At 49.5% G+C, this 132,471-nt stretch overlaps 4 protein-coding genes across 5 annotated transcripts in view; 2 read left to right on the forward strand and 2 right to left on the reverse strand.

Annotated features, from left to right (window-relative positions):
• Positions 1–60,708: 60,708 nt before the first annotated feature.
• On the reverse strand, positions 60,709–90,644 carry CHMP4B (charged multivesicular body protein 4B). The gene is made up of 5 exons (XM_075108886.1): positions 90,251–90,644; positions 66,085–66,262; positions 65,205–65,319; positions 64,516–64,642; positions 60,709–61,525 (listed from the first exon to the last, which is right to left on the reverse strand). Exons 1-5 carry the CDS (start codon positions 90,444–90,446, stop codon positions 61,458–61,460), a joined length of 684 nt encoding a protein of 227 aa, XP_074964987.1. The 5' UTR covers positions 90,447–90,644; the 3' UTR covers positions 60,709–61,457.
• A 4,201-nt stretch (positions 90,645–94,845) lies between these two features.
• On the reverse strand, positions 94,846–116,337 carry ZNF341 (zinc finger protein 341). Of its 2 annotated transcripts, XM_075108883.1 has the most exons (16): positions 114,037–114,168; positions 113,697–113,809; positions 111,086–111,196; positions 109,813–110,000; positions 108,775–108,927; positions 107,855–108,094; positions 106,483–106,678; positions 105,165–105,249; positions 103,919–104,109; positions 102,793–102,986; positions 101,753–101,961; positions 100,242–100,338; positions 98,540–98,672; positions 98,007–98,118; positions 97,140–97,210; positions 94,846–95,946 (listed from the first exon to the last, which is right to left on the reverse strand). In XM_075108883.1, exons 1-16 carry the CDS (start codon positions 114,135–114,137, stop codon positions 95,432–95,434), a joined length of 2,709 nt encoding a protein of 902 aa, XP_074964984.1. In that variant the 5' UTR covers positions 114,138–114,168; the 3' UTR covers positions 94,846–95,431. The 2 variants fall into 2 exon arrangements, with proteins under 2 accessions (XP_074964984.1, XP_074964983.1); XM_075108882.1 differs by lacking the exons at positions 113,697–113,809; positions 114,037–114,168 and adding an exon at positions 116,080–116,337.
• Positions 116,338–116,616: 279 nt separating this feature from the next.
• Positions 116,617–121,488, forward strand: PXMP4 (peroxisomal membrane protein 4). The gene is made up of 4 exons (XM_075108885.1): positions 116,617–116,811; positions 117,225–117,287; positions 117,908–118,106; positions 119,084–121,488. Exons 1-4 carry the CDS (start codon positions 116,687–116,689, stop codon positions 119,345–119,347), a joined length of 651 nt encoding a protein of 216 aa, XP_074964986.1. The 5' UTR covers positions 116,617–116,686; the 3' UTR covers positions 119,348–121,488.
• Positions 121,489–131,417: 9,929 nt separating this feature from the next.
• Positions 131,418–132,471, forward strand: part of E2F1 (E2F transcription factor 1) — a 4,471-nt gene continuing 3,417 nt past the window's right edge. The window contains exons 1-2 of the mRNA XM_075108884.1: positions 131,418–131,713; positions 132,249–132,339. Of these exons, the coding sequence (XP_074964985.1) occupies positions 131,501–131,713; positions 132,249–132,339 (304 nt within the window). The 5' untranslated portion in view covers positions 131,418–131,500. The remainder of the gene's footprint in view (positions 131,714–132,248; positions 132,340–132,471) is intronic.

Below are 132,471 nucleotides of genomic sequence, written 5' to 3' on the forward strand. Positions count from 1 at the left end.
GTTTGCCTGTGGGTTGGCAGCCAAGTTCTCAGCACTGCAGGTGGGTGCTCATCTGTGCCTCTGCAGCTAAAACCTTCTTGGGGATGCATGTTTGTGTGTGGCTGGATGAGGCTCTTTCTTCCTATTCACTGCTGAGACGACCTATTGCAAAGGAAATACACTACCCAAGGTGGGGACAGGGAGAATACAGGTGTTGCTGTGCTGTGAAGGGCACAGGTTGAGTGTAAATCCTGTAGAGAAGTTACGGGAGGTAATGGATCCAACAGGTCCTGACAGCCTACTCCAGTTGGTGCTAGAGAAACCAGTGAATCAACCAGCTCAGTTAATTTAAGAGGGTCACAGCTAACAGGTTTTTGTGTCTTTGTGTTACATGGCAAGTATTTGCACTGGTTGCAGATGAAGTGCTGTTTCTGTGCTCATTATTGCATTGATGTTTGAGGACCACAGAGCTATTGTGGAAGAGAAGGGCTCCAACCAAGGCAGAGGAAAGCCTGCAGATGCTGTATCTATGACGACAACTCCTTTCACTTTCAAACATTTGACACCAATTACAGGTAGCCTTCCCAGTACTAATGATGGGAATAGGGAGGCCAGAGCATTGGGCTGGGCTTGGGGACTGTGGGACTCTGTCCTCAGTTCTGCCAGCTGCCTGCGGGGTGACTTTCTCTGAGGCTGGTGGGCTCTGTGTCTCAGCTTCTCCACCTTTAAAATAGTGATCGTGATTTTGACCATTTTCCACTAAATGTTTTGTGATCTGCTGATCAAAAGTGCCAGAGGAGAGCTAGGGATTACTGATTATAAACTCCACACTCACCATTAGAAAGGCAGTTTCTGCTCAAGTTAAGCCACAGTCCACTTAACCAGAGAAATAGAGTTTCTCTGTGCAAATCTGGCCAGCATCGGTTTCCAAGTCCTTGGATTTGCTTCCCTCCAGGAGGAGGACATGCGTTCAGACTCTGATGTGGGGATGTTCTTATGCAGGAGCTCTACTCAAACATGTAAGCAGAGCTGTCAGGAGGACAAGCTGGGCTCCACTGCCCACCAAACCTTGCTCCTTCTCCTGAGACCTGGGTGAACTGAGACAGTGACTATGAAATAGGTGCCTGTCCCCTGAGAGAGTGGCACCAGCTGCCTCCCACCATCACCTGTTTTAGCTGGACCAGGACTTCCAGGCAGGCTGGACCACAGGGCAACTCCTAGCTGAAGCAGGCAATAACAGGTTACCCGGAGGAGACCATCCAAACCCCTCCAACAGCACCCTTAGCTTGGAGACTAATGCCTGGCTAGCTGTGCTCAGTTTCAGTGTGGCAAATGGATCTGGAGGGCTGGCACAATACATGTGCACAGAGGGGGTTATTGCTTTTCAACAAAGTGAAATAGGAGGCCTGGATGCCCCTCTGCTCTACAGCACACGTGCTTGGCTTGTACTGGCCTCTTTCAATCATCTCTATATCATGCGATCAGCAGGTAACCTAGGCCCAATATTTGAAGAGGGTGCCCACTAAACTGTCAGAAACACCCTTTAGAAATATCATTTGAAGTCCCTGCCATAAAGAGAAACTGGAGCTTGAAATATATACAGGGCACAGAAGAATAGGCTCTAGCAGCACATTTTAAAAATCAGTGCTTTAGGCAATCTCCTTAACAGCTTGTTAGATGTTTTATAAGTGTCCTTCCCAGCTCCAGAAGAAATAATACTACTAATGATCGTGTCAGATACAAAATAATTTCACAGCCCTTTTTGTCTGCAAGCTTTCCAATTTCAATAAATCACGTGCCCTTCTATGCAGCTGAAGGAATCCAAAACATACAGTTCAGACAGCTTGGCTGGTAAAATAGAAGAAAAACAGAAAGGACACCGGGGCCATCTTTCTCTGCATTAGTTCCAGCCAATACTTCGTTTGCCTTAGCAAGTCAGGCACTTGCTGAGCTGTGATGCCTTCTCATTAGCACGGCTGAGCACTCTCTGGGATCCCAGGAGGAGGTGTTAGTGTTAAGCATGGAGAAGCATAATAATGCAATCAGCACATACCTGTGTATTTCATTGGTCTGCAAAGTGGACTGGTGTCCCCAGGAGAGCCAGTGAACCTCCAAGGTCCCCTGGGCCTGGGGTGGTGAGATAGTCACCCTGGCAGTGGAAGCCATGGAACAGCAAGATACGCCTGCAAGCAGAGAAGAGATTTGCACGTCTGATGTATTGGGGGAGTGTTATAACCAGTGAACTGTGGGAACTAGTAAGCTCCCTGCAAATACTCCTATGCTCAGGACGATTGTCTTTGTGGACATAACCACACCTGAATGATTGCATCAATCCACCAGGGAAAGCTTTCCTGTAGCGACATCCTTGGAGATGGCAGAGATGAAGCAGGGCAGAAAGGACACAACTGCCTTTGTCTTCTACCCAGCAACACACCTGTGAGAGGGTTATTACTTTGATTTTAAAGATGGAATATTGTATAGGGGAAGTGGCAAACACTTTTTACACTTCTCCCTTGAAATGGCTGGTTTATTTCTTAAAAAATAAGCAACCCAGGCTAGAGTAATTTGAAACACCCAGAAACGGAGAGTAAAGACTGGGGGAAAGGTCCCAGAAATGCACTGAAAAGACCAGAGGCTAATGAATCTTCAGTGTTCAATGCAGTTACAGACCACAAAAAATAACTTGCACTGCTAGGTCAATCTTCCCATGTTGACTGCATTTTCCACTCTTTTTGTTCTGAATAATAGTAAATATGACACCAGACTCTTGCAGAAAGTAGGCTGAGGCCAACAGCTCTCCGGCATCAAGGCTGGGGCCTCCATTGGTCTGCAAAGCACTTGAGTGGGGTGATGGTCCCCTCTTCTGCTCCTCCCCCCTTACAGGTGCTCCATCCCGTTCAGTCCAGTTCATTGCATATGCTGTTTTGGGCTGGGGGAGTTAAAGCTGCTTCATCTATGTTGGTGGATGAGAGAGGACTCACCCAAGCCTGCATAAGGAGAAACATGAGCATGTGTGTCCCTTGAGCACACACAGTCCCCAGGCAGCGGGGCTGATGAAGCAGGTTTCTGCCTCATGATTAATCGCAGGTCCTGGCTGAGCTTTATCTGGAATTTGTACGCTCCCCACCTGATTCTCTGGTGCCTGTTAGACTTTGAGCTCACACGATGATCTTTCCTTCCGTTAGGATACTTACACTACATTTTTCTTATTCAGTTGCCTATTTTTTCCACGTTTTGTAGGAATTTAATTACCTTTGAAACCTCTTCCCTGCTCTGTAAGATCAAATTGAAATTTAGCCAATGGATTCCAAAACTACAGTGTAGGGACAATTTAAAAGCCCAGAGGAGATAGTTACACTGCAATGTGAAATAATATATAATCCATTTGAGTTTAATTTATCCACAGCACTTACAATTTTTTCCAGTATGTTAAGTGATGTAATTTTCAGAAATTTATTTCAATCTTGTATGTCCCTCTTTTTTCTTTGATCTGCCTGAAGTACCTGGCACCACCTGGTAGATGTTCCCTCTCAAGACCTGCTAGGGACCCCGCCCCAGGCAGAGTGACAGCCTCAGCTCACAACGTTTTTGGTGTGTCTACAGTTTAAAAATGCAATTCAAATGCGAAACAAAAGGTGACAAACCAGAAAGCATGCAATTAACTAAATTTAAATATTTTTGTGTGTATATTTAATCTCTTAATTGTTAAAGTTGTACCTGAACTCCTGGGCTTTGCTGTAGAGGTAAGTGGGCAACTCAAGTGTAATGATCTTCAAGACATCTTCATCTTCCACCTGTGTTGTTTCCACTGCACTTCTCTGTGTCTAAGCTTTGGGTCTGATCTTGCTTATTCTCCTGGCACAAGTTGTGATAAACACCCATAAGGTTCTTGTTCCCTTCACCCATGGCCACCATCTCAGGGGATGGTGGGGAGCAGCTCGTCCCTCACATTGATCCGTCATAGGCCGTGGAAAGTGTGAGCTTTTCCTTTCTGGTAGGAAAGACTCACAGTAAGCACAGGCTGAGATTGATCAGAATGACTGGCTGGGGCAATTTGGTGTTTTGAATCCTCCCGTATATTGTCCTTTTTGGAAAGCACCTGACCTTTAGTGTCCTTCTTCAAATTGTCTTCCTACTGTACCATTGACTGATCCCAAATGGATGCCTATCTTCCACATAGCATGGCTTCAGGCTTTCATGGGAGACTAATGATGCAATATCCAGTCCTCGAGGTCTGGAAACTTCATTTTGTAGAGGAGAAGCTGTGTCATATTTCTTGGCAGGGAGACCGCAAGGCGGGTGTTATTAAGTGTGTAGTTGGGTCTTAATGAAGGTTGTCCATGGTCAGTTGAATTCTAGCCACCAAACACTAACGTTAAGGCTTTAGATTTTAGGAGTGTATTTGCAAAGTGTTGCCACCTTTTAAGTGCAGTTGGTAGATTAATTTCACTGTGGTTCAATTTGGAGTTTAACGGCATCAAGGCTAGAACGGATTACAGCCATTTCATCTGGCCTCCAGCTTCGACTACAGCGCAGGGTGTTTTTCACTGAATTTCACAAACATTTCAGGAATATCACTGGTATGCAAACAGCAGCTTATGGACTGTCCCAATTAGTTTCCATTTTAATTTCAGAACTGGTGGCCTGGGGCGCAAAATAGTTTAAATTCTTGGTTTTGCAAATAAACATCCAATCTTATGTGGTTGTATGATGCCAGGCAATAAAGATCACTCACAAGTGTAAAAATGTTATGGGATAACACTAATGCAATCTCAGGTAACTTGAATGTAACATTCACATATCGTTTTCCCCATTTGCCAACAGAACTCTCTTTATTGACCTTTTTTTTTTTTTTTTAAATCAGGGAAGTTAATTTTAAAGATGTTACAAGAGAAATGTGTGTGTCTACACCATGGTGTTGTCTACCTTTAAGCTCATGCCCTCAGCTATTAACAACAGTGCATTTCCCTGCAGCCCCATTTCAGAGCCAGCGTCCGTGCTGCCACGGCTTCGTGGCTACCCCTGCACCAGTGACCTTGGAGACATCTGGCTCAGCTCTGCCTCTGGGAGGAGAAGGTGCATTTTCCTCCTCCTGCTGTAAATCCCCTTTCTGAGCTATCTGTGGAAGCTTATACCTCCAGCGATGGTTATGGTGAGCCATGGCCAGGAGCTCCTCTCCCTGCCTCCATGGGCTTGCTGGTTCTTGCGGCAGGCTCTTCCAGAAATCTTTAAATTTCAGGGAGACATGCTGCGGCTCAGTTCATAACTCCTGACTTGCTGGTATTTTATTCAACCGTGTGCTCTCAAGTAGCCTTTGTTTGCATTATTATGTGGAGCAGCGTGATATGACTGTCCTACTTTGCCTTGTGTAAAAATAGCACAGAAATAAGGTTTGATCTCTTTCCAACCACAGAGATAATTGTGAGCTCTTTGCTTCCATGATCTTCCCAGGCAGTTGTTATAGCTATTTTAAACTTATTCTTTCAGAGCTTTATTTTTTTATGGGGTCACCAAGATTGGCGGTAAATCTTGATACACCTGTCAAAATACTGTTTTTCCCCCTGACAGAACGTTTTGTATTAGATGTTGCAACGTTAGTGTATTTTAATATGTATCCATTTTCTTTTGCCATTCTTTAAAGTAGTTTGGAGGAAACAACTTTCAAATCTTTTATTGTACAACCTTTTATAAAAGTGTCTCCATAGCTGTTTCTTTTTCTTTTTTTAAATCAGATTTCTTTCTGGTAGGATCAGATCTGAAATAATTTGTTATGTTCCTTGCATTTTTAATTTCTGAAGTCAGGCATTGCTTTTTACACAGAGTCTGGGGTTTTTTTTTGAGGCTTTTGTACTTATTTTCTCCCCTGTTAGTATTGACTCTAATGATTGTCAGCCAATTTAATTTCTGGCGTCTTTGTTCTCTGCTTTATGCGATCACTCCTGTTGGTGCTTTCCTACAAGTTTTCAAGTAAATGTCTTTAATTTCCAATTGATGTGCTTTCTCTTACTGTTGACATGGAAGAAAAGGAGAAGAAACATTATAGACTTTATACTTGTTTGACAGTCTAATAAGAGATAGAAGCAAACAGTACGCACTGAAAGGGAGAAAGCAGCTCCTTATAAATCTATAGGGTTCTTGTAATGGAAAAATAACATATCTGACAAATATTCTTACAAAGGAGAACAACACCAAGCTGTGGGTCCAGCCAAGCCAGCAGGGGAACATAAATTAGTTGCTTCATAAAGAGGATCTCCTTCAGGAGAAGAAATGGAGTGACTTCCACTAGATTCTGGATGTTGGTGGAAGGTGATAAATGGTGTAGTGAGGTCTGGGTAGAGCTGGATCTCTTCACTGTATTTCCACAAGAATTCAGAAAGAGGGTCTTGACATACCCCAGGGTGAAAATCCAAGTACAGTAATAGAGTCACTGAAGAGTGGTGTGAAAAATTAACTAGCAGTTTAGAAAAACTTATCCAGCTACTGAGGAATGCTGGAATGAATTGTGTGCAGCTGCTGCTGTTTACATTTCTCACGGTCTGTTTGTTCCTTCAATTTCTTACAACCCTCCTTGTTTTGGCTGTATCTTTTCTTGATGCCACTGCACGGCCCAGCTGGGTTTCAGCTGTGCTGGTGCTGGAGAGAGCAGCTGAGGATTCATGGAGGGGCAGTCTTAAGCCATTTCTGTTATACTATTTAGTTAACGGAATCTGTATTTATGGTGTTGAAATCTAACTGCGAGTCAGGGCCATGGTGCGCAGTGCTCACGCACAATCCAAAGCGAGAAGTGAGACTGCTACAACAACCTTCCAGCCAGGGCAGGGGGGCCAGCAAACAGGGGAATGGCAGAAAACCATGACATATTGCTGATAAAACTAGTCAGAGTTGCCACTGCATGGCATGGGGCTTCGCAACATCCCAGCCCAGCTGAGGTGTCAAGCTGAGGATGGTATCACTTCTCATCAGTGAGCTGCAAGAGGTGCAGGGTGAGCTGACAGTGAACGTGACAGCCTGGGAAATGCCCTGGAAGGACACGAATTCAGGATGGTTTGCATATGCTGACTCTAGAGTAGCAAAGCAAAAAAATATCTGCCCTCCTTAGAGAAATTACAACCAGGAAAAGCATGCAACTTCTTCCTTTTTGTCCAAAATATTGACCTATCCCTCCGAAGGTATTCACAAAGCCAACCCTCACCACTACCTCCCCAGAGGCCCCCTGGCTTGAGAGCCGCTCATTTAATTACACCTCTGTCTGTAGTAAGGGGAAAGCCCATGGGCCCAACAGGAAAAACTGAGCAGCAATACAACCTTTTAAAAAGAATATGTTTTCTGTGTAAGAAAACAGAGAAATTGTTCCCCAAAGAGCAGGAACATCATGAGGCCTTTCCTCCAAATTTCCAAGAATCACCGCCACCAGGAAGTGCTTGCTATTGATCAGGCACAGCCTAGAGCCGTTCCTTACTTTCTCATTTATGAGCCTGTTTTAAGAACCCTATAACTCAGCCATTGGTGACGGAACAAGGGAGGAAATGAAGGGAACCTGTAACACTTGTAAATTCTGCTGAAATGTGCCACTTGCAAATGGTCTCTTCCTCTCTCAGACCAGGTACCTCGATGAGCCTGGCCTGGCCCTCCCTGAGGTCATATCTAAAAGCAAGAATAAATGTTGCACTCAGCAAGTCCAAGGGAGTACATGCTGCCACCACGTCCTCCTGCCACCTTCTCCTTCTCTTAAGATGGGCCAGGGACAGCAAGGGCCATCTGACTGGATGTGCTGAAACAGCTGCTAGAGCCACACAGCTCTTAACACGCATGAAGCCACACATAGTTTATTCTCCCTCCTCTATAGACCTAAATTAGCACAGAAGTGATTATATTGGCACAAGCATTTCTACCAGCATGTTCCTAAACATGCCATATTTAAGCTTTATGTGTATCATTAAGGTTTGCTGGCTCTACCCACCTAAACTTGTTGGAAATCAAATCCCTGCTGCCCTTTAGCTCCTGGCTGGCCCCCTGCAAGCACCATCTCCCTGATCCTCCCTAAAGTGTTCAACCCACCCCAGTGCACATGTCTGCCTGCCCTGCCTGATGTCCCAGGCCAGGGCATCCCGCTCGGGGCTGCTCTGTCACGTGCAGTCACTGCTGGCAGTGCTGGGAGCATCTCTCCTCTTCCCAGGCCACCTGTGAGCACCCCAGAGGATGGACAGGCTCCAGCTCTTCTGGGTTAACAGACAGGCAGAAGTGGGGTGTCTTCTGAAAATAAACCATAAAACCTGCTCAAGAAAGTTACCAGCTGTGTAAAAACCCAACATGCAGCAGCAGGAGTCCTCAGGAGCATGACCTACAAGGGGAGCTTGGAAGGTTGCTTAGTTTAGAGGAGAGAAGATCAACAACAGACTTGGCTACAGATTTCAAATGAATAATAAATTCCTGTGCAGTGGCTAGAACAAAAGCCAATGGGCTCAGCTTGAGACTGGAGAGGAACAAGGCTGGTGGTAGAAGAAATCACTGACAGTGGGAGAGTGAAGCATGGAGGAAAGTGTAGTCTTTACCTGAGAGACCCTGAAGCACAAGATAGAAATTATCTGTCAGATACATAGTACAGACGATGCTGGTTCAGAGCAGGGGGCTGGACACCTTCCAGCTTCATTCTCAACATTGCCCCAAAATAGAGAGAAATTTTACCATCAGCCTCAATGAGCAAAATGTCATGCAGGGCACTGCAGAACACACCACAGAAAAGCAAACTTGCCCTCAGCTCATTCTGCAAACCAGCATCCCAAACTGCAAGAAAAAAATGCCTGCAATGCCCATCCTGTTACTGCACATAGAGACCTTGTTTAAAAGTTAAGGAAGGAGAAGATGCAGTCTCCTGGTTTGCAGAAGGCCAAGTTCAGCCTCTGGCTGTGCGATGAAGAGCCCGAGTGGGACAGAGGGAGGGAGATGAATAGGTAACTAGCCAGAGGGGAGTCTGGTGAGGGAAAAAAAGAAAGGGGGGGTAGATTCTATAAAGTTAAGACGATGTAACTTTTTTGCTTAGAGAACTTTAGATTTGGGTTCTTCTTTTTCACACCTGCTGCTTCATCTCATTAATTATAAGTCACAAAACATAAAGGTTTTTTAAAGAAGCCTTTTAGTGTGGCACATGCCCCAGCCATGCCAAACATCCCTGCGATTTATTTTTTACCAGATGTTCCAGTGCCCAAACAAATGGGCAGTAAAACACACCCTAAGTCCTGCTAAGCGCTCACCCTCAGGTGAGCCTCTTCATCTGCCAGGAGTCCAATATTTCAGTTGAACTGATTTTAACGGTTTGGATTCAGCTGAGAGGCTTCTGAGATCAACAGCCCAAAGCCAAAATTGTCCATAGCCTCCTTGTCCTAACTCTTTGCCGCATTCTGCTCAGAGTAATGATTTACTGAAGCACAGCTGGCATGAGGCCCTAACTGTGCTCTGAGCTTCGGCAGTGCCCAGAAAAACAAATACTGGCAGAAAATATATTTCCTGGAGAAGAACGAAGCTGGCCTATAAGTTTCAAAGCCAGGAGCTGCTCTGCAAGTCTGGAGCCATGGACATATTTGGCTTGGGGAAAATATTGCAGAAGGGGCTGCAGTTGTTTGGAGAGGTTTTGGCAGGGGAGTTGTTTATTTGGGATTTTTTTTCTACAAACTCTCCGCTGCATAGTATATGCTTGCAAAGCCCCTGCATTGGTACAATAGTTTGCAGCACGGTTCAAGTGCTTGTAGCCACCTGCAGAGCTGGACGCTCTGCCCGTGTCCGCTGTCCACCTCCCATGAGAGGAAGCATGGCGGGAAGAGGTGTCTGTATGGCAAATTTTGGCATTTCCTGCACAGCAATGGGTTGTCTGGGCTGTATTATTAAAACAATAATAGTAACAATGCTGTGTATTGGTTGTGAGCTAGCACAGCCACTCGGCAGACCACACGTGGACGTGCATCTCTTCATTCACATGAGCACTCTCCTGGCAAGAAGCAGCTTGAAAATGGGTGGAAAACTGTAAATTTTTTACAGAAAACTTCATTAATCTAAAACCACTTTGCAGACAGGAAAACAAGCCAACTAATAAAACCAAACAAGTGCTGTGGCTGCCAGTGGCTCCTCTCCCTGCATTTCAGGTGGGACAACACAAGCTATAAGAAGCTCGGAGACCCATGGACAACTTGCAGGGACCCCTCAGCTCCCTGGCACCCCTGTGCTTAAACACCTTTGAAGACCTGTTTACTATTTCCGAGTCCAACCTCCTGACGTGCAGCTAATCCCATGGGAATACTCCTAACCTACCACCAGTGCAGTGAGCAGGAGCACATCTCCCACTTGTAAAGATCTCCATGGCTCCCTGCATACGTGGCTGCTGTGGCAACAGCCTCCAGAAATGATGGTGCATTGCAGGAAAGCTGAGTTACGCTTCAGGCTGTATCCCACTGCAGATTGGAGAGCGCAGGCTGTGCTATTGGGGACCACACATTCGCAGCCCCACTCCATCGCCACCAAACAGAAGACTCCTACAGCCAACACATCTCTTGGGGCCCAGCTACAGGCTGGTTATAGCTACCAGGTTCATAAGGTTCTTGGTTTGTTAGGCTCTTTGTAAATAGGGAGGAAACCCAAATGCATGACATTGTACCCTTAACTCATTGATGCTGACTTGGGAGTCCTGTGCTCTGTCCTCAGCTTTGTCTTCATTTGTAAAAGGAAGAAAATTCCAGGCTGTTTCAGACAAAGCTTTGCAAAGTATTGGTGATGCACAACATGGCCTGGGCAAGCTGATCTGTGGCTGGTGTAAGTCAGCAGGACAGCGGGCAGGAGGGCAGGGTGGAGGCAAGGGTCCCTGCTTCTGCAGAAATGACCACACAGGTCCCCAAAACCTGGGTTGCCAGGGGCTTGCTGGAACTTGGAGAACTCGTATGGACTCTGACAGCACCCCCCACACACACATGCTGACAGACCCCTACAGGCACATGCAGTCTTTCAAGGCTGCAGAAATCCTTCCCCTCTCTCCAGCCTCCTTCCCCCTCAGGAGCCATTTGGCTTATTGCCCCATCCAAAGCTAAATGTCCACTTAGCTCTTACCAACCCTGAACAGCACGTGTCTGCTTGCACGCCCGTAAGACACCATTAAGCAGCAGGCGGCTGCATCCCCCCACCACACAAAACAAGCCAATTGGCCCTTTCAGGTCTGATGCCCCTTCAACAAGTCCCTGGATTTGGTGAGTTGTTCAGAAGCACCTGTGCCAGGAAAGGCACTATCTTAACTGGTGTACCAAGAGCAGTTAGCATCACACTCAGCTTTTTGTTTGACTCTGACAGGTAAACGAGAAGTTTAGTGATTTCTCTGTAGTCTGGTTTACAGCCGAGAGAAATGGCTTTATCTGAGCTGCTCCACATCATTAATTATTTAGAAAAGAAGAGAGGAAAGAGAAAACTGCCTCGAGGCTGGGAATTAGATGCTCTTTTCTGTCTATTACCCCTTGAGAAAAAGGGCACCAGCATTTTGGCTTTTGGGAGCTCCCTCTACGTTACTACCTTTCCCCCAGAGCTGTACTCTCACAGCAGGACAGCACAGAGGCTACCAGGAAACACTGAACCCTTGCCTAAGGCTGCCAGAGTCCCTGTTAAAGTTGTTAAGGGACAAGCCCTCTATGAATGGGTGATTTTCTTCTTTCACAGGGAAAGGGAGAGTAAGGAAACCCAGCTGAGCTGCTGCAAATGGGGCTGGATGAGCCCTGCAAAGCCACGATTCACTGGAGCACAAAATCTAATCTTCTCCAAGGTAGCTGGACCTCACCACAGCATCATGGCACTTACTGTGTCCCAGCTCCCCTGGAATTCACTAAAAAGAAGTAAATGAAGTTTCTAGTCCTCAGAAGTGCAAAATAAACATCTCAATTTCAGGTCATTTGGCATTTTTAGGTCCCTTTTTAAACCCTTTTCCATTTTTCATTTCCCTTTCACTTATTTCTTTTTTAAGTTGGCATAAGTTTGGCTTGAGTAAAGCCAAAAATATCTTTGAAAGAATAAGACAGAAAAACTGCCTTTGAAAAGCTCAAAGGAAGAAACCTCACTTTAAAATACTCAAAGTATTTTATGGCATTTTTCTTCTAATTCTTTTTTCTCATTCAAAACCTATTCACTGAACCTCACCCTGAGTCGTTTCAGAACCCCAGAAACAGGATGTTGGGGCAAACACCCCGTGAAATGAGAACAATTCACAGAATACACAGAATCATTTAGATTGGAAAAGACCTTTAAGATCATCAAGTCCACTGCTGGTTTACCACTAAACCATATCCCTAAGCACCACATCTAAATGTCATTTAAATACCTCCAGGGATGGCAACTCCCCCACCTCTCTGGGCAGCCTGTGCCAGTGCCTGACCACTTTTGCAGTAATGAATTTTTTCCTAATATCCAACCTAAACCTCCCCTGACGCAGCTTGAGGCCGTTTCCTCTCGTCCTGTCACTGGTGACCTGGGAGCAGAGACCCACCCCACCCCTCACTCCAGCCCCTCTCAGGCAGCTGCAGAGAGCGAGAAGGGCTCCCCTCAGCCCCCTCTTCTCCAGGCTAAACCCCCCCAGCTCCCTCAGCCGCCCCCCAGCACACTTGTGCTCCAGACCCTGCCCCAGCCCCGCTGCCCTTCTCTGGACACGCTCCAGCCCCTCAAGGCCCTTCTTGTCCCGAGGGGCCCAAACCTGAGCCCAGCATTCGAGGTGGGGCCTCCCCAGGGCCGAGCACAGGGGCCCCATCCCTGCCCGGCTCCTGCTGGCCACACCAGGGCTGACACAAGCCCGGGGGCTGGTGGCCTCCTTGGCCACCTGGGCACTGCTGGCTCATGCCCAGCCGGCTGTCAGCCAGCACCCCCAGGGCCTTCTCCGCCGGGCACTTCCCAGCCCCTCTGCCCCAGGCCTGGGGCGCTGCCTGGGGTTGGTGTGACCCAAGGGCAGGACTGAATATGAGGAGAAACTTCTGTACTCTGAGGGTGACAGAGCAGTGGAACAAACAGGCTGCCCAGGAAGGCTGTGGAGTCTCCTTCTCTGGATATATACAAAACTTGCCCGAACATGGTCCTGTGCACCCTGCTCTCAGTGTACCTTCTCACGCAGAAGGGTTGGATGAAATGATCTCCAGAGGTCCCTTCCAACCTTTACCATTCTGTGACCCAACACTTAACCTTGTTGAACCCCATACAGCTGGCCTTGGCCCATCAATCCAGCCTGTCCAGGTCCCTCTGTAGACCCTTCCTTCCCTCAAGCAGATCAACGCTCCCACACAGTTTGGTGTCATCTGCAAAGTTATTGAGGGAGCACTTGATCCCTTCATCCAGATCATGGATAAAGATATTAAAGAGAACTGGCCCCAGTACGGAGCCCTGGGGAACACCACTTGTGACCAGCCACCAACTGGACTTAACTCAATTTACTGCAACTCTTTGGGCCCAGCTATCCAGACAGTTTTTACATAGCAAAGAGTACACCTGTCCAAGCCATGAGCATAACGTCACAACATCATTGTAATCCTCCCGAGTTGCCTGCCCCTTCTTCCAAAGGTCATAAACTCTCTTTTTTTCTGAGTTCCAGCCAAAACGCTCTGTTCAACCAGGCTGGTCTTCTTCCCTGCTGGCTTGTCTTTTGGCACATGGGGACAGCCTGCTCCTGCACCTTTAAGACTTCCTCCTTGAAGATTGTCCAGCCTTCCTGGACTCCTTTGCCCTTCAGAGCTGCCTCCCAGGGGACTCTGTCAAACAGTCTCCTAAAGAGGCCAAAGTCTGCCCTCTGGAAGTCCAAGGTGGCAGTTCTGCTGACCCCCTCCTTACTTCTCCAAGAATCAAAAACTCTGTCATTTTTGATGGCTGTGCCCAAGAAGGCCTCCAACCATCACATCACCCACAAGTCCTTCTCTGTTCACAGACAACAGGTCCAGTGGACACCTTCCCCAGTTGGCTCACTCGCCAGCTGTGTCTGGAGTTTATCTTCCACACACTCCAGGAACCTCCTAGACTGTTTCCTCTCTGCTGTATTGTATTTCCAGCAGACACCTGGCAAGTTGAAGTCCACCGCAAGAACAAGGGCTACTGATTGTGAGTCTTCTCCCAGCTGCTTGTAGAATAATTCATCTGCCTCTTCATCATGGTTGGGTGGTCTATAACAGACTCCAACCATGATATCTGTCGTGTTGGCTTTCCCCTGATCCTTACCCATAAATGTAAAGACTCAACCCTATCATCACCATCATTAAGCTCTAGACAATCCAAACACTCCCTAACATACAGACTGACCACACTGCCTCTCCTGCCTTGCCTGTCCCTTCTGAAGAGTTTATTGCCATCCATTGGAGCACCCCAGTTTTGCAAGCCATCCCACCATGTTTCTGTGATGGCAACTATATCAGTTTTCCTGCTGCACAGTGTCTTCCAGTTCCTCCTATTTATTGCCCATGCTGCGAGCATTGGTGTAGATGCACTTCAGCTGGGCTGTAAGAAGTGTCACCTTCTGAGAGGAAGACCCTTTATTTCTTCTGAGGTGTCCTTTCACCGGTGTTCCCCTCCTGGCTCCTGTTACCTCAGTAGCCCCTAGCTCATCTCCATACTGTGCTCCAGTGAATCCAGTGCCTCTCAGAGATGCAGGCTCAGTGCCCTTCCTAGCACCTCGTCCCTATAACCTTGGCATGTCAGCCCTCAGCTTGTCTCAGGCAAGCCTGATGTTATTCCCCTTCCCCTTCAAATCTAGTTTAAAGCTCTGTCAACCAGCCCCGCAAGCTCAAGAGAAAACACCCTCTTTCCCCTTTGAGAAAGGTGAATCCCACCAGACACCAGCACGCCTGGTACCACGCAGGCCATCCCATTATCAAAACAAAAAGAACTGTGGCAGTGACACCAGCCAAGGAGCCACGTATTAATAGACTGGGCCTCTCTGTTTCTTCCAATGTCACTGCCCGCAGCTGGAAGGAGAGAGGAGAAAACAACCTGTGCTCCAGATCCCCTCACCAACCACCCCAAGGCCCTGAAGTCTCTGTTGATCACCCTTGGACTATGTGTTGTGGCTTTGTCATCACCCACATGGAAGAGCAGTAATGGGTAATACTCCGAGGGCCGTACCAGGCTAGAAGCTTCCTAGTGATGTCCTTAACCCAGGTCCCAGGGAGGCAGAAGACTTCCCTAAGAGGAGGGTCTGTCCGGCATATTGGACCCTCTGTTCCCCTTACAAGGGAGTCGCCCACAACTATGACCCATCTTCTCTTCCTCATGGAGAAATTTCACCCAGTTCTTGCCTTAAAGTCAACCAAGCTTCAGGATTTGCCAATGTAGGAGCCACAAATGCGCCTTACCCTGGTGCCAGGAGCTTGGGGCAAGAGCCCTGGGCTCTGCAGTCACTCCTGTGAGCACGCCTGCAATTAGTGCAATTTGTCCATATTTTCAAGAAAAGGTTGGCAGGCAACACCCCCGCAAATGGGAGTGGGGATACTCTGCAAATCTGGTCCTGGCCATGCGTGATGCTGTTTTCTGAAACTCCAGCCCTGAAACGCACAGCCCCTGGATGTTTTGCTATCCTTCTCTTTGGCTTTTTGACACTGAAGATCTCTAGGAGGTAAGGACTCAGGTGCTGCCTGTATTGGACACCAACACCATCTGGCTCCTGTCCTTATTCACTCCAGATTAAAGACTATGAAGCTTTTGTGAAGTCAAAAGAAGGAGAAATAAAAAGTGATATGTCATCTGGATTTCCTACTGTTTGCTGGTAATTAAGTTTGTCACAGTCTTGACAGAGCTGGAAACAATGGAGGGAATCAGAAAGAAAAGACAGAGGGAGGGAAAATATAAGACGACTCTCTCCAGATCTTTTTTCTTCTGATTTTGTTACCAAATAAAATTATTAAAAGAAATAATGATATTTCCATGGTGTTTGCTCCCCAGTTCCACTACAGATATAAATTAAGCCTAACAATTTGTCAAATTTTTTTTTAAGCTCAGGTAAAGTCATTCCAATACTTACTGGGCTGTATGCCAGTTCCTGGGTTTTATATAAATTCAAATCTAGTCTCTCCCTTCTTGTTACTCCCTCTTTGTTGTTTTGTCTTAGTTTATATCCTTTCTTTTACTTGGAGAGAGAAAATAAAAATCATCCCAGCTCAGTGGCAGTGTCTCAGGCACCAGGCTGAAGGACATCTCAACAGAAGGGCCTGCCCATCTGTGTCGTCCTGCAGGAAAAAGGGATCATTAGAGTTCATTTTCATTTTTTCCTCTCCTCACTGCAAACCAGGCTGCAGGGTAAAACCAAAACCACTGGGGGCTGATTGCTGCCGTGGGAACTAACTTCACTGCTCAGCCTCCTGCTGAAAGCATCACCAGGGCATCATTTGTGCTTCACTACTGGCATGACCCCCCTCTGCCAAACATCCCGCCTACACCAAGCCAATGGAGATGAAGTTGTCACCAGATTGCCCTTGACAGGAGCAATGCTCCTCTGGGATCTCACAATCGTTTAGGTTGGAAAAGACCCTTAAGATCATCGGACACAAGCAAGCACACAGGCAGAGCAGGAGGTGTTGGCAGAGCTTCTCTTGGTGACTGAGCCACAGAAACCTAAAGCAAGGGGCCATGGGCTTCATCTGGGCATCATCCATGCTGTGTGAGAAGGGCACTACTGATGGCAAAGGGATGGTCTGCACTATGGGACTGTCTTCAGTGCAGAGGCAGTTTCAGGACTGGAAAGGCTGATTTCCAGACAAAAAGAACAGGTTTTTTAGTGGAAATATTTTTAAAAGGAAAACATGAATGTGGGGAAGTTATTGCAAACAATTATCTCAAGCAGCTCTGGATTTGGCCTCACCTCTGCTCTGTCAGTACCCAGCTTTGGAGATGTTGCTGGCCTCTGCGTGTCTGTGGGTCCCCTGACAAGCAGGACTTCTGCTTATTTTCCTTTAGTTTCCTAAGCTGAATGGCAATTATTTGCCCCTTAGGGGGAAATGCAGTCCCTACAGAAATAAGTGCAGCGTTAAGGGACACCGCAGGACAGCTGCTCTGATGTAAAACTTGTGCTTTCCCACTTCGCCCTGAACTGTTAAATCTGCAGAGGCTTCTCAGAGTGAACTTTGCAGAGGGCCCCGAGAACAGATTTATTTTGGAATATTTCCACTTGTCGTTACAATTAATCACCAGAAACCAAGGAAAAGGAGCGCAGTTTACGAAAACATCAAGCAGGGAATGTGACTCCAGGAACCTGACAAATGGGACAGCAAGACAGAGAGATGGTTTAGAATAATCCATTTTCATGCCAGCTCCAGTAAAAAGAAAAGAGAAAGACTGAGCAGCATCCTTCCCCATGACAACCTCCAGAGCATAATTGTGGTCCTCATGTGAAACCATACAATAGCTCCTCAGATCATTTTTGAAAGACAAGGCACCATATTTTTCAAGCACTGTCTCAAGCATGATACTCAAGAGAGTCCCTCTGCTGTGAAAAAAAAAATGTCCCTCTATAAAAGAACTGAATACACATTTTTCAAAACCAGTCTCAACTCTGGACATGAACTTCAGAATACACAGGAAAAAAGTGTTGTCTGAAGTTTTGCTCTGAGGACACCAGCAAGGAGGCCTCAGTTTCCCCTCCTCTTTCCTTGAGAGGGCCTCCACTCTCCTCCACCATCTGCCATGAAGTAACAGGCTCCTCTGGGATGCATCTCTCCACAATGTTAGCATCATTAATATGTAAGAGAAGTGGGGAGTGGTCTGTTTTCTAACTCAGTAGCTCAGACACAGACTTCAAAGTGAGACACTCTGAGATTGTAACAGCTGCACCCATGAAGCATTTATAAAAGACAACCTACCCCAGGAGGATAATGGCCAGCCCCAGCATCTGGCTGCAAAACCAGGCAGAAGGGAGAATAGGTTTCACTCACCTAGTGAAGTGCCCTAACCTTCAAGTTACCTGGGAGAAAAACAATGGAGGAAGAGGAGAGCCCCTTCCTGGCAGCTTTGTGATTCTCACCTTTGGCTCCATTTAGCACTAGACACTTGCAGAAGAACAGATGGTTGAGTCAAATGTGAATTTTTTCAGAGTTTCACTGCAGTGAGAAGAAATGTATTTTGTGTCGACCCAAACCAATTTATTTTTTGCATCTTGGCAGCTGAGCTGTAAAGACAAAACAAACAAACTCCCAAACTGCAACCCTGCCTTGGTCTTTGTTGGGAGATAAGCTCATAAGACCCCTGAATACAGGCATATGGGGAAGGCTATGAGAGTTCTGGTTTGCCTCTCTGTAGGGCAGAGCCACGGAGCTCCCAACCCCTGGCAGTCCAGGGAAGGGTGCCCCAGAGCCCCCATGGCTCTTGGCCAGCCTCCGTGAGAGGCAGGAAGAGATCTGGCAGCTTTCCTTTGAAGACCTTCACACTGCAGGCCTTCTAGGAAGCAGATGGTTAGTTTCTCCTACTCTGCTTCCCAAAAGTTTTGGTCTCCCTTCATGTGCTCCACCCACGGAGCCCATCCATAGCCAGATGCAAAATGCCTTGAAGTGTTTTGTGGCTGTTAATTCAAGAACTGCGAAAGCACACAACCATATTTTGTGGGGCTGGGTTTGGTCAGAAAGATAGACTGACTTTTGGGAGGGTCTTTATTCTCACAAGCCTTTCTTCATCTACCTGCTGGTGACCAACATGGACGGGGCTTCTCCACACAGCAACACCGCCATCTCCCATTACAAGTCACAGCCAATGAGAGCTCCTGCTGGGAGGACAATCATCACAACCATGAAGTGGAACATTTCTTTACTTCCAGCCCACAACCAGCTACTCATTGACCAGGAATTTGACCGGCTTCTTGACCAGCAGTAACCATGAGAAAGTTAATAGCCAGCCTTCACCTTGAGTTTTGTTGGTAATTCATAGCTGGAAAAATATACACCTGGAATTCCCAAGATGAATTATGCCTCATGAATAGCTCATTTCTCTATCCAAGATACAGTGCTTTCTGAATACACTCCTAGCCATGAGGATCCCATGAAACGTGCATCTCTGTGGTTATTTTAAGTGGACATACCAAAATTCTCTTCAGCATTCCCCAGCGAGGAAGTCCTCAGCTGAAATCTGCAGAGGGAGGGAGCTCTTTGCTCCAAAAGCTGCAATTCAATTTGTGCTTAATAATTAAAACCCCAAATAACAGCTTTCATGTGTGAGCTGAACCATTAAATTACAGAGGTGGATCTAAGCCTTTTTACACTGGGTGGGGTTTAGTCATGTGGAAATTTCCCGGTGCATCCTCCAGTGGACTCATTAATGATGTAAAAAAAGGTGAGCAGGCATCAGTTTTATGGCATTGATTAAAAATATTTCTCTTCCCTTCCAGACTACAAAAGAATTTGTGGGTTGTTAGTTTGGTGTTTTTAATCTACTTGGCATAAACAAACTTCTCATCGTTTGAGCTGTATATCAGCGCTGACGCACATGACTTCTCTCAGACACACACTATTGGAACTGGAGTGACTTTACAACTGCATCGAGCGAGGACTGTGGGGCCAGTAGAAGGAGTCAATGAAGCCCCCAGGACCCCTCCAACAGTGTTCTCCAGGGCTTTTTCCTGGGCCTCAGCCACCAGATGTGCATTAGCCGAGCAAGTGCAATGGGACCACCATGCCACCGCATTCCCCTATAGTCCCCTCCACTACAGGAAATTAAAGCAGAGGGTCTGAAGTATTGGATTTCTGCTTGTTCATTGCTCTAGCTGAAATGCCAGTGATTGTACAACATAGCCAAACACACATCTCTTACTTTGGATTAAGAATCTCAGCAGCTTTGGTAAAACAACTTTCCCATCGCTTGTGTAGGCCAGCAGAAAGGCTGCCCACAACCAGCTTTTCCTGGATCCCAATCACAGAGCTCCTTGTTAAGTTTAAATAATTTAAGAGACATAAGCAAGACCTTTCTAGCTGTTCACACACCCAAATCTAAGTACCTTTACTGTTGACAAAGTGTAGTAGGACTAATGAAATCATAATGTACATGTTAGTTAATGTACGTATTTTCTCAGTAAATTTTGCACGGCTATAAGTGCTCAAATAAATAATGAATGAAATGGAATAATTTATGAGAGCTCTGTTTCTTACTTTGCATGTTCTAATTAATGATACGAACACATCCCAGTGAATTACTGGAAGTCACAGAATAAATAAAAATAAAACTAATTTGTCACCCCCTAAGTACATAAGAAGCCAAGTTCGAATAGATATTTAATTCAACTAACAGGTTGCATTGTAATCCTTGCTTAATAATTGACAGCAGGAGAGGAAAAGTTCCTCCTGGCCAGCTTGATTAGGAGCTCCATTTCTTCTGGGTTTTGTTTGTCGCTTCCAGTGTTGCAATTCAGCAACTAGAGCTATGAAGACGCTTTTTAACTCTGTAGTTCTTCAGAGAGAACTACAAGAGACCACACTCCTTTATGATGCACCGTGTATAAAACCAACACCCGTCTTAAAGCATTATAAGCAGCACTTCATCCTCGCACAGCACATTGCAGCTGAGAATTTCACAGTCACTTGCAGATTAATTAGTTAAGTTTTACAATTTCCCTGTGGAGCTACATATTGTCATCCGACTTCTACACAGAAAATAAAAGGATGGGGATGTTCTAAGTCTCTAAATGCAATTGTTGCACAATGTGAACTGGTTTTGCAGCTGTAACCAGAGGTTAGAAGCAGCTGAAGGAAACAGCCAGTTATCTCTTGCTGGTTGTTAACACGCTCAATTCCTTGTTTCTCATATGCGTGCAGAGTAATTGTGTGCATCTTGTTAAAAACTGTGCCCTGTGGAGTGGATTTCTAAAAGGTGCTGCTGTGGACTTGAAAAACTGCTCTGGATGATTTGCCCAGCAAATTTGCAACTGTTTGCAAGTAGCATTTAGCAGAAGCATGTGCCTAAAGGCCTCCATCATGAGATGCTGAGTGTGTTTCCTGAATGGATGGATGCAGCCACTCCCCTCATCCCAGGAGGCACTCTCCAGCCAAAACTGTGCCTCTTACCTATTAGTTATCCACTTACACAGTGTACCATGATGTGTAACTCATCATTCAAACCCACTCCCTTTCCCTCTCTCAGCATACCCATGGTTAATGTGATTGATGAACTGCAGTACCCTGAATGCTAGATTAACCAGCAAGGAGATTCATCCTAGGTCGGGATGCTCATGGTGACATTGCCTTCACCCCAATTTAGCCATGAGACGTCCCATCATCCAGTGCAGCCAAGGGTCATTCCACCACGAGGAGCACCAACATAACAGCCTGCAACCCTCCTTGCTCCAAGCAAAGCGTCCAGGCTGGGCATGCACTGCCTCCAGGTGACCACTGGCAAGAGCACAGCTCTTGAGAGCATTCTTTCATTTAACAGGAGCTGAATAGTGATTAAATCATTTACTAAATTAATATCACATGTGGAAAATGGTTTCATGGTTCCGACCCTAGGCTTAGAAAACCTGAGTTCAAGTGCTTGCTCTGCACTTGTGTGTGCAACCCCGTCTGTGCCCGGAACTGCTCACCCAGAAACAGCCGGGGCATCCAGACCAGCCTCCAATGAGGGGTAACTAAGTTCCTCCTCCCGCCCGTTCACAGTGATCCTGCCCAGGCGCACGATGGGTGATCCAGAAGGCAACTACCAGGTGAATGAAACAGACTGGAAGTGACATTCTTAAATTACGTCACTTCAAATTAGTCTCTGTGCCTGCAAAATGGGAATAACTATTTTTAAGTTATGTTGGAGATTTGTTTTCAGGTTTTTCCAAGGTATATCAAGCATTTTCATCTGAGAGATGTCATAGCTCATGCTTTTAATCCTTTTTATGACTTTTCTTCGTATTTCTTTGTTTTCTCTTTCTCATGTCATATCCCAAACATTCATCAACTTTCTTCACAAAGGCAGTATCCACTTGTGATTCTTTTTAAAAAGGATTTCTATGGAAATTCTCAGTGAAAAATTCTTTGACCAGCTCTACAAATGGAAAATACTAAATACTTGATAGACGAGTAGCAATGAGCAGACAGCTCCAACACAGACACAGAAAACATCATCCTTAAGATAGCTTAGTTTGCAAACAAGTCACAAAAATATGTTGTGATTTGCAAATACACTGAAGGTAATATTCACCCACTACCTCAAAGAAACAAAAAAGTCAGGATCAAATGCAAGAACAACTACAATCCGAAAAAATCTTTCCTGTACCCAACCATGCCAAAAAGCAAAGTTGGTAAGCCTAGCTTGTGAGTCAGAGGCCAGGTCCCAGGTTAACAACTACCCTCCTCAGGTTATTTGTGCAGTACATCTATAGTCAGGGCCTGAGCCAGGGTTGCTCGCCCAGAACATCACGCAGCCAAACACAACCATCTCCATCTAGTTCTGCACAGGGCACAAGACAGAGTTGCTCAAGCTCGAGCTCAAGCTCAGCTCACAGGCAAGGCCCAACATCCTTCCAGCAGCCTTGGCCAGAACAACCCCAGATACTGCAATTCTGATACAAAATGCTCAGGATGGCAAGGTTGAGTATGATCTCTGCAAAGCCCAAGTTTCATAGTCACTCACAGTCATCATTTTATTGTCATAGAATCAGGATGTCCTGAGCTGGAAGGGACCCACGGGGATCATTGAGTCCAACTCCTGTCCCTGCACAGGACACCCCAAATTCACACCGTGTCTCTGAGGGCCTTGGCCAAGTGCTTCTGGAATATCGCCAGGCTGGTGCCGTGATGCCTCCCTGGGGAGCCTGTGCCAGGGCTCCACCGCCCTCGGGGGGAAGAGCCTTTCCCTAATGCCCAGCCTAACCCTCCCCTGGCACATCTCCCTGCCATCCCCTCGGGTCCTGTTGGATAGTTTCTCCACTGCTGAAGTCCCATTTGCCACGTGTCCACATGTGGGGTTGGGCAAAACGCTTCTCTCCTGGCTGCACACTGAAGCTTGCTCTTGCTTCCCCAAGTGTAAGTGAGAGCAGAGGGCAAGCAGGATGAAGATTGAAGCTGTGGAGGAGAGGGAAGTATGAGACCATCCGCTTTCACCACCTGGAAGCAACACAAAATTGTGCTGTTTCCAGCAACATCAAGGGCTATCTCTGCTAACAAGGTGGAGGTGAACTTGGAGAGAGGCACTTCATTCAGGTCCAGACCAAAAATAAAGTCAAACAAGAAAATGCACCATTCTTACCAGGGTTTCCTCCTGCATCCTGGCTAGTCAAGTGACTTACTAGTCACTGAATATTTAACTAGTGCATCCAATATGAACTTTGTTTCATAAATGATAAATCAAGCAGCTTTTTTTAAAGCTATACCTTGTCATAGTCTCTCCTCCAGCACTTTCATGGGCAGGAATAATTACTTAGTGCACACTGCATATATAATGAATTTTCAGGCATACTTGTTTGATCTATAGCCTTGGAAATAAAAATCCCATTAGTCTAACAAGCTCACCAATTATTTCCTGAGATCATTGAGCCTATTCCAGTGAAGAAAGTTGCATAAAATTGAAAGTGAATGGAGAACAGTGCAATATGTTCTTTCACGGAGTAAAACATTTTAAAAGTGTGTTTCATATCATGTTGGGAGTTGGGGAAAGAGGGGTAGAAAGAGCAGAGATCTTGGGTGTGCTTTAGCTAGGTGGATGTAGCTCACTTACTGCTGGAGGGTGGAAGTCAAGTTAAAATTAAGGAAGAAACACATTCATCCAAATGTAGATATTAACCACTCAGAATCTGTCTCCACCCAAGCTAGCCACTCAGACGTTCTTGAAGGTTTCATGGTTTTTTTTTAAAAAAAAAAAGGGGAAAAAATCAAGCTTCTCCAGGATATGTGTTCTCATTTGTTTCAAATATCTAAACCCTGGAAGGTGAATGGCAATCCAGAAAAATGTATTTCTCTCAGCTCCAAGGGAAGCCTGTATAACTCGCTCAGACACAGCTGTTTGCACTGGAGACATATAAAGTTGGATGATGCAGATCTCCCACCTGTGTCCAATCTCACCTAGTCACCATGAGCTGTGAAGACAATGTCCCCCAAGAGCCACCCAGCCTAGCTGTCTTTAGACACCAACCTCGTAATGAGATCAGCTGCCCTCTAAGGTGACCACCTCTCTCCACTGCCTTGGCCAGAAGTGGGGGGGGAGGGAATTGCTCTAATGAGATGCCTCAACTTCAGAGGGATTCATTAGCTGAGGGCAGCAAGGGGCCCCATCCAAGGCAAAGATTCCCGTTTAAGTCTGCAGCTTGGAACAAGTTGGTAGTGGGCATGGACAGGATACAACCTCAGTCTGATGGCCTATGTCAAAGATGCTAGCATCAGTAAAACCCTCAACAAGAAGTAATTTACTGTTAGCATTGCTGGAGGTTTAAACAAGGATTATATCAAAATCTTGCTCCTACATACACTTGGTAGCTCATGGATCAATACGTTGAGGAAGGCATTAGAAAAGAGACTCAATACTGCTGCTTCTCCAATGGCAGAGATGAATCCAGGGCTTTCAACAAACCCTTCTCTGCCACTCACAGTGGTTGAAAGGAGGAGGGAGCACCAGGCTCTGTCTGCAAATAAGGAAAGTCAAAGCACAACTTAATTCTTGTTTGCTCTTAAAACAAGTTGGGAGATGTGTTTTATGTGATTATAGAGGGGCAGAAGAGTCTGCAGCAGCAGCAAGGGAAAGTAGCTATTAGAGAAAATGCCTTAACATAAACACATACGACACTGGTGTTTCTGACTTTCGCGCACTACACTGCACCCAAAAAGATGGTCCTTTACTGCTGAAACATTAATGAAAAACACCAATTAAACAGACCCTGAAAACAGAAATATTTTTTCCTATGGGATGGGGTCAGAGCAAAAGTAGACCTTCACAGACAAAAAGGATGACATGAATTGATCCAACAGGATAACTGTGGCTGAGGAGTTATGGTCTTGTGCATGGAGTGAAGACATGTGGAATTAACACTCAAAACACATCTCTTTGCTGGCACCACAACAAACCCAGAGCTCACCTCCCTGATGCCTGTCCAGCCTCAAGGAGGACCAGGACTAAAAGGTGCAGGTCCCTGCCCCAGCTCACCCAGCCTGATTCCTTCTGCTTTTAACCCCCACACATCCCCTTACCCTGTGCTTTGCTACCATGGAGTAGTCATTCTTGTTCCTGCTTCTCATCCTGTGCCTCCAAGCAGATCACAGCTGGTTTTCAGTTCTTTGCAAGCCTGAGAGAGACCATCTGCCTTCTTGCAGTCCTGACACATGGCACGCAGCAGGATCAGGTGTGATTAAAGGCGAGGTGTCCCCCCAAGACCTTACATGGGACATGTTGAATTGCTCTGTCTGAACAGACCACACTCAAGTTCAGCCCACACATGGGAAATAGTGGGTGCAAAGCAAGGTCAAGACAAATGGGCTCTTTGGACACCTATGCAGTCCCTGCTCTCATTTTCCCAGTTAACTGACCCTTCTGTTGGACTGATGCAAATGACCATGGTGCCATATGCTCAGTCAGATAATGTTATTTTGACTAAAACTTTTAAAAAAAAAAAAAAAACAAAAAAAAACCCCACATTTTTCCCCACTATAGTCCTGGAACAAGATGCACAATTGAAAGTAGAACATGGGACTATTAAAAACAACTGGGAACAAGAGAAAGGATGTGAGTGGGATAATTGAGCCATGAAAAAAGAGTCTTAGCTTGCCACACTCGGTACTGTTTAGAGGACTCTGAAAATACTTTGCTCACCGAATACCTTAATATACGATGAAGCTTTAGAGACCCATCTGAACAGGGCCATGAGCCACTTCTGGTTAACTTCTAAGATTTGTCAAGTACTCATGAACAACACAGCAGGATATTAATTAAGAGTTTGAACAGATGGGCATCTGCAGATCACATCTGATCAGGTTCAGGAACGAGTACCCCCAACTCTTCCCAGGAGCTGCTCATTACCACCCATCAGCAGGAGATCCCAGCTCCAGCACTGAAATGTGCTGCATGGTGCAGGCACGCTCCTGGTGCAGTTTAACACAGGGGAGCAGGGTTTGCTGCACAGCTGTAGCAGGGCTGGAGCCCGATTGCTCACCTGGGGAGGTGACTCCCAGCTACAGGCAAGATATAGCAGCAGGAGGCACCAACCTCAGTCTACCCAAACTCATCTGAGCAGCCTGTCTGTCTTTCCCAAGACCAGCCAGCCACATGTGAAGTGCTTTATCTGGGGAGCAGGGAAGTTTGCTTTTTTTACCCAGAGTCCTGGGCTGTCTCTTACCAATCTCTTCATCTGAAGGGCTCTTTATGGAGTACATAGTGTCCAGCCATATTACTGTTCTGCACATCTCAGACTCTTTGGGAACAGCCTGGTGCCATGTGACAAAGCACAGAGCAAAACAACCCCCTGCATCAACTTGGAGAAGTCAAACTCCAAGAATTTAGCTCTTTAAGTTGCCCAACATTTCCCAGAATGTATGTACTTCCACTTACCCATCTGCTTTTCTCCAGAGCGACACCTGGGTACCCACAGCAGGAGAAAACCCACAGCAAAGCTGAGCTGCACTCACAGGGGAGCAGGCTCAGCTCTGTGCAAATGAGCCCTGGGGCTGTCCCCTGCCCACTCTGTCCAGCCTGAGGGAGCCTCTGAGCCTGGCTGAGACATGACCTGGCCAATACGGCTCACGACCTGCTTGTCTAACAGTTCTCCTGCCCTGCAGGAGGCAAGCTGGCCTTCCCTGGTGTTGAGGACTCTGTCAGCCAAGGACAGGAGGCAGCTTTACCTGGGATGGCCCCAACATCACCTGTTCTGGACTCAGATCAGCTCATGATTTTGCCCATGTGGAAGTTGCAACTCACCTCTTCTTGTCCAAAATAGAAGAACTCTCTGACATTGCAGAGAAATGGTTGGCAGCCAACCCCATGTTCACCAGAAATCAGCATTGGAAGACCCTTCCTGTGGATATGGAGACCTTCCTACACCCAGGGTCTTCAGATCAAGGCTGACCAGTATCAGGAAGGTCACATAAAGCCAAAACACTGAACTGGAGGCAGAAGCCACAGGAAGGATATCCTGGGCGTAGGGAGGTCTGTTCAGTCTACTGGAACCTCGGTGGTGTGCAGTGAAGCCGGGATGGGGAGCTGGGACACAGCGCAGCCCAGCCACACAGCTCCTCAGCTTCTTAACACCAACCACAGGCTAAAGCAGTGGATTTGGTAGTTTCACACTGTAATTTGGCTGTGATACTGCAGGAGGCTTAGCTTGGACTCTTCAGTAAAATTGCCCCTTATAGGTAGCTCTTCAGGGATACTTACTGGTGGAAGAAGGAGGCTGAGAAAATAGAGACCAAACAGAGAGGCAGGGCCAGGCTGAGGCTCATCTCATGACCATGACCCCAGAGCCATGGAGAGAGGATCGCCTCTTGGAGCCCAGGAACACCGGGAGCCCCCAGGGCAACACTTCTTAGGGACACCACCTCAACGAGCAGAAAGGGAGAGAGCCTGGGGAATCCATCCACCTGGTCTTTGCTTAGAAAGCAATGCTGACAATAACTGGCTGAAGAGGAAAGATTATCTGCTGGGCCAACCATTTTCCCTGCCCACAGGAACTGTAAGAATTCCTGTTTCATCTCCAAGAAGTATGGCTTTTTGTTTTTCTTTCTCCTTTTTATATATATGTTGTCTCTGTCAGGCTGTTTTCCAACAGCCAACTTTATACCTACCTGCAACTCCAGTTGGGCTTCTCCTTAGATACTATTGCCTACCCGAGATCAGAATCGGCCCCACAAAAAAAAAAAAAAAAAACCAAAAAAAACCAAAACCCACCCAAACAAAAAGCATCAGAAAGCACAGCCCAAGTCCTTTCAACTCTGTGGCAGGCTTGGCCTAAACCTAAGTGCTAACACAAGGCTGCTAAGTTCTGCTGCAGTTTCAGAAATATTATCACAAACAAAAGGGTTTCTTGAATAAAATATGAAAATCCAGAATACCATCCACGCAGTATCACTGAACTACTTAAGTCAAAATTAAATACAATTTATTTTACCCAATTCTTACATTTTTAATTTTAAGTGAGCTACAGAATATTCTGGGTGAAAGAGGAGTGTTAGAAGAACCATTATCAGTAAGCTGGAAGCTCCAGCAGCTAAGCTAGAGACACCTGGGCCACACAAGAGGCGGAAGGTCTCAGCAGAAGCCTCCTGGCATTCCTGTTACCAGAAGAGAAATTAAAAAACATTCCCGGTAAAACTGCCCCTGCACCCATGGGGATCCCATATGGAATGGTTTCTTTGTAGCTGGAAGGAAATTATGCTTTTTTCATGAGCAGCCCTGGGGATCTGCCTGCAGGGAAGCTGCCTCTCAGTCCCCACGTGCAATAGCATGTCCAGCCCATGCCACTTGCTCAGCAGGAGGAGAGAAAGAAAAAAAAAAAAAAAAAGAGAGAAAGAAAGTGAGAGAAAGAGTCTAAAAGTCTTCTAATCCACTCCAGAAACAGCAAGAGCAGCCTCAGAGTGTCTGGGGCAGGTTAGCTCCAGTAGCCCCTGCAGAGAGGCCACTGCCCCATGCTTTGCAAAGCTTCATGAGAAGCATCTCCATGGGCTGCCCACCCAGCACTCTGGCTCAATGGCAGTAAGGTCCCAATCCCAACCCCTCATGGCAGCACTGCCCCAGCCACCCAAAACCTCTCTAACCAGGAGGGTGGAGGAGTTCCTCCCCAGGAGGGCACCAATGAATGGGTAGGAGCTGGTGAAACAGAGCAGACAGGGCTGATGGAGCAACCTGGTTTTCCAACTTGTTCCCAATGTCAGAACCACATTTGAGTGAAGCTCTGGGTCTGCATCATCTGCAAGGTGACAACAGGGCTCCCCTAAGAGCTCGCCTTAAGACCAGAGTCAAGCCCAGAACTTCAAGTAAGTCTCCAGAAAATTGCACCATGAAAAAGTGTTGAACCAAGGACCTCCACATATACACACACAGAGTCTTGCAAAGGCAATTAAGCATTGCCCAGCAGTCATAGCTGAGGGTCTGGGCGCCCTCCTTCAGCAGTTTGTCAGGTCACGTTTACAAAGCCATATACAAAGCCATCCAGACACCAGTTGCCCTCTCAGCTGTGGAGAATATATGAATAATCCCCTTTATTCTGAAGTGGGGAGGTGACAATTCTACAAAGCACTCACAGATTAAAGGACTCTGGAAGCAACTGGGACCTACTTCTATCTACCACTGCTTTTCCATAGACACTGTCTTGTTGAACACCAGCCCTAACATGAGTGCAGGCACAACTCTCAGGCACTTTTCTGCACCTCGCACAGCTCTCTGTTGGAGAGAGGTCCGCAAATGTTTGTCAGTAGGGACATACACACCAGCTGACCCATGAGTCTTCATCTTCCTGAGCCACCCACCTCCCAGCCTGCATTTGTGGTACTCATTTCCAACATTTAGAGGAGACACAGCAGCTAATAATAGAGCAATGTAATAGTCTGCTGGTTAATTTGAGGTCACTAATATGATCTTCATCCAAATATATCCCAGTAAATTCGAATATAGACTGAGACTGCAAGGAATATTGAGTAGGATGAGCAGATGGTGAATCTCCTAGCCTAAAACTTTTCAATATCACCTCTTTGTCCCAAGAGGCCACATAACCCAACGAACCTGCTCAGTGTGGGGAGCATCCTGAAGATGCAGTTCCCAATGTGGGCCACAGAGACAACATCAGGATAAAATTCAGGACAGCTCTAAGCCATGCTGTAGAAGTCAGATAAGTGCTTCCCTCTCCCAGCTTCATGGCAGGTTGCAATTTTCCATGTTTTCTGATAGACTATCAGGTCATACGAGAGAACTCTACACCCCCCCCCAAAAAACCAGCTCTGCAGAACAAGTTTGGTTTGTTACACAGATGGCAGCTATTTGCACATGTTCCCATGCACAGGCAGGTCCCAAACATGGTAAGCTTAACTTCTTCTGAGATGCTGGTAGCCTGGCCTGAAGGAAGACTCCTTGATTACACGGGTCTGGGATATGTCTCATCATCTTTACTTTGTCCCATTGATTTAATAGGATTCCGGCTCACAGCTGCCTCTGCAGGTCCTGGTCTGTGTGCTGAGTCCATTCCCCCCAGCTCAACAGCTACACCCCACAGGAGCCAACTGAGACATGATGAAACCCAGGGCTCAGGGAGTGCAGGGCCATGAGGCAACACAACGCTTGCAGCTCAGCAGATGCTAACAGCTCTGCTCCCCTGCACATTTGCCTCCTTTGCCCAATACAAATGCTTAAGGGAAACTAATCAGGGCAGATTAAGCCATGACACACACGTGTTCATTTATGTCTGCCTGAGTTTGTCAAGGCAGACCCACCAGTGACAGCGGTCAGTGGGAAGGGGTGTACCACTATACTGCCCAGCAGCTCCCTTGACAGAGAAGCCCCCAAGAAGGCTACAGCCCTTTACCAAGCTGCCGTCAGCCTCCTCTTGCACTGGGTTCCTCAGACCTGACCCTGCATTAGTTTCACCTGTGCTCTCCATCCCTCCCAATACACCTCTGTTTTCCGTAGGCCTCAGGGAAGATCATGGATGTGTCTAAACTTCCGGAAATCATGGGTGCTAAATCCATCTTCAGCACCACAAAGACAGCCTGAACAGACCCCAAAGTCCAACCACTCGTGCACAGACCTGCCTGGGCTCCAGCTGGTGGGATGGTTCCTCCTTGGCACAGACCAGCCTGATGTCCCTCATCCATCAATGCTACACAGAACATCAAGTTTCTGGTGTCAAGGATTTTTCCTTGCCACTGCTAGAGGGGAAAAAAAACTGGGGGTGGGGGGAGAAAAAAAAAACCAAACAAACAAACAAACCCAAACAACCACACTTTCTTCATCCACATGAGAAAAGCCAACCTGAGGAGGCCCAAGCAAGAGGTGAGCTCTCTGGCTGAGGCTCAGGACATCCGTGTGCCCCATGACTGCTCCCAAAACCTGTTGAGCTTTGAAAAGGACACTGAAATAGGCTTTATTTTGTGCAAAAGGATCTGACAGCCTCTAAACTACCAGCTTTTAATGGATCAGCTCTTGGGCTGGGTGAGGGCTTCTGCACACCCAGGAGAGCAGCAGGCACCCTCAGTGCCAGACCAGAGGCAAAGAGAAAACAAGCAGAAGATACCTCCCTCCAGCACTGCTCCGCAGAGCAAACCCCTGCTCCCTTCCCTTCCCACACCCACCCATCCCACACAGGTGGGTAAGACAAACGACTCCTGCTGAAATACATTTCTGAGTTCAAAAGGGCTCAAAGATTGATGTGTCCCCTGGACCATACAGCTGGCAAGAGGGGGAAAAATTATTTAACAAAGAAAATCCATCATTCCACAAATTTACTCCAATGTGTCCTTCAGGCATGAAGGTCCCCTGCTTGCTGCCACATTCACTTCCTTTAGGGTATGCATGGATTACAGCATCTGAGTGAGCATTTAAGAGGACCCTGCCTATGACAGTCACAAACCCCATGCAGGGCGCTGCTGTGGGCTACCCTAGCAGGGACAGGAGCCACGGCCTCACACACCCAGCATCACAGAGCAGGTCTCTGCAGCCCCTCCAACAGGGTCCAGCTGAGCAACGCTGCTTGGGAGCAAAGCCAGCACCAGACTGAGGTGGGCTGAGAAGTGCTAAACAAATCACTGCCCGTGCCACCTGCCTCCTCCCTGCCTGCAAAGGACGCGTTCCCTTTCATCTGCTCGGTTACAGGTTTTGCCCCTTCAGTTGTCATTTCTTCTCTCCAGCTGAATCCTGACACTTATGTCTGTATTTGATCACTCAGCTGAGAGTGTCATGTTAGATGCCGTGAATGAAAAATCAAAGGTTTTCTTGTGTTCCAGGGCTGTCTGCAAACACCTCACGTAGATCAGCCTGTTATTACAAGCGGGTGCCTGGCACAGCACACTCAAGCTTAGGTTACGAAATAAGCTCCATTATTACCTCCACTTTTTGCATACAGGTAACTTTCCCAGCCATTCACTATTTAAAGGCAAAACTTTCTATATTTTATGTCTGCCTGAACTTTTTGAGAAGGAAAAGTGTTTGAAAAGCATTTTGTCATTTTTGAGTCATGGGAGGGTGACTGAAAGATTATTTTCCCAGTGGTTTAAAAAGAAAACAACCACAGACACAATTCTCAGAACTGGTATAAAACAAAAAAAGCAAAAGTTTGAAACTCGAAACTGGTTCAGCCACCAGGCTGCGGAACAGCATAATGCTTGTAAATCAGATGAACAAATGAAAGGTCACTTCTGAGCAGGAGCAGCAGATATCTGCTGTGTCTGTCCTGTCAGTCAGCTTTATGTCATGGTTTCCTTTGCTTCTTCTTGCAGAGAAGCCAAATGAAGTCCTCTCCTCCTCCCTCCACTGGCATCACTGGAAAGTCTTTCCATATACCTGTCGCTGGAATGTTTTGGAGAGGAGGCTGCTAGGAAGCAGTGAAGTTCCAAGCCTGTTAAACACCAGCACTTCAATCAGAACATTGAAGGAAAAATAAGACCCTCTGCCTTCCCTCTACTACCCACTGGCCTGTTTTAAAAGGCGCTGGAGCTAAAAGGGAAGACACTGAGGGTCTACCCCTATAGACTTTGCCACACTTGACCCCCGCAGGCCTGATGCCCTGGTCTTGGTGGCCCATAGCTCATGGCATCCCACCAACACCATGCCAAAGATTGTGCTGGCACTGCTTTGACAGGGGCAAAAGCAGCCTGAGGAAGCTGCAAAGTGGGAACCTGGGAAAGGAAAGGCTACAGCCTCAGACCCATGTTATGTAAAACCCTGCAAAAGCTGCTATAAAGCCAATAATCCCCCTCTTCGCAGTCCCTAGAACCCAATGCACTAGATTCCTTTGAGCAATTGCACTCTCCAAAACCACAAGTGCCTATTTTCTGTAGCCATGACCTGGCCAAAGGACAGAACTCATCAGCCCCCCAGGGTGGCATCCCTAGCCCATGGTTTCTGGCAAGAAGTAGCCCAAGGCAGCCCCAATGTATCAGAGGAAGGTAAGAAGTTGGGGATCAGGTATCAGAGCAGAACATGGCTTTGCCCACATCACTTGGGGACTTTTGCCACCTGTGGAGCTGCTCTAAGCATCACTGCTCAGGGGGCACTTGAACTACATGGGATGAGGTTTGTGTTGGTACAGTCTCCAATATCAGCCAGAACTTTGTCATTGGTTTCAATAAAGCAGATTTAGCCCTTAACACATCTCCAATATGTCTGTTTCTTGTAGCTGGATGAATAATGAACAAATATAAATCACAAAAAATTTATCTTACGATGGCAAGGAGAGAAAAAGATGAATAATTTATTTGATGGATATTATTCATCCATCCAAAGAGCCAGCCAAGTAATGAAAACATTTATTCACAAATCACTCTGCTGACGGTTTAAACCTTTGTACAATAAGTTATTCATAAATATGATTTGACTCCCTAAAATCCCAAAATATATACCTGACCTTGGAGAGGGGAAAAAGTGTCGCGCTGCACCTATCTTAGTCCTACCTTGTACCTGCCATCTCTAGGGTAGTTCTGGACTATGGAAAATGAGACCCTCACAAGGCAACCCCAGAACTGGACAATCACATACCATATGGCCATGCTTGGAGGCCCATCCTGAGCCTATAGTCCCCAGGTGTCCTTGCTGAGACCATGCACCAGACACTGTCTGTTGGCAGCACAGCTGAGGTTCTCCAGATCTGCAGTCCATCTTAGAGACCTCCCAGGCACCACAGTTACTGTCCTGTCTGTAGAGATCATTGCTGCCTGATGCTTCAGAGGGGCTTCCAGCTCACCCCAGCTAAAAGCCAATAAAACATTGCATGCTGCTTTCTGATGAAGGCAAGAAGATGGCTCTACCCACCAGCCCTGCTCTGCTCCAAAGAGTAGAGGAGCATGCATTCCTCCATAAATAAACCTTTATAAAGGCCTAAAAATAACATTTTTGCTGTCAGAGGACATTCAGCTGCCTTTCCAAATCTTGTGTACAGTTTATTCCATTATCAGACCTACTGCCTCCATCCAGTCTTGCAACTTTCAGATTGATTAAATAAGCCAAATGGGTCCATATTCCCTCTATATAACATGAGCAATATTCAAGCAAGGTTATAGCTGCCACAGATGAAAATATGATATTTATGTCCCCCTGAATTCCAGTTGCTATTTTATGACCTCAGTTCCTTTAAAGAGGGTCACAAATCTACCTGAAGTCCCCAAGTGCAGGGTTGCACATTTGGATCCTCTAAGATATTTAAAATTACATGAAGATGGACTGCTCCCTATTGGCCATCCATATACAGAGGCACAGAAACACACATTATTCCAACATGACTACAGAATAAATTGCCATCTGCTTCCAAGTGGCAGAAGAGGAAGAATTTCTATGGCCAGACCTCTGGAGCTGGTGAACCAGAAAACTTGTCACGGTTCAATTAATCTCACAAAAAGTATCAAAATCACCTCTGCTTCTCTGAAATAGATGCAAACTTTCCATTCCCCTTTGGTGAACGAAACTGGGCTAGTAATCATGTTAAACCACGTTGCTTATGAGATTTTAGTGCTTCTGGGGAACTACAGTGAGAACAACTCCGGGCATATGGCATTTGCAAGGTACTAGCTCTTCCCAACTGAGATCATTATTGCAGAGGATGTGCAAATGAGGATTAAAATAAAAGTTCATGAAGGCTGAACAGATGGTTGCCGTTTCTTTGCAACAAAGACCCTGAAGTAGACCTATGTTTGGGGGGAGAAAGGAGGAAGGGAGTAGAGCAGCCTGGGATCGCTTAAGACACTGGGCTGGGCTTGAGCTCAGAGACCTTCACATCCACTTCCCTGCAAAAGCTCAATAGTCATCAAAAGCATGTGTCCATAGGTGAGAACCTGCTCTTCACCCTTCTTTCCACCTACAGCAGGGCACATCCGAGCAACAGGACCTCAGCCAAACTCCCAACCCAGACACAAGCAATCAGCTATTTACCCAAACTAAAAGGCTCTGCTGGCTTCTATTCACCAGCACCCAAAGGGAGATCACACAGTGGGACTGTCCCCAACCCCACTCAGAGCTAGGCACTAGACGGTGGTCAGCCTTCACCCTAAGGAGCAGCTCCCTCCTCCCCCGTCCTCAGCCAGGGCACACCCACCGGTAAACTTTTCACCAGCTGACACATTTCCATGAGAGTTTTCAGTGGCCCGCACCACTCGCCACAGGATTAGCAACGTGCCACACAAAAAAAATAAACGTTTTATAATTTCTGAGATTTACCCTGACCTGGAAGCAGAGCCTGGGCTGAGACACAAGTGACGGCTACACAGGCACAGCTCCATGATTAAGCTTAGCACATCAACACACAGGCTTGGCCGCGCAAGCACAAAGAGCCAGCCAGAGCATCGCTAACAGAATCACTTTCCCCATTCAAGAAGCAGTCTCTTTTTTTTTTTTGGAGCCTTTCTAGAAGCTCTAGTACCATTTATAAATGTTTTTTAAGTAAAACCCTTACTGTGAACATGCCTGTCTGGAAAGCAGGATCTCACTGAGTACCAAAGAACTTCAGAACTGTTGAAAAGCTCCACCATGGCTACTCACCTAATGCATTTTTCATTCCTTTCCCCTTAATTACCAAGCCCAGTACTTCCTATTAGCTACCACTAAACCTCCACAGTTGCCTGCCAAGCCAGAGATTTAAGGCAAATTTGAACTACCTGAACCTTCTAGCAAGTTTTCTTTAAAGAAACAGTGAAATCTCTACCGTCAAGTAAATTCCTCCAGATTATTTTTTACCACTTTTTTCCCCACTACTTCTAGGTTTTTCCATAGTTTTATATCTGAAGTGAGCTCCCCTTCATTCAGTTTTAATCTATGATCTGCAAAACCTCTTCAGCAGCCATGACTGCCCCCATGCCCATTTTGCCAAGACAGACGGACGTCCCTTTTGCAAAGACACAGCTGATGTCAGCAGCAGGTGAGCTGAGGGCAAGATCTACGAGCCCTTCACTGTCCCAAGACCAAGGAGGATGGCACGCCCCTGTCCCCGACACGGGTCTGACCAGAGAGACAATGGTTGGTGGAAGAGAGAAGGAGGAGTATTTTAAATGGTATCTAAATGGTATCTAAATGGTATCTAAAATGGTATTTTAGATAGCATTTCTGGCCCAGAAAATGGTCCTTGACTCATCCAGCAAAGTTTTACGGAGGCAGTGGGGTTAGGTAAGAGAGGTTAATGGAGCAGGTGGGCAGCGAGTGCTCTTGCAGCGGAGGCGCTGGCCAGCCTCCCCCGCTGTGAGTGCGAAGAGCTGACGCTGACCTTGCTGAGTCCCAGCGGGACGAGCGAGAACTGCTGGACTTTCCCAGAAAACAATGCTCAGAGGCCAGATCAATCCAGATGAGTCAAACATCTTCACATCCTACTCTGATTCTTGCTAAAGTGAAAAAAAAAGGTAGTTGCCTTAGAGTACCTGCAAAATTATTTCCACATTTTTTAATTTTTTCTCTGCAGAGAGCAAAGCCAGAGAGCAGGCATCAAAGCCTAGGGCATCCTGGGGCTCCGCTGGGGTGGACATGGTGGACACCAATGTCCCCATGTGGGTGACCTATGTCAGCTCCCTGTGTTCGGCCACCATCCTCAGCTGGGTTGCGAGCGGGTGGGTGGGCAGCCAGGGGCAGCCGGCTATCCTGTAGCTCCACCTAGTGCACTGCACCTGTGGCATGGCCGGCACCCGGGTTTTATCTCTGTCTCCGCATCTGGGGAAGCCCTGGCTCCTGGTGTCCCTGGATTCCTGCAGCTCATATTTTACAGCTCTCAAATTTGGTATCTTTTCAGCTGTTGACGCTGCAAAGGACACCATAAAAACACAATTCAGGTGCATTAACAACCAGAGAAAAAGTAAAGGGACAGTGAGTATTTTCTTAAATCCTCTGCTTGGTTTTCCACTTTAAAATATTTGGGGTTGGCCCCACTGCAAAAGCCTGTGCTCCTCACTGGCACCACAACCTCCGCCTCTGTAAGTGGAATGCAGAGCCAGGCATGAGGGCGTAGCCTCCTGAAACCTAGCCCTGATTTTTCAAAAGCATTCAGATTTTCAAGGTCTTGACACCTGCCTGATTGTCTTCAAAAGCATCCACTGGGCCAGAGGTGCTAAGAACTCTAGAAAAAGGTGGGTTCCCCCTAAACTTCTTGCTGTGAGCTGTCGGCAAACAAGGAGCCTGCACCATGAGGGCGACAGTGCTGTGAGTGCCTGGTTTTGCTTTAACCATCAATATCAAAATGTGGGGGCGGAAGAAAAAAAAAAAAGCAGCATTCACTTCAGAAGGAATGAAGGAAAAAACAGGATAAGCTCCTTCTCACTGCTTTTCTCAAAATGCATTTCTACTTGGCATAGAGTAGCTCTCTCCCCAGTGCTCCGTGCAAACCCATTTCAGAAGACCCTCCGCTGTCCACCCACTACACCAGCCATGGACCCCAACTTCTCCCCCTCCCCCCGTAGAGCTGCTCCTCAGGGAAGCTAAATAAGACTTTGTGCATGATATTACATTTTTAACCATACCAATAGTCAAAGCGTTTCAACAGCACATACATCTTTGTTTCTTCAGCCCTTTCCCCCAGCCACAGGCAAACAACCTGTTTATTCGTCCCCTGCGGTAGCGCTGGTCACAGCCCAGTTGCAGCCCTCCCCGGTTCAGCAGCGCAGGTGGGCTTGGGCTCTTCCCTCTGCTGAGAGGGAGGGGAACTTTAAACAAAGGGTTATGTATAAATACTTAAATAAAGGCATAAGCGAATAACAGAAATCATTGGTTTTATTTTTTCCGTGATAATTGCTAAGATGCGTTATAGGAGGCTACAAACAGTTTCCAGCTATTAACAGATGAGGCATCAACATTAAGTGAAGGTCACACAGTGATTTATACAACAAGCGACAATGCATTTGATCAATCTTTTATTAAATACCTCTGCAGTGCTTTTGACTGCTAACTCCTAACCAAACACGTGCTTCACACAGCTTACAAACGCTCAGCTTCTCCAGGCTCTCTGCTTTGGTCTCTCAGCCTGAACCGCTGTGTGGAGAAAGGGAAATGGCTGTAAAGAAATAGGTTATACTTTCCCAAGGCCGATGCTTCAGAGCGTTAGAGCAGCCCCGGGGCTGTTCTACACCCCCCAGGTGGTTGCAGCCTAGCTCCCTGCTGCTGCTGCACCCCAACAGTCCCACCCCGCGGGAGCCGCTGCCGGCTCTGCTGCCTGCCTGCCCTCCTGCCAGGCCGGACCATGCACCAGGAACGCAGGCAAACGCTGTGGTTTAACGAACGAGACAAAACCTGTGGCCAAAATACGGGGGTTTGCTGTGCAAGCAGTAGCACCTCCCGCAAGGCACAGCTCCTGTGGGAGAAATACCAGGGAAACCCCAGGCTGCCAAGCTTGAGAGTCCAAAAACTCTCAAAAAGACATCAAAGAGCACACATGCCTCTTCCTTGGAATAAAACAACCATGATTTTGTGGCTCCAGGGTCAGGTACTGCCCTGCGGGGTCATGCTTCAGCTGGCCACAGCTCCCTATCACAGGGGCAAAGGATGAATGTATCTTTGTGTGCACCCATGAGCTGCTGTTTTATTTTGGCCTTGAGTCCCATATGTCCTGCAAAACCCTCTTAAAACAACTTCCATAAATGCTTTTATTCTGAGGATGTTCTGACTCAAATGCATCTGATTCACCTCCCTGCTATAAATGACCCTTTTACAACACAGACTGAGCAGCTGAAGGAAAGCAGGGTTGTTTTCTCCCTCCTATCACAACCAAGTTGTTTGGTATAAAATGTGGCTTAAAAGTGAATCCATAATGTTCCTGGCAATGCAAGGAAACTGCTATTACCAGGAGTAAAATGTAGGTAGTAACTCTGTGGGTTTTTCTCCACTGAAACTGTAATTAATGTGGATCCTGTGTACTAAGTGCAGGGAGAAATACAGTCTTCACAGCAGTTAAAATGCATCTCATTAGCACTGAAACTACTGTATCGTCAAAATGCATTATGTTCAGCGAGGAAAAATTGTGTAATTGAATTCCCACCAAAGCACAGTTCATCTGCATCAAATGGCATTGTGCTCATTGTGGAGCTCATTTCAGCCGCTGCTGGAAATGAAGATTAATTAGGATACCTGCTCGTTATTTGAGGGAGCACGTAGATGTGCTGTGGTCAGGCCGGGGGCTGCAGTGAGAGGTTGCGTGCCCAAACCTCAGCCAGGCAGGGAGGGGCTGCAAAGGCTTGGCCACTCCTGCAGTCAGCTCGTCCTGTTAGCAGGATGCATTAGACACTCAAAAATTTTGTTGTCAATGCAGCAAATACTGGTAAAAAAAGGCTGACGATTCAAATGAAGGCACCCCTTTGCTGCATAAATACTTCAGTAATAATTAATAAATGATTTATGCAATTCCTTTTGAATTATTCTAGGCTGGATTGGTACAAGTGGCAGTGATCTGTATAAATCAATTCACATACAGCATCTAACAAGCTTGCTGCAAGAGGTGCAAATACACAAACTAATAAATTCTCCGAAGCCGTACATGCTGGGCTCTTCAACTCATTCAAGAATAACTCATTGATCTGCAGCATTTTAATGGGTAAATTATTATTAATTGAAATAAATACATTAAAAGCTTCCAAAGACAGTACAATGCTAGAGAGAGACTGGAGGCAGATAGGAGATGTGCAGACAGAGCAGCAGGGATGTTTCAGAGGTTCAGAGTCCAAACGCCTGTGCTTTCACTCAACAGTCTTTCAGTCAGATCCGAGTGGATCTAACCTGTGTCTTTACAACAGCATGTCCTACCCACAAGTCCACACACTGGGGTGTGTATGGGCAGCAAGAGCTGATTAAATGCCTTTATATCATCATATATCTTTGCTTTTCTTTCACAGTCACATGTACACCAGAGTCCTGATACACAGGTCTCCTGCATCTCACCAGCACAACAGCCAAGCCGAGAAAACCAGCCAGCGAACCAGAAAACCAGGGTTATTTTGGGGCAGAGGTGTTCCAGGGCAGAGCAGCACGCAGGGAGGGAGCTCATCCCATCTGCCGTGGGGCTGCAGCGGTTCAGTCCAGCGATGATCTTACTCCACGTCCACCCACAGCTGAGCACGCCAGGCCCTGGCTCCCGTGGTCCCCCGCAGCGCAAGTGAGAGCAGATCAGTCCCCTCAGCAGCGCCAACACCCCAGGACCCCCTTTGGACCTTGCTTTGGGCTGTAGGGGAGGCTGTGGAAGCAATCCACCATCTTCAAACTCTGCAAAACCAGGGATTGCTGTGATATTGTTTTAAGCTGCCACATGAGTGAATTTTATTTACTGGAGGTGCGAGGGATGCTGAGCTCTGGCTCACTCCAGCACCCCAAACACATGGGGCAAGGTCCCACCACACCAGGGCTCTCGCTCTGCTTGCCTGCGCCTTGGTCCCCTCCAACGTAGCCAGGCACATCCCATTACTTCTGTTCTTCAAATCCCATTATTCAGGTCTAAATGAGGAAATAATTTTAATTAAGGAAACTAAAAATTTATTTGCATTTGAATTTTAAGTAAGAGTTAATTTGAAGGCGCTGAAAGGAGCCCTCTGGTGGCATCAGGATCTGCTTGTGTCAGGAGGAGCAGGGGCTGGGGATTGGGGATGGAGGAGGGGAAGAGCCTGCTCCATCACCCCAGGGACAGCAATGCTTGTGCAGAGCAGGGACTTGGTCCCCGGGGAGCAGTGGCAGTGCTGGCAGGGCGGGATGGTGCCAGCCCAGCTCCAGGCCATTATGCAGCAACTGCCGAGAAGCTGCCCGATGATGCTGAGCAGGACTCTACCATTGAAGTGGCAGGGGCATGGGCTGGGTGGGACCCCCCAGCTACAGCAGGCAACTGCCTCACCCCCACCTGGTCTTTGCTCCAGTTTGAAATGGGATGCGCTGAATAACTGTCAAGGCTGCCCATGCCTCCCAGGTCTGCCTGACAACAGGAGATGGCCTTCCTAAGGTGAAAAAAGTGTCCTCAAGATCCTGTGGCTTTCCTAAGGTGACATGAGGGTCACCAAGATCCTGATGACCTGTGCAGCGTCAATGTTTTGAGCACTTTCAGCCCACCTGCCTCCTTCCAGCTCCTGTTGAAACCCAGTTTGTCCACTAAGCAAGTACCATTCTCCTGGTGAAGCTCAATGAACAGCCAGTTATCAGAACATCCCAGCGTGGAAGTTGCCAGCCAGCAAAAGGCAAAGCAAATCCCAGCTAAGGAGGTCTCCTGCTAATTGCATTTCTGCAGTAGGTGGGAAAAGCAACAAAAAAAGATGTTGGAAAATCCTTCAGAGGCCTGAAGCCATGAGGCTGTAAAGAGGGATGAGCATGTTCCCAAGCTGGCCCAGGTCCCCATGGGCTGGGAGGGCCTCCTGGGTCCCCTGCATCGGCAGCCCTGGAGGGCTGAGGACCACATGGAGATGCCAGGTCCTGGTTCCATTTCCTCCTTCAGTTGCTGCTGGTCTCCAACACCACAAATCTATCCACCGCCAGCTTCCCTGGGGCTTCCCAGGAATGTTCTCTAGCTGGATTTCTGTAAGGCCTTTGGCAGAGTCCCCCACAGCATCCTTCTCTCTAAATTGGAGAGATACAGATTTGATGGATGGACTGTTCAGTGGATGAGGAATTGGTTGGATGGTCACATCCAGAGGGTGGTGGTCAATGGCTCGACGTCCCGGTGGTGACTGGTGACAAGTGGTGTCCCTCAGGGGTCTGTATTGGGACCGGTACTTTTTAATATCTTCATTAATGATATAGACAGTGGGATCGAGTGCACCCTCAGCAAGTTTGCAGACAACACCAAGCTGAGTGGTGTGGTTGACACACCTGAGGGACGGGATGCCATCCAGAGGGACCTGGACAAGCTTGAGAAGTTGGTCTATGTGAACCTCATGAGGTTGAACAAGGCCAGGTGCAAGGTGCTGCACCTGGGTTGGGGCAAGCCCCAGTATCAATACAGCCTGGGGGGTGGAGGGATGGAGAGCAGCCCTGCAGAGGAGGACTTGGGCTTTCTGGTGGATGAAAAGCTGGACATGAGCCAACGATGTGCGCTCGCAGCCCAGAAAGCCAATGTTACCCTGGGCTGCATCAGAAGCAGCGTGGCCAGCGGGGCGAGGGAGGGGATTCTGCCCCTCTGCGCCGCTCTGGTGAGACCCCCCTGCAGCGCTGCGTCCAGCTCTGGAGCCCCCAGCACAGGAGGGACATGGACCTGTTGGAGCGGGTCCAGAGGGGGGCCACAAAAATGACCCGAGGGCTGGAGCACCTCTCCTGTGAGGACAGGCTGAGAGAGTTGGGGCTGTTCAGCCTGGAGAAGAGAAGGCTGTGGGGAGACCTTATTGCGGCCTTTCAGTACTTAAAGGGGGCTTATAAGAAAGGCAGGGACAGATTTGTTAGTAGTGCCTGCTGCAATAGGACAAGGGGTAGTGGTTTTAGACTAAAAGAGGGTAGATTTAGACTAGATATAAAGAAGAAGCTTTTCTACAATGAGGGTGGTGAAACCCTGGCCCAGGTTGCCCAGAGAGGTGGAAGATGCCCCATCCCTGGAAACATTCAAGATGAGGCTGGACGGGGCTCTGATCAACCTGACGTAGTTGACGATGTCGCTGCTCATGGCGGGGGGCTGGACTAGATGACCTTTAAAGGTCCCTTCCAAGCCAAACCATCCTATGATTCCACAAGTGCCACCCAACCAGTGGGCAGCTCAGCTGAATGACGGTACCACAGGGAGATGGCATTTGGCCAAAAAGAAGGAGACGCTTCTTATTTCATCTCCTTGAAGCAAAGACAGCCCAGAGGACAATGGCTCAGTTTAATGCATCTGGATAACAGCCCTATTGAAAACAGTAGCTAATTAGTTAAGTAATACCCAGTGTTATTACTTCTACAGCTCTGCCATCATCAATGTGTTTGTAATAAGTGTTTCCTCTGTAATAGCATTAATCATAACGGATTTACTAAGAAATTAAGGGAGAAGGGGTATTATCTCCCTCGGGAACACCATTCGACAGGAGCTCTACTTACTGTGCAGATTTTTATTGGTTTAATTCTTAATGTCTTACTCATTAATTTGCTTTCTAGCATCCTCTCACTCACACCCCTCTGTGAGTGGAAACCACACAGTGAATGCAGCCCCCCCCCCCCGCCAAGCGCAGCCAGGCAAGTGGGTCTCCAAGCGGAGCAGCCCCAGAGAACCCCATCAAACCCTTACCGAGGGTCAGCACAGCCACCAGCATTTTCTTCTGATGTGCAAGGGCAGGAGTGCATGGTCCTGCCCTGCCCTGATGGGCAACGGCCACTTCTGGGCAACAGCCACTTCTCTGCTGGTTTGCTCAGTCTCAGCTCCATGCTCAGAAGCCTATTTTGGCATTTCCTGGGGAGCAAGAGGTGTTCAGCATCTCTTCCTAACATCTATACCAAGCATGGAAAGGTTTCACTGAAACTTGTTTTACCATAACCCCTTCCCCTCCCAGCAGGTTTCTGATTCGGGACACTTGCACCAGACCAGGCTGTAGACCAACAGCAGCCTGTTTGAGCCAGGGAATCAAATGAGACACCCGCCAGGGCCTCACACTCAGCTTGCAGGTGCCCAGGCAAGGCATCAGCCGTGCTGGTGTGGGAGCACACACACATCCCCACACCCCACATCGGCCACGTCGCCACGGGGAAACCTCGGCAGCTCAGTCCCACCACCCCCACTAGCACCCACCTGTGATCAGCGCTCTCACCAGCAGCTCCTTTCTAATAAAAATTAACGCCTGATTTATCTGCTGAAAAATCAGATGATCTGATAAAAAATTAAAGCCTAATAAAAATTAAAGCCTGAGGTCTAAAGCAATCCAGCTCAGGATTTTTACCAAGAGCTCAGCTTTCCTTGATTAGTTTATGGCTGTGCATAGAGACAATGAGGATTTTTAACGCAGCCTGCATTGACCTCCTTCGGTGAGTTGCCCGGGAGTGCAGCAGTGCCGTGGAGGCCGCCCGCACGCTGGCAGGAGGACGAGCAGAGGCAAGGAGTGAAAGCCCCGCGACGCCGGGGCAGCACTCCCAGCCTGCCCTTCCGAACCAGCGCAGCCGCCTCGGGGAGCGCTGGGTGCTGGTGTCCCCAGCGCTGGCCTCTGAGGAAACACAGGGGGTTTACAGCTAATAGGAATGTGGATTTGTTGTCCCTGTCCTTTGCTTTTTGCAAAGGACCCGGGGACGCCTGGTTCATTTTTTCACCCCAAGTTCTCGATACACAAACACGCACATTTATTTCTTTTTCTTTGCACCTTTAAGATTTTTTCTTTTTATTTTTGCCCCTTTAATTTGCAGCAGTGACTTTCTGACAGTGGAGGAAGACAAAAAGTCATCCCCTGAGCCCTGGATGCACTCTAGGAGAGTTACTGGCTTGAGACAATGCCTGAGCTCCCGCCCCAGCTCTGTGCTTTTCAAAGCCATGAGCTTGTTTTTCCTCTCTCTTCATGTTTGCCATGTTTTGGTTCTAATTTGTTAAGCATGAGTTGCAGCCTGGGTAATTACATTTGTCTTAATTAGTATGTATTAACACACACCGCCGCGCCAAAGAGACTTTTCTTCTGCAGCCAGCTCCTCGCCATGGCTGTAACCCCACGTTCCCATAACCGTGAGCCCAAGCTGCTGAAATAATGCAGCCCATTGCCATCGGGCTGCTGACAGCGAGTTGATTAAATACAGAAATGCTTTTTGCACATGTGCCGATAAATAAATTACAGAGTTAGTGCAAAGCGGGATGCCCTTGTTACTGTTTTATCGTGGGTTTTTTGACCTCGCCAGGAGCGAGCCTCACCTGCGGGAGAAGCTGTGATGCTTTGTGCAGTGCTGGGGCGGGGGGGTGTCACAGGGAGGGACACCCAGAAAGGCGGGGAGCAGGTCACGGGCAGGTTGAAGGGAGCCTTTAAAGGTCTTTAAGGTGAAGATTTCAGACGAGACCCTAAAGTCAGAGTGTACAGCTGGAGATGAAGCCCCAGCTGCAGGGTCAGCTTTTCTGCCCATGCTAAGAAGCCACCACGGCTTGTGGTTCAGGGGCTGGAGGGCCAGGGATGGGAGAGGGCAGGGAGAAGTGTGGAGTAAGATAATTAAATGAGCAGAGATCAGGAAGATTAGTGGTAATACCCAGCATTTCACCAAGCAACGCTGTGGGACTTGAAAAAGATTAAATTATATTACAAGTGTTTCAAGACATGCGCTGTAGATAAGCGATGAGACAAACAATCCATCTTAAACCAGGGGACAGGACACGAGGCTGGGGACGGAATAAGCGAGGATGAGATGGTGCCAGCCGCTGCCTCCCACTGAGGGACCTGATCTGCCCCACGCTGAGGGTGAGCAGGGTGTAAAAGCACACAAATTCTGAAAGAAAATAAAAATCATGTCCTGGTCAAACTACAGATGCCACTTGTCCCCAGCTTTTTTGGATCTTGAACATGTTAATCTAGGTCCTGGTTTATGATTAATACCATGTGGAAGAACAGGATCCCTCCAACAGGACTGAGGAATGGCAAGGATGCAGCACGCAGAGCACGGGCAGGGTGCTGGGAGGAGCGCAGTTTGATTCAAACTGAGCTTATTTCCAGCTCCAGAGCTGCTTATTGAGCTTTAAATTTCCAAGCAGCTGGCTTTGGGGCTGAGCAGTGGAGTTCTGCTGTTAAAAATGAACTGCCAGGTGCTGCCAACAAGTCACTGTCTTTATGAAGTCATTTACCAAGTCGATCGAAATCAGCTTTCTCTTCGACTGTCATCCCCCTGCCAGGTGCCCGTCCATCCATCGCTCCCAGCTCTGCACATCCATCTCAGTGCCCCGGTGCCACCCCCCTGGGTCCACGCTGCAGCAGTATTTGGGTAGGGTGAAGATGCTACAGATGATGTAGGTGAGACATTCAGTAGCCTGGCTGCATAAATAGAACACTTTTGATGGTGATGGGCCATTTTAGCACTCGTGACACTGACAAATGAAAAGCACTGGCTGGGGTCTGGTGGGGTTCCAGCTGGGGCACTGCAGTCCCCCAAATCTCGCTGCTCCCCCATGGTTTGTCCTGCAACGGGCTCATCCTGCCCTGGCACTGCCTCACTGCTGTGATGGCACCAGCAGTACTTCCCCTCCTTGTGCTAGCCCAGCACCGGCCACAAAGCACAGCCGCTGGCAGGGTACAACGAGCTGATGAGGGAATTAACAGCCAAGGGGACAAAATCACAGCCGATGAGCCGAAGCAGGGACGGGGGCATCGGGACACAGGTCGTGCCCTGCTGCAGCCCCTGTGGAGCCATGCAGCTGCGAAGGCAGCTCTGCCTGCAGCGCGGTCACCTTCAGCTGGCCCAGAGCAACAGGGGTGTGCGACGGGACATTGCACCCATTATAAGGGGTTTGCAAATGCTCACCTGCACAGGACAGTGACACGGGGCAGACACCGCAACAGCCAACCTGGGAAAGAAGGCCCCATTTCTTGCAGCTTTGCCATGGCACTCTAGGGACCAGCTTTGCCATTGGACCCAGGGGACGCCAGCTTTGCTGCAGTACCCCAGGGACCCCAGCTTCACCACAGCACCCAGCAGACTCCAGATTTCCTATGAGCAGAGCTGGGGCAGGTCTTCTCCATTCAAGTGCTGGGCTTTTACCTCCAGGATCCAAGCACTGGTCCAGTTCTGCACATCAGGTGCAGCCTGTTGGGGTACAAAGTGATCCCCAAAAAAGACTCAGCCATTAATGGCACCCCTTGTGCCCCAGGGAGAAGCAGGACAGTCTGAACAGTTTTGCTATGAGCTTTCCTGAACCGAACGTCAGCTCAGCATGAACACCGAGCACCCATTGCCACCTCCTATGGGGATAAGCAGAAGAAAGAGAAGCCCTTCCCCCTGCCTCAGCCAAAAACTTTGGCTCAAGTTCAAGGCAAAAGACTTAAGCCAGTTCATGCCCACAGCGTTGCTCTCCTCACCAAGCCCCGGAGCCACAGCAAGATGCATCCCCAGCTCCTTGCTGGCCACCGCAGGAATGATGGGGACCCTGACAGCGTGTGCCCAGGAGAAACCACAGCGCTCGCTGGGTCTTTACCCCAATGCAGCCACCACTCTCCCTTACCCAGAATGTGTTTTTGATGGATTGGTAAAACAAAAGCGCCCCAAAACTTCCAAGCAATAATGTGAGCCGTGGCACTGAGAAGGAGCTGATTTAGCACCTCCTGGCCTTGCTGAGAGATGCTTTGGTGGGGAAGAATAAACTGCAGGTGAGTGATGAAAGCGGTGGATGTGGGAAGATTTGTCACACCCTCTGAAAGCAAACCTTAAAAACTGTCCCAGCAGGAATATCAAAGCAGAATTCTCCCTGCTTGCCCACCTGAGGGATGCTTCCTCCCGTCGTGCTTTGCCGCAGCACCACTCAGCCCCAGCCAGGCTCCAGAGGTGGGACACGGTGCCCATCCTGGGGTGTCCCTTCTGGCCTGGGGTCCGTGAGCTCGTCCCGACGTGTCAGGTCTCCACCGATCCCCTGCAGGCAGCCTGCGCCATACCTGTGCCCCTGGAAATGTTACAGAGAGAAGTTTTCCCTTTGGATGTGCCTGGAGGATTTTGTAGAACCAGAGCCCCTGGGTGCAGGGGGATGCCCACGAGGGGATGCACCCACAGCCACCAGGCCCCAACAGCCCCGGGCTGGGCAGACACGTGGGAAGGAGCAGCCCTGATCCTCAAAAAATGGTCCCAGCAAACTGCGTGCATACACAGCCTCTTTGCTTTTCCATCCTTTTTCTTTTCCAATTTAACTTTGGGCTTGCGTCCCTTGGCTCCTGTCCAGGGGATATGGAAGGTACCAAACGTGCTGCAAACAAAATAAAGTTCTCCAGTACTGTACCAGCGGGATTATATGAGATTTGTCAATATTTGCTCAGGACTGAGGTGAAACTGAACTGAGTGAAGCTAATAAATAATGTCAGATATTGGATTGTGAATTGCCATCGATAGCCCCCAGTGGCAGCTATTGAGGCATCGCCAGCTGTTAAACTGAAAAGGCTCTTTTTTTCCCTCTTTCTTCCCCTTTTTTATATTTAAACTTTAGGTAAATTGATCATGAATTACATATTGCACAGCCACAGAGCCAACCAGTGCAGAAAACCAGCAACCTATAATATGCTCAGCAGGGTGAGCTAATCCACGCGCGCACTTCATACAAACAAAAGGAAAAGCAACAGCCAGAACTGAGGGTGCCACAGGCTGCAGCTCGTGCACCCCGTCCTGCACCCCGACAGGCGGGCACAGGGCCCTGCTCACCCCCAGGCAGCTCCCTGTTACCCCCTGCCTGCGCCCCAGCACCGACCTCTGCAGCTCAGTCCCTCCCAGCTCCGTAATCTGCCTCTCAGGCAGCTCGGAGTCAGATAAGCCATGAAAGCAGCGAGAACCACAGATATAAAACTTAAACGTTTCTCACCCAAAACTTGCCCTGCGTGGAGGAAAGCTTACTTAAAACATCTGGCACAGCTGCTCTGCACAGCTTTTAACCACTGTTATTGAGCTACTCCTGCCCCCCTTCTGCAAGGGACAAGAGCTGGCGGCGGCGGAGGCTCACCGAGGCACCGGCAGCACGGCCGGCCCTGCACAGATCTGGCACAGCCGCCACTCCTCACGGGGAGAGCAAAGTCAGCCCTTTTGTAACACACAAGGGTTGGTGGAGCTGGTGAAACGCATGAGGACAGGGAGGGCTGGGAAGGCACTGGTGCTTTGGCAGGGCTGGGAGACCGTGGTGCCCAGCCCAGCCTTATGTGCAATGCAGAGCCGCTTCCTGTTGAGGCCATCTGACAAATTTCAATGCAGATGCCCATAAAAATAAAAGAAGTGGTGCACATCCTTCCACAGAGCTGCCGGGCAGCTGGCGGTCTCCTGCAGTGCTTCCCTCCACAGCAGGAGGAGGCTGAACCAGTTCAGGTCCTTCCTGGGGAAAGTCACCCCCAACAGAGTGCTCTCAGGCTGGTGCAGCGGGACTGCGCTTCGCTGACACGGTCCCCTGCGGCACCAGCACCTGAGAGGATGGGGTCTGGGGACACGGTGAGCAGGAATGGCAGAGCACAGCAGGAGGGGACCCACAAAATCCAGTTTCCATGAAAAAGGGGAAAATGGAGCCTCTGTGCAGAGGCTGGCTGCCATTTACAGCCCCCAGAGACCCCAGCCCCAGAGCTGCTGGTGGTGGCAGAGGGGAGTTCCGGGGCTTAACCTGTGCCAAGCAGCTTGGGTGTAATGCCAAGCAGTTTGCAGAGACCCCAGCCATGCTGTTTGCCCCCAGTGGTCCCTCCCTACTGCACTGGAGCATCCATCCACATGCCTCAGCCAGCCCTTTGGTCCTGCTGGCTCCCCAGCCTCCCCACGGCTCCCCCGCAGACACCGGCTCTCATTCCTGCAGCTCGTTCAAACGCAGGTGCTTTGAAATGCCAGGAAGCTCCTTTGCAGCTGACATTTCGGCAGTGCCTGGCACAGCTGCTCCAGCGTGCCCCGAGGACGAGGCAAGTGCTGCCTTGCCTTGAGGCAAAGGTGGGCTGCGAAGACCAGAGTGCCCAGAGCGCAGCTCCTCAGGGGCGGCTGACATTACACAAAAACCCTGTTTTCCAGCGCTGTTCTCCTCCCGGCCCACAAGGCTGCTGCCATGGGCTTGCTTTTCTCACCAGGGCTGGGACCTGCTATGGGCAGAGCATCCCTGAGCCCCCACGGCATGACTTGGTGAGCGGGGACATCCATGCAGCCATTGGAGCCGCCTGCACGGGCAACCTGCCGCAGCACCTGGTGGCAATGCCAAACACAGCCACAGGTTTGGCTTGACAAAGGGACAAGTCTCCAGAGCTCCAAAAGATGTGGTCAGAGCTGTGAAATGTCAGTGGGAGCAGACCTTTGTGTTCATCAACGGATGCCCAAAAGCGGGTCGTTCATTAGACACCAGCGGAGTGGCAGCCACGCTGCTGTGCCCCACCTCGCGTCCAGCCCCTGCGCTGCCTGGGGCAGCCCCAGGAGGCACCCCTGGGCCTCTCCTGCACCCTTGCCGGAGGCTTGGGTGCCCCATGGGGCGGCACTATTGGGTCCTTCTTCCCCATGGGGGAGACCCATGGGTCTTCCTTCCCCCAGCCCTGCACATGCCAGCACATGGCACCAGGACAGCTGGGGTGAAGGAGAGCTGCTGCCAACCCCCAGAGCCGGCCCGACCCACATCCCAGCACCTCTGGATGTGGAGCTTCCCAAAAAGCCCCCACTGATGTGGTGGCCCTGGGGACCTGGGGCCACCTGCTCCCTGGCAGCTTTGGCCTCACGGCCAAGCGCACTGATGAGCCCATCATCACACTCTGACTCAGTGCCCACCAGCTGGCTGCTGGATATCACTTTTGCACAACATGATGACAGTTATCCAAAACATTTTTGTAAATAATTAGCAAAAAAATTAATGCAAAAGTCAGATTTAATTATCATATCAAACCCAGCGTTAATTAGAAAGCAGTGGCAGATGGCTCTGCCCCCTCTCCCCACAGCACACATCCTTTCACAAGCACCTCCCCGGTCTGCGGGACGCGTGTTGGCATTTTCTGCTGGGGATGCGCCCCATCGCAGAGCTTTAACACTTGCTCCCCAGCTCGTGCCCATGGGCAGCAGGCTGTTAATGCAGAGGCTGAAAAAACACATCCTGCATGTTTCTGCTCTCCTTGCACACAGGGTTATGGGCATGAAACGCTGCCTGCGTGCACATCTGACCTGGAGCTGGGAGGTTTCTACTTCCTCCCTGTGCCCAAAAACGCCAGCAGGGCCCTGTGAAAGCCATTACAAGTGTTCCTGTTCTGCATCTCTGCAGTCAGGGAGGTGCAGACCTGGGCAAGGACAAGGAAGAACATGCGCTGTTGCCACTCATGGGTCTCTCAGACCCAGCAGAAGAGCTGTTCGGGACAACAGACAGAAAAAATGATGTGTGTCTCACAGGGCTGCAGAAAGACCTGGCACAGCCACAACCATCAGCCCAGCAATCCCTGCTTCTCCCCTGTTGTGCACAAGAGGCCCAGAGCTGGGACACCTTGAAGATGCCCAGAGGGAACAGCTCCATCACTGCAATGGGTCTTCGGGGACATGCAGCACAGATGCTCCCTCCCAGGAGCTGGGCCCCCATTTTCGGGGATGCTCAGCACAACATTTACTGCCTCCAATGCTCCACCCAGGCCAGCAGAAGGTGATTTATCCATCCCCATGCAAAGCAAAGTCTTCCTGTCCCAGTGACGCTTCCAGGCCCAGCATCTCAACACCACCGAGAGCTCAATCCTGACGTGCCAGACCCATCACCTGGGGCACGCAGCTGCACAAGCCCCGGTCAAAGCAAAGTGTTACAAAGAGCACCCTGTTGCCATTGGGGTCCACATTCACCCCATAAAATGGCTCATTTGCATCTGTAACGGCTCCACTTACAGCAACACACCATCAGGAAACCATACAGCAAATTTTCAGTTTCTCATCTTCCAGCAGAGGTGAAGGAAAGAAAGGTCCGGGAGCGCTCCTTGAGTAACAGCAGCGCCACGGACACAAGAGGGACACGCTGCTGGTCAGGGTGCAGGCACAGCACAAGACGGTCCAGTCCAAAGGCGGTGGCTGTGCTTCCCAATAGCCTGTCCCACAGGGCAGCACTGCCACTCGGCACCTCAGTTTCCCTACCTCTAAGCTAGTTTAAGCACTTGTGCCGACAAGCGTGATCCCCCCCGTGTCATCGAACGCCAGCTGACGGTTTTCTTACTGGAAGTGTGAGAAACACAACCCAGACCCAAGCCCATCCGAGGTGGAAGCTGGGCAGATAGGTAAGGCACACTGGGGCAGAACACAGCCCAGATTCGTGAAGCCTCCAGCTCACAAGTACAAGGAGGGATGGGAGAGGCTCCCTGCATCCCCAAATCGCAGCCGGATTCACCCGGATTGTAACAAACCTGCCCAGGATTTATTCCATGGACCAGAGTTTGCACCATGGGACTGCCCTGTACCACAGCCTCTTTATAGCCCTCCTACCTTGAGGGGCACACAAACTGTACTGCCATTGCCAGTGTGGGAGACAAAACCCTTGGACTGTGTCTTTGCTGCAATAAATAAGGGCATTTTGCATTTTATCTCCATGTCATTGCTGGTAGGGTAGAGCTGAGACCCGACCCCCCCTGACACGGCAAAGCACAAGAGCCAGGAGAGGCTGCGCCAAACCCCAGAGATGCCAGCATCGCCCTGGGGTGGTACCCTGACAGGCTGGGGAGCGAAAGAAGAGCTGCTCAGACTGGGGCCCAGACAGTGGCTTGAGGATGGCTCTGCAAGGGAGGGATGTCATTGCTCAGAGCTTCACAAATGGCTCTTGCACCTTGGAGGTGATGAAGCTGATGGGGGAAGGACAGGAGGAGGACCGTGGACACCCTTGGCTAAGTACCCCAAAAGCCACTGGCCCTGGTCAGGGGAGGTCCCAGATGAGACCGCAGAGACTTCATACCAGTGGCCATGTGGCCATCAGCCAAGTTCATTCCAACACCCCTGTTCAAAACAGGAGTCACGACATCTCCCACCTGCAGCTGATCTTGTTTGCCCATTCAGCACCACAGGGCCTGAGCACGGTGGTGGGATCCTGCCCTGAGCTTTGCGGCCAAGGAAGAAGGCTGGGGACAGTTTACCCCAGCTATTTGCTTACCAGCAAGTGGCCTTCTGACTCCTGCCCTGAACATCAGGGCCAGTAACACTCTTTGTCCATAATTGATGGCAGAGCAGGTGTCACCTTAATAATGAAGATGGGGTTTATTTTATTTATGACAAAACTGGCCTCCTTGTTCTGATCCTTTGTGGAAGAACGAGGCAAACTTCTTCCCTGGAAGCTAAACAAGCAGGATTTTGGAAAATGCAGAACAGGAACCCAGCCAGGGTCTCCTGGGTTCGGGGACAGGGCTGTGCTTATGGCAGCCTTAGGAGCAGCAGCTTTCCTGGAGAGTGAAATAAAAGATGTAAGCATAGCGAGCTGATCCACTGAGCTGATCCTTGTTTCTGCAGCGAATGGCCAGGGGATGACAAGTGCCTCTGCGGTGTCCGGAGCAGCATCGCTCTCTAGCTGCAGATGCAGATCACCTCCTCTTCCTCCACTCAGCACTTCAGCTGGCTACAAATTTTTCCCAGCTCTTGTTCTATTAATAGAGACTAAAGAGATGATCCTGTGCTGCTGCTTCATGAAACAACAGGGCAAGGCAAAGCAAGGACACCAAAGCATCAGCGGCCCCTGGGAAGGTGCTGCCCTTCTGGCTCTGGGTGCCCACGTGCTGCGGGGCAGGAGAACGAAGCCCAGCGCCCCAGAGCTGCAGCCCTGAACAGGGATGCTGTTGCTTGTGCTGCCAAATAATACCAGCCCAATACAGGAAGGCATTTGTGCTCCCCAAACCTGATGCTGCTGCCACTGGGTGTGACCTCTGTTACCTCTGGAGGTGGCCAGAGCAGGAAAACGCAAGTTGCTTTTCCAGCACACCTCGGTGGGAGAGACGGGGACCGCTGGCGCTGCAGAGGACGCTGCGATCCAGGCAGAGCAAGGGCCAGGCCACGAGCTGTGGGTGCAGGGTTACTTGAAAAAGAGGATTTAACTTTTCTGCAGGATCTGATGCATCCCTGCGTGGCCAAGCTGCCACGTTACTGCCTGTCAGCTGAGCCACAAGAATGCACCATGCAACCATCTCTGCACCCTGAGATTCCTCTGGGTTTTTTCTCTTTTTATTTAAAAGGCTGCTGCTTTTAATGTCTTTTTTGCAAAAGCATGTGCTTTTCTGTGCTCCTCACTGCGTGTATTTGGTGTAACCCCACTAAGTTTTGCCACCTGTAATCAGATTTTCCCCTTCCCCTACCACATTCACTAGAGACCAAACTCCCACCAGCCCCACGTGCATCCCACCTGCGTGAACACGAGCGCTCCTCACCTCCCCGGAGAGCATCGGCACGCCAAGGGGAGCTGCAGCATTGTCGCTGCCTGCTGGAAGGGTGCTCTTGTCTCTACTGGGTACACGGACCCTATTAGGATGCTTGCAGCCTTGCAAAGCCAAAGGCAACGTTCCTCCCTGTTCTGAGGGTTTGAAGAGTGTTTCTCCTCTTGCCTCCCGAATGCTCTGCCCTGCCCACAGGGGAATGAGCCAACGGCAAAGCCCGAGCCTTGACCTTTGAGAGCAGTCAAAACACTCAGCATCATCCAGGATTCGGCCCACTGGTGGGACAGGGAGGTGCCGGCGGTCGTGTGCCGCCTGCCCCAGCAAGAAGGCGCCCTGCTGCCGGCTCCTGCCTGCTGGGGGAACGTCGCCAGGGCCAGGGCGGTCTGAAAGGGCCAGCGGGGCTGTGGTCCCAGCACGCGTCTCCTTCCCCTTCCCATGCTGGACCAGTTCTGGTTTAACACCTGCTGAACTGCACGGAGATGGAAATCCATCACGGCATTGCCCTCTGCTGGTAATCCCTCCTGGATAAGCTTTTCCCTCACCCTGTATCCCCAAAATAGCCTGGGGAGCAACTCCGCTGCTGCTGGCTGCTCATCTGGGCACCCACAGCATCCCCAGGGCCAAATCCCAGCAGCACCACTGGCCCCAGCTAGAGAGACTGGGCAAGGAAGACCTTCCTCCGAGGCTGGGTTCTGTCAGGCTGCTGTGTGCCCAGGAAGGCAGCCGAGCAACTGGAAAAGGGGACTGGAGCCTTTCAGAGGTCAGGGTTCACCCCTGGGGAAACAGGGAGCTGAAAATTAAAGTCAGGGAAAAAAATGGTTTTCATTAACAGCTGGCGGCCAGTGGCACTGTCACAGCATTAAAATATTGGTCTCTAATTTACAGAAGTTTCAGGCAGTTCAGGAGACAAAATAATTTCTGTGTCTATGGTTGCAATCCTCGCTGGGAGATGCTTTCCAGAGCAGGGAGATACCTGGCCGATGGGCCACTGCTGGTTTTGGGTCCGGGGTGACCCTGGCAGGGTGCCCTCAGCAGCATCCCCAGCACCCCAGCACCTCCCACCCCCAGCAGCAGGGAGCTGGGCGAAGGTCAGCCGCCGGCAGAGCACCACGCGGCTGGACGCCACTGCTCAGGGCAAGCAGCTTCGTGCCCACATCGCAACCCATTGCAGAGACGGAGCCCGCAGGCAGCGCCCTTTGCACTGCTCCCAGACAGCACCCAGCAACTGGGGTTAGTGCCTCCCCCAGGTCCCAAGGGCCTGGAAGGGCTGGCAGGAGCCCCCGCTGCGCTCACCAGCTGTGCCAGCAGCCCCGGCCCGAGCAGGGAGGCAGGAGGCAGCAGCCGCACAGCCATCGAGGTGTCAGCGCGTCTGTCCAGAAATGCAGTTTTGCCTCCAAGTGTTCAAGCAGGATATTGCACGGTTGGCGTTAGCTGGTCTCGCCCTCCCGCACGCCGCCGAACAGCTTGCCAGTCGCGTTTGCGTGGTCTCTGCAGCAGCCTGAATCGACATGGAGAAGGGGGGTGCGTGTGCGCACACAGCAGAGAGGATGGGGCAATCCAGGGCAGCAAGACAAGCTTTTTGGTTGTGCCTCTGTGTTTGATGCCCTGTTCCAAACCCCACCGGTGCCTGGGACATTTGGGATCCTCAAGCCAGGGTGCTGCCTACCCAGGACCCCAAAAAGCCCTAGAAATCTCTGTTCCACTTAACCCCAAAGCTATTTTCTCCCTTGTGCCCATAGGTGAGTCCCTGGGAGCAGCTGCCCCGGCCGGGGATAGGAGCTGTGAAGGCGGCTGAGCCGTTTGGCCCTGCGTGTCGTGTCCCTCCTCCCTGCTGACCACTCTGCGGATGCCACTGCAAAACCTCCTCACGCCGCATTCCTGGAGCGGGTCCGGAGGAGGATGGGGAACCTCCCCCCATCAGCACAGCAGGTAACAAGAACAGGAGCACAAGGGCAGGTGAATAGCTAAGCAAATAGCAAAGGGCAAGAGAAACCCAGGAACAGCAGAAGGGTAGCGCTAGCTGGCCCCACACCCAGCTGGATCCGGCCAACCCTCCCTCCTTCACACCCATGGGACAGCCAGCAAGGGATGCTCTCGGCCACAGCTCCGAGATGACACATAGGACGTCACCGGGTTCCCATAACACAGGCGAGACAACAGGAAACCTCCAATAATGCCCTAAAACATGGTCTAAAAATCCTGCTGGGGAGGGAGGGATATGGACGGGTATGGGCTGCTGAGAACCACAAGATCTGGAAAGCATTGCTTCAATTTAATGGACCTTGATGTTTGAAAATTAAGTCAAGAGAGCTCTTTTATTTGCCACAGGGCTGAGCATAAGCCAAACACAAGCAGGATTTAGAGGGGGAAGAGCTTTCCAGATGAGCAGAGTGCAATTTTGTCATAAGAACCAAAATAAAGATAAAAATAACTAGCAGGGGAAAAAGGGAGCGTTGAGGGCAGTATACAAATGTCAAACTCCAGATCCTCTCAGCAGAGCCATAATAAAAGGGTTTAACCTATTATATCGATTAGCGGTATTACACCTCTTGAGTGAGAAGAAACTCATTCTTACAGGCAGGCTAATTTCATAAATACACTGCATTCAGGGGCTGCAATAAGCCGATTGGTTTTAATGAAAGGGTTGGGATTTAAATATACATCTGCAAAGGGATTACAGAGAGTTGCAACTGGTGATGGCATCTCCAGGGATGAAGCCACATTGCCATAGTAACCCAACAGGCTGTCACATGCTGGGGGTACCCACAAAGGTGCGGAGAAGCCCATGGTGCTTCCCGAGGCGCCAGCACCCGAGGGGAGCCGTGGAGGGATGGGCTGCCTGGGGACAGACCCCGCGGGCAGGCAGCACTGCAGCCCTGGTGCAGCGGAGGGGCTCCCCAGCCCGCTCTGCTTTTCGGATGCCCCATGCTGTTAAACACTCACCTGGCACCAGCGATGCACAGGATGATGGAGGCAGCTTCAGGACCTCAGGAGGTGATGTGCCACTGGAGATGTGCCTGAGGATGGAGGAGCTGCAGCATCACAGGAGCATCTGATGGGCTTCTGTGGTGGGGTTTAACAGGGGATGCAGGCAGGGTAGGTCCGAGGTAGAGAAGAGGAGGAAGAAAGGAGAAGCACAGGCAGCTTAGCCCAGGCTGTGACCTTCAGGGCCAGAGGACAACGGTTCTTCAGCGCCAAAACAGACGATCATGGTCCCAACGTCCCCCGACAGCAAGGGAGCAGCGGCTCCCAGCTCTAGCAGAGGCTCAGCTCAGCACGCACCCATAGCGCCTGCAGCGGGAGCTCCTACACGGAAGCCCAGCAGCGAGACACAGGAGTCCAGAGCCTAAGGGTCAATTTAGAGCTGGGAAAACCGGGGGCATAAGCAATCAGCCAGTAACTCGCGTCAGATGACGTGGGGGCAAAGACAGAGCCAGGGAGCTGTAACATGTTGCTGTGAGAGTGGGAAGCGCGGTTTATTTGGCAGTGAAATGAGGTCAGCCATCCCCCAGATCAGGACTAGGTCCCGAGGGGGGATGCAGGAGCTCTATGGGCAGAGGTGAGATGCCCTGGCAAGGGGAGAGTGACAGAGGCAGGGTGGCAGCCAGCATTTCAGACAAGGAAAAGGAAGTCTGCAGGGCAAGCGTGACAGCTGATTCATGCCACCAAGTGACAGCCATGAGCCCTCATTCCTAAATTAAATGTCATGCCCTCTCTGTGTGCAGGGCGAGCAGCTCCTGGAGAACAGGGAAAGCATTCCTGCTCACCCCCATCACAGCACCGACAAACATGGCTGAGACGGCACCTTGGCCCCTTTGAAAAAGGTCTCCTGCCTCCCACCACTTCCATATTCACCTCCCTGAGATGAGAATACAGGTTCTCCATGCCTGTAGGGAGCAGTCACACCTCCATCCGTCCCTGAAGCAACCATGCTCACGAACTGCCACCCCAAGGGCACTCAGAGCCTTGCCCATGCTGTGAAAGTGAACTATAGCCACACGCGGGCACTCGACTGCTGACCTCTACTTGCTGCCGAGCGCCGGCAGCACCAGGCTCCGCCACAACTGCAGGAACCAGCTCCCAAACTTTCTCTCCCCAGAGCCGTAAGCCCCTTTTCTGCCACTGCGGCTGGTGTTGAAGCCGCATCTGACCCCACCGCGCACAGCAGGGGGCTTCCCCAGGCACAGCTTTGCTGGTCGACGTGCGGTGCTTTGTGCATGCAGGGTGTGAAACACTCGAGTTGACGGAGGTGGAGAAGACAAATAGCTCTTCCTTCTCTCTGCACTGGAGCTATTCTCCTCGCTGACACCAAGTAGGCCAGTTAGCCACAAGCAAGAAGGGCAGACCTATGAACACAAGCAGTGGTAGCACATCTGGCAGCAAAGCCTTTGGCCCACAAGAGGTCTGTTAGGGACAGGCAGCCAGGGTACAGCACCCCTTCCTGGGGAGACGGGCGGCACGTCCCTGCGGGCGAAGCAAAGACAAAGGTCCGATGACTTTTTCCTGGAGAAGTCACTTTCCCTCAAACGCTGCAAGTACCAAATAGTAGATCACATATTTCAGTGAGCATATTGCCCCCCACGGCAGCCCGAGATGGTTCCTGGTGGGCTACATACCCAAATGCCCACACACAACGTGCTGCTTTGCTCCTACTGCACCAGGACCCTGTGTGCGAGGCCAACAGCTCTCCAGCTACATCTCCTCTCGCTCACAGCAGGGAAGTCCCACAAAGCACCTCCCAGGACATGCATTAACCGACACGCATTAACTAGCAAGCAAACTTGCTTAACTCATCAGTTAAGCAACTGGAGAGTGATTTGCCACCAGTGGCTAATGGAGCCCCTCTTATTTCCTGCCTATTTAACATTACACTGAAGATTCTTGCAGTTAAATGTCTTAAAACAGTCCCAGAAAGAGCATCCGTTGGAGAGAAGAGCAGGAAAGGCACATGGAAAAGACATTTATACATCCGGAAAGGTAAAGGTCTGACAACACTAAAGATTGATTTCATATAAAGCAGTACTGGGCAGGGGTATGGATTTCTGTTATTCCTGGGAAGGACCTGGAATGCCTGCTGTACAACACAAGTGCTCTCAGCCCCGCAGGAGTACGAGTGCTGAGGTTTATAATCAGCAGTGCCGAAAGCAAAGCCACCTCAGCCACCCTCTGGCCCAGCTTTTCCAAGTGCTCTCTTTGCATGTTCGCCCTGTTCTAAAGTTAGAAAAGCAGATACTTGCTGCGAGTGAAATCCTGAGCCTTCGAGCAGCCACCACCCAGGGATCTCTTTACTGACTCCCCCAACTCAAACAAGCAGTATAAATACAAAATACTTCTCTGCCTCTACTGGAGAAAGTGCTGTGCTTCCCTAGGGCCAAGGTACGGACGCAGGTCCTGGCCTCCACCTGCACAGCAGAGATAACGGCCACCCCCTCTGCAAAAGGCTGAAAGCATTATAGGGGAAAAGCAGCAACGAATAAAATCAGCCTGGACTACATTTTTGACCTGCTTTAAATGTGTCAGTATCTCACACCCACCCACCAGTGACAGTGCTTTTCACCTTTCCTATTAAAAAAACCAAGAGTTAATCACAAACTGAAACTACCTGGATCCCAGTTTTCTGCTTGCCTCCTTTATCACGTTAACAGAAGCTCTGCATGAAAACACTGATGCAGCTGCAAATCGTGCGATGAGGACAAGTTAATTGAGAATAGTTTCCTAGCAGGAACTAGACTGCCTTTCCTAGAAGGGGGAACCCTGGGCACTGAGCGCACAGCTGCAGAAAGCCTGCTGGCAGCTGATAGCTGCTTCCTTTTATGTTGCGTCTTGGTGCCCTTTACAGGTAAGTTTTGCCCACAGAATGAGTCTGAGCGAGGCAGAAAACTGTTTTGCTCTAAGCATTTTAGCTATTCACAGATATTATGCAATATATCAAGTAATTCAGTGTATTCAAAGCAGAAAGGTGAGCAGTCCTCAGACATACTAATAAGCTGTAGGACTGAGAAACCACTCCATCATTTCTTGAAATAATCAAGAAAAAGAGGATGTAAGAAACAAAGCTGTCCTAGCTGTCTGGCTAAAAGTAAACAGGAATCATGATGTACACTCATTATTGCATTTTCTTCTTGCTGTGCAGACTAGGTTCTTCCTTTGGTTAGAGCAATTGGCTAGATGAACAAGAAAGAAAACACAACCCAGGTAACAGCCGGGTTGCCAGGTGGTGCCTCTCTCACTTATACCTTCTGAGCTTCTACATCAGTAACCTTAAGAGCATTAGCAGTGCTATAGGATTTCTTTTTCCTCTCCCAGTACACCTGAACACTTCTGTTAAGACACCTCCCTGCACTTGACAAGCTCACCCATAACTCCTGTAACACTAGTGCTTTAAAATACAGCATTTTCTTAGCACAGGGCACGACAGATATCATTTCTATGACAAAAAAATATAAAGCCAAGGCTCCCAGCTCAGTCACTAAACCTGTTGCTTCTAGTATTAATTCAGCTTTGATTTCTCCTTAGCGTGGAGGTTCTGACACGGTGGACCAGAATATTATTACAATAAGAAAACAGCTATAGCAGCCCTCCGGCAATTTAGCTCAGCTAAGACTGTGGTTTCATGCAACTCTGCCACAGTCACACAAGCAAAGTTCAGCCAGCCTTAAAGAGTGTCTATCACTCACGTAGAAAGGCCAAACTGCACATAAGTTATAGTCAGATCACTTAAACGTCATGAAGAACTGACAAGAGTAGCCACAGATGAAAATTAATCAAGATATTTAATACAGTGCAATCCATAGTAGTTTCTTAATTAAAATAATTGTGTGCATGTATCTGAATGGGTTATCAATTATCACAAAAAAGCAATAAACATTGTAGTGCTATGTAGAAAAATGTACAACCGAAATTTAGACCTTCCCTACTTCCAATATAGCATTTGTCAATTGCAAATCGTTATCACCAATTAAAATGGGAATAGTGACTACACTGTTGTAGTGACAAACACAAGGCTGGCCACACATCAGTCAAGGGATATAAATATAACTTGCAAAGAACTAAAAACCTAAAGCATTCTTGCACCTAAACACAATAAGAAGCCGATGGTGGCTTACGACTTTTCCTGCTTTTTAAATGCCTTACAAGACTTCTAGACACACTAAAACTGACTTAAAATTACAGAGTGTTTTTTCAGCTTATTTTAATTCAATATGACCCAGACTTTTGAAGATGAAGATCCAGCAGTGGCAGTAGCACAGTCCAAAAGCTGAATGTTTGATTTTGCAAATACCTTTTTACAGAAATTGAACCGTATAAACTGCAGGCAATTCTCCCTGCTCCCCTTTCTTTCCTTCGTGCAGACCATACTATGCGGAAAACAGCAATGCAGTTCCCACTGCTTTGGGTTAAAATTAAAGATAAAGACATTTTGCTTATGCTTTCTCCTCAACACAACACATTTGCGCCCAGAATAGGTAATCAAAGTCTTTTTCCAGCCAGTTACTGCTGTGGTTACATGGTTCCTGCCCAAGCTTCCAGCTCTTTCATGTCATCATCCTCTTCTTCCTCTTTCTTCTTGGCTGTAAAATATGAAAAGAAAACAAATGAGGGGGAATGGGGACAGAACCCTGTCTCAATTCTTTGCAGGAGAGAAGCCTCTGTACCACTGGCCTAACCAATGAATGAAGCACCAAATGCCAGTAGAGGAAACAAAGACCTTTTTGAACTGATGCAAAAGGTGCCGTCTGAAAAAGCCAGCATGGGCTAAACTTCCTGATATCATCACTTTAAGCGGAGAAAGGCAACAGGTTACATGAGAAGAACGCAAACAAGCATGAAGGTTAAGATGCGTGCACCAGCAGGGTCTATTGTTTCTATCAGCCCTAAGCCTCCAAGCAGCAGACCCCGAGCCTCCAGCTGCTGAGCCCCTCTCAGAGGGATGCAGCTTCTTGCAGAGATTTGTCTGACCTCTCCAGTATTACAGTCTCTCCCCCATAAAAAATAAATTCCTTGTTCCACCACTAAGTCCTCAAAGTGCAGCAAATGAGGCTACCGTGTTTTGGTCTGGCTAGGTGCAGAATTTGGAGACCTCTACAACTAACTCCTCTGTCAGTTCAAGCTCTTCAAGGGGCTGAAGAGCTCACTAGCACCGGGTACGTGCTTCTCCCCACCTCCTGCCGCGCTCACCAGTAGCTGGCTGGATGTGACTGTTAAGCAGCAGGCTACGTGCTGCCTTGTTATCGTTTTTGGTCCTTCCAGGGGAGCAAATGCTGCTCTTTGCCATAAGGTGACAAGTCCAGTTTCTGGACATGAAAATCATTAACGCAGCAAAAAGGTTTGAACCCAGAAATAGCTGCAATAATTTTGGAAAATACAAAAAAAAAAAAAAGATGTTATTTCCTCAGACAGTATTTTTGCTTCAAAAAGGGGCGGGGGGAAGTCAAATAATTCATACTCAAAATGGTTTGTGCCATTCCAAACTAAACATTTACGCAAGTGAGAACTGAGTCAGCTTTGAGTCAACCCCAAGACCTATCATTTGTACAAGTTTGGAATTCATTTTTCTATATTAAGCTCTTCCGGTTTCCATACACAAAACGGTTTTTGCCTGAATTTCTTCTGACATCCATTGAGCTGACAGGCAACAGCAAAAAATTTCATGCAGACTGACTAAGTCAAAATACAGACAATGCCTGAGAACTGGAAAAGCAGGCAAGCTCACGTTCGTTTTCCATTCGGTGAATAAAAAGGAGGTAACAAGAGTCAGCTCTACCGGAGAACACACATCACTTACTTCCAAAAGGCATATTAAGCACGTGCCTGGGTGGCTGGGTAAAGCAGTCCCTTCGAAAGTCCGACCCAGGGTGACCAGAAGTAAACTTTTACTCCCAGTGTATTAAGTCAATTTTAAGTGAAAAACAATTTAGGATAAAAAAAAAAAATAACCAAGCCACACAAAATCCCCACCCACCACCACCCCAGAATCCCACAGTCTCCCAAATGCTGGTCTTGGAGGCAGTTTTATTTCAGTAAAAATTAAATATATTAATGTAATTTTAATGTCCATCCAAAAGCAGCTTAACATAAATCCTATAAAACACTGAGTTTTATACTCACAGGTTTTACTACAAAAAACATTCATGATTTTTATTATTTCTATTATTTCAGGAATTGCTACGTCTACATAAGTCTTACGCAGCACAGTTACTTAAATACGTGCACAACTGCAATGCCTCTTACTAGTGCACAGACACTACTACCTAATATAATGCAAACAGTATAATTGGGTCCAAGTCAGTATGTTTTAAAGAATATTTCGAGAACAAACCTCATTAAACCAGCTAGGAAATAAAAAGGCAATGCACACGTTCATTTAAACTGTTTCTCCTGCTGTTGGATTGGAATCTAGATAAAGTCTCAGATTTAAGATATTTTGATATAAGTCACTCCCCTCTCATCAACACTTGTCAGCAATTCTGCCCAGCAAAACAGAACTAAGAAAACACAAAATCAATTATGTCAAAATAAAAGAACTATAATGCACAGGGAGCAAAATTCATAGCATGCCACCCAAAGCAGGACCTTGTTTTTTGGCAGCGTCTGCTGCTTCCCAGGTCCTTTTAAGCCCGGAAAGGTAGCAAGATAATTATAGATACACTGACCAACTGGGACTACGTTCATCCATTCTTTGGACATTTTTTTCCTAAGTAAGCACACGAAACAGAGCTGCAAAGTCTACAACTTAGTCATAATACATTAAGGCAGGTTCAGCAAAATAAGCTAGTAAAGCTTCATCTCCCATTAATGCATGCCAGGGGTATTCCAACTCAACTACATTTCATGAGGTATCACTTCTAGTTCACAGAAGAGTGATCGGTTCAGATTTAACAGCAGCTTTGAACCGCCTGTGTAAATATGAGCACTTCTTGCCTGTTCTCCCTATAAAAGCATCACACAAATTTCCTAGATAGATGTGCTCCAAGACTGGGATGACCCTAAGTTTGGTACTGTCTGGCTTGAGTACGGGCAAACCTCAGAGGAGGTAAAGCTGTCCTCAAAGAGGGGACCCTGAGGTTAGTTCCTCCCAAAAGCTAGAAAAGCAGGGGTCAAATCAAAAAAAAACTAAAGCAGCAGGAAGGAAGCATGGCTCAGTGTGGGAATCTGAACCAGCCTGGGACTAATTCCAAGAGCTAATTCACTCTCCACTCCCTTTTACAGCCTTGGTATGTTTGTCAAGATAACTTCCCTGTTGGGCCAGCAGCAAAGGGTAGAAGTCTTCCTTTCTCCACATCTCCGCTCCACCCTGAGCATCATCCACACTGTAGACAAACTGGCAGCACTAGAACAGATAATAACTGTTCGTGTGACAACTATTCATTTTTGCAGTTCTTATGAAGGGCAGGTCGCCCCCACAGAGAAACACACTAGATGTAATCTGTGATTTATGAAGCAATTTCAAGCAAAACATCTGCATTACCTGCGGCTTGATCTCTCAGATTTGAGGAGCTGGCAGATAAATAAGCATGCTTTTTAACAATGCAAGATGTTTCTGGTAAAGGTCCATACATACCTGGCTTTGATGGTATTGATATCGAGGGCACATTTGGTAGTGGCACTGTCTCGGGACCACTTATTTCCAGCAAGTTTTTGTCTAGTTCTTCTTGTTCTAGTTCCTCTAGTTCTGCCATGAGTTCATCCTAGTTTTTTAAAGGAGAAAAAAAAAAAAGGAAGAAACTTTAAGTTATATTTATGAGCAAGTAGATTTAGCTGGTCATATTATTAAAGAAAATAGATTAAACGCACAGGATCAGAGCAAACTGAGGAGATGAGGAGTCTGATTCTTCATCTGAATTCCTGTACATGACCTCTTGGAGGGTGAGGAGAGTGGGGAAGCAGTGAAGAGAAGAAGAAACCTAAGTCCGAGCATTCTCAGATCAGGCCATCCAGACCATTCTCAGCGTAAAGTCAGGGTCATAGCTGCTGTGTGCACTGCTAGGAACAGCTAGTAAGAAGTTCTAGGAGAGATTTTATACCCTAGTACTACACCTAGACACATGCAATATGTAAATCTTAAAAGAAAGGTCTCATAAGAGTTACCAACCCTGGAGGTATTTGAAAGACATGTAGACATGGTGCTTAGGGACATGGTTTCGCGGTGGACTTGGCAGTGCTAGGTTAACAGTTGGACTCAATGATCTTAAGGTTCTTTTCCCACCTAAATGATTCTATGATATAAAGAGAGGCAAATTTAAAGCATACCTCATCAAATTCTTCCCCAAATCCTACTGGCTTTGAGATGGCTGTTGAAATCTCATCTGCCAGCTCTTGCTGTTCTGCAATGTCCTGCATTAATTCATCTACTTTATCAATATCCCTGTAAAAGAAAGAGTTCAATATAATCAGGCACTTTTCCAATCCACACTTAAGACTGTATTTCTTGGTTTTTGTAGAAATGCCACACCCTGGTGACATTTGCAAGGTCCTTTCCCAAAATATACTTTGAACATAAGTCTGAATTTTATCGCCCCAGTCTCAACAAAATTATGTATGCATTTCTTACTTTTCCCTAAAAGCTTAGCTCACAGCGGTTTTATACAGAGACTTCATATGAAGAGATTTTGTTCTGCATTACTGGTATTAATAATAATTTGCTCTGTTCCCTGATCCAGCATTATTACATTACATCTACAATATTTGCTTTTGGAGCAAGTACAACATTCCCATAATGCAGTTTACCTTTAATTATTGCTACATACACAAACTGCACTGCGCAGAAAGTCTAAGTCTTTAAGCCTTGAGGCTTAAAATTCTTCCTGCTACTAGGTGGATCTGTAACTGGTGCACCCTCCCGTTTGCTTTAGATTACACAGGTGCTAACCTTAACCTTCTGTTGGACAAAGGTGGCGGCTTTGTGCAATATAACATGGTGTCAAACTGAGAAAGCATTGATACTTACATATTTTGTTCAATATGAAGGTATATCTAGTACTTTAGTATAATTTAAGTTATAGCCTTCTGAAAGAAGGTTTTGCTACTCCAGCTCTACCTCTGGTTATGAAATACCCGGCATTTAGAAGAGAAGATCAAATAAATGACAAACTAAGGATCCTACATAAAGATGCAGAAGGGAATAACTTACATGTTGTCATGAGCGGCTTTCATAGCTTTAGCAGCAAAACCCATATTCTTAAGCACTTCAGTGTTAGTGTTGGCATTCTCAAGGGCTTCCCTCTGAAATTCAATTGTTGATAACGTGCCATCTATCTGTGCAAGCTGCTTCTCGTACCTCTTCTTACGCTTTAGGGCCTGAAGAGCAGCTAAACAACAAAGAAGAGGGTAGGATTTGTGAGATTTATGCCCAAAACAGCCATTCACATTTTGTACCAAATGCCACTCACTACAGAGCAATGTCTAACGCAATGTCTCTTGTTTGTCATCTGCTTTTCTTCCTGGATAAACTAAGTTGCCGGACACTTGTGTTTGCCTTCTTAAACAAAATTGTTTAAAGGCGGACAGATGCCTGCAGTCCATCCCCTGCCACACGAAGGATGCAAGCCAAGAAGCAACTCAAGGATCGGTAGGCCGGTCACTCGTAACACACCACAAACCAGAGACTACGCTACAACAAACAGCAGGCTGATCCACTTCGAAACATCTTTGTTCACCATCGCCCCCAGTACATCAAGGCACAGTTGTTGTAGCTCCTGTCAGATGAGGTTATGACGCTGCTGCTGCAGGGTCCCTAGCAGCCAGCCGAACTCCTGGGCAGCTGCTGGGAGAAGAAACTCATTCAAATACAGAGCAAGACAAATGTTTCTTCAGCTTTGCTACTTAAGGTTGTGAAATACCTGTATGTGTACATATATAGAAATATTTAGACATAAACAAACCGTGCATGTTTCATATTACTCCTACTACAAGGTACTGTCCTCAGAACAGTCTCTACTGATAGACATGAGAGATGCCATCCCTTAAACTTTTTTGAGCTATTTGCTGCTCATAAGCACTTGTACAATGCCTGCTCTTGCAAGAGGAGCCCACCCATGCCAGCACCAACAGAGGTCCACACCCTCGGGCATCACCCCACGTGGGAGGACTGGTACAACTCGCTGCACAGCTAGGCTTCTCCAGCTCCTTCTGCAACGCGCAGCTCCACCCCACCCAGAGAGGCATGCATCCAACGGCGAAAATAGTCCACAGCTGGCGCTTCCCGAGACACCCAGACAGACAGACCAGCGCACTGACACCGAACGCAAACTAGATTCACATATATCTTGATTGTATGTGGCTAAAAGTTTTGTTGGAGCTGCAGCATGGGCAAGACCTACCAAGCACTGAGCACTGCCGGCTGACTAACAAACACCAAGTATCCCATGGAGTAAGACACGAGTACAGCTTCCCTTCATGGCATTTCTACTTCCCCTCCTGATATGAACAGGCTTGTCCACTGTGTGACAGTCCTTGTCATGTAATACACCCACGTACTTTAAAAACTCAGCTTGCATACAAGCTGCTGTCCTAAATCCTTACTTTCAGTTTCTGAACTCAACCACGTGCACACTTCATTTCTTCAACGCTCTAATCCCTGTGAAACTCATAGCAGAAAACAGTCAGCATGATACAGGATCAGCTCTGCTAAATTATTTTGGGGCTGTCCTGTGCAGGGAGAGGAGCTGGACTCAACGATCCTTGGGGGTCCCTTCCAACTCAGGACATTCTGTGATTCTATGAAATATCAACACCCTGGACTTCCCCATGGGTCAGTCATGTGCAGAATGGTGGCAAATAAAGGTTTTAAATCTTTAAATCTCTAAAGGATGTTAATTCAAATCTTTGCAGATTTTCTGGAGGGGAGTAGGAAATCCCTCAGCGGACAGCTTCCCTCATCTCCCCTACTAGAGGGGTGATAACTTTGTGACAATGATGAGTACGTTCCTGCAACACACGCAAAATAGCTCCTCTCCTAAAAGCGGATTAAGCCTGCAGGCATCCCACATATTTTGTCAGATGCCATCTTGAGAAGCTTGACAGTCCGTCAAGACAACAGCCTGGCATCCAGAAGCCCTACATATACCTTCAGTTCTACAATTGCTTATGAATATGCTGTATTTGATTACTTTCAAATTAGTTTAATGCAGTAGAGAATAAAAAAGTACTTTGTGAAGGCACAGCTAAGCTTGCCAAGCACACAAAGTAGCACATGTTGATTTAGAAGAAGTGATCAAAAACAAAAGCACAGGGCACCTCAACTGTTCCAACAGAAGCCAAAGACCCAAAACAAGTTCCTGCACTGATTTTTTACTCCAACAACCGGTAAATCCCCCCACTACTCTGGGGCCAGTCCAACATCCATTCTTGTTTGACAAGAGTGGGAATAGGGCTGGGGTTTTGTGTAACAAGACAGACAATGTTTGCTCTGCAAAATCAAGCACAACACAAATATCTTCCAAAACGTTCCAGCTTTATGCCAAATCACAAAGTGATGAGCAACGCATTACTGGTATATTTAGTCTGTTAATTTTGTGCTAATGGTTTAATTAAAGATATATAACATTATCTGACTCAGAAAAATAAAATCGTTAATAGGTTGTGTTTATATAGTGACAGATGCTGGGAAAGTGTCAAACAGCGATAAGATTCTTTATTGAGGATTTTGTGCATCATGAAGAATTACTGTCAAAACCAGGGGTTTTGTAACCTTTCTACAAACCCAAGTACTATAATTTACTTACAGTTCCCCGCTATAGCTTTCTCTGAGAATAGCTACAGTTCGTCTACATTTCATGCTTAAGCATGTTTAAAACAAGCTGCTCAGGCACCAAATACTGTACAAGATCTTGCCATCAGGAGTGTTACTGGGACTGTTGGGTAACCCTACCCCTCCCGCTCCCACGCCTGCCAGTTCCGTGTCCCAGAACTGCACTCCCCAGCCTTCACTCTGTTTTATAAACCCTTTCTTTCATTAATTTCTCACTTGTATATACAGATCAAGGCTCCTGCTGTTAGAAAAGCATGGTACATAAACTTCTAGCTTGCAGAACTGAGCAGGGATCCTCCCACGAGACCTGGAAGATGGCACGCACCTCCCACCCGGGCTCGGGCTGCAGCACCGCTACCTGCCTGGGTGCTGCTGAACCTCCGCGAGTTCCTGCTGACCTCTCAGCCAAGCACCGACCCCGCTCAGATCTGCTACCGTCGGAAGCCTGGCACACAGACCCTGCCTAGGAACAGGAATATAAACATGCTCGTTTTAAAACTTGCCTTGTTTAAAGTGAAAACTTAAAGTGGATTTGTGGTATTTTCTAGAAATGTTTCCAACTCCTTTGGACCAAGAGCAGCCAAGAAATATATATTTATATTTTCCCCTCTCCTCTGTAAGGCCAATGTAAGGACAAAGCTTCCCATGGCCACAGTGCCCACCTGTACCTACCGGAAGAACGACGGGTAGAAACACCTGTTTCAGTAGCCTAAAAGGAGCATGGACCGATACACAGCCCAGCAAGAAACACAAGGCCGTGCATAAAGCGCCTGTGTCGGGACAGTTCAGCATTAATATTTACGACAGGCCAATTAACATCAAAGTGATAAATTAGTTTCTGCAGTGAAGTAAATCTTAGACAAGAAATTGCAATTTCTTGCAGCTAGAAGCACTAAGGAATGTAAAACAAGGTCTTCAGCGCCACAAATTAGATGATCACAACTTCCTGCAATTTATTTTCACCTGTGTCTCCTTGCTTAACTATCTTTTAATGTGAAGTCCTTACGTATAACTAGAAGATTTGATTAAGCTGAAAAGGTAAGAAAATACCAGGTTAATTTAGGTCACTCACATTCATTTCATCCTGCTACTTTTGGCAATCATTTCCCATATCCCTCCCCCCACAGAAGAGGATTTGCACTTCATATGCAGGATTCTCCATGTTGCAAATAGCAGCGCGGTCATTTCACGGGACGCTTTCATGGATACTCCCAGGGACCTGCACCCAGACATAAACGCAAGTCAGAGAATCATAGGATCGTTTGGCTTGGAAGGGACCTTTAAAGGTCATCTAGTCCAGCCCCCCGCCATGAGCAGCGACATCGTCAACTACGTCAGGTTGATCAGAGCCCCGTCCAGCCTCATCTTGAATGTTTCCAGGGATGGGGCATCTTCCACCTCTCTGGGCAACCTGGGCCAGGGTTTCACCACCCTCATTGTAGAAAAGCTTCTTCTTTATATCTAGTCTAAATCTACCCTCTTTTAGTCTAAAACCACTACCCCTTGTCCTATTGCAGCAGGCACTACTAACAAATCTGTCCCCGCCTTTCTTATAAGCCCCCTTTAAGTACTGAAAGGCCACAATAAGGTCTCCCCACAGCCTTCTCTTCTCCAGGCTGAACAGCCCCAACTCTCTCAGCTTGGCCTCACAGGAGAGGTGCTCCAGCCCTCGGGTCATTTTTGTGGCCCCCCTCTGGACCCGCTCCAACAGGTCCATGTCCCTCCTGTGCTGGGGGCTCCAGAGCTGGACGCAGCGCTGCAGGGGGGTCTCACCAGAGCGGCGCAGAGGGGCAGAATCCCCTCCCTCGCCCCGCTGGCCACGCTGCTTCTGATGCAGCCCAGGGTAACATTGGCTTTCTGGGCTGCGAGCGCACATCGTTGGCTCAGGTCCAGCTTTTCATCCACCAGAAAGCCCAAGTCCTCCTCTGCAGGGCTGCTCTCCATCCCTCCACCCCCCAGGCTGTATTGATACTGGGGCTTGCCCCAACCCAGGTGCAGCACCTTGCACCTGGCCGTGTTCAACCTCATGAGGTTCACATAGACCAACTTCTCAAGCTTGTCCAGGTCCCTCTGGATGGCATCCCGTCCCTCAGGTGTGTCAACCACACCACTCAGCTTGGTGTTGTCTGCAAACTTGCTGAGGGCGCACTCGATCCCACTGTCTATATCATTAATGAAGATATTAAAAAGTACCGGTCCCAATACAGACCCCTGAGGGACACCACTTGTCACCAGTCGCCACCGGGACGTCGAGCCATTGACCACCACCCTCTGGATGTGACCATCCAACCAATTCCTCATCCACTGAACAGTCCATCCATCAAATCTGTATCTCTCCAATTTAGAGAGAAGGATGCTGTGGGGGACTCTGTCAAAGGCCTTACAGAGCCCAGATAGGTGACATCCATAGCTCTCCCCTTGCCCACTGATGCAGTCACTCCATCACAGAAGGCCGCTAGGTTGGTCAGGCAGGACATGCCCTTGGTGAAGCCATGCTGGCTGCCTCAGATCACCTCCCCGTCCTCCATGTGCCTTAACACAGCTTCTAGTAGGACCTGTTCTGTGACCTTCCCACGCACCTAGGTGAGGCTGACAGGTTGGTAGTTCCCAGGGTCCCCCTTTTTAATAATAGGTGCAATGTTTCCCTTTTTCCAGTCTCCAGGGACTTCACCTGATTGCCATGACTTTTCAAATATCACGGAGAGTGGCTTAGCAACTACATCAACCGACTCCCCCAGGACTCTGGGATGCATCTCATCAGGTCCCATTGACTTACATATGTTCAGGCTCCTCAGGTGGTCTTTTATGGTGGGAGGGACTTTGCTTCCCCAGTCCCTGCCTTGCGGTCCACCTACTTGAGAGGTGTGGGAAGAGAGGCTGCCAGTGAAGACTGAGGCAAAGAAGCTGTTGAGTACCTCAGCCTTCTCCTCGTCTGTCGTTACCAGTCTGCCAGTCTTGCTCATCTCGGGGGTATGCTCCCTTTGACCTTCCTTATCTGGCTGACATACCTGCAGAAGCCCTTATTATTATTCTTTGCATCCCTTGCAAAGTTCAGCTCCAGCTACGCCTTGGCCTTCCTGACCCCACCCCTACACAAATGTGCAGCATCCCTATGCTCTTCCCAGGATACCTGTCTCTGCTTCCTCTGCATTTCCTTCTTGCCCTTTAGTTTGATGAGCAGGTCTTGACACATCCATGCTGGTCTCTTGCCTTCCATTCCTGATTTCTCACACATGGGGATCGAGAGAGCTCTTGTGCTCTATGGAAAGCATCCTTAAAGACCTGTTCTGTCCTGCTCCCTTGTCCCTGAGGGCAGTTTCCCAGGTGACCCTATCAACTAACTCCTTGAAGAGCTGGAATTTTGCTTTCCTGAAATTCAGGGTCCTGACTTTACTCTTCACCTGACTCATATCCCTCAGGACTGAGAAATTCACCAATATGTAGTCACTGCAGCCCAGGCTGCCTCTGATCTTGTCTTCACCAATTAGCTCACTTGCACTGGTGACCATCAGGTCCAGTATCACATCCCCTTTGGTAGGGCTGTCTATATTACCTGGCTTAAGTTGTTATCCTCAATGCTCTCCAGGAGCCTACAGCTCACTGTGCTACTTTTCCAGCAGATGTTGGGGTGGTAGAAGTCCCCCAGCAGGACAAGAGCCTGCAAGCGCAATGCCTCCTGTAGCTGGCAGTAAGAAGGCTTCATCAGTAGGCTCCCCTTGATCAGGGAGCCTGTAGTAGACACAACCAACAAGGTTCCTTTTGTCACCTTGGTCTCTGGATCTTACCCACAAGCTTTCAACCTGCTCATGGCTCTTCTTCAGAGACAGCTCTTCACACTCTATTTCTTGACGCAGAGGGCAATGTTTCCACCCCTCCTTCCTCGCCTGTCCCTTCTGAACACCCTGTAGCCATCAATAGCCACACTCCACTCATGGGATTCATCCCACCAACTTTCAGTAATGGCAATGAGTTCACAGCTTTCTAGGAGCACAGTGGCTTCCAGCTCTACCTGCCTGCTGCCTTGCCGGTCCCTTCTGAAGAGTTTATTGCCATCCATTGGAGCACCCCAGTTGTGCAAGCTATCCCACCATGTTTCTGTGATGGCAACTATATCAGTTTTCCTGCTGCACAACGGCTTCCAGCTCCTCCTGTTTATTGCCCATGCAGCGAGCATTGGTGTAGATGCACTTCAGCTGGGCTGTAAGAAGTGTCACCTTCTGAGAGAAACACCCCGTAATTCCTTTGAGGCATTTCACCAGTTGGCTCCTATTACCTCAGGAGACCCGGGCTCATCTCTCTAAGACTTCATGTGTGCTGCAGCATAGCCAGCACATCTCAGAGGCTGAGGGACCTCGCTAGCACCCCAGTCTTCAGCTTGTCATGGCCAAGCCTGATGTTATTCCCCTCCCCCTTCAAATCTAGTTTAAAGCTCTGTCAACCAGCCCCGCAAGCTCAAGAGAAAACACCCTCTTTCCCCTTTGAGAAAGGTGAATCCCACCAGACACCAGCACGCCTGGTACCACGCAGGCCATCCCATTATCAAAACAAAAAGAACTGTGGCAGTGACACCAGCCAAGGAGCCACGTATTAATAGACTGGGCCTCTCTGTTTCTTCCAATGTCACTGCCCGCAGCTGGAAGGAGAGAGGAGAAAACAACCTGTGCTCCAGATCCCCTCACCAACCACCCCAAGGCCCTGAAGTCTCTGTTGATCACCCTTGGACTACGTGTTGTGGCTTTGTCATCACCCACATGGAAGAGCAGTAATGGGTAATACTCCGAGGGCCGTACCAGGCTAGAAGCTTCCTAGTGATGTCCTTAACCCAGGTCCCAGGGAGGCAGAAGACTTCCCTAAGAGGAGGGTCTGTCCGGCATATTGGACCCTCTGTTCCCCTTACAAGGGAGTCGCCCACAACTATGACCCATCTTCTCTTCCTCATGAAGGTGGTCACAGTACAGAGGATAGGCACGTGCTCTGTGCCACATTCCCACGTGCCTGCCCTCCACACAGGGTGGTGGAGACTGCTAAGATCTGGCGCAGACCTTTCTAACCTGTTTTTGTCTCAGCTAGAAAAACAGATCACTAAATGATCATTTCTCTGCATCTAATCTCATAAAAACATTAATAAAAATGCATTTTTCTTTCAGATAAATACTTAAAATCATGTTTAAGACAGTTAAGTTGGTTTTCCACCTCTCAGGACTGATTTCCCAACTTTCTGCTCTTTGTGGACAAGCACACCACATCAATACCCACAGCTCAGACATCACAAGAAATTTCTAGGGCAAGAGTCCATCTGGAGGCAAAAATGAGAGCCACGCCGACCCCTGCACAGGGGCCAAGGGGCTTAACCAAGCGGGCACAGGCAGGGGGGGAAGAGCCACCAAACCCTGCTTGAAATGCAGGACCAGCAACAGTCTTCGCTAGCAGAAAGAATGGGGCCGCAGATTTTCCATATATTACTATTATACTTTACATACTTTACAGAGCGGTGGTATCTGACGGAAGTATAGATCCAAGGGGGTGATTCTGTTCTGATCTACAGCTACTTTATTTCTACTCTATTATTTACGCATTGATTTCTGAAAACCGATGAGCAGCTGTGCTGCTTTTTTCCTGCAGAATAGTTTTTACCATCTGCATAAATACCTACTGAAATCTTATGAACTGCCAGAGTAATATATTTTTATTAAGTTTTCATTGAAGTCAAGGCTATAAAGACTTATTCTGAAGGGATTTACATTGGCTTTTTCTAAAAAAAAAAATCCATTTCCAAAATTTGAAATAAACATGAAAAAGAGACAGCAGGCTACAAGTAAGTCCTGTAGCATTACACACATGCAAGAAATGGACGTGCATTTGAAGTCAAAGTGTAACAAGGCCTACCTTTGCTCCTAATGAAGACTGCTATCACATTAGCCAGCCGTGGAAGAGGCAGCCCTCAGGATCCACACCCCTAATTATGCCTTCACTGCTTCCAAGATAATAATTACATAGGCAGCCAATGTAATTTAATACCCAGCTTTAATTCCTGTGGAACTGCTTCAGCAGGACCTGTAACCATATATTTAGTTTAAATCATTTATTTTCTAACGTAGCTAGAGAGACATCGCTCACGACGCAGAACCTGTTGCTAGAGAGATCACCAGCGGATTTTTCTAGAAATGGCTGATCTAACTTTTCCAACAGTGCAACAATTTCCTTATCTTAGAGCAAAATGCTATATGAGACTACAAGATCGCTGAACCAGACTCTCACAGCAGCTTCTGCAAAGTGTCTGATATTCAGAGGCTCAAAACAAATAAGGACTGATGGTTTTTCTCACCATGTCGTGGCTGTGTATTTCTTACAAAAATATCCACCTTTATACAGAATAAAGCACAGAAAGATCCGGACTACAATCTCTACGTGTTACTAACTACTTAAGCACAGCTGGTAAGTCTGGCATGTCGCAGGCGCTGAGTGCAGGGCAAGGCGCAGCAAGAGGCGTTCCTCTCGCAGAGCTGAAGGAAATCGCTCTGTACTAAAACCTCCCCAGCTCCTAGGCGCGGGACTTGCACCAAAGGATTCCAGGAACAGGCACAGAAAAACGACAGGCGGTGTCCCTGATCAGCACTGCCCCGTGGGCAGCCTTCCCTCTGGGAGAAGGGATGTTCCACTGAAGTCGCTCAGGAACACCCCAAGTTTCTCCTCCCAGAGCATCCTGCCTTTGGGTGGGGGTGAACTTACTCTTGAAACATCCCTATTACATATAAAAACAGTGGTACCAGTTCAAATCACTGGCTGGTTTAGGAGGGGACCCCGCTCTTTTCCCCTCTTTTTTTTTTCAGCTCGAATCTCCCATAGGTTGCACATGAGGAAAAGACAGTAGTGGCCAAACCATTCTACAAAAGCAAGCTGACAGATTACCCTCCTGACCTGCACAACAGCTCGGATTGGATAAACTGATGTGAGAAGAGAAAGTTGTTGGTAAACTTAGCATTTGCTATTAAAAACAAAAAACCAAAGTAACATTTAAGATAACCTTCACTTAACGAATCGATGCATTCATTATTGATTTAATTCAGTGGCAGCAAAAACGTATGTTCAACGGTAGCAGACCCAATGGTAGTTTTCACAACACAACAGCAAGAACCTGCCAATAAACAGTATTTTAGACAACGTTTACAACCTGTACCTCATCAACAAGCTAAAAACACACACTGAGCCTGTAAGTCCAATGTGCATAATGAACTGCATGCACTTAAAATATCCTCAAAAAGAAAATAACAGCAGATAACAAAGCTTAGTTGTACTTTACTTGAATTTCAGCAAATTACTTCAAGGAAGTATGCGCTGGGGAAAAAGCAGTTATACATATTATTACAATTAAATTAAAGGTAATACATTTAAAACTAACTAGGTGACTCCTGCCATCCATTAGGAGATGGTGAGCAGGCTCAAAATTATCTTCTCCATATGACATTTTGATATATTCATGGCCTTTATTATCAGCTGTGACTGGGACGTTGGAGCCAATTTTTATTCATAAAGAGTTCAACACAGAGCTCTGAGCAGTTAAAACTGATATAAATAGTTTATGACCTCTTTTCCATTGGCAAAGTAAAATAAAATGTCTCAGTGTTAATAAGCACCAGCCTCTAATCTCCGCAGTTCCTTTTTACACAGAAATTCTCACAAAGAAAATGTCAGCTTCCAGAGAAGAGGACAAGTCCAGTAAAGCAGCAGCCGAGTCAAAAGCAGTTAGATCTGGACTGCCTGCTTCAATTACCTGAATGTGAAAACATATATAAAAGTATATTTGAAGAACATTTTACAGACTTTTTAAAAACTCAAACTTTTTAATACATGAAAAGCCATTCCTTCCTCAGGGTTTTGGGGGTTTGGGTTTGTTTTTATTTACCGTCTTCAATTGATGAACTGTAAAATACTATTTTTAATTTCACATTTATTTGAATTTATGTGATAACTCCCCACAGAAATTCCAGAAGTCTTACACTTACCGTTTGACCACGGCGAATAACAAGCAGCCAAGGGTTTCATTATTATGCCTACCGTGGCAGCACTCAGCCCTCCAACACAACCGATAAGTAGGACGTCATGTCACAGTTCTCAGCCACTGCTCCTTCTGACTAACGAGTGCTCACAAGTGAAAACAGTAGAGTCATTTAGCCAGACTATCCTCCATCCACACTCACCATCTGAAAAGCATGACTGCTCACCCAAATAATTCCACTTTGTTCTCAAGAAATGTTATCTGCAAGAATTTAATTGTATGTATTTTTAAATTATTTCAACAAGTATATAAGCAAATTATTAACAGAGCTGTTGTAAGTCTTAAGATTTTCCTTGCAATATTTACAGCAGTTTGTTAGTGAACTAGGAAAAACATGCACTGTGATAAGAAGTCAGCAGGATAACGAAAATACAGTTTTACTACACAGCACTGCATTCAGAGAGGAAAAATTCACTATGAACGTGTCAGTGATTTCGTTAAAAAACAACAGCCCTCCTGCAAATACGTATTGCTTATACACCTGTAGGACAAGTAGTGTTAATGGGATATTATATGCACACAACAATTCTATCGAATTAATGCTTTTAAACATCATTAGTAGAAAAGGAAGAACTTAAGACTTTTTTCTATGTACTTGCAACTCCAGATTTTGCTAGCAAAAACACATCTCAACATGAGAGAGCAGGACCAGTTACTTCAAAGAGCACTGGGAACAACTGGGAATATGATTCAAGAGTTTCACTGAATTCAAAAACACACTCGTACCAAGGTCCACGCGTTAGTGAAGCCAGGGAAATTGTCCCCACCAGTGGCTCACAATGCGGGCATTTCCTGCCTATCCAACTCCTGCCTCTGCAAAAATCGGCTAAAAATCACACTGATACCTAAAATAGAAAGGCTTCTCATCCAGAGGAAGAGACAGGGGTTAATAGCTCTGATTACTCTAGCTGAGGGGGGAAAAATAACTTAATCTCACATCTAATTCTTACATTCTCTCTGGCAAATGAGAAAAGAAATGGCAGCAGCAGAGATACCACTGCAAAAGGACACCAGCTGTATTAATACAGGATGAAAAAGTTCCACAGCAGCCTCAAAAATAATATACACCAAATGTCAGCCACGTCAAAATAAGTAGTGCAAGATAGCTGCAGAGGAGCTTCCCAAATGGGGGTTTCCTGGCCCCTCTACCAGAAAGACCAGACACTAGAGATGGTTGAGATAATCAACTTAATACTGGGTAACCGTCCTCACATTCTATTGCGTACCCATCTCTAATTTGCTCAACAGGAAGAAGGGTCATTATTTTTGCTGCTTCTGAAAACACCATTCCCTCTGCCTGCCACTTGCCTCAGCAGCGAATTTAATCACGAACATCATCCTCGCTGTCCTTGAAATGGGATAAACAAGAGGCACTGGTAGGTGTAAGAAGTAATTGGCTGCCTTGCCTGCAGTAGTCTCATAGTCCAGTGGCTTAATCTTAGGAGGCAACTGCTCATCTCTCATTGTATTGAGAACTAGCAAACCGCCTACAACATCTCAAAAAATATTAATAAGAAACAAAAAGGTAATTTAAAGCAATTCACAAAATATCCTCCAATGCTACAAGCAGATAAAAAGGTAGATGTAAATTACACTACAGTCTTAGAAAATTTCTTGCACGCCATCGAGTTTAGCCTTGAATAAATACCTTTCTGCAGGGATTTGCTAGCTCAAGGAACTGCTAACCAGCTGAACAACGTTCAGCATCCCGGCACTATCCTGGCAAACAGATCTGCAGTACGTACCAAGGAATGCTCATCCCAGACAAGGTGAGTCATACAAGATGCAGAAGCTGGTGACTCTTAATTCTCTATTCAGAGTCCTGGAGGTCAGATCTTTTCAGGGTGTTTCCAAAACCTTTCAGGGTATGTCCACAACTGTGTAATTACTCGAGATACAACAGCTAGAGAGCACCCTTCTCCTGCTAGCTTCTACCCGAGCATTTTTGTTTCAGTGCCGTTTCTAGCTCTGGAAATACTTCCTACCCTTCCTTTGCTCCTGCGGAGCCTTGCCCACATCCTGCACATTAGTGAGATTTCTCTACATGAAAAGAAACGTAAAGCCTTTCAGAGACAGGAACATACAGGCTTTGTACAAGGGACTGAAAAAGAAAAAAAAAGCAAGCATGGCCACTCAGCTGACGCATAAGCATATTGATGATGGCACAGCACAGTACGTCAGAGGTCCAAAGACTCAGGCTTGATTTTAAACATCATGGTGTGAAAGCGGTTGGGAGAAAGAGGAACTGAAGAATGGTTAAAAATAAATTCACATCAACTCCAAGACTAACACAGTGCAAAGCAGCATGATTTCCCTTCCTGCCAGACCTGCTGAGATCTATGATGTCTAGACTATATACACAGGCCTAAAAGTCACTGTATGCCGAACAGCTGAAGCCCAGCGCCAGGGCCTAATCTCTCCAGCACCGTTCCCAGGGAGCAGCTGGCAAGGGCTGGCAGCAGCCTCCTGTGCCCATCTTTCGGCGGATGCTGCACTTTCAGCAGGGAATCATGAGCAGAGTTCAACCTTCATCCTCTACTTATCTTTCTGCATCCGTCTACTCAATATCTAAAGCTCCCAAACCCTCTCCTCAAAGGCAACTATTCCCAGCTCCAAGATGAAGTGACTGATTAATACTACTCCAATAAGGCATCCAAACACAGGCAGAGAATACAAGGTTTCTGCCCTAACTGTATTTAAAACAACAAGATTACACCTTCCTCTTGAGCAGAACAGTGCCAGAACGTTTAGTCTATTGTGCAAGAGATTATACTAAATAATAAGCATTTCTGGCCTAAAGATCTATAAATACACAAAGGCAAAAAAAGATAAAGAAAAAAGCATCTCGTACCACAGCAATCAAAGCTGATACGTGCATTACCCAAACACAGCAGGCACCGCTGCTGCCTGCAGTGGTGCTAACGACGGATCAGCATCAACTCGACCTTTGCACCAGCAATTGTTAGCGCTGCTCCACATCCCACAGCAGAGGCGTAAGGCTTCAAGTATAACACTTCCTTGTCGTGCTTCCTTATTACATTAGTCACAAGCAGCCATTTTCATACAGAGTGCAGAAAGTGTGTTTCCAAAGGTCAGAAGCCATTATTACAACACTACTTATTCCTGAAACAGCAAGTAATTCGCTCAGGTTGCAAGATAAGATGGAAGCGTATTGCACAGAACCAGCAAGCTGAGTAACCTCCTCCTGGCCTGGCCTCCTTTCAGGCGGAGAGGGGATAGTCCAGAAAGCAAGCAAGCCTTCAGCCTTGGAAGTTGATTCTTCTGCTCCCTGAACTCCAAGGCAATGGTCCTCTGGCCAATAATCCTCTGTTAAATAAGGTGAGTCTGGGACAGTTTAAAAAAAAAAAAAAGTTGACTACAGTAAGATTCGAAGCCCAAATGAGAAAACCAGGAAAGAAAGGTCCCAATTACAGAGAAGCAGCCAATGGGTTTGTTCCACCCAGGAGCCGGAATGAGCCTAAGAAATGCCAGACCAGCCGAGATCATCTAGGCCTAATACTTCCAGCTGTTATGTTAAATCTGATCCATCCTCTGGAAGCAAAGCATATACCATATTTCCCAGTTTTCAGTGTTTCACTTCGTGCAGTCCTGCATGTCGCTGGATGATGGCAGGGGATTGCAAGGCATCTCCAAAACTGATTTAGCTAAAACACATTTCTTCTTTAGAAATAAAACTAGATATATTCTAAGGCTGCTGGGGTAAGTTATCCTCCCTTACCCCTTTAAACTGCCCAATAACTTTGCTGTTAAAAATCAGTCCCCTTTTTTCACATCAGAATTTTACATGTATATAAAAGGAGATAATTATTCAGAATTCAACAAATGTTTAAACTATTAGGATGAGAAAAGTGTGAACCTTAAGGACTCCCTGGGATTCTCACAGCCTGCAAATACTCTTTATAGGTATTCTTCTTTATTTTGTGATTGCTTAAGATATCTTGTTAGAGAGAATTCCAGTGAAAAAACTATAATCTTCCTTTGAATCCCTGCCAGAAATGCCTCAGGTAGAGGTTCTGCTTTACAAGAACAGAATTACCTCTTCTAAAGTATCTCGAAATGCTCTTTTGTCCCAGGGAAAAAAACCCAAACAACCAAACTCCCTATGCTTAACAATATTTTTGTGATTAAGTCACAAAACTCAGAAGATTTTACCCTTAAGTGGCCCATTTCAAGACCTTCTCTTCCTGGGGAATAAAACAACTGATTGCCTGGGTAATCTACCGTGCCTTTTCCAGCTTTGGGCAATTATTATTACAGTGTTGCTAAGTAAGAATTTAATTGAGGTTGTCATAATATTTACCATTTCTCTTACATCCCATCTGGTGAAGTTACACTACTTTGAGATGTGAAAAATTACTTTTTAAGGAATGCTCAGATTCCAACGCTAATTACTAGGGGGAAAAAGTTGAAAACGTAGGCCTTTAGAAACCCAAAAGTTATGAAGCAAATAAAGCAAACCTTTTTTTTAAATATAAATATGAAGTTTGTACTTCTTGAATCAACTCCTGAACACCTGACTGGCAACACTGCAGGACGTCTTGAGGCCAGAACTGAATTTCTTTTTTTTAACGGCAATCCCATACTCTTGGGCAGCGGTCAGCTCCAGGAGCCAGGTTAGCCATGAGCACTGTTACTGCAGCCCTCACGTCACGAGCTGGCAGTGCTGCCAGGGAAGCTTTCTACCACTCAGTTTCCTCCCAGGACACTGCGTGTGCCGAGCCCACCATGGGGATGCCACCAAGACGTTTTATTATGGTACCGCCTTGAGGGGAGATGCAATGGCTGTGCACAGTTCCTAGTTTGCCCATTACAAAGTGCGCTTTTCATCAACTTGTTTTATTTCATAACAAAAATCACCTGCAAGTTTCCAAATATCATCAGTTGATGCTCCTGTCACCCTGGCATTTATATTTCTTTTCAGTTCCACTACATTTGAGGAACCTCTGTGCAGTCACCTGGAAGCGACCATGACATCCCTAAACCTGTACAAGCTGCTGCCAAGCCATGAAGAGCACATACAATACAGATATTTTGATAACAACTCACCACCACATTAGTGAAACAGCCAGCATGGCTGATCCCAGCCCTATGAAAAAGGGGGACTCCAAAAAGAGAGGTTTTACAGCGAAAGACATTGCAAGTCTTTGCATGCACAGAGTAACCTGGCAGCAGGTATCCAAACGAGCTCAAGATGCAGCTACATGGCCAAATTCACAAACGGTCACTAACAACTAACCCTCAAGGGGTTTGTGCCAGCAGGATGGCGACCACGTTACCGCATCTCTTGGCTTACCTTGTGCCTAAACCAACCCTTGACTTCAACACATCAGACCCACTGGATGAGAGACACCTGTTAATCTTGTATTCTGTTTGGAAGCAAATGCTGTCTGCAAAGCAGCTACAGCGGAAGGTGGTATTACCTGGTTGTCACTCCAGATATGTTCCCGTGAGCTGCAGTAGTACAGTCCAGGATGGGCTACAAGTTGTACTGATACACTTGCTGACTTGGCTGCCCTTGTCTGGGGGAGGGTAAGGAGCTGGGGAAATGGATAACTGCTGGAGCATAGGCTGGTGCAGAAGCTCAGAAGTGGGAAGGGAGCAGTCATGAAAGTCTTTCTGAGCTCAGCCCTCGCTTGCCGGGCACAAGGATAAACACACACATCCCACTGTGTGCAAGAGAGGTGGCTATACTGGTTATTTGGACACCACCAATCCCAGACACCCATGGTTTGCTGCCAATCAGTTGAGAGTTACAAGGCAACAGCTACCTGTATAATTACCCTATACTTTTATTAGCCCCTATGAAAATGATTATTGGCAAGGCTTCATTTAAACAATGAAAGCAAAGGAAGCCAAAGACCTTTCCCAGCTGGCCTTCCAACTGCAAGATCATTACAGTTCTGTGCCACAGCCAGGCACTGAGCTTCACCGAGGGGAAACCGCAGCTCTACCGTGGCCACGATGACCTTTCGCTGGTGGGCACTTTTCACTGCCCTCGGTACTGGCAACTGGGAAGGTCCACAGTGCCCCCAGGTTCCTCACCTGCAACCTGGCCACATCCGTGCAAGCAGATGTGCCTGCATTTGCCACCATCTTCAGCAGCTGTACCACCACTTCTGCTCAAAGACTCAGCCAGGATGATTACAAGCAGAACTAACCTCCTTATGATCAGCTATGTGCTGTGGCCTTGGGTAGTCTGAGGGAAAGGCAAAGGTCTATCAACATCTGATGCATGGTACAGTTGAAACTGCAACCCTTCTGCTTCAGGCGCTTTGTGCCAGGAGTTCCAGTTTGCCGGACACCTGACTGCAAACTTCATGGGCTGCTCCAACTTCCACTTTTGCAAAAACCATCCATTTTTAAGTGGCATGAGTTAACAGCAAGATTTTACTTTACACCCCACACGCACGTTCTTTCAGAGCCTTGCTGGCTGCAGATGGTCAGGCCACCCTCTCTCCAGTTACACCACAGCCCATGCAAAGTCCCTGAAACAAGCAGCACGTACTACCCCAAAAACCAGAAAGGGCAATGTTAAAAACTACAGATTTTTTCCAAAAAAGATGGAGGTTTCACAAGGGAGAGCAAAAAGCTGCCAAAATCATTACAGTGGTCTTTTCCCAGCTAGGCCCAGCGAGCGCATCCCCCAGCTGCTGCTGCTCCCGGCAAGTCCAAGAGCCCAGGAGCAATGCTGAGCAATGCGTGCAGGCAGGAGGTCCGCAGGCAGGAGAGGCTGGGCTACCAGAAAAGGAGACACAGAGGCATGTGGACACACACAGCTGCGACAGACCTTCTGTAAGGGTGTCCACTCAGTCCAATAGTATGGGCAACACAGCCTGCACGAGTCCAGCAATAGCTAAAGGTGGTGGTACCCTCTTAAGGTAGGTCATTCATGAATGCCAAAGAGCAGCTGTAAAATGGTTTGGGCAACAAAAGAAAAAAAAAGTCCTTTTCCTGGACAGCACTGGCTGCAGACTCCTCTTGATGTGACACCACCCCTCTCTTCTCCATGTTAAATTAATCCCCTGCTCAGCAATGAAGCATGGCCATGTCCTTCACCATCACTTCGGGCCTGGAAGCACCAAGATTTGCCAGTTAAGGAGTAGCTTTTAATTTCAAGCCCCAATACAGCACCTTTCCTGTGCCGACTTGTCCACTGAGCAGCACTGTAGATGGCACCACGGAGCATACCTGAGCACACAGCCCCTGGCCATCCCCAGCATCTCAGGAGCTCCAGCTGGGATCCTGCTGCACAGCCCAGATGATGTTCAAGTATGAGCACATGGTCCTGACCGGAATCCAGTCGGAATGGGCTCCATGTTCTCTCATCGAAGGCAAAACCCAGCATAAGCCTCGGCAGCAGGGAATATTCCCACCTCCCACTATGCATGTCAGCTGTGCTGCTGAAGGAGAAGAAAGTACCTGGAGACAGCCAGCATGCGTGGCCAAAGGGCAAGAAGGGGCTGACAGAGAGGCCTGAAGGACACAAGAGCAAAGCTCCACAACATCCCGGTACAGACAAACATTACACAACTCGGCACAAATTTTGCCAGCAAGAAACAACCTGGCAGTTTTCTGAACAAGTCTGAGAAAGTAGAAGAGGGATAAAGCAAATTAGGAATTTGCATCACCTGCAAAAAAAGTTTTGAACTAGCACTAGGAGCCCTTAGGTGGAATTTAGTAACCAGGGCTGAAGGTTAATGAGATACTAGAATCCAACATCTAATACATTTGGAGAGAAAAAGTATCAAAACAAAGTCAGTGGCTGCGAACATGCCAGGTTTCCCTTCTGACAGGGCTTGACAAAGAACAGGAACAGAGGAAGGATGCATTGCATCAAATAGTTACCAAAATGCATCTGACAGAACCACAGGCTTCTGGTTTTATTTATGCCACTTTTTAAAGATTTTTTTTAAAAGGTGTTTGTGAGTTCCCCCCATCCCTCCCATACTACAGCAATCTGCCTCAAAAAGCCTCTGTTAACCATAGAGAGCGTAGAATTTCAAACTAAAAGCTTCCGCATTTTTAAATACCTATTTAAAAAGAGTAGTTATCACACTCGTCCCAAGCCAGGTGGTTAATGCTGAACTCATTAATCTCAGGGGGGAAGAGGACTCAGGCCAGCACTGCTAACAGTACTCTTGCACTGAAGCTGTGGTTTATGGTTAAGCACCTGGAACTCAAAAGATGCATTTTTACATTAGATTATGACTTAAAACACAGAAAAGGCAGACTGAAGTACTACCAGAAGGGCTGGATAGAGTTTGCTGCAGGACTCCTGCTTCCCCTACACTAGCATCTCACGATTCATGAAAACAAAACCAGGTTCATGTTATTTGACTCTGGGAGCAGAGACTGCTTCTCTTGCCAAATGTCAAGCAGGACCTTAAAAACATGTTTGCAAGCAATGCATTCGTGCCTAAGATCTTACATACATGGTCACAGGTCATTTGAGTCTCTGCCCCTACGCAGGCCTGAGGCTGCAGCTTTCTCCTCCTTGAATTCCAGATCATTGCAACATTTTGAACCACTCAAACTTCTAAATAAAAACGTCCACACCATCATGAAGGTGCGCTTCATTTTTCAATTAACAATCAGCTGGCCCCCTTGCCGGGACATTGCACATCACCCTCAGATTTTATCACAATCAATATCTCTAAGCTGACCAAGCAGGGGGACTGCTGCCAGGAGAGGCAAATTGCCTCCTTCCAGTCACATTCCTGACTCCCTCTCTCCTGCCAGCTCTAGCATTTGTGCAGTTAAGTGCTTTTTTTTTTTCCCCCCTCTTCAGAGTTAGGTTTTGGCTGGTTCAGCAAAGTAATCCACCTCATCCGCTGCCCACACACAAATGCTAACAGCAGCACCAGAGAAACAGGCGCAGCCACATCACTCGAGGCCAGCCCATGCCAGTCCCACAGCCACCCCAGCACGCTCCAGCGGTACCGAGCTGCTACCGGAAGGGGAAGTTCTGCCTCCTCTCCGGTGCCAGGCACAGTAACCCTCCAGCAACAGGCAAATCAGTTCAGCAGACCGATGTGACAGATTGACAAGGCAGGGGGATGGTAAATAGTTAATTTTCCATCAGATCAGCCGGCTGAGCTGACCTACCTGTGGCAGCACTGTGATTCATACCGAGCTGGAGACAGGCACAAAATTATGACTTTCGGCTTCAGCCTAAACCCAACTTTCTTGTTTGTTGGTGGTTTTTTTTAATGTGCAGGGTGGAGCACAGGAGTGCTCTCTTTCCAGGAAAAGCCTGAATTATACTGCAGGAATCTAGCAGTGGTTTTGCATCCATTTTGTACTCAGTCACCAGTGCTAAAAAAAAAAACCCCAGCATTGTATTTATTTACAGCAAAAGAGAAACTGACATCAGAGGAAAAACCAACAGTGGTCAGAGTTGACAGAAAACCCATGAAATGTCAGTCTGCTGCTAAAGCCTGAATATTTTTATTGCATATTAGCATGATGTTAGCTTTTCACCCATTCCAGTGTTTGTGGACAGTGTTTGTGGTTCATTAACAAAAATGCAAGATCTAGTGGCAGGCAGGAACATAACTGCACTGATTCACCCTGGATCTAAGCTCTAGCAGTGGCACCCTAGCAGAGTGTAAGGCTTCCCTCCCTGCTGTAATCTTCACGCTGAGACTTAACCTGAGCTTTGGGTTTCCATCAGAAACAGTAACGCAGAAACAGAGTCTGGAATTCTTATATCCAAACTAGCTGGAGATCAAGGAATTAACCCATTGATTTTTTGTCTGTGTATGCTATTTCTCTGGCAGCTTGGCTTTATGAGCTAGCTCTTGTAGGATCAGGCAATAGCCACGAGGAAAGGAGTAAAACCGGGGCAACAGTGATTATGATCAGCTTGAGCTATGCTGAAAATGAATACTGAGCACCAGAACTTCATAACCCTTGGCAAGATCTAGCAGTTTGGTTTGTTTCATGAAGCTTGAGTGCATATCCCAAATATCCCAGACTGGATGCAACGCCATATCGACAAACTGGAGCGGAATAAAACGATGCAGCTGCAGCAGCACAGTACTTCCGAACTGTCAAGCTCACAGCTGTGCGCTTCTGTTAAAGCAAAAGTTATTTTCGGGACAGATTTAAAATCCAGTAAGATACTGGCTGACTGGTGTTCAAACCATGTTGTACTACTGCTACTTCCATTAACTTCACCAACAGGAGTAAGTCCACTACTCCTGAGCTAAAGCAAAAGTGCTGAAGAGCCTCTTGAGAGGAAAACAAAAAGATTAAAAAAAAAAACCAGATGAACTCCAGAATACACAGTTTTCAAAAAAACCAGGCTGAACATTTCCATGAGATAACACAAAACACAAGAATTACCTAACTTCTTCCCAGAAGAGGGAATATTAACTTCCATCTTTTCAATAAATCCTTCTAAAGATGATCAATCTTCTCCTCAGTTTTTCATCCCATGGACAAAAAATGGCATGCTCATTAAAGCCATAACCACTGGTCTCCCCCGACACGCTCTGGAAGTGGCACCTGCCTTCACACCAGCCCAACACATGGAGGCTGTTGCCCTCCCTGCACCAGCAGCTGTTTGGATACTGGGACTAATGAGAAGGAATTGGTAGAGTGAAGGCAAAAAAAAAAATTACCACTTATTAAAACGACTCGAGTTCCTTCAGAAGGCATGGCGATCATAAAATTGCCACGTCCATGTAGCCAGAAAAGAACAGAAAGACCCTGAGAAAAAGAGCTTTATATTAAAAGCTGAAAGCCTCTCATGCCAAGAAACAACACAGGCTAAGGAAATTTATACTAGTTAGTTACGCATTTTAACTCCAGAATTTCAAGAGGAGTTATCCAGCCTGGACATCCTAAACACAGATTATGAAAAATCCACATTTAAAGTACGTTCATAAATGAATAAAAACCGGCATGTGCTTGGGGTGCGCACGAGAACCAGAAGGCCTATAAGTTTCTGTGCTTTTGTTGGACTCCAGAAGTGCTGTAGGAATTCATCAATGAGCCTTTAGAAACCCCGCTCACTTGGCACCCAAACAATCACACAGTGTGCTGGAGAGCAGAGAACGTTTCCTTTTGTTACCCCAAGTCCGCCAGACGCCCATCTTTCCTCTGAGAAAACAAAAATAACATTGCAGGTTTTCCAAGGTGGCTTTAAGCTTTCAGGTAAGCTCCCTGCCCCACTGCTGCAGACGCACGTATTTGTCCGCTGGCTTTACCACAGCAGCTTCCACTACTGTCGGCATGACCATCCCACCGAGCGTTGCGTAAACGCACCTTCCAGAGCACGCTTCTCTCCAGTAGCGGGGATGTACAGAAATCCCCAGAGTAAAATGCTTAAGTCTTGGAGAACTATGAAAGCTTAAGGATTCTTAAAAGTTGTATTTTTTAAAAGCTGATCCAACACTTTATGAAAAAAATCCTATTTAAATAGCTTTTGTTCAGTTTTACTTAAAACATTCAACTACATTAAAGTATTCCCATTAAAGAGACAGACTTGCACACAAAAAAATCATTATTTTTTTAATTTTCACTTCAGTTATGGATTTAAGCGACTCTGCATCAAAATTACATGATTTCTGGATTATAAACTAGCCTGAAGTCGGGGAGGGAAAAATCCGCACAACTGCATCTAAAAAAATGCAATTTGTTGGAGCTCAGCTGATGACTGCCATCTTGAACCCAGAATAAATGAGCAGTCCCTTAGTCTGTCCTGAGGGGAACTCACTTCCCAGCAAGCCAGCAGGTAGCCAGCTGTCCTTCCTAGCAGCCCAGTAATAAAAGTTGGCCTCTTAGTTTCTGAAGTCCTCGGGGGGGGGGGGGGGGGGAAGAGGTTTTGTTTTCCACCAGCAAACCACCCCTAGCCCTTCTCTTTTTCACAGCTCCTTAATTACTCGTCAGTACCCTGTCCTCCTGCGAGCCCTCAGTCAGCCTGACCCAGAATCCCCACAGTGAATGGGCAGGTTTTTCCCCTTCCTCCACCTCCAGAGAAATTTTATCCCTCCACTACCCAAAGCGCTCCAGAGCACACCGAAGGGCAGCACACACTGAAAGGCATGGAGAGAGACGGCGTTACAGTAGAGCAAGGCGAAGACCTGAACAACCGGTGGCAGAAGGAGAAGTTAAACAGGACGAGGGTAAGACAGAGGGTGCAGAAGCTGCGGAAGAAGAGGAAGGCTGGAGAGAGATGTATTTTAGTTCTCCTTTTAAGCTTATTACTAAACTAGACCAAAAACTGCACAAGCACCTCAGGCTTATTAAAACAGTTGCAATAAATTCGATTTTGAAACTAACTTAGTTAAGGCTGAGGTCAAGCTCTGTTGAAGACAGCTGGGGCAGCGAGTGAGGCCTCTGCCACGCCACCACTGCCTGCACACCCAGTGCCAGTGAGAAGCCCTGATGTAGCATGCTGTTCTCAAGTTTGAAAGGAGGCTTAAAATGCTGATTAAAGTAGCGACACGAAGCAGAAACTGTTATCGGTAATTACTGGAAATTAAGCCTTGCTACTTGGCCGACAGCTGTGCGTTAGCGACTCTCGGTGCTCCAAAGCCCGCTGTAGCCCAGCGCAAAAAGGGCAACATCAACACAGAAATCTAAATGCACTTCCTGAAAACACCGCTTGTAACGACTGTTGTAAAACACGCGAGAAGCTCATCGGAACACCTGAATACATAAGCCGACAGCTCACTTCGCATCTTGGGGCTGACAGACCATTAATGCGTATCGAGTGCCGCCTGCACCCACGGGGCTGGGCCTCCCCTGGGAGGCTGAGTCCCACCTGGTGAACACCAGTTTCTAATATCCATTTATAAGCCACCTATAGCTTTAGGATACCCTGACAAGAATAAAAATATATTTAACCAAATGCTTAGTTGAGCAGAGTTTTGGTAAAGGGTTTTGCTCGTTAGAATAAAAGCCAACAACGTAGTAAAGCAAGGCCTCATTCCGTGTCGATGCGCCGCTTTTCCAGGCGCTGCTGCCCGCAGCCAGCAGGAGCCCACCCCCCGCTTCGCGATGTTTTCCCGACCTCTCCCCAAACCGACGCGGGCGCGGAGCTGGAAGCGAACCTGGCACGGAAGAGCCGAGGGACGCCGCTATCACGCGGGGGTGACACGGCACCCACGCCAGGCAGCCCTGCCGGATAAAGGCTGCCCTTCCCCGGCCGGGGCGCGCCTGCCCCGGTACCGACCCGGCCGCGGAAGGGAGAGAGGGCTGCCGCAGCCCCCCGGCTGCGCTACAGAACGGAAGCGATAAGCTGTAAAATACAGCTGTACGTACGCGGCTGGGCTATAGGCGGAGCACGGCCGGCAACCCCGCGGGCCGCCCCGGCCCTCCTTGCTCCCGGCCGACCTGTTGCCCGGGGAAGGGTCGGCCCAGCCCGGCCTGGCCCCGCCAGGCTCGGCCTCCCCCGGCTCGGCTCTCCCAGGCTCGGCCCCCCCCGGCTCGGTCCCCCCCAGGCTCGGCCCGGCCGCTCACCGCGCTTGTTCTTGGTGCCGTGCTTGCGGGCGGCCGCCAGCTCCTGCTCGATCTTTTTTTCCAGGAATTCCTGCTTCTTGCTGAGCATCTCCTCCGTGTCGCGGAGCCGCTGGATGGCCTCCTGCGGGGACGGGCCCTTCCCGCCGCCCTTCCCGCCGGCACCCGTCCCGAACAGCTTCCCCAAGAGCCCCGACATGGCTGGGCCGGGCCGGGCCGGGCCGCCAAGGCCGCGGTATGAGGTCGGGGCGGCGAGGACGGCCGTGGAGCACCAGTACCCGCTCCCCTCGCACACCGACCCTACGTCGGTCGGTCGGTCCGCCCGGGCCGCCGCCGCCGCTCCCTCTCGGCCGCCCGCACCGCCGCCCCACCTCCGCTCCGCACCGCCCCCACACCGCCTACAGCTCCCGCCGTGCCCCGCGGCGCCGCCGCGCGCCGGCGGGCTGCGGCCGCCCCGCGGGGGCTGATGGGAGATGTAGTCGCAACCGGAGCCGGGCGCGGGGCATGACGGGAAGGGCGGGGAGGTGCGGTCACCCGAGCGGACCCTGGGAGCGGCGTCACGGGGCGCGCTGACGTCAGGGATTGGGTGACGTCAGCGAGAGGGTGGCTCAAGGAGGAGGCGCGGAGCGAACGTGCGACGAGCTGAGGAAGGTGGCGCCGGAACCACGGCCGAGGGGAAGCGGGACGGCGGGAGCTGCACCACCGCCCCGCCCCGGCGGGGAGCCACCGCCTTCCCCCGGCCGGGCCCCCGCAGCCGGCGACGGTGCTGTCGGTACCGACCCCGAAGGAATCCCTCAGACGCTGCCAGCTGTCGAGATAACGCGCTGAATTTCTTATTTTAAACTTTCTCAACTTGCCGACTTTTCAAAATCAAGTATTTAAATCCAGAGTCGTGGCTGCTTAATCGGCGGTGAGTAGCGGCGAGCTCCCGGCTTCCCGGGCACTTGAGTCACACGCTGTGATTCACGGAGCCGGTACGGACATCATTCCGTGCTGCACAACCACAGGACCCACAGTGAGAGTCCCAAGACCAACGAGGAGATCAAGTCCTCAGTGCCTCGGTCTGACCCCAACCTTTACTGGATACTTTTGGCTACTGTTTCTTTGTGCTTGGCCTCTTATTACCTGTAGAAGCAATAAACACCCCCCTCCCCACTCGCAGCGGTGTTGCGAAAACAAGTCAATTAATAACAGACTCGGACAATAGCAGCGTTTGCTGCTGGAAGTCACCCAAGAAAATGAATCATTGTTTCAAGCAGGGCTGGGCTAGGCAGTGCTCTTTAAAACAGGCCGGGACATATGTACCAAATGGCAAAGAGGAAAAATGAACCAAACAACTGCTTATTGGGCAAGAGAGCCTTTTCCTGCCCTCCGTAAGCGGGAAAAGGCCCTGCACCAGCTCATGTAATTAAAGACGGCCTCCTGATGTAGGTGGGAGTTCAGCAACAAAGCTGGATCCTGCCTCATTCTACCTTGTTAACATTGTAACGGCAGATATGGGAGAAAAAAATACACAAGAAAAATCCATGGAGGCTTATAGAAACCACTTCCAGATCACAAAAGCCACCCCTAGCTGATGACATTGGAGGCTGGAAGACTACAAGGGGAAGGAGAGCTTTTACCTGCCCTTTTCTTACTCTCACAGAAGCATCTGCTGTCAGAAGTGGAGGCTGAGCACCACAGACCCTTGTTGTGATGCAGTATCAACTCCAGTTCTCCCAGGGGATGGCTCTGGCCCTGGGGCATTCCAGGGAACTTCCAGAAAATGTCAAGATGCTTCTGACAATTGTACCCAGGACGCAGGATGGAACCAGTCCTGTGGAAAGGTGCTGGGACAAAATCAGTGCCCTGAGCAGCTTATATCCGCCTCAGCCCACGCTTCAGCTGAGCAGTGGGCAAGGCCCTGCTAGAGAAACAGAAACGGGGTAAAATTCTGGGTAAGAATTCCTCCCTTTCAGCCAGCAGGAAATAGAAGAGCATCTGAAGTTTGCAGCCTGCTGTGATGAGGAACCTTCCACGCACGACTGGTCCCCGCGTACTGAATAGCACTGAGGACTGCACATAACTCGCAATGTCTCAGTGATAGCATTTAGTCTTCTAATGAAATTCTCTTTCCGAGGACACTTCCTTCCATAGCAAGATTTAATCTGCAGGCAGTATAGCTGCAGAGGAGAGGGGGGTTTTGTTGTTTTCAATAACTGCACTTTTTTTTCCCTTTCCACAGAAAGGGCAGTGAGGCTCCAGGAGCACCTACCCACCTCGGCAGGGGCTGCCAGGACCTGCGGGTGCTCCTGCGCAGCCAGCCCAGCTGGGAAGCAGGGGACAGGGGCCACCCCACTTGCAGGCAGTCACCCACCCTTTCCTCTGCCAGTCCCTCGGGGCTGCAACATCCATCAGCTATGCGTAGGACTCGCATGCACAGAGCTTCCGAAGGCAAGGGCTGCACAACCAGCGAGCCCAGCCTCTCTTCCGACCAGGGACCTCTCTTACGTGATCTTACACATAATCACTCTGGGGTCTGCTCTAAGAGAACAATTATTATGCTCAAGCTAAAACTTCTTTCGGTTCAACACTACCACACATGCAAACATGTATCAAGCAAACAGCGTGGCATCTTTCAGCCCCCATGTCCCACAGTCACATACGAGGCTGTTTTGTGGCCCTGCTTCCACTCACTGAGTTACACTCAGTGTAGCCAGCGGAAACCAGCTTCCAGGATCTCATTTAGAGTGGCTGGCCTGCACGCAGGGCTGGTGGAAAGCAAGGGACAGTAAGCAAGGGCCAGGCCTCCAGACAGTGCCTCTGAGCTGAAGGACTGCTGCACCCACATATCACCATCTCAGAACAGACCCAACTGCAGCGCTGCAGCAAGCGCCAGAGACCACATAATGACACCGTATGGCGTGTGTACAGAGGGGAGGAAAACAGGAAAAGTATATTCAGCAAACTATTTCCTGATACTGTTCCCCCGCAATGAGAGCTCAGTATTTAAAACAAACACTGGGGGCAAATAAACTCTGTCCTTCAAAGCAGACAAGACATTTCACAGAGGCACAGAGACGAGTAAGTAGGAAGGGCCACCAGGAAGCCTCCAACGCAGCTCCTCCCAAGAACATCCACTCAGAGCAGGATGCTCCGTTGAATTTGGAGCATCACCAGGTACTGAGATCTCATGGCCTCTCTGCAGCCTCCTTCCTTTGACCACCCTCCTGGTAGAAATTTATTTTCTTTAAATCGAGTCAGAAGTTGCCACGTTCCAACATGTCCCTGTTGCCTCTTGTCCCATCCCAGCGCACCTCCGAAGGGCCTGGCTCCACCTTCTCTGCCCCCGCCTGTTAGGCTGCTGTAAGCAGCAGCAAGACCTCTCCTTAACCTCTTCTAAACCCGGAACAATCCCCCTTTCTCCCAGCCTCCCCTCTTAAGCCCCGCGCTCCGTTTCCTAACACTCACCAACAGCAGGAGGTGCAGAAGCATCACAAAAAAAGTGAAATGGGCAAAAAGTAGTTAGGAAAGCGAGTGAGTAAAGCATCCATCCTGACAGGAACCATGCAACAGTCTTCCAGGGGTGACAGCGTAACCCGTCGTTAGATTGGGTGCAGTCTGGGAGCACGTGCTGCCAGGAGGATGCCACGATGGACACAGCACCAGCACGTTGTCTCTGCAAGCTACTATTTTTACGATTTGAGCAGAAGACACTGCAAGGAGACGGGAAGAGCACCTTGAGGTCAAGTGATGGGCTGGAGCTCAGGCAGGCATCAGGGTCAGGCCAGTCAGACCAGCGTTGCTGGTCTGACCGCTCCAGCGGCCAGAAACACCCACCGTTTCCCACACAGCAAGGCAGAGGACTCCGCAGCCAGAGTTTCGGCACCCAGGACTGACAGAACCCACACTCTGCTCTGCACCACCCCTGGAGAAACCGGCTGGAAATGCATCACTTTCAATCTACAGACAAGTTAGCAGCTCATCACACAAATTTACCAGGGAAAGCTCAGCTTGGCTGGCCTACACAGAGCAGGAAGCACGCACGGGAGAGCAGAGCAACCTCTTTTACCAGCATTGCACAACAGTAATTTTCAGTTCCTAGGTTTGGTGCTCCTGTGCTGGCTTTGGGACTCCTCCTTGGGAAATCGGAGAGGAGAAGCCAAGCAGATAAGATAAATGTTCCAGTCACACCAGACTCTCTCACTACCTAACCGCACCGACTCCCCACCTGCCAGTGACCCACTGAAACTACTAACAACTGACCCATAAAACTGAGCTAAGGGAATGCACAGGAAGCAGCTGACGAGAGAAGTGCACAGAATTACCCTGCAGCACCTAGTTCAGAGCCAGTGCTAGAAAATTGGCTCATGGATGCACCACAGGTTTCCTCCATGAGCCTGGACAGGTCACTGTGCCCAGGCCTCAGTCTCCCCCACCGTACACAGAAGGTGTCACATTTAACTGTCACAAAGATTGACTCACTGATATCTAAGGCACTCGGTGATCCTTGGATATGGAGAGAAACCATGAGAAGAACAATGCTGTGGAGAGAATACCAACCAGAGAGAAGAGCCGACATACACACACGCTCCCACCCCCCAACTCCACACAGCACATGAGGTCCATGGTGTTTATAACACATGTAGTACAGACAAGGTGATCTTTCTACTGATAGAGACAGAGAGGAGAAAGATACCAGAGAGACGTCTATCTGGCTATTTCTGAACAGTGTTCCCAAAGGATCTCAGGATGAACTTGCTTCCACTAGGAAGGATCAATTGTTTGCTCTTGGAAAGGCCACCCAAATACTGGGCAATACAGCTTTTAGGCCAGAAAAACCACAGATGGGACAGGCTGTGATTTGCAAAGCCACCTGATTTCAGCAGCTGTTTGTTGCAAGTTTCCGTGCTCCTCCTCCTTACCCTGATTCAGGGATCTTAGTCTTTCTTGCCCTCGGTTGTCCAGTGATGCAGGGGGACAAGAAATAATGGAGCCGTTCTCTTCAGTGCCTTGTAGCCATCAGTGGCTTCCAAGCAGTCCTCTGCCCAAGAACGGGAAGAACAAGTGGAGATGAAAGCCATTCTCTCCCATATCCACCTACCTCCCCACAAGAGCTTTGGTCTTTTTCACCAGGATAGATTTCAGCACCGAGTCTGACAGCCCCAGCAGCAGCCCTCAGCCACACAGTGGCTCTGCGCATTATCACTCCGTCGTCTGGATGTAAACAGGGACAGCCAGCATGGTGCAGGGGCCATCCGAGGCAGTCTGCAGTTCTGCCAGGGCCAAATTGGATGCAATGCTGTTGGGCTGCCCAGGAATGACAAGGTCCGAGTCAGCAGCTCCTGACCCACCCACCACGATGGACAGGACTGCATCTGACTCCTGGAATGGTTCTTTGTTAGGGCCACTTTCGGGGGGGCTTTCCCCAGCAGCACCGTCCTTCAGCTCTGCCAGACCCAGTTGGTTGGGGAGGGAAAGGCCCACCTTGCGCCCCCGCGCCACCCGCTTCTTCTGGGGCTTCCTGAGCTGCAGCTCTTTGTCCTTGGGTGAGCCCAGCCGGCACTTGTGGTCCTTCATGTATTTGTGGCGTGTGAAACCTTTGCTGCAGGTGGGGCAGCGGTATTTGTAGTTACCGGTGTGCGAGCGCTGATGCTCTATCATGTGGGCTCGTCGGCTGAAGGACTTGTTACAGTACTGGCACTTGTGGATCTTCATCCCTGCACAGAGCATCAGAGGAGGGAGAGCTCAGTTAGAGACCCTGCATCCTAACGCACACCTTCAGGAAAATCTGCACCACAGAGGGAGCGCATGACAGCTTGGAACAGGAGATGATCCCTGATAAAAGCTTGAAACAGCCACCTCCTCACCCAGGAAGCCCTACTCATTTTTAGCTTGCTAGCTAAAGCAAACCAAAAACGCCATGGCCTGAGAAGATAGCGTGCGAGGCAAATTTGCACTCAGAAAAGGGCAAGTGGCTACACCTTGAACGTCTGTGTTTAAGATGGGCTAAAACATTAGTTCTTGCCTCACATAAGAGGATTAAAATATCACCAGGAAAAAATGTCAGGCAATTGTGATGAAAACGCAAACCAGTCTTAAACTCTGGTTTTTTCAAGTGCATTTGGTAAGTAAAAAGAATTTCAGGGTTTTTTCTTCCCAAGTATGGGAACGTACAGTGTGAAACAAACCACCCATTGCACTGCCAGCGCAGTCCCATCGGACCACACTCTGGGAGGCTTTGGACATGACAGGCACATGAAAAAGCTTTCAGTTCTACCCCAAGACACAAACGTCAGAATGTTCCCTAGGGCATGGGAACAAATTATTTATCTTTATTAGGAGTGGGAGTATCATTTTTTGAATCAGAGAGAAGGGAATCAAATCCCAAGATATCTCCTTTTGAATGTGAGATGGTACTGGGGAGGAGTAGACAGACCACTCTGGATGTTCATTTGATAGCAAACACACTCTGCTTCTGAGTCTTGCCAGCAGGCCCTGCCTACAGACTTATATTGCCTTAGAAGACATCCTAAAGCTCAAACACAGCTGTAAAATGCAAGTTAATTTAAACGGGCCTGCAGCAACAGAGAGAAAAAAAATCTAAAGCTAATAAATTGTATTAAGAATTTGGACCTGTATCTGGGAAACACTGTACCACACTCAGGGGAAAATTCTCCCACAGAAAACTACACGGTAGCTGTGTTACCTGAGCAGTGGGTGGAGGGACACCGCAGGGGAAGCACCTGTAAGGAACATCCTGCGCTTCTGGGGGCATAAAGCAGAAGCACTTTCATGGCTTGCTATCTCATTTCTCAAGCTTACTCCTCCTGTAACATGCTCCTGCGGCACCACAGTGAATCCCAGCCACTCCGTTCCCAACCACCGGCAGCATGGGCAGAGCTGCACTTACCCGAATGAGACAGTATGTGAGCCTTCAGCTTGTCAGGCCTGTTGAACTCTTTATTGCAGCCCGTATGGCTTCTGTAACAACAACAAATACTGGTGAGCACCATCAATCCACTGAGAACTGATGCATAAAGAGACCCTGGACCATAAAGAGATCCACAACCCTTCTCCTTAGCAGGACCCACAGAGGTCCCTGGGTGCAGTCTCAGTAGGAGCTCCGCTATTTCAGCCTTTCTGGAAAGTGGCGAGAAATAAATAGGCTGCTACAAGGACATGTGGCTTCTGCTAGACTACACATGGCCTGTGTCTCACTATGAATGCTCCTAAAAGCAGCAGGTTCAAATCTCACCTATAGGGAGAAGTATTTTGGAAGGAGCTACAAGGCAGTTGGAGCAAGGAGAGGACAGTCAGTCTCGGTTATCTCAGAAGGGCCATGGCTGTGCCATGGATTTGGGGTTGCACCTTCTAAACCTGGGTTTCTTTGGCTTGTACATTAGCTCCTACGTTGCCAAGTGCTTTTCGAGACACGGCAGTTGGGGAGCTCATCATTCAGGCAACCTTGTGCTTTGTGCTCAGATGACATTCCTCCTTTTCCCCAGTTTTCCCCAGGTGCAGTCCCCCAAGCTTCCCATGAAGGCAGGCATTATTTTACAGCCTTGATGAACCAGGATGAAATTATGTGGCCTCACATGACAGGAACTGGGACTTCTGGGTTCCCAGTTCAAAAGCAGACAGTATTCCTGCCTTCCCAAGAAGTAGTTGATTGGCAGATGCCACACACATACCCTAGGATACCTAAACAATCCTTCCTTCCCAAACCCCATCCTAACCCCATTAAGACATGCTGCCATCATGAAGACACGCTACGTACGAGAAGGGACATTTATATTTCTTAAAAGGCTCGTGGATCAGCATATGTCGCTTGAGTTTGTCTTTCCGATTGAAGGCCGCATCACACACTGAGCATTTAAAGGGTTTTTCACCTGGATAGAAAAAAGAGGCCAAGAGTCAGGGAGAGCCCAGTCATACAGAGCTGCTCTAGTCACATACAGGACTCACTCTGGCAGCAGTGCCACTCTCTGCTTCTCTATAAACTTCCCCAAGCTTCCCTACCCTGCCTGATGGGTAAACAGACGGACACAATCCACACTGTGCGCTGCTTCTAATCTCCAGCTTCCTCAGGCTCTGCAGCCACGGGCAGCGGAGAAGCCACCTCTAAGCGGTGCGGCACTGCGCATGAGGCTGAACCAAAACCATACATTTCCTGAACCCACGTTACTACAGATGACTCATACACTCAGCTCTGTTACTCTGGTTATCAGGAAAGTAGCCAGAGCATGACAGTGTGCAGCAAGGACTGCGGTACGGAGATAGTGAGCCCTGTGGTGCCGGGGGAGCCCGTACCCGAGTGGATGTGGGCGTGCAGCTTGAGGTAGTGCTCCCGGCGAAAGAACTTCTTGCAGATCTGGCACTTGAACTTGCTGCCCCCACCATGCGTGGGGATGTGGCGGCGCAGGTACCTCTCACAGGGGAATACCTGTTAACACATAAAAAACAAGGCTAAGAGCCAGCAGCACGCAAGGGACATCACTGAGCCTGCAGAGGCATGGGAGGTGTGGCCTGTATAGAAAACATAAGCTCATGGTGACTGCTTTCTTGGAAAGGACGCACTGAGGAAAACTTTAGTTTGCATAAGGAAAATACAGATAGAGCTTGGGGGGAAAAAAAAAAAACCACACCCCAAAAAACCGTACCTTCTTGTCCTTGAGAAACACATAAGCTGAAACCTTGCTGCTAACTTTTGTAACACCTTACTGCTGAGGAGCAGCACCCCAGATGGATGTCCAGTTTCCCACCAGAACCAGCAGTAGGACGGGCTGGGCAAAGACCCCCAGTAGTTACTACCTTCCCACAGTGTTAACTTCAGTCTGTGCTTCCCGATCATCTGTTACCAAAGGCTCTCATTCATGGTCTTTATAAAGCCAGTATGACTGGTTCCTTTGGCTAATGGGGATACTGGAAATACCCAAGCTAAGGGAATTCCTAATGAGGATGCTGCAAGCACACATCTGAGTGGAGCACAGGACAGCCAGGAGCTCTGGTACTCAGGACTGCTCTTGCGTCTCCAGAAAATAGCAACGTTAGTAAGAATACAAACAGAAGTGAAAAATACTGCTGCAGATAATGGGCTTTCCAACCCCTATGCTGCAGGCTGAAAGTGCCACCCAGGCTCAGAAGGGCATCTGTCACCTGGTGGGGGAAGCAGAGAGAAGACAGGTACAGAAAGAGGGGTTACTAACCATGGCAGGAGTGCGTTTCCCCTTCCTGAGCTACCTCAGTACAGAGTGGTCACTCCTTTGAGATTGTCCCTGCCCCACTGCAGGATTTTCATTTCCTTTGCTACAAACAGAGGAGCAAGGGTCCAAATTTTAGTCTGGATTTCAAAAAATAATCTATTAGAATTCAAACCCCCTTAGGGGCTGTGCTGAAGAGAGTATTTCCAGCCAAAACCTACCCAGGGATCGTTCCAGTCCCAGTCACATCACTCAGACAGGTTTCTCTTTGCCAAGGACAGAGTACTCATCCAAAAGATGGGAACAAGGGGAAACCCAGAGACTTCTGTTGCGACAGGAGATGATGAGAGCAATAGAAGTGTATGAGCTACCCAGGGCCTAGGGCTTTTCAGGCCCAACCTTCCAGCCATAGGAAGCCAGGCACAGTGGGTCAAAGGCACTGCCGCCACTCTGACTTCCCAAAACCAGCCTCGCTCCTCCTGGTACACTTGCTTTTAAGAAACAAGGACAGCAGCCCAGAGTGTGACGTCCTGTGCTTTCATGGGGATAAGGGAGCTCCCCTGACAAGTTCTGTTCAGGAAATGGGACCTGGGAGAAAAGCCAGCACTGTGGGGAAGAATGTGCTCTGCATGAGAGGCCAGAGAGCTGGAGGCCAGGGGCGCAGTCACCTCTGTCTCTCTGAAAAGCATCTCATGAGCCTGCCAATCTGTACTGAGGTAGGAAGGGAGAGGAAAGGGAGCGGAGGGTTCCCGTCACCCTCAGAGCCCTAGCTACATGTCAAGGACCGGCTCAGGCAGTGGTCACCCACCCACCTTCTGGCAGTGAGGGCAGGGAAAGTTGTGCGTTGCTGTCTGCAGATGGTGCTCCAGGGCTTCTGGGGTGGAGTACTTATTTACACACTTCACACATCTGAATGCGGAAAGAAAGGACAGAGCCAGTGAACGAGGCTGCTGCCAGCAAACCCCATGCTGCAGGCAGACCCCAGGCAGGGCTGCCCAGCCCATGCACCACCCACCTTCCAGGTTGATTTTTGGTAGGGTCAGTTCAGTACAGACAATAACACCACCACCCAGGTGCTCAGAAACCTCAGCAACCCCCATGGCCAGATCACATTCACACTTAGCATCCTTCATGAGGGGGAGATGCTGGGGAACTGGGTGAAGAAGCCTTTAAATTGCTAGTGCTCTTCCACACAGACACCCATGGGAGCACCCAGGGACCCATGCACATATTCCACATTGCTTCCTCATGGAGACAAGCCTTAATTAAAGGCTTCACCTTTCTTAATTCCATCTTCACTGCACGAAGACAGCAGCTCCCAGTGAAGGAGCCGAGAGTGGGGTCACAGCACAACAGCAGCGTTACCCATGGCTGCGGCAGCCACAAGGCAACACGCTCCCGTGTTGGGTGTCTTGCATCTAACAAAGCTTCAGCTCATGACACCACCTCTCCGAAACCACCTGGGCCCTCTCCACCTAACTCACCTGCTCTCACACATCCTGGCAGCATTTCTGCTGGAGACCTCTGCCAAAGCTGACTCGTAATGGGCAATGGGGACATACATCAGCAACAGTGAATGCAGAGGCACTCACACCATCTATCTGCTCTGAAACCCCTTTTCCTTAGATCAGACTAAAGCCTCCTCAAACATAAGCAGGGCTCTGATCTCAAAGATCCCCACTAGCAAGCTGTAGGATGAAGCTCCACAGCACAAGGATAACTAGAATTATGGTCTATGCAAGAAGCTCCTAGGTGACTTCAGTATCCTCTGGGCTTTCTACTCTTCCTGTATGCCTCTACAGGCATCTCGAAAGCTCCAGAGAGCTCTTTGTGGAACTCCTCATGCTTTCTCTCTACACTAGTAGAAAGGTAACAGACCCTCTCACAGCAAAGGGATAGGAGAAATAACTAATTTTTTCTGAGCACAGCTTCTACAACCCACACTCCCTTTGCTGCAAGCGTTTAGAGAATCACAGAAAACAGGCTGGGAAGGGGCTTCCCTGGGTCTCCGATCCAGCTCAGTGCAGCTTCAGCTGTGCCCATCTCACTCTTGACTGGGGATAAGAGGACTTGCAGTGATGGGATCTTCCCAGGTAACTGATCCCAGCCTTTCACTGTCTTTCTGAAATTTTCTTGCATTCAAAGTGCTTCACCCTAGCAACCCAGTGGTGGGGCCCCCCGTTTGCCACTTGGGTGCCCAAGAGAACCACAGACACTGAACACGAAGCCCCCGCTTCCCTCTAATGTCCCCACTGCTCTCAGCCAGACACGCTCTGCACCCACTCACTCCTACAGGCCTTGTGAGCACCGATTGCTACTGTACTTGTACACGGCCACATCCTTCTTGGGGCTGTGCTGGGGCAGCAGGCTGTGGGAGTACTGGTGGACGCCCAGCTCGTACAGGGACGGGAAGTCCTTGCTGCAGAGGTGGCAGCGATAACTCAGCTCCTCCTGGTGGCTTTTGATGTGCTCAAGGAAGGACTCCAGCTTCTGGAAGGTCTGAGCACAGGTCTTCACCACACACTTGTACACCTGGGAGAAGGGAGAGCAACTGCAGTGCCACACCATGGAAACAAACAGGGAAAATTCTCCACCAACAGATAGACCAGCCTTCCTTTTTGGAAATCATTGGCACTGGGTCATTTACAGAGAGGGTTCGCTGCCCCTTGAGCCACTGCGCTAGAGAACAGCTGAGCTCATGTTATGAACAAAGCAGCAGTGTCATTATCAGAGCACCCCACCATGCCCACAGCCATGTTAGCACTCAGTCAGGGCACAGCAGTGAAACCCTGCCCCACACTGCAGCAGGACACAATGTGGTGGCAAAACATCCCCTTCCTCTGCTGCCTGCCTCAGAGAAAGGGTCTTTAAAGAACAGTGCAGAGCAGCTGAGCATCAAAATGTGGCTGACAGCTCTAGGTGAAGACAACAGCAGAACCTGCTGGGAGTTGAACATTCTGCAAACACAGATTCTCAGGGTGCTCCTGTAGGAAAGCAAGGTGTGAGAAAGGGGCATTGGCGTGAGTGCCTGAAACCACTCCAGTGGGTGACGCCACAACACCCCAGCGGAGACTATCCTACAACCTGAGAGCTGCCACACACACTGAAAACTTTGCACTTTGCTTCTTCTCTAGCCACCTAAACCTGTTCAGCTGACTTCTCACTCAGCAGGGTGGAGGCAGCGGAGCTTTTCAAAGCCACCCAGACCACACAGCTGCAACCCAGACATGCGGGGAGCTGAGCTGCATGTGAAACACCGGCAGCTTTACAGAATAAGAGCCTCAGGACAGACCCTGGGAGCCAGTGCACTATACGAAGCCTGTCCCAATCTCGCCACCAACACAGAACACCCTCTGCCCCTACCTGCTCGTTCTTGTGCTGTGTCATGTGTGATTTGAGCTGGAAATAGGTGTTGAATTTGCTGGGGCAGAACTGGCACTGGTAAGAGCTATCGATCAAGACAACCTGCTTGGCTTCCAGTTTACCCGCCTCACTCTCATCCAAGGGGCTCATGTCTTGGTGCGGTTGCACAGGGTTCCTTGAGGGCTGAGTCAAACCTGGAGAAAAGGAGAAAGTCACAGCCTGCCATGAGACAGCTCTGAAAGCTGCTATGCAAGTTACACACTGCCAAGACACACCAGGCCTAGCACTGGGGCCATGTTCTTCCTTCCTTTCGAACACAGATTCTTTAGATCGGACAAATTTCACTCTGTAACAGGGTAGTTTTAAGTTTGTCTACAGATAATCAAGGGCTCTAACTATCCATCTTTCTCTCCTTGACCCATTCTTTCTCCAGGGACCTAACTGGGCCCTGTGGAACAGCCAGCAGGGCAGGCCCCTGCCAAGGAACCAGAGCCAGATTTAGTCCCATCTCCAGCAGGAGACAGGAGGTAAGATGCAGCCAGTAGCTCACAGTCCATGATGTCTGCATGAAGTAGCCACAGCGTTCCCTCCCCTCCCACCAGGACTGAGGCCACCAGCTGAAAGAGTGTCCCGACACCACCTGCCAGCAAGGAGCTCTTCTCTGCCTCAAGTACTTTCAGTTGGCCATTGGGGCCAGACCAAGCCCAGGCATGACTTGCACATTGCAAACAAGACAGAGCACTGGGCTGTGTCAAACTACTGGCTTGTCCAGCCACTAGACCAGAGCTGCCAAGTGTGGCTCATGCACTGACAAAGATGCACCTGCCAGGGAGGGAGAAGGGGGAATACACCTCACTCTGTCCCCATGCACGTACTGGCACAGCGTTTGGAGCCACCGTCTCCATCAGCACCTAAATCCACCATGCTGAGGGTACCCAAGGATGCACCTGCCAGCAGGAATCTAGCAAATGTGACTCACATCTCTAGTGTGTGCTGCTAAACCCCATGGGAGGAATGCAAACAGCAGACACAGCTCCTGTCTCCCCCTCCCTCCCTGTGTGGAGGTGCAGGGACACCGTCACATTACTGCTCTGCTCCCAGCACGTGCCAACCCCAGGCAGCAAACCTGTGTTCTCCTCATCCTCCGGCTGGTTGGGGTTCAAGGCCATGACCTGCACTGTGATGGAGTTGCGGGAGATGGTGCACCCCAGCCCTGGAGGCCACACTTTATGAGTTTGCATGTGCTTCTTCACGTTGGACTTCTGGGCAAAGGCTCGGCCACACACGATGCACTGGAAGGGCTTCTCGCCTGTGTGACTGAAGGCAGAAGCCACCATATCAGCAGCCAGCAGAGGGAGGAGGCAGCCCCCAGGCGTGGACTGCGGTGGGATGGCTGCTGCAGGACTGCACTAAGCACTCTGCTTGGCAGATCAGCACCTGGACCAGCCAAACAAGGGTTTTGAGACCTGATTATCTAGGGAAAATGGATTGTGAGAGGCTTGGGGAAACAAGGCTGGCACACAGACAAAACACTTGCAGTCTGGGATGACAAGGGATCAAAGGAAGAATGGGAGAGGAAAAGACCTCAGCAACATCAGGGCATTCACTGTCAGGGTTTCCACATGGACTTCGGGGACCCCATAACTTTCTCAGGTGTACAACCCTTTTCCTCCCCGTCACCCCTCCCTCCCTGGCACACAAGTCTCTTCTAGCTTGCAGCCCCCTGATCTCCCTGAATTTGCTTTCCCCTGGCCACAGGAAAAAGGTCTTTCTACCTTGCCCTTCTGCTGCAGGAGAAAGAGTGGACTCTAATGTATGGAGTGTGGCATGTGAAAACTCCCAGGAAGGGGAGCGAAACCACCACTTTTTCCTTCTCATGTGTCCTGAGTCCAGCAGACTCCACTGGGGGAACTCTGAAGATTTCAACTGCCCCCTGCCAGAGAAGAGCTCTCTTATAAGAGCTCCCTCCATAGGCACTGAGTTTGGCTTACAGTTTGCTTAACACCAGCAAACATGAAGGCTGCAGCTTGCTAGGGAGGGAGAGAAGAGGAAAGGGCAGAGGCAAGCAGTTGGAAATGCTGCTGCTCCAGTGATCAGGTGACAAGAGTTTTGGCTTTCAAGGTCTCATCAGTGAGGAGAACAAGTCTCTGGTCCCAGGCCATAATCAGCAAGATTACATCCATGATGCAACCTTCACCCCAGCCACCAGGGAGAAGGTGTCCTGGAGGAAGGGGGATGAAGGATCACCACCCAGAGCAGCACAGGTTCTGGGACATGACAAACGCAAGGTCTGCTGGACTGTGCAGACTCTTTCAGCTGTGCCCACCTCCACCCCAGCCACTCTGCTGTGTCCAGGCTAGCGGCACCGTTACCTTCTGATGTGCTGCTGCAGGTCGAAGTTCTTGGTAAAGGCCTTGTCACAGTAAGTGCATTTCAGCTTGGGGGACTTGGGTTTGCCTGAAAGAGCAAGAGCACACACAGGAATGAGATCATGTGGCACAGCCCCATCCCCCACTGTGCCACATTGCCTCACCCCAAGACATGCCTATTCAGGACCAAGAATAAAGGGCTTATGAAAGGATAAAATCTGCCAGGCCAGGCTGGGGAGAGGTTACAGGCAGAAACACATATTTAACACAGCCTGAGCTAAATCTAGAAGTACTGAGGAGAGTAGTAGAGGAGGGGCAGGGCCTCCCCTTCAGGCACTAACTGCTCCAGAGACCCTTCCAGCTGTGTTACAAAGCACCTCCTTCAGAGGCACACTGGGCATTGGGAAAAGACAAGATTAGTGAGAGGAAGGGCCCCAGTTCTGTCTGTCTCCTATGAACTCACCAAGGTCAGCCACCAGCCAGAGCACATGTGTATTTCTCCCATCCAGATCAGTCAGTCACATCTTCTGTCTACTATGATGGGGTATAAACCAATGGAAAACAGAACTATGGGCTGCCCTAGGAAATTCCAGACTGAGAGCTGCAGCCTGCATGATCATTCACACCTCTGCAAATAACATTAAACCTAGCATCTGTATGGTTGTAACACCAGAGGCCCAGCCTTCCTGGGGAGGAAGGCCATGTGGCTTTCTTCCATCTCATGCCTGGGACCTCCCTTGTCACTCAGCTAGGTGTGTGTACATCACACTAGCAACAGGCAGGCTTGGCCAGTGGAGGATCAGACGCTCCTCCATTCTGCAACAGGGCATGCCCCTGACCTGCCTCACCTGGGGACACGTGTGTTTTCTTCATAGGCATTGAAACACACAGCGGGGACAGGTCAGCTGGGCCCTTGAGAAGAGAGTCTTCAGGGCCAGGTGACATCTAACCTGCTGGCCTTACAGCTGGGCAGTCTTCCTTGGGTTAAAATGAACCAAGCTCTAACACCTTACTTTACAAGATCTCTCCATTTCAGGTGCGATCCAGTAAGCACGTAGCTGCAGAGATGTAGCACAAGCTTGCCCATGCGGTAGCACAGTGACAGTCCTTTCACACGCACTCAGAGCTGACAGACAAGAAGCATGTCCACACTTTCACCTGCTCAATGGCTTTGGCAGGGCATCATGTTCCTCCTCCGGAGCTGTATGTACAGCCAGCGTGGCCCTGCTGCACCCAGAGAGCCCATGGCTCGACAGTCCGCTACGGGATAAGCACGCCGGCCTACCAGTTAGTGCAGGGCAAAGGCTATAAGGACACTTACCTTCCTGCAGCCCACTCTCATTTTTGCAGCGCCGACTTTTGGCAGCAGGGGTGGAATCAAAACCAACCACACCACCTCCTCCTGCACTGGTCAAAGGCGTGGGAGTGCTGGCGCTCTTGGACTTGAACCCCTGCTTCCCAGGGCTGTACACAGGAGGAGAAGGGTACACAGGACTTTCCACACACTGGCTCGGTACCTGCAAAAGTAGAATTGCTCAGAGGAAACAGGTTTGCTACAGAGTCATACTGTGCCCTAACCTCCATCTCCAGCAACACTTGCCATACCAGGCTATTAGTCTGGCTGAGTTTTCTGCCTCCTGCCAAACTGGACCAAATTTCTGGTTCACCAGTCCAACAGTGTGTCTTTAAAACTAATACCCTGCACAGTGTCGAACTCTCTTGCTGAACATCACGAAGTGTCCAGGAGTTATTACAGCAGGGACAGGTCAGCAAAGAAACGCTATGAAGGAGCCATCTAATCCCTCATCTATGCCTTATGCCCAGAGGAGTTTCTCATCCCTCTGGAGCAGGTTACCAGAATGATCACCACTAACCCTGTGCATTCAGAGCACCCCTGAAGGCAGGGAGCTCCAGGCCCTGCTGCCTGCCCCAGCAGGACTGCGGAAGGGAAGGAAAGTACAAGAAAAACTCCAGGTGGCAAAGCACCGTGGTTTCCATCAGCACCAATATCAGAAAAGGATGCTTAGAGAAAAAGACAGACGCATCAGTCCGGGGTGACACAGCATTTCTGTTGCACACACTGCTGTTAACACAGAGTACTAAGTATCCAACATCCCTGTCCATTTCTGACCACTGACACTTCCAGATCAGATGTTAGCTAAAAAGGTAGGACCGCCAAACCTCTGTTAAACCCAGTAGTTTCCGTTGTGACGAGCAATGCTAATGTGGAGGCTGCGAACAGCTGACCCACCAGTAAGCCCTGCCTGTGCCTCTCTTTAGGAGAGGCTCCCTTGTCAAGCTTGCTTATTGATATTCAGATTAAATTTTTCCCTCTACTTAAGCCTGCAGCCTTTAGCAGCCTTAAGCTCTGCACCCTTTGGGAGGTAAGTCCCCTCACCCCAGCTCCCCCTCACTCCCAACACCTGCAGGTATCCCTCAACCACAGCAGACATTCAGGTCTCCTAAGCCTGTGCCAGTCAACCTTAACCGTTTTTCTTGTTCTCAGAATCCCCGTCACCTTGCCGACGTCTTTCTGTTCAATACCTTCTCCCAGAGGAAATAATCATTGTCAAATAACCTAACACATCTTCCCAGACTGTAATTCCACATTTCCACTCCAGATGAGTCCCGAGCAGCTTTGCTTTTTGGAAGAGGCCCAGGAGAAAGCCCCTGCGGACAGCCCGGAGCCTTACCTCCATGGGCGGATAGGGCTGCATCCCCAGCGTCTGGATCTCCACCGTGCTGTTTGCTGCCATGGGAGCAGGCGCACTGTATACTTCGACCACACCGCTGCCGCCGGCAGTGGGCTGCCCTGGAGCCCCCATGCTTGGTGGGGGAGGCGGTGGAGGCTGAGGAGGGGGTGGCGGCGGGGGAGGCGGAGGTGGGGGGGGCTGGGAGAGGTAGCCAGCCCCAGCGTGCATACTCAGGCTGCTCTAAAACCAGAACAGGGAGAGACAGACAGACAAGATGTTGAAAATGCAGCAGCGATGAGTTGGAGGGGCTGCTCCCTCACACATGTCCCCAGTCCCATTTCAAAACAGCACCTGCAGGAACAGCAACGATGTCTTGACACAAGACATCTGCCAGGTTGGACCAGACTGTGCTGGCTTGCAGGGGGTTGGAATGACCTGCCGGTAGACATTGTCTCCTCCAAAACCCAAGCCCTCAAGCCCCACTGCTTTTTTTGCTTTGTTCTTGAAAGCTTTTAATCCTTCTGCTTACAAAGAACATTTTCAGAGTGTGGAGAGTGTATACAGCCTGGCCAGCCCTGGGGAGAGCCCAAAACAACCATGCCAGGAGGAGAGGGATCCGTGGAGCAAACTGACAAAGGCTCTGGAAGCCAACCATTATACGGGGGCTCCACAAAAAGCTGGAGAGACAGCGTTACAAAGATTTGGGCATCCAGCAACAAGGACACGAGAAGAGAGCAGGCCCTGGAGCTGTCCTGTCATTTATCCATCACTCCTTCCTGAGCCTGGCTGTCACGTTGGCAAGGTGCCCAGGTTTCAGCATCAAAGCAGATCTCTAGAGTCTGATAGACTGACAGGACTCTCCTGCTGTGCAAGCACAGCCCCACGCAACAGGACTCCCCAGGCCCACACGTGCCCCTTACCTGTGCCGGGGGCTGCACAGTTGGCATGGGCTGGTCCAAGGATGTAAAAGCAGACATGGCTGACATCAGCACCTCATCGCTGACTAAGATGTTCCCCTGCACCAGGGTCTGGATCAAAGGTGATGGGGGAACGGTGATGTACGTAGAAATTTGCTGAAAGAAAAAATAAATGCAGTTGGACAGCAACAGGACAAAACATTATGACAAGATCTGCAGGACAAACCGGTCGCGGACGAGTTCAAGCCTTTCCTGGGTGCTTCCCCAGCTAGGGAAGGTGGAGAACTGAGGGAGGCTGCACTGGCTGCAGATGGTGAATGTCAGGCTCATCCCTTCAGACTGAAGTCAGATTATAGGAGTGGACAGAGGCTGTCTGATTTTCTGGGTGGAAACAACTTGTGTTTGCAGCCCTGGGCAGCACCGTCCACTGCCACTAAGTTAACTTGAAAAAGCAGTTGGTTTGAAAGCACTTCAGAAATCACTGCTATTGCAGGCACCACACATCATGCACAAGAGATTCACTCCCGAGAAGTCTGTTGGGAAGGAGAGTTCCTCCAGAGAAGATATTCCCCTAATGATTGTCATACCACATTATGTGGGCTTAGTTGCAGGAGACTGAGAAGAGGGATGCAGGAATGAGGCTGCCAGACATTGCCCTCCTCTTCTGCTCACAAGCCGGACCACGGCCCAGGGGACAGCGAGAGCCATTCCACCCCGAGCACCGCACAGCGTGCACCCAGGCATGTAGCCAACCTGCCAGGCTGTGACACTGGGGCTCTCCAGTAGAACTGAAGTCTGGCTGTAGCACAGACACAGGATGAAACCCCTCCTGTCCTGAAAAAAGGGCTGTCAGACACCTGTGCTGAAGGACACCGCACTGCAGAGGACCAGGGAACTTTAACTATGAGATCAAAAGCCAAGAGGACCACAACTGAGCTTCCCAGAAGAGAGGTCGCTGGATCTAAAAGCATGACGCAGATGTCCCCACACCCCCAAAACCACAGCAACAGAGCAGTAGAGCCTCTGCCTGCAGCACGGTACCTGCCGGCTGGCGCTCGGAGTCTGCTGCACCGATGTGATAGAGGGGGTGTACACACTGTTGGTGGCCAGCGAGACGGTGGAGAGGGAAGGGGCATTTCCCTGGCACTGCTCTCTCTTGTGGGTCATGAAGGCAGGCAGTGAGTTGAACTGTTTCTTACACTTCCCACAGAGGAATACGTCTTCATCATCTGCAATTAAGAGGACCAGATCACTGCTGCAGGCTTTCTTCTGCATTCCCCAGTGCTACACCTACCAACCACAGCCGCAGGAAAACAGACACCTTTTGGATCTTAGCACCTCAAGGACATCATCATCAGGAGAGATCAGCTGCAAGGGCCAAACTGTTCCTCCTCCCCAATCCCAAACTCTCCCTTAAAGCCAACTGATGTGACTGAGCCCATCTCGGCACTGCTCCCGTATACAAAATCTGGCATCTCCCTGTGACGAACTGAATCCCAAAGACAGGAACAACTGACGCAGCCTTGCTCCTGTAGCACCCTCTGCTTCTGGTCAAAACAGCTTCTCCCAGAGCACCTGCGTTATGCCAGCTGAGGCAGGTTTTATTACTCAGGCTGCTCAAAGGAAGAGAAATAACTTGGATCAGGACACAGAATCAATGTCAGCTTGTGTCCAAAAGCCACCCCCCCTCCAAGACTGCTGGTCTTTGGTGCCTCTGCTTGATGTTACAAGCAGAGAGACAACCCAGTTACCATGTCCTAGATGAAATCTGCAGCGTTAGCAAACCACACAAGCACCCACCATTTTGCATGCGATCCAGTCGGACTCACAAGGCTGTACCTCCTGTCTGATTCACAGCCTGAAGCAGAATGTTTTTGGGGTCACAGACTGTAACTCCTCCAGAGGACAATTCGGTATCCACCCAGTGAGTCCTGATTGAGCACCACTTTCCATATTCATCCACACAGATGAGATACTCAATGACTGGAGTAGTTGTACATCCTCAGAGGATAAGGAATGGCTCATTAAATAAAAAAACGGGAACAGTAACAAGCATTAGTGGCAAGGAGAGCGGCTGCTCTCTCCTTTCGTGCCTTTACTGTAGATGCATGGTCCAGTCCATCGCCATGACCAACTCACTTGGGCACTCGCCCCCGTCCTCCTGCTCTGCCTAGTCCTGCCGAGGGCTCCCAGTGCTTGTAGCAGCACCCTACACCTACAGCCGTTCTGCCAGCTGTTCTGATGGTCACAAGAGTACGCTTCAGGAAGAGACCTGCAGCCCCTGCCCCTCTTTCCTGGTGCTACCATGACTCACCCATCGACTGGATAGCGGTGGAGGAGTTGACGTTTTGAGCAGATGGATCCGTCACACCTCCTTGACCATCCAGCAAAGACTGCACAGCCAGCACCGTCTGATTATCCATTCCTGAAAGGAGACACAAGCATGGATGGTAAACCCAGCACGGCCCAAACACAGAGCGCTCAGGCACTGCGGGGGGAGCTCGCTCTCAAGTCACGGAGGGAAGCCGCTTGCTGGCTGCTCCTGTCTCCTCCCACAGAGCCACTCTCACCTTCTCACCCCCCTCTACTCCACAGCATTAACTGTCATACGAAGGCAACACTCCCACCTGTCTCTGCACATTCCTTCGCTACAAGGAGAAGAAAGGGAAGACGAGCAAGGACAGTCAAATGAGGACTTGGTTTCAGGCATTTGCTGCAGAGAGAAAGGATGCTGACAAACAGTGGGTATGAAAAGAGCTAAGAAGTAGATATTTGGGATGTCATGGGCTGAACGGGGTAGCAGCCTAGGGGGATCTCCCTGGGGACCCAGGGTGATACCGCACACACAAGACACTGAGCTCTCTGAAGACAAAATCTTTGGTGTGCAGGAACTCTGTCTCAGCAGCAGTGTTAGAAATGCCTCCTTGTTTTCAAGAACAGCGTTCCCAGATCTGATCAGACACAAAGCTACGAACTGCACGAGGATTTAGATACAGCTTTAAGAAAGAAATATTAAACGTGGCTCCTGGGAGAGATGCTTTGGTGGGGGTCCCGCACCAGCTGCCTCCCTGGCCCTGGGACACACAGGAGAGCTGGACTGTGGCTCCTTCCACTCCCAGCACCATGCTCCTCTGCGGCACCTCTCACACAAGAGCTGATGGTTGCTCTCTCTCATTTCCATCCCCCTCAGGACTCCACGAGAGCACACAGCCCCAGGTAGATTTGTTGTCAGAATTGGCTCACTTGCTTTGGCACAAATATTTTTCACTACAGCTAAAATGTTGTTGTGGTTTAGCCCCAGTTGGCCACTAAAGACCGCGCAGCCGCTCGCTCACTGCTCCCACCCGTGTGGGACGGGGGAGAGAATCGGAAGAGCAAAAGCAAAAAAAAAAACTTGTGGGTTGAGATAAGAACAGTTTAATAATTAAAATAATAATGATAATAATATTGATTATGGTAATAATAACAATAATGATAATATAATAAAAAGGAAAAGGGAAAAAACAAGAAACACAAACGATACAACCACTCACCACCCGCCGACCAACGCTGCCAGTCCCGGAGTCGCAATTGCTGCCTCCCTCCCCCCGCCAGCCCCTCCCAGTAACACACTGGGCATGACGTTACATGATATGGAATATCCCTTTGGCCAGTGTGAATCCCCTCTCTCAGCTGTGCCCCCTCCCCTCCCGGCTGCTTGTGCCCCCGGCAGAGCCTGGGAAGCTGGAAAAGTCCTTGACTAGTACAAGCACTGCCCAGCAACAACCAAAACATCTGTGCGTTATCAACATTGTTTTCATACTAGGTCCAAGGCACAGCACCGTGCCAGCTGCAGGGAAGAAAATTAACCCTATCCCAGCTAAAACCATGACAAATGTTCTATAATATTCCAGATAAATACAGGGGATGGGGACTGCTCATCTAGGGAGACAACCTGGCCAGCAGCATGCAACTGGTAGATTAAGACTGACACAGTCTTCCTTTTTAGAAATCAAATGTAAAGACACGTAGAACAACCTGGTTATGGAAAGAAAAATAGTGAAAAGGAGGGATTTTTACACACCACTCTTCCCTACCATACCTTTATGACAAGGAACCCATGAATAAAACAAATGGCATGCCAGGGTTGTACGTTATACCTTATGGATTAATGGAGAAATGAAAGGTGGAGGGTTCTTGGGTTGCTTTTCAGTTTTCTTCAAGATCTTTGCAAAACAGAACTGTAAAGCTCTGAACTCGGAATTATATGCCGCAGTAAAATCTAGCGGTCTGATTGTTTCCAAGCAGTGAGGCGAGGACAGCTCCTGACGAGAGCTCGTTCAGCAAACAGCACCGGGAAGGACAGTGACACGCCATAACCGATCACAGCATAAAGGAACAGCGCAGCAGAAGCAAGCACCTCATCTTCCCATCGCAAGTTCCTCTTGCCATTTTAATACCTCTCCTGAACAACTGGGACATTACCTTCCCGATGGGGAGCACCCATATAATCCATGGCATTTTAAAGATACCCTAAATACTCACTTCTCCTGCATCTCTGCAGTGAAGCAAGTTAGACTAAGGCTCCATGAAAACCTTCTGATGAATCCCCTTTCACCACGAAGAGGTCGCAAATGCTGCACGTGCCTTTGGGAGAGAGGAGAGCACCATCCTCCAGCTCCTGGGGAGCAGAGGGCACAAGCGCTGCTGGAAAGCAGCAGATCACACTGTGTCACATGCTGCCCGAAAATTACCTCTGTGCCTATGGGAACCCTTTCACATAAATCACACGGAGGCACAGCAGAGCTGCAGGTCCAGTTCTGCAAGCCTTCCCTCGCACAAAGAGCTGCAACCAGCCCCGTAGGACAGCCCCATCAGCAGCACGCTGCTGGAATGCTCCTGGGTGGATCTTCTCATACTGACGGCAGCCCTGCTCTGCAATATACCTCCTCTTCTACAAATAATCTCCTGGTCAGCTGCAAAGGCAGCGCTGCAGGCTCTTGTTGGCACATCCAAACCAGAGTGTGAAACAGAGCGGCCATTCTTCAGCAGAAGTAAGCTAGCAGGACACAAAAAAAAAAGGGGGGTGGGGGGGAATATCAAAAATTCAAGTTTAATATATTATGGGGATAATTAAGAACAGCTTACATCAAGAATGCCACTCTTGATGTGCCTGGCATCGAACAACTGGGTTTCCTTCTGGAATGCAGCCAGATCTTCCAAGTAAAAAGCCAGATGATTGCCTCGATCCCACTAGCAGGAAGAAGCTTGAGGAGAGGCCAAGACCTGAAGACAGGCAACAGCAATGCAGCAACATTGTCGGTGTTGCACTTGGCCTTCTGCCAGAGAAAAGTGGCCCAGGCCAACAGAAATATGTTGCTCTTCATTCATTTGGCAATTCATGCAAATGCTCGCAGAGTCCCTCCCTGCAGTTTCACAAGGAAAATGCACAACGCCACACTGAACAGAGGGAAATCACCAAGGTTAGTAACCCATGAAGACAAGCAGGCAGAGCTACTTGGTTACATGGATGCCATTCACGGCCATCCACAGACTCCAAGAGAAAGCTCTGGATCAATCCTGTGCTGATTACAGCCAGCACCGATCTACAGGATGTTCTTCACAGCCATGAAGCCCACAAAAAACAAGCCTTCTCTTCTCTCCTGGCAGCAGCAGGCTTTCCCCTGAGCCTGACAGAAACAAGGCGACATCAGGAAGCCAGGCTAAGAGTACAAGACTACTGATTTGTGCTTCCCCCCCTTTCAAATTTCTCTCAGTTTAGAGAGGAAAACAAGACTACCTGTTTCACCAAGGTGCTACTTTTCCCTCACATCCTGAATTCCATGCATTGAGTCTTTTTTTCTGCCGACACGAGCACCAGGTGCTTTAGTGATGGGTGAAGATGCAACTCTGCCCCACAGCTCCCGCTGAGGGCACGGCTGCTCTCAGCACCGCGCATGAACCCCAAGCCACCACCAACTTGTAATCAAACCAACAAGACAAAACAAACAAGCTCAGCTGCTAAAAGCTGCCAATTATTGTGGGCTTAAAACAAAAAAAACCAAACCATGCTCTTTTCTTGATTTGCTAAAATGTTTTGCTCTCCTGAATTCGGTGAGGAAGCCCACACAATGAGCAGCTGATTGCAAAGAGGAAATAGGGGAACCTGATTATACAGAGTGCTGTCAAACGCACCAAGTAACCTGACAAAATAGAGAGAAACATTTCTTCTTTGCTCATCTTTCTGCTGCTGCGATGGCAGGTGCTGTTTGCAAAGCACAGGGCGACGATCCCGATGCCAGGCCTTTCGGTCTGTGATATCCCCCCATGTAAAGGAAAATACATGCGGAATCTAATTTAGAAAATCAATGCCTTATGAAACAGTTTTTCTCCAGACGGGCTGACCCTGAGCTCAGTGCCCGACTGCCACAGCTCAGCACATCCCAGCGTCCCCCTCAGACGGCACCTGCCTGCAGCGCAGTGTCCCAACACTAGAGACGAGTGCGAGCGCGACCCGTTTGCCCGCACAGGCGGCAGGAGCCGGGCACTGCCCCGGCTGTGCCGGAGAGCACGGACCCCCCCCGCACTAACACACCCGCCCGGGGAGCACGTCCGGGCCGGGCGGGGAGCGTGGCACATCGGCGGGAGCCCCGGGGTGCGGGGAGGGCGGCGGGACCCCAGCACGCAGCGGCACGAGGGTACACGCTGCGCACAGGGAATGGGGGCGACGGGCGGGCGACGGGCACGGGGTGCCTCGGGGATCGGTGATCCTGTTTACGGGGCGCAGAGACGGGGGTAATGGGGTGCCCCACTGTGCAGAGCAGGGAGGCGATGGGCAGCCCGGGGTGGGGGGCACAGCGGCAGGGAGGCGGAGGGGTGCCCCGGTGCTCCGAGCTAACGGGGGCTGCCCGGTGCCCAGCCACAGGCGGTGCGGGGGTGTCCCGAGGCCGAGGGACGCGGTGGCAGGGGTGTCCCGGGGAGCCGCGGGCGGCGAGGCCAGCCCCCGCCGCGCTCCCGCCCCGCCCCCGCCGCGCGGGGCCGCTCGCGCCGCGCGCCCTCCCCGGGGCCGCGCCGGTGCGCGCCGCCGCCGCCGCCGCGGGGGGAGATGGGGGGGGGGAAGCGAGCGAAGGGGGAGCGGCCACGGCCCCGCGATAGCGGGACACCCCCACGCCCTGCCGGGCCAGGCCTCGCGGGGCGGCCCCGCCGAGGCCCCTCGTCCCGCACGGCGGCGCGGTGCGGCGGCGCTGGGCGGGGTGGGAGCGAGGAGAGGCGCATCCCCGCTGTCGGTCCAGCGCGGCCCGGCCGGGCCCGGCGCGGCGGCCCCGTTACCTTCCAGCGCCTCGAAGATCGCCTGCGCCATCTTGGAGCCGGGGCGGCCGCGACCCGCCAGCCGGAGCGGGCACCGGGAGCGGCGCCGCCGCCCGCCGCCAGGCGGCGCCCTCCGCCCGCCGCAGGGCCCGGGAGGAGCCGGGGATGGGGTCCGGGAAGGTGAGGGGGGGGAAGGGGGCGGTGACACCCCGGCGTGTGCGGCAGGGCCTGGCGGGGGGGGCGGGCTTGAGTTTAACTGGGGCGGCGGCGAAGCGGCGCCCCCGGGGTGGGCGGAGGCCGGGCCCCACCAGGAAGGGTGGGAGCCGCCCGGCGGTCAAACCTGTCCCGCTTGGGCTGCCGGCGCGGCGCCTGTGGGGGAACGCGCTGCGGGGTCGCCGCCGTGTCGCCCCGCGCTGCCCCACGGGGCCGACAGCGGCCCGCACCGCCCTCAGCCCCTCGCACCCACCCCATTTGCTGCAGGGCAGCCACTCCCACCAATGAGAGGTTAAGTCGTTGCCGCCTATTGGCAAGAGCGCCGATGGACAGCTAGGAGGGCCTATGGGCCCAGAGGGCGGGGCTTCGCCCCCGGAAGCGTGCGGCGCCGGCCCGGTGCCGGCGGGAGGACGCGATGGCTGCCACGGCTGGGGGTCGGGAGTCGCTCCGCGCCCTGCTCCGCGCCGCTAACGCTCTCCTGCAGCAGCGGCGCTACCACGCCGCGCTCGCCGTCCTCAAGGGTTTCCGCAACGGTGCCGTGTGAGTGCGGCGGGGCGCTGAGGAAGGGGTGGGGGGTGCCGGCGCGGGGGGGGCTGTAAGGGGGGGGGTGTCTCGGTCGCCCCGGGGGCCGCGGGAAAGCCACCCTGCGCTCTCCTTCCTGCAAGGGCCGGAGCTGCTGCGGTAGGGGCTCAGGAGAGGCGTGTCCGTCTCTCTCACGGACTAAGCGGTGCTTTAACCGGTTTGGGGGCCCCTTTGAGCCTGGCTTATTGGGGCGCGGGTTCTCCTAAGCCTGCGGCCTGGGCTCTTTTCGCTTTGGTGTGCGGCTGCTACTGGGCTGGCTTAAAAGTAAGATGTAGTTGCTTAAGTAGTATCTTTTGGCCGTCAGTGGACTAGAAATACTATCATTTGATAGCATAATACCAAAAGTCTGAAATATTCCTTCGCTTTTGCAGTTATGGAGCAAAAATTCGTGCCCCGCATGCCCTGGTGATGACTTTCTTGTTCAAGAGCGGAAGGTACGAACCTTAGTGCTGTATTTCTGTGTTACTGCTCAGAATGCTTTCATTCAAGCAGTCAGTCTTTGGTGTTTCCAGAGGGCTTGAAAAGCAGAAAGATATGTGATTTATGGTCATAGCCCGTTGTTCTGATAGCTACGCAGGACAACTTGTATGTACGCACGTACACAAGTATACCTACCTGTGGTTGCCAACCACTCATGCAATGGTTGATAAGAACCAGTGGGCAGAGGAGAAATTAGCAGCTGCAAATAGCAGCATTCTGTTCCCTGCTCAAATAAGGGAAGCCAAGCTATAGCAATGCACATTGTGGCTTTCCCTGCTTATGCCAGAGGCATATTTTTTGCACTTAGGCAAAAAATAAAAAATAATGGAAAAAAAAAATGTTCCTCAACTAGTCATAGAATTAGACAAAAGCACAGTCTAAGTAGAGCCGCTGAATATATTCTGATGAGTGAGCCAGAGGTGAAGGGACTTGTTCCCCCTCACAAGGCAGGTGTTCTGTGGGGTGCATGAGCTATCAGCCTAGACGGGCAGACCAGAAGGGCACAGTGTCCAGGCTCAGTGACTGCAGTGGTACTGCCTTTTTGGTCTTCTAATTGTCTGTTTCTTTTCTTCAGTTTAAGAGAGAAGTTGACATCGATTGCTCAGGCTACGTACGCTCATTCCCGGAACTTGGCATGTTTTGTGTTCACCTACAAGGGGCTGATGGCGTTGCAGTCCCGACTACAGGGGAAAAAAATTCCATTTCATTCTTTCTTTGCAGCCTGCATTGGAGGTTGGCTAGTGTTTGGTGAGAACAATCCCATCAACAGCCAGGTAAATGCATTTGTTGCAAGTTTCCTTGACAAAAACCCAACACATGGATGTTCATGTGCCAGGAAGCGGTTGGTGTAACCTGGCTTCTTCCTGCTGGTTCTTACTGTGTAGCACTATTCTTCTATCATATTTGTCTTTGCACAAGTTCTGGGTTTGGCTGCTCTGCACTCAAATCCTAGAAGAAGTTGTTTGCCTCCATGAACAGTGTGTGCAGTTTGAGAGCTAAAAGACTGGGTTTACCTCCAGAGCTGCAGTTGTATACCCAGGCAGGCAGGCAGTCACGTAATCCAAAGCCATTGGGTTACCCCACCTGTCACCTGAGCTTTGGTAACTGACTGGGTGCGCTCCTAGTCTGCCTGCTTGCAGGGCTAAAGCCTGTAGCTTGAACTTTGTGAATGTAGAGTGCAGTCAGTTACTGAGGTATGCTTAACTAAACTGGTTAAACTGACAAAAGCTGCTCAGGGGAAGTTTGGTTGTTAACGCCCAGTGACAGACTAATCAGTCAGTAAAACACGCAGATGCAGATTAATCAAAAGTGTTTTACTTCTGCAGTGCCCTGCAAGAGCATACCTTCATTCCAGTTTTAGGATGTGTCTAGTCCACCGAGTTTCTATCTGCTTGGCAGGTTAGCAGCGCTGCTCTGTGACTATTCTAGCAGCAGGAGCATCTGAGGGTAGCATTAACTGAGCAAGGATAAAAGTTGTGCAACTGCAAAGATGAGTTGCATCAAGTGTAACTTGTTGATTACTAAATTAGAGCACCAGCAGAGAAGTAGGACTTCGAGGATGTAGGGAAGACACAAACATCTCCAGTTATAAAGACTGCCTGATATGCAAACCTACAGCCTGTTTGCTGTTAAGTTGGGTAAATTGTTTCCACCCCTCTTGCCTGGCTCATTGCTTCTAAATCACTTAACCTGGCCAGTATATCCAGTCAGGTTGTTTACCTAATGTTCTTTGGCCTTTCTCTTCATACAGATCATTATGTACCTGCTGTCTCGTATCCTGTTCGGCTTGTCTCGGCTGGCAGTGGAAAAAGGCTATATCCCACAGCCAAAGCAGGATCCCTTTCCACTTTTCGCTGCTCTGATATGGGGGACGGTTCTCTGGCTCTTTGAATACCACCGGCAAACTCTGCAGCCTTCTCTGCAGTCTTCCATGACCTACCTGTATGACGATAGTAACGTATGGCATGACGTTTCTGACTTTCTCATTTATAACAAAAGGACAGACAGCAAGTAGGAGGATCATTGTAAAACACCTTTGGATGGGATGGTACCTACCAGCAGCTAAGGGAAAAGGTTATTCTGTTGCTCTTGACTAGTGATTATTTTTTTTTAATTAATATCTATTAGCACAGTTGCTTCTTGTGTCCTGGACAAAATGTTCTGATTAGTCTTCTCTTAGCTCTGTTTAGAGCAAGTAAATGCCCCACAGAAACTTGGTGCAGTCCTCAGTGAGAGTAAAATGCTTTGGGAATCTTGAGTTAAAATAAGCCTTTTTTTAAGAGAGGCCTTATTTTCCCTACAGGTATGTGTTTTTATTTTTTAAAGAAACTAAATATACTTAGGAAACGACAGTCTGACAGTAAGTGGGGAGTATATCTAATCCTGGGGAAAAAAGTTCTAGGGATTGAATGCTCGCAAAAAAAGAAGCGTTTTTCTGGGCTGCTGTGCTCACTGTAGCGCGATGGGAGTGGGGGACCTGCTCAGGTCTGAAAGCAGGGACATAACTGCTTGATTTCTGTGGATGACTGGAAATGTTGTTTAAACTATTTCAAGGACAATTGTGTGCTCCTTAAGAGAATTTCTCTGCAGTCTTCCTTCAGGGAGACAATAAGGTGTTCGAGAATATAACTGTTAAGATTGTCTGGTACAAGCCTGTTAAATCAGGCTCAGAAGGACTATTTTTGCTCGGTTTCTTTTTGCGCGCTTGGGCTGAACCTGTCCCACTGCAGAGTGCACTAATTAGTACCCTGTAATTATTTTTAACTTGTTTGTAAAGTTTTTAAAAGCTGCTTGAGCTAAATACCAAAAACAGTTACGCAACTTAGAATCCTTGGAAAACAGGCTGAGGCGCATTGCACACCCTCGGGTGTCACACTGAGTACTTTATACCTAGACGCAAGCAACACTTTTAACAAGCACTTTTATTTTGGTGGAAGATAAGCACATGGGTTCCTCTTAGGTCCAGAATCTACCCTCTACAACAGTGGCATGTATTAGCTGGAATCAAGCCCGAGTGTACCTGTAGTTTGTGCAGGCTTGTTGCTGAGCCAGGTTGAGGCCATGGATGAATATACAAGTGAATCTTCCTCTTAAAAATATACTGATAAGCCCCAGGAATAGCACAGCACACACTGGGCTTTAACAGCAGATTGACTGGATAGCTGAGAGGAAAATAAAAACTGCTTTCAAATTAATAAAAATTAAACTGTTAATAGTACAAACCACTTACACTGCCGTATAACACTATACCATTCACTTAATGACGTACATGAAAATAATTCTCGACACACTGGGTTTACACGGTGATATCGCAAGAGAGTCATTAAGTACCCTGTGCTAACCGTCTCCTTTTGTCTTGATCAGGACTATTTTATTTGCTCCTTTCATACCTCTCATTTAAAAAAAGGTTAGTTCTCCCTGTACCCATCTGCTTTTCCGTCCTGACCTGACCCTGTCATTTCACAATCCCACTGATGCTGTTCTTCGTCTTTTGCAGTCTCTTTGCGCTCCAGGCTCTAGCGGTTTGTCTATTTAATGGTCTGACCGAAACAGTACATTTAAGTCCAGGTAGCTTCTGAGTAGGAAAAAAGTATTCTCGATTTCTTCTTAAGTCATTTCTCCTTGTCTTCCTAAGCTCTTTTATGACTATTATGCATCTTCTGCATGCTGCTTTGCTCTTTATTGTTCTGCTCTCTGTGTCAGCAAGAGAGTTAAATGTTCCCCCCTCCACAGTCTGTCTAGTGCTGCGATGTTTGGGATTGAAGCACGTCCTGAGCGTCTCAGGTCAAGTAGGGGTAGTCTTCTGGCTCTTGAACAGAATCTAATGCTGAGTCTAACAACATTCACTGGGAGATCTTAAAGCGCAGAGGTGGGAGCTTCTTTGTGCTCATCCCATGCAAATCCATGGCGTGCTCATCCCATGCAAATCCATGGCGTGCTCATCTTTGGTGCCCAGAAGGCAAGATACTGTGTTGCCATAACTGCCCATGGTACCTTCAGCTTTCAACATCGCCTGCTGTTACACTCCGTACTGGATACTTCAGTTTGAACACCAGTTGGTATTTAACCAGAGAGACCCCAGGAAAGCTATAGAAGTTAGGAATTGGTTTTGTTTCTTTGTAGTTAAATATTTTGTTTGGTGTAGATAAGCTTAAAGATTCAAGTACAGAAAAAAATACTGAAGCTACAGGTGAGGTCTGATTTCTTTATAAACATTTGTGTCTTTATTTGCACCTCTGCTGAATATCTGAAGCAGCGTGAGTGCAGCACTCTGTTTTTATGTCAGAAGCCTCGATGTTGTTCCAAATACAAATGTTAATATTCTGCTAATATTGCTGAATTCCTACAAGCTTTGATGGGTTTTAAGAAAACCCTTCCAGAATCTGACAGTCGTGGCTTGAGAACTTCTCCCTAGAACTAGTAGACTTGCAAATCCTTGACTGGGTATAATTATTGTAGCAAAAGATGGTGCAGGCTGGTTACATGAGCCGTGTGTCTATAAGAAATTTTTAACCTTTTTAATTTATAGCTGGCATTCCTTTCTCTGAGAAAAGCTTGCGATTCCCTTAGAGGCAAAATCATTTTCTTCTGTTAGTTCTGCCACTGCAACCACGTGGCTGCTTGTGAAGTGCTCCCCTGGCCATGGGAAGGATAAGTGACCTGTCCCGTCCTTTTTATGCTACTGTAGTATCTCTGTCCTCTCTCAGCAGCAAAAACAAGCCAATAGCGAGTTTCTAGTATCAACCTGGCAGCAGTGGCCTTGGTTCAAAACGACCTTTTTCTCTTAGGAATCTATCACCAACCTCACTTTCAAAGCAAATTGTGCCTGAGCCTCAAACCATCTGTACTTCTGATCCAGGAACCAGCTGCTGTCCCTGGAAGACAAACTGCAGCTCATCCCAGGAGCAGGTCCTGTAGAACAGTAGCCATTAGCCGGTCATTTGCGGACGGTTGGTTTTCCTGCTGCGCTGGGGCAGGATGTTAAGCTGCAAGTCACTTCTTTCCCCAGGGAAGTAATTGGAACGGTCCTTTAACGGCATTAGCCTGCATTGCCGTTTCTGTGACCAGATAGCTGGGGATGAACCCCGTATGCTACTGAGGTGTCGGAACAATGCGGGCGTGTAGTAAGGAAGTGAACTAGAAGTAATTTGTCTGAGTCAGACTTTTTGGATACATAAGTTACGCTCCCTGCCCTCCCCCAGTGCATTGTGTGGGGAATTGAGTCCCCTGTTTGTGTTCCTTTTTTATTAGCATTAAAACCAAAAGAAATAAAGAGACAGTTGGGAAGCCACCTGCGAATCAGCCAAATGCTTAAGAATCACAAAGAAGTGCCATTTTCTACCCCCAGCCCCGATCGGCTTTGAATTTTAAGATGAACATGGTTGTGTTTGTCTGCATCAACTTTATTTTACCTTCTTATTTCTTCCTCGGCACCTGACTGTGAGATACTGAGTGCCTCTAAAGAGGAGCAGAGTGACTCAACGCTTAGCTCAGTTTGTCAAAAATTAGGATCTCTGGGTAAAATTGGAAGAGCTGATTTTAAAATTATGCTTCTCCTTCAGATTGTAAGCCTCTTTTAGAGGCAGTTTTAAAGGTTAATGAATCAAACTGATCAAAAGTTTTCAGCAAGCCTTGAATAGCAGACTGACTATACTGGGCTATTAATCATTTATTTTATGAAGGAACAAAGCAAGCTCAGGGTTATTTACTGCCGCTGCATGCTGCCCTAGCATACCTGCTGTGCTTCACTTCTCTTTGGAGGACAGCTTGTATGCTAGTGCTGGCTGTCAGGATTGCTGAAGAGCTGTTTCCGGGACAATTACATTATTTAACAAAGGTGAAAATTAAATGGGTGCATGACATTTGGTTTAGGTGTGTACTGTGTTTGATCCTTTCAGTTAAGGGGAGAATATTTCTGAAAGAAAAAACTTGTGCTTGTCCAATTAGTGCCGCAGAGACGCGCTGACAGAGGCTGCGGCTGCCGTAAGGTGCGAACCTGTGTTCGCAGCGTGGCGGCGTGCTTTGTCCTGGTCACCGTCCCTGCATCTGGGCAGTAACCACCCCCACTCCGGACACCTGCCTCAGGAGGGAGAGGCTGCAGAAGAGCTTCGATACTGGTGTTTTGAGACTTTCTTGCCCTGGTAGAATAGTTCAAGCTCTGCTTTAAACCAAGCTGGGTTAGGGGTAGAAGTGCGGGGATGATCTTTGCCTGCTGAAGTAGACCAAACCCAGGTGTCCATGGGGAACCCCTGGGACTGCAAAGGGTACCCTGCACATGGTAAGCTCTGCAGCCAGTTGGGAGCCATCGTGGGTGGCTGGTGCTAGTGGAGTAACCAGAACCCCATGCATATACCCTCACAGAGGAGAAAGTGCTGTGACTTGAACTCATTTTCACTGCATCAGCACAAATATGACCTTTGGATAATACCCCGAGCCACATGCTGTCTCCTATTTGTCAGGTTGTGTTAGTCTTCCTGGATCGTGCTAACTTGAGCAGAATGTGTTCACTTTTCTGATGCTGGTTTTGAAATCCAGCAGGTAAGGGAGGAGAGAAAATAAGGCGTAATGCTATCCAGTGTAATGTCTGTCTGCTGCTGTTAATATTTTAAGGGTGCTAATCTTGACTTTTCAACCTGTGTGTTCATACCAGATTGTTGGAGGAGGTAACTTTTTTTTCTTTACTTAGAAGAATTTTCATCTGTCTCATTTCCTAATGAGACTGGTGGTGAGGAGCGGGAAAGCCAAATTAAATGCTCTGTAATACAAGTAATATTACCTCTGCTTTTGGTATATATTTTGTGTTCATAATTGCTGTGTAATCCAGGCCCAGATTTTCTGACAGCGTAGAATAAAGTTAAGAACATAAACTCAGGTAACTTGTAATTACACTGATCAGAAAACTTGTAGGAATATCTCTGGGTTTGGTTTTCAAGCGTGTGACAGAGGGTGCAGTGAGTGGGTTGTTGAAGTAGCTCTGTCCACTATGAATTGACTTCTTGTGTAGTTAGTTGGTGTAGTAGTACATCAGTCCAAGACTTTCTGCCAAACTCATTTGCAGATCATTTCTTTATAATCACTCTTCAAATATTGGAATACTGTGCTTTCTATAATAATAATAAAAACCTAATTTTTTGTCTTTTTTTACTGTCATCATTATTAAGCTACAATATATGAAGTAATGCTTAATTATTGCATGCTACTAGTCCTATATGTAGAGAAGTCATGAACGGAGTGTATTTTTGGCATCGGTTATGCCCTTGTGTTGCCAGCGTGGAGGCAATAGCCAGTGCTACTTTGACCACACCATCAGATTTAACTACTGCAACACTGGCTGGCTGGGGCAAGGACCCTAGCTGCAAAGACAAACCGTGAACTTTCCTGTGCCGTAGCTGTTCGCATCACTTAGCATGGCGATATCTCCAGACCAAGTGAGTTAAACTGGGGCTAGGCTGGGAGGTTCGTAGCACGTACAAACCAGGCACACTCAAACACAGCGTAAATGGGAAAGAGTGTGACCAGCTCTTGCCTTGCAGCTAGCAGAGTCCATCTGTCCCATTGGGTGTTCCTGGGGTGACATGGTGTCCGGGTTTTGGCTGGGATGGAGTTGCTTTTCTTCATTATAGCTAGTATGGGGCCCATGGAGAAGGCCACACTGGAACAGGTGCACCGCAAAGCGACTGTGGCTGTGGGTAACTGTGCCACAGCAGGTAACACCCCCGGAGAGGCCGTGGCGCATAGATAAGGCCCCACTTGGAGCAGGTACACCCCTAAGGACTGCAGTCTGTGGGTAAGTCCAAGCCAGAGCAGGGGCAAAGGGAAGAGTTCACTGCAATGTTAAACCTGATGGTCTGGTCCAAAGGGACCAGGGGCGGAGATTGTGATGGAAATTGTTGTAACCCAGGATTTGGGTTGCATGTTATAGGAATTACTACAGCAGGAAGCAGCCGAACCAAGGGAGGACAAGCCTTTCAAGGAGCGGTGCGAGTGCAGCAGTGACCCGGCCTGAGCTGGCTTTGGTGCCCAGTAACTCCACGCAACACCCCACCTCTGCTGTCCTGCGTGACCACCAGAACAGGTGGAGACCAAAGCCGTGGTCTTTGAACTCAGTGACATTTTACAAGGGTGGTCCATAGACTAAGAGAATGATGTCTGTGTATTATATCACAGGATGGGGGAGGGATGGTTAATGAGGTTGTATTTGATAGTGTGGGACTATGTAGCACCAGCCATTTGCTCCCGCCCAGCTGTTGGGTTGCCATTTCCCCGCTCCCTGGATGGAAGAAACATGACGTAAATGGTATGGAATACAGGATGGATACTGTCATGGTTTCAGCTGGGATGGAGTTCATTGTCTTCATGGTAGCTAGGATGGGGCTATGATTTGGATTTGTGCTAAAAACAGTGCTGATAATATGGAGATGTTGGTCAGTAGCGCTTACGCTAGTCAAGGGCTTTTTCAGCTCCCCGCGCTCTGCTGGGTGCACAGGGAGCTGGGGGGGACACAGCCGGGACAGCTGACCCCAACTGACCCCAGCTGACCCCAGGGATGTCCCACAACATATGACATCGTGCTCAGCACATAGAGCTGGGGGAAGGAGAAGGAAGTGGGGGATGTTTGGAGTGATGGTGTTTGTTTTCCCAACTCACCGTTACATGTGACGGAGCCCTGCTTTCCTGGGGATGGCTGAGCACCCGCCTGCTGGTGGGAGGGAGTGAATTAATTCCTCCTTTTGCTTTGCTTGCACGCATGGCTTTTGCTTTCCCTGGTAAACTGTCTTTATCTCAGCCCACAATTTTTCTCACTTTTACCCTTCCAAATCTCTCCCCCGTCCCACCGGGGACAGTGATTGAGCAGCTGGGTGGGGCTGAGTTGCCAGCTGGGGTTAAACCATGACACATGGGCACGGGACAGACTGCCCCTTGGTGCACACAAGTGGTTGCAGAGAGCATGCAACTGTTCAGGGAGAAGTCAGCTAGAGGAAGCTCCGTTGGTGACTGTCCACTTGCATGCAGAGTCCTGGCTTCAGTCTGTGTGGAGGACCCTTGCCCAAATACTCCTCTTCAGGGTAGACAGCTTGTGACAGGACCATCTGCCAGAGCAGGGCACAGGTACAAGGCACTGGACTCGAGTCTGAACCTGCTTTGCTCATTAGCTAAACAAAATAAGGGTATATACAATAGTTAGACAAAATAAGGATGTATATAGATGATTTTGCTGCCTCTTCCAAGCTAAGAGCTACAGAGAGAGTATGCTGTAGAGGTAACAGCTGTGGTAGTGGAGATAAAGGAGTCCCTGTGTGAGGAGCTCCCTATGGCATGGGCAGGTAAGGGAGGTCCTGAACCCCAGCAGAAGGTGGTCACTGCATGAGGGGAGTGCTGAGTAGTTGTAAGACAAAACCTCCTGCTTTGTAGCTGCTGTAATACTGCAGTGCCCAGCCCCAGCCCAGGAGAAGCCAAATTAACACCTCCAAAACAATGTCAGTCCTATCTTGAAGTGTTTCTTTCCCCTCTCAAAGCATCAAACTGTACCTGAGCCCTTCTTCCATTCCAGGTGAAGCTCTGAGTGAGCTACCGGTTTTGCTCTGACGTTTTACCTGCCTTTTGGGTTTGCAGTGCCAGTGACTGAGCTCTGAACCTGCTGGGAAGTGAGCTTGGACTGGCTACAGTTACTAAGCCTAGGTAAAAGTTAACGCACAGAAGGCACCATCAAGGGGCTTATTCCCAGACGTGCTCCTTGATGATACCCAGGCCATTTGCGCAACGTACCGCTGTGCAAGGAGAGAGGTGCTTCAGCCTCTCCGTTCCTCTGCAGGCCTGGAGCGAAGGAAGTCAAAGAGCCTTGTCGAATGGAGCGGCTTTTAGCGACTGGCGTGGGAAGTAGGTGTTTGTACTGCTCTGTGTTACGGAGGCTAGAACAAGATTGCCCTGTCTGGGTGTGAAGACCAGAGTGGGGGGTGAGCAGGCTCTGTGCCCCTATTGCTTCTACTGAAAGGCTCTGCGGATAGATGCGAGCTTTAATAACAGATGCCATTATACGAGAGAAGGAAATAATTGTGCTGAATCTGTTGTGCCCAGCATCCAAGGGAGTAGCTGACCTGATGGCTTGGAGGAAGGACAGCTGGTGTAGTCTTCTGTAACAAGATGCAAGGGAACAGACAATTTCTAGCTTTTGGGACCAGGATCTGAGAGGAGACACCTCAACCAGCGATGGTTTCCTTCTGCCGCAAGCAAGCTTTAGTTATTCTATTTATTTGTGCTACCAGAAAATCGCTTCAGTTCCTGTAGAAAGAAGGTGAGGGCTAAGGTGATGGAGGTGGAGGGCAGTAAGGTTGGATAGCAGGACTGTGGGGTCTCTGGGCTTTCCCCAGCTGCCAGTTCCCTCCACAGGTCCTCCTGCAGCGAGAGCGTGCCACGCTGCTGGCTTGCCATCATCTGAACTGGGAACAGGAACATTGGCAGGAGACCCCGGGGAAGTGGCGCTTCCCTTCATGCGTCGCAGCCGTTCCAGTGCAACAGCTCGCAGAGTCCGTATGGGAACTGCTGAGAGCCGTTCATCCACGTCATGGATGACAAGGACAGTAAATGTGCTTCTGGGACACCTACATGCTGAGATTAACTGAGCAGAGGGAGGCAGGTTTGCGTCCTGCCAGCTCTCCCGCCTGCTCCTGCTGCCAGGAGATGATTTTGCAGCGTAGATAGCAGCTCTGGCTCCGTCTGCAGCCCCGGCCTGCGCTTTTCCTGCAGGGACCAGCAGACACCCCTCGGCCTAAGTCTGTCCCGATGTGCACGGCAGCCAAAACCCACCCAAAGCTGGTGACTGCTGCAGGGTAAATCCAGCTAGGGTACAAAGCGCATGAATAGCCTTCCTGATCCTCTCCGTGACCAAGTGGGGCTGTGGAGACAGAACTTTATCTTTGTGCAGCACCTGCCAGACAGTTAATCTTGGGAGCATGTCTCCATTCCTTAGCAGGGCTGGTGAGGCCAGGAGGAGGCTGCAGCTGTGCAGGAGACAGGATTCATCTGCTTTCCCACGTATACACACAAGAAAAGCTCGTCTTTTCTTCTCCCACCCGCATTTGCCTTTCATTTGTGTTCACAACCTCCCTTTTTGAGCACCACCGGCACTAAAAGCGTTAGAGAAGTTGCAGCGCAGCCAGGCAATGTGGTGGCTGGGGGGAGAGGGGGGCAGAGCATAGCCTGCTCCCCCCGAATAAGCTCCCACATGAATTGCAGGGTGGGGGAACCCTAGCCTTTGTGAGCCGAGTGGGAGCAGCTGGTGCAGCAGCTGTGTCCCAAACCCTGCATCACCCCAGGAAGTGCCTGGCCGAGGCTCCCTTGGGATGGGGAGAGCACCGCCAGCCATTCGCTCCCGCCCAGCTGTTGGGTTGCCTTTCTCCCCCTTCCCCACATGGAAGAAACATTAACTGTGTGCAAACATCTGGTCTAACTGTTGCTTATGCTTCACAGTAATGATGATATTGCAGTGCAAGGGCTCTGGAGAGCGGGCCCTTGAACATTAGAAGGGCTAAGAGTTAATTAACTGTATTCCTTTCCTTTAAGCAAGGCAGCATTTCTATTTGCTCCTTGGTGATGAAGAAATGAGGCACAGAGAGGTGATGTGATTGGTCACGGACATGCAATATGTTACTCGCCTATTTAAGGGTGTAGGGATCTGGGGAAATCACGGTGCTGCTCCACGTTGGCTGTCCTGCAGGGGAATTGCAGCCACTGCCAAAGTATCCAGCATAAAATCCTTTAAAGCCTGAAACCTGTTAGGCCAGAGCAGGGGCACTGCATGTCAGGATCTGCTCCGCAGCAGAGGAGTTAACTCATCGCTGTGAATGCCTCCTGCATCCCACGCCCTGGCAGGAAAAAACGCCCTGTCTCCCACGTCCCAGGCAGGTTGGGGTTGGCAGTGGGGCCAGGGTGGGAGACAGTGCCAGCCCACAGCCCTGCCCACTGGCAGCAAGGGGTCAGGGGCCACCATGCTCCACCATGGGGTCCCCCTGGGACATGTGGCGTGGCTCGTGGGTGACATAGAGGGGTTAAACCCTGGGCTCAGCTCAGAGGGGCTTTGGGTGCCTGGCCGAGTCCCTTGTTCCACACTTTGCCCATGAGCTTCGGCATCTTTGGGCCCTGGGAAAGGCCTAGTCTTTAAGCGCGGGGTTTTTTAATTAGAAGGGTGTATATATTTTTTTCCTTTTTAATTTTGCCTTCTCATGCAGCAGGAGGGTTATCAGCATCCTGCATGTGGGAGACGCTGACGGTGGGAGCCGCCTGTGCTGTGTCTCGTGGGTTGACTATTATCTCTCTCGGCATGGCGGGGCCACTCCTGGCTCCGGCTGCTGTCCCGTCTGCCCCTGCCCGCAGGGTCCTGCTGCCGGAGATAGCTGCCAGCACGGTCCAGTGCAGAATTTGCTTCCAGCAGAGCTTTTTCTCTGTGCTGCCCTGCAAGGGGTTATCAACTAGTGCTGAAGAAGCTGCCGAGGTCCACAGCTGTTCAGTGTTTGTTTGGAAACCCAAAATGCAGTGAATCATCTGGCAAAGGGACAGAGCAGATTGCAGCATCCCAATCTTTCTGCGTGAGCTGGACCCCTCGAGCAGTACCAGAGCCCAAAGCCCCAAAACTTGCCCGACAGCCTCATCCACAGTCTTGGGGCAGCTTTGTCAACGAGGGAGATGGGACAACACTGAACTCATCCCTTTGTCCCTCCATCAGTTCTACAGACATGGTACAAGAGTCCCCACATCCCCCAGGGAACATTGCCCTGCAGCACAGGGGACCTTCTGCTCGGAGGCTGCCCCCCAGCATGGCTGAGCCCCCCATGACACCCGCCAGCTCCTGACAAGCAGGGCATGGCTGTGGGGCTGCCATTGCATTGCCGGGGGATGCCACCAGCTGGGGTAGGCTGGGGCTACCATCACCCCTCGGGGCAGGGGCATGCCTGGGGCACCTGGTAGAGCCCAAACCCACCCTCTTCACCAGTGCTTTGGCTGGGTGCCACAGAATCACAGAACGGTAGGGGTTGGAAGGGTCCTCTGGAGATCATCTCATCCAACCCCCCTGCTTGAGCAGGCACCCCCAGAGCAGGGGGCACAAGGCCGTGTCCAGGCGGGGGGTGAATGTCTCCAGGGAAGGGACCCCACAGCCTCTCTGGGCAGCCTGTGCCCCTGCTCTGGCACCTGCACAGGGAAGGGGTTTGTCCTCATGTTCAGGTGGAACCTCCCGTGTTCCAGCTTGTGCCCGTGGCCCCTTGGCCTGGCGTTGGGCACCACTGAAAAGAGCCCGGCCCCATCCCCCTGACACCCGCCCTTCAGGTATTTATAAACATCGATGAGATCCCCCCTCAGCCTTCTCTTCTCCAGGCTGAACAGACCCAGGTCTCTCAGCCTTTCCTCACAAGGGAGATGCTCCAGCCCCTGATCATCTTTGTGCCCACGGGTGTGCAGAGTCCGCGGGGGGGGGATGTGAACTTTGCTCGTGGGTGTGTGCCAGCCGCCTCCACCTCCTCCTCCCCCCCCGCGCCACCCGGCGAGCAGCTGCGCCCGCAGCCGGAAGCCCGTCACCCCGCCGGCGGGCCCGGGGCACACAGAGCCCTCCGTGTGCGCCGCTGCGGCGCGGCCAGCTCTTCCCGGGGCTTAAAACAAAACAACAACCCACGGGTGGGCGAAGGACGGCCCGGGCGGCTCCGAGCCGGGAGGCTCCGGGGCGGGAACCCCGGGGCGGCCCCGCCCCGCTCCGCGCCCACGCGGCGCCCCCGCCGCCTCCCCGAGCCGCCCCCCCCGATTGGCCCTTACCTCGGCGCGGCGCCGCCGATTGGCCGCCTGTCAGCGCGTCGGGCGCAGCCGTCTCCGACCAATAGGCGAGCGGCACCGCCCGTCGCTTCGTCGTCGGTGACCAATGGGCGAGCGCCGAGGCGCCCCCGCCGAGGCGCCCGGCGGCGGGCGCAGCCAATGGGCGAGCGGCGGGGAGGCTCGCGCCGCTTTCGCGGCAAAAAGGATTTGGCGCGCAAAGGCGCGCGCGGGGCCGGCGCGCCGAACAATACGGCGGCGGGCGCGGAGCCGAGCGGAGCGGAGCGGCCCCGCGCCCGGCATGGGCCGCGCCCCTGCCCGCGCCCTGCCCGCCGCGCCGCCCGCCGCCCCGGCGGCCCTGCGAGCCATGTGAGCCATGGCGGCGGCGGCGGGCGGTGCGGCGGGGCTGGCGGCGCTGCTGGGCAGCGCCTCCCCGCATCTCCTCATCGTCTCCGCCGCCGAGGAGCCCGCGGGAGGAGGAGGCGGCGGCGGCGCAGGACACCCCGACGGCGACCTCCTGCTCTTTGCCACGCCGCAGCCCGCCCGACCCGGCGCTGCGCCCAGACGGCCCGCGCTGGGCCGCCCGCCGGTAACCCCCGGGACCGGGAACGGGGCGGGGAGGGAGGGGGGCGGCGCGGGGGCGGGGGCTGCGGGGCCCGGGACCCTCCGGCCTCCGCTGCGGCTGTGCTGTGCACCGGGCCGCCTCCAGCCGGGCTGGGCTGTGCCACGCCGCGCTGTGCTGCTCCCTGCTCTGCACCGGGCCGTGCCGGGCCGTACCGTGCCACGCAGCACACCTGCCGAGCGCGGCCCGTCCCCAGCTGCCGCTCCGGAAGCCGCACGCCCGGGCGCTGGACCGTGCGTTGCCTCCCCTTCCTGCGGCCCACGCCTGCTTTGGGGGGCTCCCCATAGCGTGGTAGGGCCCCCTTGTCTCCGCTGGTGTGTGTTCGGCGGCCGGGGAGCTGCTCCTCTCGCCCCGTTCCTGCCGGGAGCGGGGGTCGCGCACCCCGCAGCGCTCTGCCCCTGGGGGGATCCGTCGGTGGCGCCCTCGCAACTGCCCCCCGTCGCCAGCGCTGTGGGGGCAGCGGGGCCGTGGCCGTCCCTCTGAGGAGCCCCGTCCCTTCCAGGTGAAGAGAAAGCTGAATTTAGAGACGGATCACCAGTACATAGCAGAGAGCCTGCCGGTGGGCCGGGGCAAGGCCAGGAACCCCGCTAAAGGTACCAGCCCTTCTCTCCCCGAGCTAGCTCAGCCTGGAGCAGGGGCGTCAGCTGCCCCACTCACCTGCCCGCAGCCTGGGCTGCACCTCTGGGCTTGTCCCTGGCACCTTCTCCCAATCCCTTTGCTTTGGT

Source organism: Phalacrocorax aristotelis, chromosome 13 (assembly GCF_949628215.1).
Source record: "Phalacrocorax aristotelis chromosome 13, bGulAri2.1, whole genome shotgun sequence".
Taxonomy (NCBI): Eukaryota; Metazoa; Chordata; class Aves; order Suliformes; family Phalacrocoracidae; genus Phalacrocorax; species Phalacrocorax aristotelis.

Coding starts and splice junctions, on each gene's coding strand:
- CHMP4B (XM_075108886.1), bottom strand. CDS start 90,446: ATGTCGGGGCTCTTGGGGAAGCTGTTCGGGACGGGTGCCGGCGGGAAG. Junction 65,320..66,084: donor AAAGCCGCTCATGACAACAT/GTAAGTTATTCC, acceptor TTTCTTTTACAG/GGATATTGATAAAGTAGATG. Junction 61,526..64,515: donor ATCAATACCATCAAAGCCAG/GTATGTATGGAC, acceptor CATATTTTACAG/CCAAGAAGAAAGAGGAAGAA.
- PXMP4 (XM_075108885.1), top strand. CDS start 116,687: ATGGCTGCCACGGCTGGGGGTCGGGAGTCGCTCCGCGCCCTGCTCCGC. Junction 116,812..117,224: donor GGTTTCCGCAACGGTGCCGT/GTGAGTGCGGCG, acceptor TCGCTTTTGCAG/TTATGGAGCAAAAATTCGTG. Junction 117,288..117,907: donor TTCTTGTTCAAGAGCGGAAG/GTACGAACCTTA, acceptor TCTTTTCTTCAG/TTTAAGAGAGAAGTTGACAT.
- ZNF341 (XM_075108883.1), bottom strand. CDS start 114,137: ATGAAGAGCAACATATTTCTGTTGGCCTGGGCCACTTTTCTCTGGCAG. Junction 100,339..101,752: donor AAGGATGTGGCCGTGTACAA/GTACAGTAGCAA, acceptor TTCCGCATTCAG/ATGTGTGAAGTGTGTAAATA. Junction 98,119..98,539: donor GCACGCCCACATCCACTCGG/GTACGGGCTCCC, acceptor TTTTCTATCCAG/GTGAAAAACCCTTTAAATGC.